General features: G+C 34.0%; 3 long non-coding RNA genes and 1 other non-coding gene across 9 annotated transcripts; 1 reads left to right on the top strand and 3 right to left on the bottom strand.

The window, feature by feature from the left end:
- Window positions 1-26,371: 26,371 nt before the first annotated feature.
- Window positions 26,372-64,274, bottom strand: LOC144304658 (uncharacterized). Of its 2 annotated transcripts, XR_013371585.1 has the most exons (5): window positions 63,942-64,274; window positions 52,165-52,286; window positions 42,983-43,162; window positions 29,209-29,440; window positions 26,372-28,449 (listed from the first exon to the last, which is right to left on the bottom strand). It is a non-coding gene; the product is annotated as an uncharacterized LOC144304658 (long non-coding RNA). The 2 variants fall into 2 exon arrangements; XR_013371584.1 differs by lacking the exon at window positions 52,165-52,286.
- On the top strand, window positions 64,080-67,027 carry LOC144304657 (uncharacterized). Of its 3 annotated transcripts, none has more exons than XR_013371582.1 (4): window positions 64,080-64,290; window positions 64,395-64,470; window positions 66,040-66,240; window positions 66,350-67,027. It is a non-coding gene; the product is annotated as an uncharacterized LOC144304657 (long non-coding RNA). The 3 variants fall into 3 exon arrangements; XR_013371581.1 differs by having other exon boundaries at window positions 64,080-64,275; XR_013371583.1 differs by having other exon boundaries at window positions 64,080-64,275; window positions 66,089-66,240.
- Window positions 67,028-74,206: 7,179 nt separating this feature from the next.
- On the bottom strand, window positions 74,207-107,500 carry LOC144304698 (uncharacterized). 3 transcript variants are annotated; one of them, XR_013371633.1, is made up of 3 exons: window positions 107,403-107,500; window positions 99,904-100,191; window positions 74,207-74,278 (listed from the first exon to the last, which is right to left on the bottom strand). It is a non-coding gene; the product is annotated as an uncharacterized LOC144304698 (long non-coding RNA). The 3 variants fall into 3 exon arrangements; XR_013371631.1 differs by lacking the exon at window positions 74,207-74,278 and adding an exon at window positions 85,997-86,143; XR_013371632.1 differs by lacking the exon at window positions 74,207-74,278 and adding an exon at window positions 97,559-97,895.
- LOC144305008 (U6 spliceosomal RNA) lies at window positions 75,727-75,833 on the bottom strand. The gene has a single exon (XR_013372040.1). It is a non-coding gene; the product is annotated as a U6 spliceosomal RNA (small nuclear RNA).
- Window positions 107,501-144,179: the final 36,679 nt, after the last annotated feature.

Genomic DNA, 144,179 nt, shown 5'->3' on the forward strand with positions numbered 1-144,179 from the left:
TTGCAAAGGCCAGGGATGCAGTATTTGTTCATTGACGCTCACAACTTCTCGAGGGAGTAAGTTCCAAGAGACAATGGAGCAGATCGCCTGGGTTCAAAACATATTGCTCTTTGCCTCCGTGATGGAAGCAGCCCTTGCACTTTCTGATGGGTTCAGTCACTAACAGACATGATAGGCTCCTAACTCTGGGAAACGAACAAGGGGTAGTGGAAGGGGAGGTGGGTGGGGGTGATGGGGTGATGGGGTGACTGGGTGACGGGCACTGCAGGGGGCACCGAATGGGATGAGCACTGGGTGTTATATGTTGGCAAATCGAACTCCAATAAAAAAATAAATAAATAAAATAAAATAAAATAAAGTAAAATAAAAAATAAAATAAAATAAATAAAATAAAATAAAATAAAATAAAATAAAATAAATAATAAAATAAAATAAAAAATAAAATAAAATAAAATAAAATAAAATAATAAAATAAAATAAAATAAAATAAAATAAAATAAAATAAAATTTATTCCTGTAAAACTTAAAAAAAATTACTAGTAACCAAGATAGTGATGATGATTATTTTTTTAATCTTTTGGTCGTCCCCACATATAAGGAGCCCAAGGTGCCCCAGCAACACACATAGGCTGTAGGTCCCTATGCTTCTTACTGTGTCTGCTGGAAGGTGTGCTGTGCCTTTGATGACTGTGGCCTCTGATGCTATGGAACACAGAGATATAGTGATGGGAAAGCGCACATCCCCCAAGAAGGTCACTGGAAGTGATGGGAAGTCGAATGAAGATGCATGGGGATGTAGTTCCTTATAAAAATCTCTGATTCAAGATACATACTTTATATACAGTAGATAGAGGCTTATCTGTGCTGTCTTTTTAAAGTATCTCCAAGCTGGGGCTCCAGCTACGCCTTCAGCAGACGGTAAGATTTTTCTTTCTGGCTAGCAGCTCCTTGTCAGTGAAATGTGTGACACCATCAGTGGACCTAAAACTCATGAGCGCACTTTTGTATTTCTTCTCCTTTAAAAGGGATCCCATGATCTCACATAATGTTATGTTGGATCCTGTGACATTTTATAAGCCATGTGGTGAGGACGCTGATGCTTCCTTACAGACAGGAAAAGAAAACCCATATGCCTGTAATACATGCCTATTCCTTATAAAAGCATATTTCTAGCTCTTTCATATAGACAGGATCTCTTGTAGTAAGACTAAAACATCTGGAATGGTGGTTGTGACTCATATTAGTAGCTGAGTTTTCTCAATGTAACCTTCTCAGCACCTCCCAGATTAAGAGATGAGAACTTCTGCTTTTTTTTTTTTTTTTTTTTTTTTCCCCTTCCCGGGACACCACCCTGGCTTTCATACTTAATTTTCAATGGCTTGTTAATGTTTCTCCACTTCTCCTTTTCTTTTATTAGAGCTTCTATTGACCTTAGCAATACCCACTCCATTTCATTGTGCTTGAAGTTACTATTTTCTCCTATTTCTCAAATGCCTGCTACACTATACCACCTAAACCTAACCTTCAGACTGAGATGTCTGGTAGATTTGCAAGTGGATGAGTTAGAAACCTGTTTTTATGACTCTGAAATTCTGGGGGAGAGGTCAGCATAGGGACAACTTGGTGATGTGGATGAAAATAAGACTTTTTTTCCTGGCCAAGGAAGTTTACCGTCTCTTTCTGAGTCTGCTTTATTTTCTCATACTCAAGGTTAAAGTTGAAATTCAATACACAACCTTGCAATAGCAATTGCCAGATACATGCTAGGTTAAGAATTAGAAGGAAAATGTAAGAATGTGTGAATAAAGGATGTGAAAACATATTAATATTCAAGGAGCTAAAAAGAGAAGAAGGATTTATATTGATATTTAAAGAAGTATATGATGAGCTACTCGGACACTAAAAAACACCCTCTTAATTAATTTTTATTGGCGTAGACAGTTACAGCTCCAGTAAAAATTCATATAATTGAGAATTAAGCTCAGAATCAAAATTCGAGAGTATGACATTAGGCAGGTCATGTTGACACAAAATAGCATTTAATAGAACCATGTAGATTTGAAAGATAGAATATTCAGAGCATTTTATGTGGGAATGACATGGCCAAATAAATGCCTATCAAAATAATAATATAGCCACTAAGTGGTGGAATATCTGATGAGAAAATCTAGAATAATTTATTTCGTGACTGGAGAAAAAGTAGATGGGACAGTTCAAGCATGTCTATAAAATATTGATTTTACCTGAATTTTGCATAATATTATAAAAGCTTTTATACCCCCAAAAATGAAGAACAAGTACTTCAGGCTTTAAATTTATGGCCAAGTTACTTGAATATTCAATTTCTTTCAGAGGAGGGAAAGGAAATATTTTCAGAACAGGCAGTTTCGCAGGAGAGGAAATAACTTTCTCTCTACCTTTCTATGTTCTTGCCTGAAACCCACTTGTAATAAAAGACAGATTAACAGGAGAAAAACAATAGTCTAATAACATGTGTCCCTCTGTAGATGCCTTTCTTGGGTATCTTCCTGGAAGATCCCTGGGAAAAATAAGAAACTCCTCAAAATGGCCCAAACCACCATCTTAAACACCACTTCTAGATTAAAGATGAAAGAAAATGTTGAGAGTGGGAGAGCCAATTATGGGAGATTATCAGGCAAAGAAAAGGAAACGAAGGTATGGTTGTGCGGATTGAAGTCCATGCTTTCTCCGTTGATAAATTTCTAGACATTTAGCTTCTTCATCTTCCTGGTTCAAAGATGGAGACCCTGATGAATAGACCATTCCATTATGAATGTAGTTTTCTCTAACAGAAGGATAACTTCTACTGGTCTTTAGTTTTTTTTTTTTTTTTTTTTTTTTTTTTTTTTTTTTTTTTTTTTTTTTCTGTGTCGGCAGTTTTAAAAAAATAACCAGCTAAAGATGATCTTAAGGACAAACAGGCATATTTTCGGGTGGCAAATTCTGCTCCCTTTCAAGTTCTTAGGTAATTATAGTACCTCTGAAGAAGAAAGAAGTGAGCTCCTTTTAGAGTTTCCCAGTGGAAATTCTTGTTAAACCCGAATGCCTTCTGAGATTGTTATAAAATATTCTTGCCTGCTCAAAGGACCACCACAGGTGACAGGGCATAGTCAAACCTACCCAGGTTTGGAAATGAGCACAGCTAGAAGTGTGGTTTAAATGATGCTATGTTTCCTGAGACGCAAAGTCATAAATAGTTCTGAATTTTAAAAAGTTTTGAGGTTAGATATTGAACTCTGTTCTAGTTTCAGGTACTTAAAATATGTGACACTCATAAATGTGCAGTTGACTCTTAAACACCATGTGTTTGAACTGTGTAAGTCCATTTATACATTTTTTTTTACTGATTAGTGCTGTAAATGTATTTTCCTTATGATTTTCTTAATATTATTTCCCTTTTTCCTAGCTTACTTTAAGAATACAGCATAAAATACATTTAACATTAAAATATGTGTTAATCAACACTTTATATTATCAGTAAGGCTTCCTGTCAACACTGGACGATTCATATTTAAGTTTTGAGAAAGCCAAAAGCTCTATGTGGATTTTCGACTGTGTGACAGGTTGGTGCCCCTAACCTCCATGTTGTTCAAGGTTCATCCGTATATCAATATATTTTATTTATGCATTTCTCACTGTATGCTCTCACACTCAATTTGATAAGCCTATGATTAATTTATATAAGTAGATGTGGAATTCACAGTTCCTAGCAATGACATTTTCTGCAAAGTTTTTTATTTTTTCTGATTTATTACCCTGAAATGTTAACAGCAATGAGGCACTCTCCCATGTTCTTTGGTACACATCGGAATGCTGGATTTTAGAACAAAAGTCTGGATGAGAACAGAGAAATCTTATTTAGCCTCTTACCAGCTGCATGCTTTTAGGGAAGACAATTAAATATCCTGGCTTCTTGTTTTGTTGTTTACTGATGTAAATTGAAGAAACTGATCAAAGTCCTAACATAGCTTTTTCCAAATCTTCTATACTATGATAGGATCCTTAGATGATTAGTTTTTCTAAAAATAGCACTCACATGATATTTTTATGCTATAGAGTAAGTCATCCTGTGTTTGACTCATTAGTGACTTTTATATGAAATATGTTTGGCATTTGTACTTATTTATGTAGGAGAACAACCATGAAAATTAAAAATTAACTCAGAAAGTAGCTACGGGTTTCTCGTGTATGAGAAAGAAAATAGATAAGATGAGTTGGTCTATGGTGCATAGCAATTGGTAAAATTGGTGCTGATTTTGATGTTTATTGGGGAGAAATTTCGATTAGATTTCATTTAGTGTGGAAAATTGGACCCTGCTACAAACTCTATAGTATTCCATGCTCCAGACAGGCTTACAGACCTCTCCATCTGTCAAATATCATGCTCTTTGGTTTGGAACATATTCCTTGGTTTTGAGCATTATGTTTGAACAGATGGAGTGGCCTGTTTGTAGATAAAATTAACAATGCATTTCTGTATATATTAGTTCGTTCTAGTTTTCATAATTTTCTCCCTGTGGTATTTAAAACCCAAATTACGTGTGTTGTCTAAAAGAGAGAGGAAGAGAGTATGAAAATGCTGAGCTTGAGCAACCCAAAATAACCCTGTTGCAATCATGGCCAACATTAAAGGTTTTGAAAAATTACGTGACACATGGAGGGTGTCTTTCGAATACTTTAAAAAAATATTGAACAAGAAAAATTGATTGTGTTCTAAATCTCTAAAACTGGGTAAGTTAGAACTATATTACACAATCAATACAATTTGATGCTTTCTCTTAAAATGCTACTTTCAAGTATCATAAATTATCACAAATATAAGAATAGAGAGAAAACAAGGATTTTAGTAATCAATAGAAATAGATTACATTTAGATCTCTCAAAAATGAAAATCATTTTCTTCCATGACAAATGTATGAATAGCTAAAGGCATAACTATCTGTTGTCTAATTCTAATTGTCTTCATATTTTCTTTTCAGTTTGTAAAACATGTATGTATAAATATATTGAGAGATATGAATATATTTCAATAAAATTCCAAATGTTTAGCTATTTTGGTTTTTATTTTTTTTAAGATTTTATTTATTTATTCATGAGAGACACACAGAGAGAGGCAGGGACACAGGCAGAGGGAGAAGCAGGCTCCATGCAGGGATCCCGACGTGGGACTCGATCCCAGGACCCTGGAGTCACATCCTGAGCTGAAGGCAGACATTCAACCACTGAGCCACCCAGGCACCCCTAGTATTGTTTTTTAAATGACAATATTATATATGTGCACATTTTATAGATAATAAAATAACAAAAAATAGTTACGATTCCATATTTTGTTTGTGATTTCTTCTTTTAACATTTTGAGAAATTCTGTTCCATAAGATGACATAAATATTTAGTATAATTTTTCCCACTAGCTTTACATTTGCAGAGTAAATATTGCATCATGACTGTTCTATCTCACATTTACTTAATTTGTTTCCAGATCATTTTTACACTTATATTGTTAGATTCCCATCATCTCACCTACATGATTTCATTGTTTTTGGATTTGATTTATGTATGTAAAACATTTACAAAAAATTGTTGATCTTATCACACAAATGAGACTTCCAATCCAGAAATAAGACATATTTTCCACTTATTTAATGTATTTTTATTGGACACCCAAGTGACTTAGTGGTTGGGCTTCTGCCTTCAACTCAGGGTGTGATCCTGGGGTCCTGGGATCGAGTCCCACATCAGGTCCCAGCAGGGGAAGCACTATGTCTCCCTCTACCTATGTCTCTGCCTCTTTCTCTGTGTTTCTCATGAATATATAAATAAAATCTTTAAAAAAATATATCTTTGTTAAGTTCAAAGAGTAACTTTGAACTTTTTTATATTTTTTCTTTTTTATATCTCTTTTGAGGTAGATTTTTAAAGGACTAAGTTCATAGGAGAACTATTGCTTGTAAATACATATTTTTAATTGATTAATTTATTTTCTTTAAAAAATTACTTCTATTAGTTTCTAGATGTTTTCCTGGCAATTTCCAAATAATCTTACATGAATAAATAATGATAATTTTATTGCTATTTTTTCCTCTCAGTTGCTAAAATTTTTCCTTTTTTTAAAAAAGATTGAATAGCCACTGCGATAATAAACTTTGTTTTTTCATTTTTGTCTTACTGGGAATGTCTCTAGTATGAGATATATGCTAATGATTTATATACTTCTAACTATATCAAAATCATCATCCTATAATTCTGGTGCAGCAGAAAGTAACTAAACTGTTCATAAATATCCACATTCTTGTTGCTTTGGTGAACTGCTAGACGACACTGCCCAGGCCCCTTGCATTAGATGGGGTTGTGTAACTACCTGTCACATAAGCACAGTTCTGTATATGGCCTGGAGCTTAGGTGATTATAACCAGATGTGTATTTAAACATTTTCTCCTCCCTTCCCTGAATGTCGCTTGAATGTAGAAAATCCAGTTGAGGACTGGAGAGAACCTACTGAAAAGAAGATTGATTCCTCCAAGCTTTGTGGAGAGAGTTCTTACTTGGTCCTACTGCACCCCTAACCCCAACTCCATTGAACATTTTGAAGAAGAAATAATCCTTTTTGTCTTAAGCAACTGATATTTGAGGATTATTTGTTAAAATAGACTTTATACTCTGAATAAATACATGTAAGTTTCTGTAAAAAAAATAATGAATAATTGATGTGGAATGTTTTTGGAGTCAATTTTTCAGGTTGTATTGTATTTTTTTGTATTCTTTAAACTACGGTTGTGATAGAGTCATATTAACAAGTTTTCTATCATTGAACAGCATTTCACACTAGAATATGTCTGTTTATTCACAGTGGCTTATTTTTATTTCAGTAAAGTCCATATGTTAATATTTTTAAAAATATTTATATATATTCAAAATTATGATGGATTTTTTTATTTTTTATAAATGTTTATTAAATTTATAAAATATTAATAAATAAATTATATGGCCTGATTTAAAGCTAGAAATCAGCTACCAAGGATAATTATTTATACATTTATTTGATTCCTTCCATCATCAGGTTATATAATTATAGACAAACTTTTATTTAAACATTTCTATTTCTATTTGAAGTATGATAGCCTTTAGAAAAAATACAAAGCATAAATATCTGGGTTACAAACATTTATTTGTTACTTAGATCTGGAGTAAACAAGATTGTTAACTTTAATACATTAATGGGCACACCATTCAATTAGTACTTAATAAACAAAATACAAAATTAGTACACATAACAACTTTCCACATACACAATGATATCTAGTACTGCTATACCCAAGCCTGTTATAGTGACAACAAATGCCTCAGTGATATATTCAGAATCTGTCCAGTGTTTTAAAAAATATTTGAATATCTAGCATGAAGCAAATTAGTTATCTAAGAATTATACAAGTATATTTTTGGTTTGTAGCTCTTAAAAAGCTGTAGTTTAGATTTAATATATCAGTATAATCATATAAGTGGCATGGACATCTCATTAGATTAAAAGTTAACATCACATAGTAGTATCTTCCTAATTATGTAATAACAATATCATCTGCTGACTTATAATAGAATCTTTAAATAGATCTATTAATGACTTGTTCAATTAGCGTATAGCAATTTACAAAGATTGTCCTTATGAAGAAAATGTTAATTTCTAAAATGTCAATTCTCATTATCTCTAGTGAAAATCAGCTATCATTAAATTTTTTAAATAATCAACATTTTAATATATTTCTGCCAAATAACATTTTGTAAAATACATATTATGATAGTTTAGATTTATGTCAGCTTACCACTTCTCTTTATGGTTTTCATATTTCAAAATACTACTTAGCTAGTTGATTCCTTGCTCACTGGAACAATAAAACAACCTGATTTAAACAAAGCTGTTTTCTTAGTTTTTTGAATGACAGGCTTTACAGATTAGATATGAGTTTGTTATTGTGGTAGAACCTGAATATTGGTCAGTCAGTCTATTCGGAGACCTCTAGACACATTGACAAATACTGTAAAGAAACAACTGCATCCATTTTTTTAAACTTGCTATCAAAAAAAATTTCAGTGCAAAACCAAAAGCAAATTTAAACTGTTTGCCAAGTGTCCATCATTTCTGCTTTTGACACTTCTCTCTGCTCTAAGATGCCTAACGTGAGCAGCCAACCCATGAATCATCTTGAGAGAAAAGTCAGACAAACCAATCATCTTAGTATAAAATCCATTCATCAGTGATTTCCTATAACAATGGTTTCCCCTGATCTAATTCATTTTGTGAAGTATTTCAGTGCTGTAAAACCCAAAAGAGGTCAAGCTTCCATTTTTTTGTTTTGGTTTGGTTTTTGGTTTTCTTATCTTTTCTTTTTTTTTTTTTTTTTCGATTAAAAATTTTTCAGGTGATATAATTGAACATGGAAGCAGTGGGGCAAGCAGAAATTGTCTTGTCTACTTTTCCATAGTGGTTACTTCAAAGAGCTAGTCTGGGTATCTTGTAAAGCAAATTTGGCTTTGATAGTATTGAATTTTAGTTCAGCTCAAAAGCATTTTATAATCACAAACGTGGTTGTGTTTGGCTCTCTTTCAATCTCTCTCTCATCTTCTATCTATGCATTCATATATGTAATGTGTAATGTGTGTATAATTAATGATTTGTGGCTCGTGGAGTCAAATCCAGCTCAACTTCTTACCAGATACATAACCTTGGCTAAACTATGTAAGTTTTCTAATGCCTCAATTTCCCACTTTGAAAAACAAAGATAATAATAGCAATTGGAAATTTTCTGAGACTTTAATACATTTAAATCACTTAGAATAATTTCCATCATTTATTGAGTATTCAATAAATATCGGCATAAACATTTTAAATGGCAGATTCTATTGGATGAACTATAAGGAAAGGAGCTAAAATAAAAGATAAAAAGGCTTTTAGAATAAGTAGAATAAATAAAATAAGACTAAGAGTAGACACAGAGATAAGGTAGTGTCTGTGATTTTCTGCATTGTTTGCTGTCACTTAAAATGCCTCTAAAGATATATTCAGCCTTTTATTTTTTATTTACTTTACTTCTTAAATTTCATCCATAGACAAATGGATAAAGATGTGGTATGTATACACAACGGCATATTACCATAAAAAGATGAAATCTTGTCATCTGCAGCAGCACAGATGGATCTAGAGGATATATTAGGTGGAATAAGTCAGAGAAAGACATATACCATATTTTTTCATTTATATGTGAAATTTAAGAAACAAAACAAGGGGATAAAAAGAGACAAGTAAAAAACAGACTCTTAAATATAAAGACTCAATTGGTGGTTGCCCGAGAGGAGTCGGGAGGGAGGATGCGTGAAATAGGTGAAGGGGTTTAGTGCGTTGAGCACTGAGTAACGTATACAAGTTGAGTCACTGCCTTGTACACTTAAAACTAATATCACATGGTATGTTCAGATCTTTTTAAAAAATGGGATTACCATAAGAATAGGAAAATAGATTTTTTTCTTTCTTTCTTTCTTATTTTTTTTTAAGAAAAATACATTTAAATAACAAAATAGATGGCCCATAAGAGACCACATGTATTCAGTCACTTGATTTATCACAAAATCCCACTTTGGTACTGTGTGAAAAAGAATTTCTTTTCCAAAAAAAATGTGTTGTAATGATTGACTATGCTTTTTTTTTTTTTTTTTGAAAAAAGTGTAAGTATTCCCCTTTAATTTACTCTTTATCTGAAAATTTATTCCAAATAAGTCATGCATCTAAATATGAATACAAAACCATATAGTGCCTGGAATCCAGGCGAGGCAAATGCCCTCATCTTAATAGACAAAGGTTTTTTACATAGGACGCAAAAACCACACACACACACACACACACACACACACACACAAAACTGAATTTAACTGAGATTAACAACTTCCATTTGTTCAAATATGTCAAGAAGAGAGGTAAGGATGCCAGGTACAATCAGAAGAAAATATCTCCTACACATAATCCAACAAAGGATCTCTTATAATAAATATTTTTAAAAGATTTATTTATTTGAGGTAGAGGGAGTGTGAGCAGGAGCAGGGGCAGGAGCAGAGGGAGAGGGAGAGACCCTCCTGCAGACCCGCAGCTGAGCTTGCAGCCCCAAGGGAGGTTCCATCCTAGGACCCCGAGATCATGACCTGAGCTGAAATAAAAAATTTGATGCTTAACCTACTGAGCCACCCTGGGGCCCCTCTTTGATGACTTTTGTGTTGACCTGAGAATTGTTCCTATGCTCTGTTCGTAGTTCAGTGGACAAATGGTGAGAAAAAACATTTCTCTCATTTTATTATATCATCTTTTTCTCTTCTAGAATGTAGAGCCATCATGAAAGAATCACCAATTTAAGCTGTCATTTACCAGCATTCCTAAATTGAATAACATATAATTAATATTCTTATGTAGCGTTAATATCTAGTCTACAGATGGGAACATTTGATTGCCTGTCACTAAAGACATTGAGTTGCTTTCTATGAGTTATTACTGCTAATATTCAAGTTTACTTTCTTTATATGTAAGATGTTTCAATGGAGAGGAAGTTAGTTTTTCCTGAAGCTATCTGCTGCAAAAAAAAAAGTGTTTTTTTTTTTTTTTGTATAATGATACTTCATTTTCTACTAGTTTCCTTGAAAACTTTAAATAAGTTTACTAATTTTATCTGAGTGATGATTAAAGATTCTCTAATTTTATGTGAGAAGAATTACAAAATGTTGCAATTTGAATATAAGAGCAGTTTAGGTTTTTTTTTTCTCCCCCCCTCAACTTTATTGAGAAATATAATTGTATGAATTCAAAGTCTATAATGTGATGAGTCAATATATATATACATTGTGAAATTATTATCAAGATCAAGATAATTAAAACATCGTTCACGTCACACAATTAACTCTTTATGTATTTTTGTGTGTGTGGTGAGAACCTTTAGGATTTACTCTCAGCAACTTTCAAGTACATGATTCCATGTTATTAGCTCTATTCATCATGCTGTACACGAGATCTGTGGGATTTATTCATCTTATAAGTGAAAGCGTGGACTCTTCGACCTACATCTCTATTCCGTCCTCCCCACCTGCCCTTGGCAGCCACCATTGATTCTTTGATAGGCACTGGCACATATACCACAATCTTGTGGGTTTTTATCTTTTATAGTTCTCTTGTTTCTGTCTTTTCCTTCTGGGTGTGTTACTTGGTGAATTGCTGATTTTTATAGGGGCATGCTTGGATTCTTTTCTCTTTCACACTTGTGTGTGTATCGTAGGTTTTTACTTTGTGATTATCATGAAGTTTTCACAATATTCCTTCTATTTGTAAATCTATTTTAAGTTAACAACAACTGAAAAAGCAATTTAACTGTCACATATTTTACTCCATTCTTTTCATGAGGTTTATTTTAAATACTTGAACTCCTATTTGTAAATAGGTATGCATGTTGATGATGGCTCAGGGATCCTTATTTCAGGTTTTAATGTTAACTCTATTTAATGATGAGAAGTATAGATGAATATGTTTGGTAACAGTCATGGTTTTATGTATTCCCCTAAAGGAAGCAGGGTCATATGCTCTTAAAACTTATTTTTGGGGACCCCTGGGTGGCTCAGTGGTTGACCGTCTGTCTTCAGCTAAGGTCGTGACCCCGGGATCCCCGGATCAAGTCCTGCGTCGGGCTCCCTGCATGGAGCCTGCTTCTCCCTCTGCCTGTGTCTCTGCCTCTCTCTGTGTGTCTCTCATGAATAAATAAATAAAATCTTTTTTCAAAAAAATAAAACAAACTTAGCTTTAAACTAAGATTAACAAGATGTGAACAAAGGCTCTGCCATTTGCTTTGGTGTGTGGATCCTGAAAAAAAATCACTTAATTCCCCTCTGGGTCAGTTTCCTCGCATATAACAAGATGCAATACCCCAAACCCAGGATTGTTGAGATGTTAAATGAGTTAAGAAAACTGTTATGGGTTATCAATACACAACATGTTAACAGACTTTCAAAAATAAAGACAAATGTAAGTTATATATGTGCCTGGCACGGATCGAGGGGTTAAATGTCAGCTATTATCATGATTATTACTTCTAAAAATACAGATTTTTTAAGTGTCCTATTGCAGGGACCATTTCGTGGTCTTCCCACCCTGATTCTCTTCATTGAATGTTTATTCCTCCTTCAAGGCCTAGTTCAAATACTCTGGCTAACCTCAGGCTGAATTAATTACCTTTTTTTTTGTTTTGTATCTCTTATCAACTTGTATGTTTCTAATTTACTGTATTGTAAATATTTATGTATGTTTTCTCCTCCAGAAATTATACCTTGAGGACTATGCTGCACTCAGAGCTCTTAGCTCAGCATTTTGAGCTTAGAAGAATCTGTGATAAATGTTTCTAAAGTCTGCTTGAGATTTTTTTTTTTTCATTTCAGTGATTATAGTTGTGGTTTACCAAACTCTAAACCCCAACCTAAGCCTGTGCGTGTGTGTGTGTGTGTGTGTGTGTGTCTTCCTGTTTCTTCCACCCTCCAGGCACCATCATTTGCTTGTTAATCTCTAGATCACTTGAAAGAGACAGATGGCTATTTTATTGGAAAAAGGAAAATAAAAAATAAAAGTCTAACCTGGGGTAAGGAACCCATTTGTGCATAAATGTGGTGCTTATGGGGCAAGCTGACTACTGTAAATATTCCATATAGATCTGCTGTTTCATACAGTGACAGCCGTGCCCCAACCCTCAGGTTGCATGCCTTATTAAGAGGTTTGGGAAATTCAGTCTTTGGACCATTTTCTTATTTACCCCATGAAGGACCCTGATCGAATCCCGTTAGCACTGGGCACACAGTCAGAGAACCAGTGTTCAAGCCCTGGCTGTTTCGTGGACCACACGGCTTCGTGAAAAGCCACATGGAAGTGGCTTTCTGTGTACACAGGGTAACGTCAGTGCTGTCAAGCACGAGGATGAACAGAAACTTAGTCCATGGACTTGGGAGGGCCTCAGGGGGGCAGAGGCTGAAACAAGGGAAAGTAGAACGTGGCATCAGAAGCTCTTTTCAACTAGAAAGTTCTATTTGTGTTTATTTGTATATTTATGCACATTCTTAGAAATCCAGAATGATAAGAAAGGGTTGCAATGAGGAGACATTTAAATGCTTTCTCTCAAGGTTTCTAGCCGCTAGAATATATCCAAGCTTTCTGATGATATTTTTGTTCTGTACCTTATAGATGGATGTTGGAGAAACGCTGTAAGGAAACATTGGGTTGTTTATTTATCCTACACCACACAACTGCAGGAAGGCATTTTAAAATCAAGTTGTCTAGATACATAGTTCAAGGCAAATTCTCTTTTATTTGTTATTTTTGAGCACTCTGTGTGCATAAATTGATTATAGCAATGGCTATGGGGCAATTATAATTATTTTCAGTGAACAGAGAGCTGACAATTCATATTTTCAACAAGTTGTGTTTTCTATCCTTACGTTTTACATAATGTATCTATTCTACACAATTAATATATAAACAGAAATGGCAAAGTGAAAGTGTGGTGTTTTCTATTACGTCCTTTGAAAATTGCACGCCTCAGTATAGGAGATACAATTTTTCACGTTTAGATTTTGTGTGCTTTTCTTCATTTGACTTAATCCTTTGCTTTAAAAACACAAACTTCCTATCACTGCTACTGCACATTCAAAACATAATGGCATTTGACAGTAAATACGTAGCCTCATCAAATCACTTATCTCCCCATGCTTCTGCAGTAATAGTGAGGGAATCTGAATAAATCACATCTCAAAGGGTACAGCTGCTCTCAAACAGCATAACTAATGAATTGCCTTGACTGGAAGAGAGCAAGTAATGTCTTGCATTCATAATCTAAGACAGCTGACGGCCCAGTGCTTGATCTGAATCAGTCACCATAACTAATTACAACTTGAAAAATTATAGCCATTTTCTATGCTAATAATTAGTAAACATCTAGTAGCAATTCTTAGAAAATATATTGCCATAGTGTTTACAGAGTGGTTGAAATAATACAATTTGTACTGAAATAGAGACCCGTGTTTTTGTTTTATTTTTACCTTTCTCTTTTCTTTACCAAAATTACAGTGGTCTGGTTATTATTTTAAAGCATAATTGGTAATATGAGTCATTAACATTATCATTAACTAATGATAGTAATACTGTAATAAACACTAGAAATATTCTAAGAAATAGATTTCAGGTGCATTCATCATACACAAAAAATGGGACCTCAGTAGATATGTTAATTAGCTTGACTGTAATCGTCACTTCGCTATACGTATATCAAATTATCATTTTGTACATCTCCTATACACACTTAATTTTAAAATATATAAATAAAAAGAACACAATGATATAATGATATAGAGATATTAAAAGTTACAATAAAGAAAAGGTAACTAGCCGTGATGAGCTCTTATTTCAGTTGTGTGGTTGTTTATATTTATACAAATTGCATGATATTTTGGTGTATTCACAATACAATTGTGTAGAATTTGTGGTTAATATCTATTAAAATAAATTCCTGTTTGACACATTTGAGAACCGTTTCAAAACGAGAAACAGACTTAACAACTTGGTATTTACTTAGTTCATCTGACTGATATTTAAATTTTCTAACTATACGATTTATTCTATAGCTAGATTACTAAGTTCACAAGCAATGCTTCTATCTGTAGAATATAGTCAAAGAGAAAATAACATCCCTCTATAATCACATGAATCAAATTGAAAGTACATTGAATTTCTAAAAAAAGGAGATAAGGAAGGAGAGACATTATTTAACCTTCATATTAATAAAAAATGTGAAATAAAATGACAATTAGGTGAGCTGCAACAAAATTTATCCTCTTTTTAGTGCTGGCAAAATTATAAGTTGCTGATAGATACTACAGTTTCCCTTTCTTGTCCTTATTAATAGATATTTCATGGGGAATACATACTTAAATTTTATAATTAAAGTATGCATGTATAATGTAATGACTCAATATGCTTGTATACAGCCCAACTTAAAAATATGGGAGGCCAGATATCAGCTTACCTCATTTCAAATGCAAAATATAAGCTGCATCACCATTCTACGTTATGAATCAATTATATAACAGACATTTCTGGAATTACAAAATCAGCCTTGTTTTATCTTACATAGTTGGAAATTTCCAAAAGATGTGAATATCATGTTGCCAATGCTTTACAATTGTTTTTAATGTATTTTGATAAAAATGCTAAAACTTTTATCATTGAATCTAACATTTTTTTTATTAGTTGAAGCCCTCATGCTTTTTAACTCTGAGTATTCCATTTGAGAGGCTAACATTTTCTGCTATGTATAAATTACAAAGAAAGGTAACATTCCATTTTGGTGTATGATATGTACACATGTAAGAAAACCTTATTTATTTCATTTCCAGAATTTAGGTCATCACTTTTTCCTAAGAACACCTCTGATTTCCCTTATTGAGATTTTCCTGCTAATACAGTATTTATTTTTCAGACACATGAAATTGATTTCTTTGCAGAAGATAATATATGTAGACAATTTACATGATCATAGATACCATTTTCACCTCTCATGTTAAAAAAACATGCATTTTGTATTCAATATACCTGAAGGTGCCACAATAAATATTTTCAAATGATGCCCAATTTTAAGCAGTAAGATAGAATGATTATAGTAAGAAGAATCCCTCTTCCACATGCAAATTAATCCAAATATATTGAACTAATAAGTATGCAGTCTTTAAATTTAAAAGCCATAGTTGAGAAGAATTAATGGACAAACAAATAAAATCCACAACACAGAGATTGGGTTCAAGTTGGAGAAGAGCAAAATGGATGCTGACTGTAAGATCTCAAGGAGTCAGGATAGAAGCTTTAGAAATTGGTGCAGATATCAAAGCTCGTAGATCAACAAAGGCTGGCTATCAATCAAGATAGGTGTCAAAAACATAAAGGTAAAAAAAGCTTTAGTTGATAAATAATTTAAGTTACATATAAAATTGTAAGCATTGAAAATAATATAGAAATATATATAGCTATTTCTTGGGTCTAGGAAAGTTCTAATGTGTTGGTAATTGAGTTGTTATATTTAAAAATACTGAAGAAGAAGAAAATAGGACTAAATATTTGCCATTAGCATTTATTCATGTATTTGAGTTTAGTATGTTTTTCTGTACTTTTCTCTATTTTTTTTTACTTTTTTTTTACTTTTCTCCATTTTAAAATAAAATCTGAAGGGAACCTAGTAGCTCAGTTGGTTAAGCATCAACTCTTGATTTTTGGCTCAGGTCATGTCAGGGCAGTGAGATTGGGGCCCCCATGGGGTAATGGCAGTCTGCTCAAGATTCTTTCCCTCTCCCTCTGAATATCCCCACCATGCTCTCTTTCTCTCTCTCTCTAAAAATAAATAAATATCTTTAAAAAATAAAATAAAGTTGGGAAGCCTGGGTGGCTCAGTGGTTGATGCATCTGCCTTTGGCTCAGGTCATGTCCTGCATCGGGCTCCCCACAGGGACCCTGCTTCTCCCTCTGCCTGTGTCTCTGGTTCTCTCCCTGTCTCTCATGAATAAATAAAGAAATAAAATCTTTTTAAAAAATAAAGTCTCCACTGCTTCAACAAAGTTAAAATCCGGGATCCCTGGGTGGCGCAGCGGTTTAGCGCCTGCCTTTAGCCCAGGGCGCGATCCTGGAGACCCGGGATCGAATCCCACATCAGGCTCCTGGTGCATGGGGCCTGCTTCTCCCTCTGCCTGTGTCTCTGCCTCTCTGTCTCTCTCTCTCTGTGTGTGACTATCATAAATAAATTAAAAAAAAAATTAAAAAAAAAAAACAAAGTTAAAATCCATATGTTATGCACCCTTCCTTTTTCTTTCATCAAAAGTTTCTCCCCATAATCAACATGTTCCTCAGCTCTTGATGCATTGTGATTGTTCAGTGAACTTTTCTTAAATCAATAAATATATATTAAATGAGTGCTCAGAGTGATCTGATGCCATAGAGACAAAGTACTAAGGGCCAAAATAATTACTTGCATTTCTTATGGGGAGGCATACTTAGGAAATTCGTAAAGTGATACAGGAATGGGCATAGAAAGTAGCTCTTTCATAAACTAAAAACCGCCTACTTAATTTACATTGCAGGGGTTAGAGGGAGAGATCATAGCTTCTGAATCTTGGAAAGTAATAGGGCAAAGCCACACCTCTGGCAGTGGAAAGGAAGCTGACAGTAGCTACAGAAGCAAGAAAAGTATAAAGGGTAGTGATATTCAGGACCAGTCATTTCACTCATTGCCGCCTTGAAAAACTAACTTTGACTTCCTAAGAATTGAGCTACCACTTAATTTTGAATGTTAACCAGCCCTTGTTCTTGATGCTGAACACTTTTACATAGTGTATCAAACATACTCAAGAGTCGAGAAAACGAGACGATGCAACCATACAATGGCATCTATTCAAGACTTCTGTAAATACTTGATATGGATTAAATTATTAATCATTCCCACAAACCTGCAAGTAGATACTATCATTATCCTAATTTGAAAGATAAACTGAGACACAGGATATTTTTATAGGAAATTTGCTCAAGTTTGGGCAACTATTGAGCTACCTATGAAATTTGAACTCATCCACTTAGGGTTTAGAATCCACACAATTAACCACCTGATGCCTTTCTGTCAAATGGAAGGAACACGAGCATTATGACTATTAGTTTTACTAATAATGATTGTTTTTTTCCTAATATGACACCAATTTTTTTTTTAATTCCAGTATAGTTCACATACAGTGTTACATTAGTTTGAGGTTACAATATAATGGTTCAAAATTCCATACATCACCCAGTTCTCATCAGGACAAGTGCACTCCTTCATCCGCATCACATATTTCATCCATTCCCCCCAACCAACCCGCGCCCCAGTAACCATATGCGTTCCATATGATTAAGAGTCTGAGACACACCTGAGTATCTCAGTAGGTTATGTGCCTGCCTTTGGCTCAGGTCCTGGGATTGATCCCCAGGTCAGGCTCCCTACTCAGCAGGGAGTCTGCTTTTCCCTAACCCTCTACCCCTCCCCCTCCCCCTGCTCTCTTTTTCTCTCTCTCTCAAATAAATAAATAAGTAAATAAGTAAATAAATAAATAAATAAATAAATAAATAAATAAGTATTTTTAGGAGTCTGTTCCTTGGCTTTTCTATAGTTTTTTCCCTTTGCTCCTTTAATTTTGTTTCTTAAATTCCATATATGAGTGAAATCCTTTGGTATTTGTCTTTCTCTGACTTATTTCACTTAATATACTCTCTAGCTCTATTGATATTGTTACAAATAGCAAGATTTCATCTTTTATGGCTGCATAATATTCCTCTGAGTGTGTGTGTGTGTGCGTGTGTGTGTGTGACATCTTTTGTAGACACTTGAGCTATTGTAAATAATACTGCTTTAAACATATGAGTGTATGTAGCCCTTTATTAGTATTTTTGCGTTTTGGGATAAATTCCCAGTATTGTGATTTTAGAGTTATAGTGTAGTTCTATTTTTAACTTTTTGAGGAAATTCCATACTGTTTTTCCAGAATGGCTGCATAAGTTTCCAGTGTGTATCCCTACCAACAATACAAGAGGGTTCCTTTTTCTCCATATCCTCACCAATACTTATTTCTTATGTTTTTGATTTTAGCCATTCTGACAGGTTTGAGGTGATATTTCATTGTGTTTTTGATTCACATTTCCCTGATGGTGAATGATGCTGAGCATCGTTTCTTGTGTCTGTTGGCCATCTGGATGTCTTCTTTGAAGAAATGTCTGTTAATTTTTCCTGCCCATATTTTAATTGGATTATTTGTTTTTTGGATGTTCAGTTTTATAAGTTCTTTAGATATTTTGGATACTAACTTTTTATCAGAGATATCATTTGTGATTATGTTCTCCCACTCAGTAAGTTGCCTTTTAGTTTTGGTCATTGTTTCCTTTGTTGTGAAGAAGTTTTTTATTTTGATGTAGTCCCAATAGTTTATGTTTGCTTTTGTTTCAATTGCCTAGAAAGAAGTTGCTACAGCTGATGTCAAAGAGATTACTGTCTGTTCTCCTCTAGGATTTGTTTCATGTCTCATATTTAGGTCTTTAATTCATTTTGAGTTTATTTTTGTGTATGGTGTAGTCAGTTTCTTTTCTTTCTTTCTTTTTTTTTTTTTTTCATTTGCTTCCATTTTTCCCAACATCATTTGTTGAAGAGACTATCTTTTTCCCTTTGGATATTCTTTCCTGCTTTGTCAAAGATTAATTGATCATAATAGTTGGGTTCCTTTCTGCCTTTACTATTCTGTTCCATTGATTTCTGTGTCTGTTTTTGTGCCAGTACTATGCTTTTTTGATCACTATAGCTTTGTAATATAACTTGAAGTCTGGAATTGTGGTGCCTTCAGGTTTATGTTTCTTTTTCAAAATTGCTTTGGCTATTAGGGATCTTTTGTGGTTCTGTATAAATCCTAGGATTGTTAGTTCTGGTTCTTTGAAATGTGCTATTGATATTTAGATAAGGATCGCATTAAATGTGTAGATTGCTATGGGTAGTATGGGCATTTTAACAATATTTGTTCTTTCAATCCATGAATATGGCATGTCTTTCCATTTCTTTTTGTTCTCTTCAATTTCTTTTATCAGTGTTTTAGTTTTCAGAGTGCAGGTCTTTCACTTCTTTGGTTAGGTTCGTTCCTAGGTATCTTATTATTTTTGGTGTAATTGTAAATGGTATTATTTTCTTAATTTCTCTTTCTGCTGCTTCATAATTAGTGTATAGAAATGCAATGAATTTCTCTACATTGATTTTGTATCCTGTAACCTTACTGACTCTTTTATCAGTTCTAGTAGTGTTTTGGTGGGGTATTTAGTTGTCTATATATATTACCATATCATTTGCAAATAGGGAAAGTTTACTTTTCTTACCAATTTCTTTTATTTCTTTCAGGGTCTGATTGCTGTGGCTAGGACTTCCAGTATTATGTTGAATAAAAGGGGTGAAAGTGGACATCCTTATCTTGTACCTGACTTTAGCAGGAAAGTGCTTAGTTTTTATTCATTGAGTATGATGTTCACTGTGGGCTTTTGATATATGGCCTTTATTATGTTGAGATATGTTCCCTCTAAACCTACTTTCTTGAGGGCTTCTATCATGAATGGATGATGTACTTTGTCAAATGCTTTTCCTGCATCTGTTGAAATGACCATATGGTTTTTTATCCTTTCTCTTACTGTTGTGATGTATCACATGATTTGATTTGTGAATATTGAGCCACCTTTGTATACCCAGCATAAATCCCACTTGATCATGGTGAATTATTTTCTTACATGTGTTGCTGGATTCTGTTTGCTAATATTTTGTTGAGGATTTTTGCACCTATGTTCATCAAAGATATTGGCCTGCAGTTCTCTTTTTTTGTGGTACCTTCATCCGGTTTTGGTATCAAGGTAATGCTGGCCTCATAGAATGAATTTGGAAGTTTTTCTTCCTCTTCTATTTTTTGGAATAGTTTGAGAAGAATAGGTGTTAACTCTTCTTTAAATGTTTGATAGAATTTGCCTGTGAAGCCATCTGGTCCTGGATTTTGTTCATTGAGAGTTTTTTGATTACTGACTCATCTCCTTGTCTGTAATCAATATATTCAAATTTTCTATCTCTGTTGGCTGCTGGAAATAATTATTAAACATTTAATTAAATTTATTTCCCATCACCTCATTGATACTAAATTCCTTTATATCTCCATGTTAAATTATGATATTTAAATAATGATATTGTAATATCATATGATATTTTAATAATAATTTAAATTATTAACTTAATTAAGTATGATAATTATAAATAAATGAGTATCGTAGTATAAAATAAAATTCTCCTGGGATTGTTTATGTATAATCAAGAACAATTGAAATTTTCCAACCTATTTGAAACACTGATGATTTATTTTAAGTATGGAAACATACTAAGTAAAATAAAAAATAAATAATCTTAATTTATTACATATTTTTATATGGTATCACATTTAATCTAATAAGAGCTTTAAGTAATTTGCCATCTCTCAATTATACTTCTGAAAAGGTCAATATGATACTTGCTACATTAATAAATTACATGAATTTCAATAAAAAACAATCTAGCAGTAGATTATGGTTAATTTGTCGACTTTTTCAAAATGAAATATAAATTGATTAAAAGTTTTCAAGATCAATAAAGTGTAATCCACAGAAGATATAAAATCCCTGTATAAAACACATTTTTCTAAGACAGAATATGTGAAATAAGCAAATGTGGGTAGCTGAAATATTTCCTTATTCATTATAATTATTAAAGCATATTATGTATTTTCTGATAAATGGAGACTTGCAGTCTATTGTACACAATACCCACTAAGGACAATATATTGGGAATTGGGTTGAAAAGTTGTATATGTAATATGAGTGGAAAGTGGGTAACCCCTCAATCTAATGTAATTATTGATATAGGTTATCGAGCAATTTTTATGGTCTTTTTATCACTTTAAAAACTTTTCTTTTTAAGGTGATCTCCAATTAGATATAATTATATTAGGAAATAGAACTCTCACAACATAAACACTTCATTTTAGCTTAAAGATGTAGATAACTAAAAAGAACATTGCTCTCACTCTCACAACCAGAAAAAAGTTGGGCAAACACATTTAATAACATTTCTTGACCCAACCAGTGACCTGATATCATAAATCCAACATCTAATTCAAAATCAGGAGAGAGATGGCTTCTTGCAAGTAGAAACACTTCCCAAACATGTGCTTACCTGAAATAGATGTCACTTATGTCATATTAATCAGTAGAAAGAACTAGTCATTTTTACCAAATTCCCAAAGGTCAGATATAAGCCAGGGTGACAGTATGAATATTGCTGGAAGCCACAGACAGAGGATGGGGAATTTGCAACATCTCTCAGGCTTTTCCCATAGATATTTTACTAACCATTCAGTCTCAGGAAGAATCAAGGGAAAGCTTCCATCATGAGGATGACTGCATGAGGGGAGCAACAACCACTGCAAAACTAACTAGACCCATCTCACCTCTCCTCGCTAATGAGTTTGTTTGTTTGTTTGTTTGTTTATTTATTTGGAAAAGAGAGAGCACGCACATGCCTGTGCTTGTGCATGGGTGAGTGGGGGGAGAAGGGCAGAGAGACTCCTCAAGCAGACTTCCAGATGAACTCAAGCTCCACATGGGGCTCAATCCCAGGATCCTGAGCTGAAATCAAGATTAGATGCTTAATCCACTGAGCCATCCAGGTCCTCTATAAATACAATTAACCTACAGAGGAAAAGGCAACAATCTTTATGGATTTATGACAAACAGAAAAACAGTATAGCTGAGAGAGGAGAACAGGTAAATAAAATAAACAAACAAAACATACAAACATAACACACACAACAAAATAAAAACCTCTGCTTTTGGATCAAGAATAGTAACATATGATAGGCCCAATATTGCCTCCAGATGAGGGGAGGAAATTTTTATGAGCCGTACCAGTGATACTTGGTTTTAGATTGCCTAATTAGAATTGGAGTTCTCACTAGAGACCACTCTGCTCACCCCTTACCCCACCCTCCTTGCACATACACCATTTCTCAAAAGAGCACTGAGTAAAAGTAACAGTGCAATACAACTGGCAGAGCTGCAAGAGACAAGTTCTCCCTGGGGACAAAATTCAAGGGAATATCTAAAGTCAAGAGTGAAAATAACTAAACAAATGATATAGCAGAAATTTCAAATAGCCCATACTCTAATCACAAGAATCCCTTAGGAATTTGAATCTTTTGGAACATTGAGAATAACAATTATAATAAAACGATCATACCACGTCAAATTCCTGACTAGGTGAATATAAAATCTCACACAAAAGATTAATAGAAGGAAAGATGTGCTCATTTTCTTTTTCTTTTTTTTTTTAAGGTTTTATTTGTTTATTCATGAGAATAAACACAGAGAGAGGCCAAGAGAGAGGCAGAGACACAGGTAGAGAGAGGAGAAGCAGGCTCCATGCAAAGAGCCCACTGGGGGACTCTATCCTAAGACTCTGGGATCATGTCCTGGGCTGAAGGGAGACGCTCAACCACTGAGCCACCCAGGTGTCCCAAGGTGTGCTCATTTAGAAGCTTAAACTTATTCATCGGTACATCATCTATCTTTTACACCATTTCTGGTTTGAATAAAAAATGTATGAGGTACATGAGAAGGTAAGAATAAATATTTCTGAAGACAAAATAATCACCATGGCCAGAAACAGATTTGACAGAGCTATTGAAACAATCAGACTTTTAAAGGAATTTTAGATAAGTATTACAAATTAAAGGCTCTAATGCAAAAGTTAGACAACCAAACAAATATTCAGCAGTGAGATATAAATGACAAGGAATAAGAAAACAGAATGCGAAAAATCAAAGCACAATGATGGAAATGAAGAATCCTTCAACAGACCCATTAATAGACTTGAAAGAGTTGAGGAAAATGAATCAAAAAATGTGAAGGTAGGTTTATGGACATAGTCCAAACTGAAATGAAAAAAAAGAAAGAAAGAAAGAAAGAAAGAAAGAAAGAAAGAAAGAAAGAAAGAAAGATAAATGGGATAAATGATGATGAAATCATCACGGTGCTTAATTTCTTCAAAAGATAATTGAATGATTAAAACAAAACAAGAATAATTATTGTGTCTTTACAGTGAATGTATAGGTAAAATATATGCCAAGGTATAGGAGGAAGGAATTGAAAATTATGGTTATAAGGTCTTCATACTATATGTGAAGTGGTATAATATTCTTTGAAGGGAAACTCAGATTATTTAAGCTTATATATAATAAAACTAGAGAAACTTCGAAATTTTTTAAAAGATATGAATAACTGTGGAGATAAAACCGAACAACCAAACATACTCTTAAATCCAAGGAAGGTAGAAAAAAGGATAAAAGAAGGAAAGAGCAAATGAAACACATTGAAAATCAGAATGACATATTTTAATCCAAACATATCAGCAATCACGTTAAAAAAAAGCTCTGAATCAGTTAAAATATAAGGATTGTCAGATTTAGGACTTAGATTGTGTAGATATGTAAATGAGACCTAGCTGTATCCCATCAATAAGATAAAAGATATTCTTTGGGGTGGTCTTCAGTGAATTCTTATGTCGAATTTCCTGTGTATTTCCATAGTAACACTGTGCTTCGCTTTTTGTAATATTCAGCATGTTGCAAATTACATAGAGACTCTGTTCCATTCTATATCAGAAATAATGTTTTCTTCTTTCCTAAAATAAACCCACTGCCTATCATAGAGATAAACAAGTGTCCTATTAAAAGCTCTTAGTAACTTTATACAAATCATAGTTTTACAGAAAATTCATAAAAACAATAATATAAGGAATATTTTCTAAGAGTCCTCAGAAAAAAAAAAAGAAGAAGAAGAAAGATACTAAAGGTGCATTTAACTCTTGATTGAATTCTTTTCCAAAAATAATTATTTAAAAGTAGCATAAGATGAACTATAATTTTTCATTAACGGACAAATACATGAAAAGGAAAATTATCACTATATAGAAAGTCAGAGAAAATATAATAACATTTCAGTTTTACATGAGAAAGATAATACTGGCATATCTGGAAGTTAATGTGGAGAATGCACACAATGACATTCAAAATTGTGTTCAGAATGCTGCATAATATTTGTGGAAGCAAATATGATTTCAAATAATAAGTAGAAAGAATATGTGAATGGATTTTCAGTTACTTTGGTTGATGAACTCTAAATTACATATAAAAATGGAATCAGATCAAGAACAATTACTCAAGAACTGATTTGATATTTGGCAGATACAAAGTTTATGTAATAGAACTTCATTATCCCCTCAAAATAAGCTTATTATTCTGATCTATATTTTTGTTTTATGTATTTAATTTTTAAATCATTGGCTCAGTATCATAACCCTGAAATATTTTAAATTATTAAATCTTTGTTTAATATGAATTAATATAAATTTAGCTGTTTTATATGGCATGAGGTTTAATTTTAAACACCATGGTTTTACTTTGAAGGCTTTATTATTAAAGACAATTCACTAAAATAAAATAAAATAAAATAAAATAAAATAAAATAAAAAATAAAGACAATTTACATACCATACAGCATTCAAATGAAATCACATAATGTCCCAAAATCATTAACAAAAAAATATAAATGACATAGGATAATGGGCTAACATAATTTAAAAGCACACTAATGAAGGCAAAATATAATTACCCCCCAAACAACCTGTAAAGTAAAGGTAAACATATCAAAGAGAAAAACTGTTGATGCTGTGAAGAACAAAGAGTGAACCTATGCACACATTTTCTCTGCAAATAGAAAACATGTATATACATTTTATCTGTAAACACATTTTTTCAGATAAGTACATTGGTTTCTGCACAAGAAAAATATCTGTAGTGACAACAGCATTCATATATAATGTGCAAATTGCATTAAAAAAAACTACCAAAACTCCAAAGCAAAAATACAATTCCATGTGTGACATATAGGACAAAAATCTAATCACAATAATTATGTGCCGTATCCGAGATTTATTTCATTACATGTTTAGCTATAGCAGATTTAATGGTTATGTTTTACTGGAACATGAAAGCAGAACAATTTATTCTTCTTTCTTAGGTCTACTTTGAATGGATATCCAGTCATGTATAATAAAAAGTATATAGATTAATATTTACATGTATCAAAAATATGCATCGTTTCATTTCAGAGCAATGTGCGATCTTTAAAGTGCCAGTGTTTATCCCATTATATTAATGTTCAAGCCAGGGAATGCCTCCAAATTATGCACATACCATCATCCCATTTTCTTAATCAACATTGATTGCAAAATTCTTGCTAATTGACTCAATTGTGTTATGCCTGTCTTGACTCATCCAAATCAAATAGGGTTCATTAAAATTCAAGTTTCCTGTAATAACATCAGATTATACATTAATATGATCCATTTGTTTAGAGACAAAATGGATTGAATTGCAATATTTTTTACATGCACATAAACAAATTTGGTCAATGGGTATAGACTTTTTTAGTGTAGAATAAGAGATATTAGAAATGACATTTTTATTTTATCCAGAGTTCTTGTTATTCTTAGAATAATGTCAAAAGGGAAAATACATGTGATCAACAAAGAGGAGTTGAAATTACACATTCAATTATTTTAGTAGTTAAAAGGAAAAGTCTTTTTTTATCAAAAAATGTAATTGATTTTTATTTTGATTGATTTAATGTGATTGATTTTTATTTTGAAATGACTCAGCAAATGGTTGATTAAAAAGCTAATGTATTTTTGATAACTAAAATGGAAGATAAGGCAACTTGAAAAGTCAATAATCACCCACATCCTCAATATGCTTTTAGAAAGGTTTTGTTTTGGGGCCTAGGGTGGCTCAGTGGGTTAGCATCTGCCCTTGGTTCAGGTCATGATCTGAGTTGGGTTCCCTGCTCTGTGGAGAGTCTGCTTCTCCCTCTGCGCTTACTCCCCCATTCATGCTCTTTCTCTCTCTCAAATAAATAGGATCTTAAAAAATAAAATAAAAAAGGTTTTGTTTTGGTTCATTGTTGAAATTATGATGCAGCAAAATGGACTTCTTTTGTTGTCAAATGTTATGAATTTTAACACATGATTTCATGCAGTCAGGAACATAATACTGATAGAGAAAATTTGGTGACCTCAAAAACCTCCCTGAGGCTCTCTCTTTATGGTTACACTACCCTCTGACTTCTGGAAACCACTAATCTGTTATTCTGACTACAGTTTTTTGTTTTGTTTTGTTTTTGTCTTTGTTTTCCAGAATGCCATTGATACATATAGTATGTAAACTCCTGAAAATGGTTTATTTCACTCATCAGAGTACCTCGGAGATGCACCCACATCATGGCACCTATCCTATATCAACCTGCATCCAAATTGTTGCATGTACCGATGACTGGTATTCTAGTATACGGTCGTTCCCTGATTTATTTGTCTATTTACCTACTAAAGATTTTTTCCCTTTACTTTTCTTCCAGGGATGGCAAATACATTCATAACTTCGTACAGTTTGTTTAGAATCAGTACATTATCACTTCAACTGGAATATAGGAACCTGTCACCATACAGTTCCATTTACGGTCCTCCTTTGGCTGCCGTAGTCCATTTTGGCTCTAAATATATTGAAACTCCCATGAGGCTCTGTTGTATTTGTTTTTGACTTTACACAAATGTTAAAAACTTGAGAGAAGTAGTATCTGTTATATTTATTGTATATTTACAGTTTATATTCTACTTTATTCCATATATTTACAGTTTATATTCTACTTTATTCCTGACTTTCCAAGATTCCTTCCAGTATCATTTTTCTACTGCCTGAAGAATTTCTTTTAACAATCATTTCAGAGCATTTTGCAGGCTATTTTTAGCTTTCCGTTATCTGAAAATATCTTTATTCCACCATTACCCTGAAGAATATTTTTACTCAATATAGAATTCTGGCTTGACAAGTCTTTTCTTTCCCAATTTAAGAAAATGCGGTGCCCCTTCCTCTGGCCACCATGCTTTGCGTTGAGAAATCTGTAGTCATTCAAAGTATTGTTCCCTTGCAGTTAATGAGCCATTTTTCTCTGGCTGCTTTTTGTATTTTTATTTCCTTTTAGTTCTCAGCAATGTTGATTATGCTATATCTGAACATACATTCCTTTGTGTTTATTCTGTTTGGGATTCATTCAGCTTCATGAATCCGTATGAATACTTTTATCAAGCGTAAGATTCTCAATCCATTACTTCTTCAAATATATTTTTAGCTTCATGTCCTTTATTATTTTCTTATGGAACTCCAAAGTTTTGACCTTTTGTTGTTGTCCCATAGGACCCTGAAGCTCTAGTCATTATTTTCTTTCATTCCCACCCCCCCCTTTGTCTCCCAGATGTTCAAAAGGAATAAATGCCATTGATCTATCTTGAAGTTCACCAACTTTTCTCATCTCCAATCTGGTACTGAATTTGTTCAGTGAGTTTTTCAGTTCCAGAGTTACTATTTGTTTCTTCTTTATATCATATAGATTCTCTGTACTTGACATTTTAACACTTGTTTCAAAAGTGTTTGACCACAATTTTTATTGCTGCTTCTTCCAACATCTCTCGGTCATCTTTTGCTTTTTTTTTTTTCCAAGCTAGATGAAATAAACATCATGGTTGGTTGTACCCTGGGTAATTCTGGATTGATTGTAAGGAATTTTGATTTCTGAGGAATTTTTGGAGTAATTTTGAGTAAATTTGGACAATCTTGGAGATTTTGAATGTGATGTCTGAGGGTCTTGTTTAAATTCTATGAAAAAAAATAAAAAAAAAATAAAAAAATAAAATAAATTCTATGAGAAATGCCAAAAGTTATGTTTTAAGTATGAAACCCACCAGATTCTGTTCCAAGCTGCAAGGATTAGCCTGCATTCTCTGCACTGGGCTCCCAACACCTGTCCGGTTTTCAAATCTTTGGAGGTGCTATCCAGTTCTGGGCCATGGATGCCCCACAGGGTTTGGCAAAGGACTTGGGCAGAGGTCTGTTCTTTCCATTCTTAAAGCCTTTTACATGCTAATTAGGATTAGATGCTTCCCTGTGGAAGCCACAGGTGGTAAGTAAGACCCTACTTTATGGGGTTGATTGTCCAGCCTTTCTCTCTAAAATCTCCCCAGCATTCATCTCTTTTTCCTTTGTGTCCCTTGTCCCCACTGCCTTGTAAAAGACAGAAAGCAACTACTTTTGCTATTGAACCATCCAGGACCAAGAGGTGGTAGGATACAGAAACAGAGACAGTAGACAGTTGGGCTTCAACCCCACCCTGTGAATCTGTAGCTCCCAAGGGAGGAGAGAGAGGAGGGAGGGGGGCAGTCTCATGGCCTAGACTCAGGCTCCTGCAGGCCACCAGCATTGCACCTGCTGCCACCACCACCCCCCTGCCTCTCCAGGGCTACCTACCATCTGTAGTGTGTGCGAGAGAGAGAGAAAAGAGGGAAAAAAGTGTTATTTCCTCTCTGTGAACTTTATAATTCACTTTTTACTTCTCAGGCTAGAACTGAACAGCTTTACCTGAACTGCTTTGTTTGTCGTTGTTGCTGGTTCTGCCTTACTGTGCCCGGTCTGGGTTCCCAGCCGAGTTCAGCTCAGGCCAGGAGGCGCCGAGGGACACAAAGATGGCCAACTGGCCCCCAGTCTGCAAGCACCTGGATTAACGGTGCTGTAGTTCAATCTGCCTGTTGCTGTCCACATTTCGGAGTTCTCAAACAGCTGGGCCGAGCATTGTCAAGGTTACCGTCGTGTTCTGTGGGAGATAAAGGAGTGTGCTTAGTTCATCTTACCCCAAACTGGAAATTCCTCAGTTATATATATATTTTTTCATATATTGTTTTTCAAATAACAAATGTATCATTTTTTATAGCTGGAAACATGGGCACAAAAAGCCTTAGTTTTTAAAGACCAGCTAAATCTGTATACTGTAATGTAATGCTGGAGGCTCTGATACATGTGCAACTGGTAAGTGTTTTAGGTAATGTTATAGGATTTTGTTTTTTTACATTAAATCTTGGCAGAAAATGCAGCATTGATTTTCTCCGTATGTTAATACTATCTATATTGAAACATTTGTATTGTATTTTCACTGACACATGTGGAATATAAATAGATAGTAAGACACACTTTTATTCCAGCCTTAAAGATAAAGATTTTAAAGGTTTATACATATAGAAAATAGCTTACATAAGCCACAGCTTTCTCTAAACAACACATACCTTAAAGAAAGAACTATATACATTTATGTAAATAATACTTTGTTATACCTCCAGGCCATGTTAATTTGCCTAATACCAGGTCGGGTTAATAGCAATTAATGCCTCCTATCCCTTTTTCAAGATATTAACTTATAATTTTACCATAACAAAACACGTAATTCCATATTAGCTTGAAATATTGAAACTGAACTAAAAGTATGACTTCAAAGTGTCACGATTGAAACCAAATCTTATCTGCGGTAGTGACAAAGCATTTAAATCTAGTGTCTGTGTGTGCTACGTATGAGCCAAAGTACTCTATCTTGATATATATGTACTTCATCAGATGATGGTTTGCTGTTTGATATCATCAAATATTCAGTGATAAAACATGTTTGTTCTTCTATGAGTATCATGTATAATATTTTTGCAGGTAGTGCAATTGTCAGTTCTTTTAGAGATTCTAAATATTCATAAACACCATTATGCAAGAATATAAAAACCCTAAGGTAAAAGAAAAATAGAAGTATTTTAGGATGACAATGAGGATCACATCTTTTATATTTTCAGGCTGTACATAATCATTTTTAAAATCATTATGAGAAGGTTTCAAGTCTATAAATGATCTTGTACTTAACTGGTGCTATTTTTTTTAGCTAAGAAAAGACTGTTTGTAGCCTAGGAACTAAAGGAGCTTTCATAACTGATACTGAGCCTGTGCGGCTTTATCATTTTTGGCAAGGATTGGTGTTTCATCATTTAGACACATCAGGTACTTACATTGCCACTATCACATAATTTAAATTGGCATTGCTTAGAATGATGAAAAAAAGACAAAGTACCAATCAGAAACTGAATTTTAGTAGCGGAAACAATTCATCCATGTATTATTGGATTAATGGAAGCTGAGACAACAATTTAGGAATGTTATGTTCATCTTTTTCTTTCTTGGTTGACTAATGTTGACAATTGAATGTTTAGGTCTTTCATATCCACAGAATGTTCCCTGTGGTCTTTTCTCAAATATTCTAGTTGACTGCGTTTTTTAAATTCTGTGGATATAAAATTATTTCAAAACTAAATATTGAATTTGGATACATATTTTTCCTTGTGCAAATACAGCGCATGAGTATATTCTTGATTTTTTAATGAGAAAATGTGATATTTTGTATTTTACTGTGTTTTATGATCTTAGTATCCAGAAACATTCCTCTATAGTCAGATCAAATGTGGATGTATCAAGCAAGTCTGTTTTCTGTAATTACACAGCTCGGGATTAGAAGTTGTAGTTTTTTTGTTTGTTTAAAGATTTTATTTTTATTTATTAATGAGAGACACACAGAGAAAGAGATAGAGGCAGAGACACAGGCAGAGGGAGAAGCAGGCTCCATGCAGGGAGCCCGAGTGGAACTTGATCCCAGGTCTCCAGGATCAGGCCCTGGGCTGAAGGCGGCACTAAACTGCTGAGCCACCCGGGCTGCCCTAGAAGTTGTAGTTTTTAAAGCTCACTTATGTCACCCTACTTTAGAAAATTGTTCTCAAGGATGGACTTCCTTTTAAGGCCCTGCTTCATCAGTCAGTGGCTCATTTTTTTTTTCCTTAGTATCTTCCATAAATACATCCCTTTTAAACACACACACACACTACACATACACATACACATACATACACATTTTTGTTGCATTACTCTCTATATATAGGTAAATATTATTGAATGATATAAATGAAAAACAAGAATACTGACCTGCTGCCTCCCACCAGTCCTAACCTTCAATCCTATAGTCCCAACAGCAGGCAAACACATGTTTTCTGCAATTAGGTCTCCTACCAGTTTTAGTATACTTCACAATATTTTCTCAATTTTAGATATTACCTATTCATTTCCTTTTGTGACAAATAGGATTGAATATCTTTACACCATCGCTGTACTCCTTAGTTTTGGGGAGAAGAAACCCACTCCCTCTTCTTGGAGAGGAGGATACAAAACACAGCTGCACTTCTTCCTTGATGAATAATTCCAGAATATAGAATCTACTTTCCCCTGAGCCTTATGTTTTCAAAGATGAACAGCTGTGTTGAAGTTTCTTGTTATTGGATTAATTTATTCCGACTAAATCCTGGAGGTGGTACCTGGACCTATAACAATTGTTACTTGAAACTACTCTATTCTTAGTCTCAGCCTCAGTTTGAGTCTCAATTACCAAGCCAAGGACCAGAAGTTAAAGTCTATCACAATATCTTTATCAATAGCTTTACCACAAATTTCCAATTAATAATTATATCGTTTTGACTTTGAATTTATTAGTCAATGTCATGCCAAACATTGTCCAATGGTAAAAATTCCATATTGCTATTATTTACCATCCCCCCTTTTTTTCTTTTTTAAAATTTCACCTTGTTGTTTCTAAGAACACTTAGCATGAGGTCTACCCTCTTAAAAGATTTTTAAGTGTACAATACAGTATTATCTATCAGTACAGTGTTGTACACAGATTTCTATTAAATTTTCTTACTTGCATGTGTTGTTAACCACATAGCTTTATCTTTTTTTCAAAACCCCTTTCCTGCTTTATAACTGCTTTTCTTTGAAAACATTTTTGTTCCTCCAAGTCTAGTAGCTTTTTGAGGATGTTTAGGATGGCTCCAGAATTTCCTGGTTTCTGTTCTCTTCTTCTGCACTTTGGTTGTTGTTATTGGTGATGGTGCTCATGGGGATGTTGATGTTCTTGATGCAAGAGTACCTTTTGTATGGGCTTCCCAAAGAAAACATGGGAAACATAATTTCCGTTGCCTTTTTGTCTGGAAGTGTTTTTATTCTGTTATCAAAAATAATGGATAATCCAGTTGAGTACTGAATTCTGGAATAATTCTGGACTAATGTGTTCTCAGAAATTTAAAAAGAACATTGTCTTCTAGCATTCATAATTGATTTTGAAATATCTGTTGCTACTCTGATTCTTATTCGTCTTATATGAGAGCATGCCACCCAATACCCACACACAGAATATCGTTGGACTTTTCTATTTTTGACTTGAAATTCCAGGTTGTGTCATCTTGGTGAGAGATTTTGTCCAGTCACAATGCTGAGATCTTAGTGGGCTTCTTTAAATTTTAATATCTTTCAGTTCTTCAAAGTTTCATTTTATTATTTCTTTAATATTTTCCTTTGTTTTCAGTTTCCTTATCTAATGTCTCCAGAAATGATTCTGTAATTTTCTTATACTTTGTCTAAAAATTACTTTTGTTGCCATGATTTCTACTGACCAAAACTAATGAGTGTTTCTTGAGGGTTTCCTATCTACTTTTTTAGAGCCTTTAAATTAATTCTTTAAAACACCCACTTCTTTTATTTCATGAATGCAATACAGTCTCTTACTACCCTAAGTATTTTGCTATTTTTTTTAATTTTGGAAATATGGGGTTTTCTTTTCTTTTTTTTAATTTCTTCATCTTTATTTTTAAAACTACTTGACTAGAGTATTACTGACATACAAAAGCTATCCATATTTGATTGGAGAAGTTTTCCTTTACTGTTTACAGTGTTTCTGGTTTTTTAAAAAATCTTCTTATCCCACTTTTTTCTTTGTTGATTTATTTATTGTTTTTATGTTTGTTTCTATGTGTTTTGGAGTTGAGGTTATAGTTAATGCTATATAAGCTAATATCTAATGATGATTTGAGTATAGTTTCATACTTAGTAGTGAGAAATAAGAACATGTATGAATCTGAAAATAAAACATGAATGGGTTCTATTTTTCCAGTAAAACCTCTCATCCACTTTGTTAACAAAAAGAGTCTAATTTTTTAAAGTAGTCATCTGAAAGAATATCTTTTGAATGTCTAAAAGGGCCTTGAGATATTGGCATTTGAAGAGCTCTCCTCAAATGGATAAATCTCCATCTAACCACAAAACCACATGTTCTTCCATATAAGCCCTATCCATGGTTTCAGAGCCTCTTATTAGTAAAATAATAGCAACATTCTTGGATATATCTCAAGTGTCATGGGAGTACAGGAAATAGCTGACATTTTAGCTTATTAAAACTGGGATTACTTAAGAAGGAAGAGATACTTGCTATGCCCATGAAGAATTAACATTTCAGAAACAGTTCACTGGGAAAATATTTTCAAAGTAGAATGTTGTATGTACAAGAGTAAAAAAGTTCAAGAAATATTTAGAGTACGTGGATTTTTTTTGTGTATAGATGTAATTTCATTGGGCAAATGCCTATGACTTGAATAGTTCAGTCTTATCCACATGTTTGTGTTTAACTGTATAAGAAATTCAAATTATTTTCCAAATGGTAGTATCATTTTACATTTCCATCAGCAGTGTCTGAGTGTTGTGGTTATTCCACACTGTGTCCAAAACTTAGCACTGTGGTTTTTTGTTTGTTTGTTTGTTTTTTGTTTTGTTTTGTTTTGTTTTGTTTTTTGCTAGTCAAGTAAGTGTGGAGAGATATTTCATGAGATATTAAGTTTTTTAATTTGTACTTTCTGATGCTTTATTATGTTGAGTATGTTTTTACTTAGTAATTGGTCATTCACTTATCTTCTTTTGTAAAATACCATTTCAAATATTTTGCCAAATTTGACTGAAATTTTTTCTTATTGTGAATGCTTAAGTTTACTCTACTTTTGACATACATACATATCAAAATGTTTATATATTAATATAACCAATATAACATAATATTTCCCTACAGTTTGAGATTTAATTTTAATTTTGCTAAATATGTTGTTCAATGAACAGGTGCATTTATTTTGATTGAGTTTAATTTATAACACATATTTCTCAATGTTTATGTCATGCCTATTCAAGATCTCAAAATGTTCTGCTATATTTGTCTTGTAAGTTTCATTCTAGAAATTTTATAGTTCTAATTTTTATGTCCCCAAAGTGCATGGGGCTAACACTGAATATAAAGAAGTAACCAATCAAGTTCTGGGTCAGGTCAGCAGTATGGTATGGAGACATGGGAGTGTTGTTGGGCTATAGAGTAAAGAAAACTTCTAAGTGGCATGAATACCTGGCTACTGAGCTTTAATGTATAGAATGGTTAAAAATTCTAAAAGATGGGTTATAAATGCTTGAAGAGTTCTTGAGAGAATAATTAGTTAGAACAGAAAGTCTTAAAAAAAGAACAGAAAGTCTTAATCTTCCTCAATATATTTGGAGCTAGTGGTGAAATAATTGTAAGGAACTTTTCTATACCCAGTTCTACCAAGGCTCCATCCAGCTCAACTATAATAAGACTAACTCAGTACTCCATTCAAGCATAGATGGAGTGATGAAAGGAGTGGCTATACATTCCTCTGGTAGCAGATATTACTATCTTTAGTCCTTTCTTTTCCCCACCCCCACACAATTGTAGAAATATAACTTCAAAAAATTAACAGGCATATGAAAAAGCAAAACAAATAAACAACAACAACAACAAAAAAAAAACATGTGACCCACAATCAAAAGAACATGCAGGTCAGTAGAAATAAATCTACAAAGGGATCAGCCTTTACAGAGGGTTTGGAAATAGCATATAAGTTCTTTAAAATAGCTTTGATAAGTGTTAGGAGTTCTAGAGGAAAATATGGACAAAATTTAAGAACATGAGGGAATCAGCAGTGAAATAAAAGCTTCAATTGTACTCAATTTAAATAAGAGAACTGAAAAAAATACAATAACCAAAATGAATTCACCTATGGGCTTAACCAAAACTTAAGCACAGCAAAAGAATAAAATAATGTATTTGAAGAGAGGTCAATATAAACAATCCAAGTCATAACACAAAGAGAAAAAAAATCTTAGAAAAATACTTATAGCTTGAGAAACAATGGCAACAATCCTAACATGGATATGAGTTTATTCTGAGAAGAAAAGGAGAGAAAGAATGAGAAAGAGAAAATATTTGAAAGGCACAGTCCCAGGTTTTTTTCAAAAGACATAAATCCAACGATGCAGAAAACTCACTAAGCTCAGAGAATGGGTAAATAAAAGAAAGAACCTCTTACACATAATATAGTCGAATTGCTGAAAAGGAAAATAAGTAGTAAATGCTGAAGCTGCCAGACAATAAAAGACACATTCCATAAAGGGGAAAACCCATCCAAAGGCCATGTAAACTTCAAATCATAGCTATTTTTATAAACTCATCAGAGAGTTTAGGACCCAATGTTATTTAAATATACTAATGAGAGGGAGGGAGGGAGATTGAAAAAGGTCTGGGAGGCAAAGTCTCTTCAAATACTGGGAGCAGGGGAATGCAGAGCTATAAAAGTCACTCTAAATTTCCACTTACTGAAGTTTGAGGCAGGAAATTTGATATCTCACCAACAAAATGCCTTAGTAGGCAAGAAAGCTAAGAGACAACCTTTCGAGACAATCTGGAAATTATTGAGCATATTACCACATAGAGAATTAAGATAAGAGTGAAAAATAAGAGAACTTCCCAAAGATTCAATCTGCCAAACAGATGAGCTATGATGGGGGAGGGGGGAGGGAAGCCTCTCTTACCCTTAGAACCCATGAAAAAATCCTGACTTTGCTCTAAAAAAGTTTACAGCCAGTGATAAACTGAATCAAAATAAAGTTGTAATGAAGACCTGACCCAGATGAACCAAAGATCAGGCTGACATGATTTCCACTCTAATGACCTAACAGCAAAAGGGACTTGTGTAGAAAAATAGCATTGCTTCATCTTTCATTGCTCTTCTGTACCTGGTGTGGATTTATAGATAAAGAGACATATAAAAAAGCAAGGAAACAAAAACTGTGGTCAAGAGATGCAAAATATTAATAGAAGAAGACTCTGAAGTGGTTAAGACTTATTGGACAATGATCTGAACATAACTGATAAAATGCCTAGGGCAAAAAGTAGACAACATGCTTTGGCAAGTGATATTTTAGTAGATATATGGAAACCATAGAAAAGGAAAAGTGGAAAGTCTAGAAATGAAAAACATAGTATCAGAAATAAATAATTTAATAAGTGAGATTAAGAGCAAGGGAAATCATCAGTGATAGTTTCATGACAATTGCCACATTTCAGCCTCCTTTCTTTAAAGTTTTACATGATATTTCAGGAGCACAGTGGAGTCTACTCAATCTTTATTTGATTTGAGTATTCTATAGAATTAAAAAAAAGTTATTTAAGCACATTTTGCAATTTTATGGATGATTGGCTTTTTGCAGATTGTAATAATATAAATAAATGAATCCATGTATGAGTAGAAGTGTAGAAGTGAAGGGGATTCAGGGCAGTTTCTGAATTCATCTTTATGCTTCTGAAAAAAAGAAAAATATCAAATTAATTTCAACTTTGAATGTTTTCATGAAATAGATTCCATGAAATGGCCTGGTTCATAAAGTAAAAGGAAATAACACACACACACACACACACATGTTTGAGAAACCCAGAAAAGCTATAAATTTGTGAAACATTTGACAAAGCAGTCTGTTGAGCCAAGGTGGCAAGTCAAAGTATGTGGAACAAACTGCAAGTGAAATGATGAGATAGAAAGGTGGAAGACTGAAGACTCTGGATCTCAACCTTTAAAACCATGTATGATCATTCTTAGCTAAGAAGGAATGAGCATTTATTACTTAAGTCCACATGATTAAGTAGAATTAAATCTACCTTTAACCGGTTATAATTTGGTTAATTGATTTTAACTAATTTCCCATTACTTATAATCAAACCATATAGACTCAGATAGTCACTCCTTTCAAAATTTCCTTTTTTTGTTTTCCTTGCCTCAAGAGATAGACCTAGAAAGAAATTTCTGCAGCCAGTGTCAAAGAGGTTTCTGCCTGGGTTCTCTAGGATTTTTATGATTTCAAGTCTCACTTTTAGGTCTTTAATCTATTTTGAATTTATATTTATGTTTGATGTAAGAAATTGGTCTAGTTTTATTCTCTTGCATGTTGCTATTCATCAAGATAAAAAGTTATTGCACAATGAAGGAAACAATCAACTAAACTACTAAAAGGCAACCTACTGAATGGGAAAAGATATTTGCAAATGACATATCTGATAAAATCAAAATCAATGAAGAACTTATGAAACTCAACACCCAAAAATGAATAATCTAATTTAAAAATGGGCAGAAGACATGAATAGACATTTTACCAAAGAAGACATACAAATGGCCAACAGACACATGAAAAGATGCTCAACATCACTGATCATCAGGCAAATACAAACCAAAACTCTAATGAGATAGCACCTCACACCTATCAGAATGGCTAAAATCAAAAACAGAGGAAACAACAAGTGTTGGTGAGGATGTAGAGAAAAAGGAACCCTCGAGTACTTTTGGTGGGAATGCAAACTGGTGCAGCCAGTGTGGAAAACAATATGGGGATTTCTCGAAAAGTTAAAAATAAAGCTATCCTGGAATCCAGCAATTGAACTACTAGGTATTTACTCAAAGAATACAAAAATACTAATTTAAAGGGATCCACACACATCGAAGTTTACAGCAGCATTATCTATAATAGCCAAATTATGGAAAGAACCCAAGTGCCCATCGACTGATAAATGGATAAAGAAAATATGATACACACACACACACACACACACAATGGAGTATTACTCAGCCATAAAAAGAAAATATAATCTTGCCATTTGCAATGACATGGATGGAGCTAGAGAGTATTACGCTAAGTGAGTTAAGTCAATCAGAGAAAAACAAATAGCATAAGATTTCACTCCTATGTAGAATTTAGGCAATAAAACAAATGAGCAAAGAGGGGAAAGAAAACCAACAGAGAGACAAAGCAAGAAATGATAGAAAACCAACTGATGGTAACTAGTGTCAAGGGAGTAGGGGATGGGTAAAATACAAGATGAAGATTAAAGGAGGGCACTTGTGATGAGCATCAGGTTATATGGAAGCATTAAATAAGTATATTGTACACCTGAAACTAACGTTATAGTGTATCAACTAACTGGTATTTTTTAAAAATTAAAAAGAAATAGATGATAGACAGAGAGATAGAGAGAAAAATAGATGGAATGGGGGAATCATAGCACCTGAGCTAGAGTGCTTTCAACAAAATGAGTAGATATTAGGTTGATACCTGATTGTATCTCGTGAGTCTTGCTTCTCCAGTATATCGGTTAGACTATGACAAAAAAATCATTTAACAATTGTACAAATAGAATTTCCTTTCAAATTATGGTGATGTATTATAGGCATGCTTTTTATATGTATTTCTTAAGTTTTTAGCCATTTGTTGTAGATAACTATTTTAGAAAATTTACATATTATGCTTTTTCTCCTATAATTTAGTTAGCTGCCAAATATTAATTTACAAATAATTAAATTAACTACCAAAGTGATAATACCCAGGTCTTACATAGCCTAGGGAAAGATTTCTGACTGTGCAATCCCTACAAAGAGCTGCATAAAATGCATTGTGCCAAATAACAGGGAGTAGTATGACACACTATATTTCCCCCTCTCTATAGTACAGTTAAAGCCTCTGAAGAGTCTACAGTAAAAAAAAAAAAAAAAAAAAAAAAAAATTAACACATTTAAACCCAATATTGCTCACACATATCTAATGAAACACTATTATTAAACTGCTCAAACAGTACAATGATCTTAGATTCAGATTAATAAGCAAACTTCATGAGACTTGATAGACTTTTCTCAACATTAAATTTACTTAGCCCCTCAAAGGGGTATATGGTAGGCATCAAAAAATGCATCACCAAAACCAAATATCCTTGAGTCCCTCCACACCTGGGCTGTGGTGATCCCAGAAGACCATGAGGACGAATTGAAGAGAATTTGGATGTGAACATACAACCTCCATTTAGGCAAGATGTCAGCTCTGTAGTCCCTTCAGATCAAGGATAGGTAAAGAGATTCCATTTCCCAAGTTGTATTGTATCATACCATTACCCGTTAATCAGGACTTAAGAAATAATTTCAACAAAACTGTTTGATCGCCTCAGCTTGGTATTTGTCTCTAATACCATACATGCCTAGAAATTCTGTATTGGTGTTTTGAGGATGATTTGATCAAGGTGTCCCTGAGACTGAACGAAATTCCATGCAATATTTTGTTAACTATTTTCTTCCACCAAGAAAACATTGTGATTTTTTAAGTATCCACAGGGCCCAATTTTGGAAATGTTTTCACTAGTAATTAAATTGAATTACTTAGTCTTTACATAAGTTAACTAAACTAAGATGTTATATTAGAATCTTTCTAAAAACTTACTTATGCTTGGATGGATACATATTGCATTGAAATTGTCTGTTATGATCTTGAGGATAGAATAATGGGATTTTTTTGGTCTTTTTGAGATCATATGGGCAACTCCTTATATACCACATGGGTCAAACAAAATTATGACACAAAAGTACAAGGTGCGTGTCCCCTAAAAATTAATGGATATTACTAATTTTTAAAAATGCACCAAACAAAAACTCCTTATTCTAGGCAATACATATGTATATGTGTGTTGGCATATATATGTACATGTTAATATATGTGAAAAATGTTTTAGCGACTGTGACAAAAAAAGGTAGATACGATCATATTCCTACTTCATGAGCTTATGCAACATAGGGAATGAAAAAAAATACTTGAAGAAAAAACACTAGATATTAAAATATGTAAGTAAAAGTCTGACTTCAGAGGAATGTCAAATCACTCAGAGTTGATTCATCAGGGCAAAGTTCATACAGCAAGTGACATTTAATTTGGCTTCTACCAGTGGGTGACTATATCAACAGAAATACGTCATCAGATTTTGAGAGAAAAATATCAAAAAATAAATAAACAGAAGTAGGAGTTTAAACAGTCATATCTATACTGTTTGGATAATAGAGTAGTGAAAAATTGAATCAGAGAGTTATGTTCTAAATTGTAGAACTTTGAGTAAAAATAAAATCTGTACATCTTTCAGCCACCAATGAGTAGCTATGGATAAAGAGAGTGATATTGCTAGAGAGTGATTAGGACCTTTTAAGACCCATCTCTGCACAAATGATAGAAACAAATATAGAGCCAAGTGCACATACTAATGAAAGCCCGCCCCCAAAAAAAGTGTGTATGAGGAGAAACTTTTCTAGAAAGTCTTCATGTTTAAGATGTGAAATAATGATTAAAAATATGTTGTTGTCTAATGTGGTACAAGCTTATTTAATTTTACCGATGTCAGACACAGTGTTCAGTTATTCATTATGCAGTAGAAAGTGTTTATGGCTCCTACACTGAGAAGGGAAAATACCTTATTAGATACGTAAACATTGAAGAAAGGTCTATACATTGTACTTCCATCTTCAGAATTTACTAAAAATGCTGGGCAAAGTATATTTATAAGTTCACCTTAAAAATGTCAAAGAGCTGACATCATAGTATAAAGCTGATGAAATTCTCTAAGGGAAAAAAAATGAACTCTGATTGCTACCTTGGGTACCAGGTGACTGAACCCACACATGTTCTGAGTGTTTGATGATCCAAATAAATTTGGTTTGGTCTTTGGTGGATTTATGCGGTGCTAAGAAAGAAATCAAGGGCCAACAGGGTCTGAATAAGCTGGGGAACTTAAGAGGAGATGCCCTTACATTCATCTGGGACACCAAAGTGCCACAGCCCTGGCATTATTGTAAAATAATATCTTCCAGGGGATTTTAAAGAAGATTGTCTTGATACTGAGTGGATCATAGGGGCAAAGAACAAGGATAAAGCATATTTGAGACTCAGATCATCTGGGGCTGTGAGAACCTAAAGCTATGAATTTAATGGTATATGGTACCATAGTAGTGCCCCAAGTAATGTTTAAGGCAAGAGGAAATATCCTCTAATAGGGAAATTGAAGAAAAAGAAAGGAAAGAAAGAAAGAAAGAAAGAAAGAAAGAAAGAAAGAAAGAAAGAAAGAAAGAAAGAAAGGAAGGAAGGAAGGAAGGAAGGAAGGAAGGAAGGAAGGAAGGAAGGAAAGAAAGAAAGAAAGAAAGAAAGAAAGAAAGAAAGAAAGAAAGAAAGAGAAAGAAAGAAAGAAAGAAAGAAAGAAAGAAAGAAAGAAAGAAAAAGAAAGAAAGGAAGAAAGAAGAAAGAAAGAAAGAAAGAAGAAAGAAAGAAAGAAAGAAAAGAAAAGGAAGAAAGGAAGAAAAGAAAGGAAGGAAAGAGGAAAGAGAGAGGGAGAAAGGAAGAAAAACAACTTTCATCCTAGGCCAAGATTTTCAACAATAATGAATGGTATGCAGATGATACACACCTTAGCAGACAAGGTGTAAATGATGTGTAAAAAACAAGGTGTAAAAAAAAAAAAAAAAAAAAAAAAAAATGTATATGTAGGAACAAACAGAATCAAAAGCTTACAATGAAAGAAATAATAAAATAAAAGCCTACAAAAATTCCAGATTTGAAGCTATAAGGCATATATCATAAAACAATTTAAATTATTAAAAAAAATAAAGATAAACTTTAAGATCTTTTCAAGCATCAGAAACAACGGAATGTAACAAAACACACTTGAAAAAAAAGCAGCGAATAAAATTCCTAAACCATAAATGATACGCCACAGGCACACCTCAGAGATACTACAGGTTCGGTGCCAGATGAAGTGAATATTATAGTACAGAGAGTCAAACCTATTATTTTGGTTTCCCAGTGCCTATATGATGGGGCCTATGGAGTGGGCTACAGCATCGTGTCTACAATGTATGTGGTTTAAAAATTCCTTATTGCTAAAAAATGTTAACCATCGTCTGAGCTTTCAGTGAGTCACCAACACTGAGCAAAGATCACCCAAACAAATGTAATATTAGGGCAGCCTGGGTGGCTCGGCGGTTTGGCGCCTGCCTTCAGCTCAGGTCGTGACCCCGGGGTCCCGGGATCGAGTCCCACATTGGGCTCCCCACAGGGAGCCTGTTTGTCCTCCTGCCTGTGTCCTGCCTCTCTCTCTGTCTCTCATGAATAAATAAATAAGATCTTTAAAATAAATAAATATGTATATGTTTTATAAAAAATGAATGGACTAATGAAGGAAATGTTTGAAATAATGTGAGAATTACCAAGATGTGACACAAGGACGTGAAGCGAGCAAATGCTGTTGGAAAAATGGTGCCAATAGACTTACTTTTCATGCAGGGCTGCCGCAGACCTTTAATTTCTAAAAACAGTATCTGTGAAGTGCAGTAAAGCGAAGGGCCACAGAGCGAAGTGCGTCTGTACTTGACAGCAGGAACTGAACTGGAGGTTTCAGCAGAGTATTCCTCAGCTGCGTCTTTCTGGTACCCCAGGCCTCCTTATTTGGTATCTACCATAAAATTAAATTGTTCCAGAATATGTATTAACCTTGATATATTTATTTATAGTTAGTGCTTGTGCTTGTAAACTGAAGAAATACATTTTATGTATGAAAAATAATTTGGCTGGTACTTTGAGGTTTAATATTTACCTGCTAGCGAGTGCATTTGATCATTTCAATGGGCCCAGGAGCTTTCTCATGCTCACATAATGAATAGTGAAAATATTTATTTCCCCCCTTCTCCTCCCCTGCGTTTTAAAAGTATTTCTTCTTCACCCATCAATGAAAATACTTATTCATTATTTTTTTATATACAATATTGGGTCATATGTTCACCAGCTTCAATATGACCATCTAGTCCAAGTCATAACTGAGTACTTGCTGACATTGAAGACAGCACCAATTAATGAGTCCACATGAAGTCGATGGATATGCCCGGTCTTCCTGAGTTTTGATGAGTTGCCTTAGGAATTATTCTTTCATGTCTGGGCACATCTACTGATTTAACAAAACCATTGATCTAGAGTTGTTTCACATTAAGCCCATGATCAGATAATTGGTCCGACCCAAGACTGTTTATAAAAAGCTCCCATGTATCTACCATGATGAGTCAAAGGAAGCCCCGACACACCTGTACAGTGGGAAGCAGCAGCTGCTTTGAAACTCAGTCTGCAGACTCTATAACAGTGTCTCAAAATCTTATATTAATACTTGAATTACCTACGGAAATCTTGTTGGGATCTTTTTAGGGGAGAACCGCAAAAGCACATTTTCCTAAGAAACTATAATCCATGTTTAAACAGTTTGAAAAAAAAAAACTACAAATGCATCTATATCTATGGCATTTATTTTTATATTTTTATTTGTTCATAAATGAAAAGATTGTCTCTCTCTTTTTTTTTTTCTTTTTTTTGAGAGAGGGAGAGAGAGAGAGTTGAGGGGTGTGGGAGGGACAGAGAGGATCTTAGAAGCAGGCTCCACACCAAGCGCGGAGCCCAACTCGGGACTCAATCTCCCAACCCTGAGATCACGACCTGAGCTGAAATCAAGGGTCAGATACTTACCTGACTGAGCCACCCAGGCTCACCCTCCTCCTTTTCATATCTGTAGTATTAGCTCTTTATGTCAATTCTAATTTCCTAGTTTGCCAATTACAGTTGTATGCAGAACATATTTAATGAAGTCTATACTAAAATGAACAGTTTAATTCATTGGTTCTATGTCATGTCCCTCCTTAAGCTTGAAATCCTTACCATTAAGCAGCATTCTTTTGTAATGGCTCTTTTTTTTCCCTCTAAAATTTCTTTCTAGTCCTAATCAAATTTCCAGTTTTTCCACTTTCAGTTTGTAAAATTTCTGCAAAATGAATTTTTTTTTACACAGCTTTTTATCTTTTCTTTTAGTTTTCCCTTTTCTTACTTTTTTACTTCTTTCCCCTTCACTTACAACTCAAGACATTCCTTTTTAATAGCTTTTCATTCATCAGTGGGTTCACTTCGCCACTTCTAATTATTCTATATAATACCTTAAACACTCTAGGGTAAAAATCATACATATAGATGAAGACTAAAATTATATGAAACAGATAAATTCTCTGGTCTTCTTCTAATGTATGATTGTGAGAAATATGCTGTTTTGTCATTTTTCTGATACTTGTTTAGATGACAACCTGTCTCTTTTACTCTAAGGTTAAATAAACCAAATAGAAATTTAAAAAAATTACTGTTACTCTTTGTTTTTTAGCATATTTTCAGTCCATTTTCTATTAATACAATTAACAAAGTACATAGAATTTGAAAATACTGCTTTTTAATATTGTTTTAAACCAGAAAAATGATAAAGTCCCCCACGTTTTGCTTTATATTTCTTACACCATTTCTGCTTTTCTTGTCATTTCCAGTGCTCATCTTTGAATGTACTGAAACCAGGCCCACTGCTGCTTCAAGAAAGACAGGGTTTCAACAGCCTGAAACTTACTGCTACTTTACACGATGTTCTGGCAAATTGCCTGTTCATTCTTATTTATAGATCTTAGAAAAATAACAACTGTGCCTTGAATTTGAGCATATCAAGTGCCAAACTCTTATGTTATCGTCTCAAAGTAGTTAAATTTATTAGATCTGCATAAATACTCTCTGAGGTCAATGTCACCAATTTTGACATAAATTCAAGATGTTTCATACATGGACATATTTTAAACTTAAACATCTTGTCTTATTAAAAGTATCATTTGGATAAATATAATATTTTAAATAAATTGACAAAACATTGTTTTTATCTCATTTAAATGTATAAATGTTAGAGAGTGATGCCAACACGGGGTACCTCAAATAAATTAAAATTGATGAGATTTTTCTTCAGGATACAAAGAAAATGGATATGGAAGATGAACTATGGATGTTACATATCTAAGTAACCAATCATATGATAGACTAGGATCTTCATTTTTGTTTATTATTATTATTTTTTATTTTTATGATAGTCACAGAGAGAGAGAGAGAGAGAGAGGGCAGAGACACAGGCAGAGGGAGAAGCAGGCTCCATGCCCTGGGAGCCCGACGTGGGATTCGATCCCGGGTCTCCAGGATCGCGCCCTGGGGCAAAGGCAGGCGCTAAACCGCTGCGCCACCCAGGGATCCCTTGTTTAGTTTTTTAACGATTTTATTTATATATTTGAGAGAGATCAAGATCAAGTTTTTTAACGATTTTATTTATATATTTGAGAGAGATCAAGTGAGGACATAGCAGAGAGAGAGAGAGAGAGGGAGAAGCAGACACCCCACTGGGCAGGGAGCCAAATGCAGGGCTCCATCCCAGGACCCAGAGTCACAGCTGAGCCAAAGGCAGACACTTAACCAACTGAGCAACTCAGGTGCTTCTTCATTTGTTTTTATTTACAAAAGGTAGAAAAGGGGTGATCCTAGGAAACAAATTCAAATACCAGGCACTCAAAGATGTTCCTTTTATTTTTGCCACAAGTACTCTCCAAATCATACTCAGTCCTACTGACATTGGGATGCTATCATAATTGTTAGACCAGCTTAATATCAATTTTATTTGTAAGTTCATCTCTTTCCAGTTTATTGTAAATATTGAAAATGACCAATTAAATCTGTTGTTTTTAAAATAAAATTCAACAGAACAAGAAAGTTTTAGGGAGGCCTGGGTGGCTCAGCGGTTGAGCATCTGCCTTCAGCTCAGGGCATGATCCTGGAGTCCCGGGATCGAGTCCCACGTCGGGCTCCCTGCATGGAGCCTGCTTCTCCCTCTGCCTGTGTCTCTGCCTCTCTCTCTCTCTCTATGTGTCTCTCATGAATAAATAAATAAAATCTTAAAAAAAAAGAATAAGAAAGTTTTAAAGTTCAATATCTTAATGAAATGAGGATCTAGAGTTTGGAATCAATGAATTATTCAAAGAGAGTTATATTTTACTTATTCACATATTACTTCTTCATCATATACTACATAACATAAAAGAGTGAAGGTAGAAAAAGAAAATTGTAAATTAACTTGTTGTGATGTGGAAAATTTAGGATATTGGAGACTTCGTTTTTAATGAAGGGATATGGAAAAAGAATGGTCTTCTCTAAAGAGTTAACTCTTCTAAAACTCCCACCTTTTCAAAGGCACTTTGACTCTGAACTTCATTTGCTACCTCTTGTAAATAAAGCTTATGAAAACATGATAAATGTAGGTTTTAAATGTCAATTCCTAAGGCCTAAAAAATTTAGTTCCATTCATCAGTATGTGATATGTAAATAACACACCATTATAAGAGTTAAAATGAGTATGGTTCCTGATGAGGGTTCAACATACAATTTTTCGACTTTATAGGGTGTAAAGGCAGTATGCATTCAGTAGAAACTGTACTTTGTGTTTTGAATTTTTCTTTTTCCAGGCCGCTGATTTGGTAGGCTACCCTCTAGTGATTTTGGGCAGCATTAGCTCAGGGATTCCTAGTTAGCCATATGGTCAACCTGTGTAAACAATACACTAACAACCATTTCGCTCCCCTACAACCAGTCTATTTTTCACTCTCAGTAGAGTATTCCATATATTATGTGATATTACTCAACATTTTAAAATAAAGTAGGCTTTCTGTTAGAAGATTTTGTCCAACTGTAGTCTCAGGTAAGTTTCTGAGTACTTTTAAGGTAGGTGATGTTTGGCAGGTGAGGTGTATTAAAAGTATTTTGAATTTAGGATATTTTCAACTCATAATGGATTTGTTGGAACACAATCCCATCATAAGTCAAGGCAATCTGTACTTTCAAAGGGAAATTTAATTCTTTTGAAATGGCACTTCTGAAATAGTAATGAAAGTGATAAAATATTATTTCTCTATTATTAAATATAATTACTTAGAATAAATTATAATTATATAAAAAGTAAACACTTTCAATGGATGCATGTTTTCTTGAGTACTATTTACTATATTCAAGTAATGGGGATAGTGTATACATGCCCAGAAGTGCCAGGTTACAAGGTGAGAATGGAAAAGATGGGATAAGACAGTTTCCAGGTCTGTCCTGTTCAAGAAAATTAGAATTTGCACATATTGTGCTGAAAAAAAAAACTCCACATTTCCATGGAATATAACTTTGACTTAGACGCATTAAAAGAATTTTAAAGAAGCATTTTAAGGTACATTTTCCTAGGTAAGAAGCCCTATAAGGTACATTAACATAAAGCATATTACTGTTTCTCAAGCAAAAAGAAAAAAAAATCTTATTTTTTTGGCCATGATGAAGAAATTTTATAGCATTTTCCTAGAGAAACTTGTACTATAAAATGAAAGGTCTTCCTGACAGACACAACCAATTAAAAAACACTTGTTGAACAAATAAATAAAAATTATGTGACATGATAGGGGTGCTGACTATGGCTATAATGGCAATCATAATATACAAATGCATCATATCAACAGATTGTATAACTTAAACTTGCACAATGTTATACGTCGAATATATTTCAATAAAAATAGAGCAAATAAAAAAGACTTTTTGAATAAATGAAATAAACGTCATCTTGTTTTACTTTGTCATTTTCTACCTAAGGAAACATTCACATGCACTGTTTCACAAAGAAGCCAAGGCTGGTCACTGGTGAAGCCTACTCCTAACTTGATCCCCTCACGTTCCTCTAATATTTTTGCTCAATATACTTGAAATAACCAATTTGTTAGCCTATCATTGTTTTTACTGGTCATTGTTCATCACACCTACAGTGCTCTTGGTAGTTAAGGACATTTTAATAACATTAAATGATAGAAATTTGTGTCCTCCATGGATGTTTGTGCTTGGGAAAAGTCTTATTTCTGGTGATCCAGCACTGTCCAAAGTGTGATCATCTTGTTTCATCAGCATTTATCAATTCCTTATTAGAATGGAGCTTAAAAGTAAAGAAAACCATGGTGTCTTAAGTGGAGATTTAAGTGCTGAAATACATCTTTTTTATTCCTTAAGAAAAATCTCACCATGATTTATTATTATTCAGAAGGATAGAGCATTCTAAAAATGGGTCACTCCATTGTCAGCATGTTCCAGATTAGCTGACAGTAGAGAAAAAAAGATAATTTGGAATTTAGCCATGTTCATTTTAACTAATGGGTCATATTTGAACAAGTTTTTTACATACAAAGAAAAATAATCTAATTCCCAAGTCAAGTCACTGTGCATTTTTACATCTTGTTTAGCTAATGAAATTATCTGACTCTGGAATATATCTTTCTGATTTTTACATCCAAATAATAGTATTAAATTTTTTTTGTCTGTGTCACAGCACACTGCCTAGACACTAACACTGAGAATAAGCAGGGAGGATGTTGAAAAAATTTAATGGCTTATATTTAATAACTAGAGACTGTATGGGGCATTCCCTTATTAAATATTTACCATCTGCTAGAAAACCAGATGGCCAAATTGTTCTTTGATAATATAGTTCACAATAATGTATTAGTCTTGCTTTGGTATAAACAAATTTTTTTAAAAGTAGAGAGAAAGAAAAAAACATTAAATAAACGATTTTTACATCAAGATCTTAACCATTGAATTTTAATCTTTTAAAAGCTAAATTTATTATGGTCTGTTACCAGTATTTATTTTCTTCAAAAAGCTACAGAATTTTCAATAGGAATAATTGAGATGAAATGCCAGTGGTTGCAACAGTTAGGTGCATTGGAATCATCTAAGGACTTTGCTAAATATTGAATACAGAAATGTTATATATTTGTCAAGAATATAGTAGACAAGGCAGCCCCGGTGGCACAGCAGTTTAGCACCACCTGGAGCCTGGGGTGTGATCCTGGGGACCCTGGATGGAGTCCCACGTCAGGCTCCTTGCATGGAGCCTGCTTCTCCCCCTGCCTGTGCTTCTGCGCAACCCCCCCACCGTTTCTATGAATAAATAAATCAAATCTTTAAAAGAACAGAATATAGTATACATGAGTCATAAGCTTTAAATAGATTACCATTCACTTTATCTTCCTAGAAAGAATTACTTTTTTTTTAAATTTTGGGTAATAAAATATATATTAATCAATATTATGTTTAACTAATTTTGAATTGTCTACTCAATGCTGAACTTTTGTGGGTTTATGTAAATCAAATGTAAATGCAATGAAATTTAGCCAGGTCATAGTAACAGTTGTAATTTGTCACTAGCGTGGATCAATATAAACCTAGAGGGATACAAAAAACATTTATTTACAGACATAAAATACTTTATCAGCATTGTACACCCCCAAAAATGAAAAATAAATGGTACATGAGAAATCATAATTAATTTACAGAGTCTTGGAAGAAATTTGTTACCTTATGAAATATTCCCTTTGTTATACTTCTATAGTCCTTACTCTGCTACTGGTAATTATATCATAGTGAAGTTGTATAAAGGAAATCTATAAAATTTGATGTAGTGCATAACTAATTCCACATATTTAGCATACAAGTACAAATAAAAACAAAGTAAAATTGGCCTCAAAAATATATTTAAAAATCATTAGGGCTATAGCTCTTTCAGTTTTATTCTGGTCATTTTTTTCTGTTTTGTGATTGCATTATTATGATACTAGTATTTTAACTATCTCTTGGTAAGATGTAAATACTGTGTTGTACAAAAAAACAAGACAGAACCAAAATAATAGTTGGAGTAATTTATATGTATCTTTTTCTAAGCCCATACAGAGGAGGAATAAGCTCCTTACCAGTGTGGCTTAAAGACAAATCTTCCCAAAATATTTTTTTTTTCCTACAGGACAAAATTTTGCCTGAAATTCCAAAGATTTATCTAAGTCACTTTAAGTTAGGATAAATATATGCCATTAATTTTGGACAGAATTTTATGAAACTAGCTATTTCTTGCTAAGATGTAGAAATAGAGCTACATAGTCTACTAATTTTATGAAAAGAACAAGGACTAACATGTCTGGAAGAGATGGAGGCTGTGATATTTGTGTTTGATATTATGGGTGCCCCATTAGATTTGTGGATTCCTTATGTTATGACTGAATATTTGTGTGTCCCCACAATTCATAGTTGAGGCCCTAATCCCCAGTGTGGCTATAATTGGAAATGAGGCCTCAAAAAATGTAATTAAGGTTAAAACAAGTCATAATGGTGATATCATCATCTTATAGGATTAGAGTACTTATTAAAAAAAAAAAATATATATATATATATATATATTCCAGAGAGGCCTGTGTCTGCAAGCATGTAAGGACCAGGTGGGCATCCACATGCCATGAAGAGAGTCCTCATCAAAAACTAAATCATGGGGCACAGGTTCGCCAAAAGATTGAGTCTTAATCTTACCACTGGAGAATGAGTCCCTCACCCCACACTTTACAACTACATAACTAAAGGCCTATTTACAATTCCTCTTATTCAGTACATTGTGTCTACTTTTCAGCAAGCATATGCCAGGGCAGATGAAAAAGCAAGAAACACAGTATAAAGAGACTAAAGTACCAAAACCAATGAAATTGAATATCATAGGGATGTTGGAATGATCAGACCAAGAATTAAAACAAAACAAAAAAAAACAATGAATAATATGTTAAGGGCTTTAATTGAAAAAAAGCATACAACATGCAAGCAGAGAGATAAAAATCCCAAGAAAAGACTTGAAAAATACTAGAGATCAAAAACACTGAAACATAATTGAAAAATGTCCTTGATGGATCATTAGTAAACTGAATGTGGCTGAGGAAGGAAACCCTGAATTGAGCATATAACAATAGAAACTTCCAAACCTGAACAGAAAAAAGAAAGAAAAAAAAAAAAAAGACTGAAAATACAGAATATTCAAGAACTATGAGACAACAACAAAAAGTGTCTGGTGTTAACTTTGAAGATTGTATAATGGCCTAATATAAATAAAAATATAAAATTAAAAAATAACTTTTTAAAAAGTGTGACATATATGTAGTGGGGATACTGAAAGGGGGAAAGAGAGAAAGGAACAGAAACAATATTTAAAACAGTAATGACATGGCGCATCCAGGTGGCTCAGTTGGTTAAGCATCTGCCTTTGGCTCAGGTCATGATCCTGGGGTCCTGGGATGGAGCCCCTTCTCTGGCCCCCTGCTCAGAAAGGAGTCTGCTTCTCCCTCTCCCTATGCTCCTCTCCTCACTTATGTTCTCTCTCTCTCACTCGCTCTCTCTGTACTCTCTCTCAAATAAATAAAATCTTAAAAAATAAATAAATAAAACAATGACAGGGAATTCCTCCAAATTAATGTCAGACACCAAACCTCAAATCCAAGAACGCTCAAAGAACACTAAGCTAGATAAATAAATGCACATGCACACACACACACAATTATACCTAGATATGTCATATTTGCACTTCATAAAATTAAAGACAAAGAAGAAAATCTTTAACATGGAAGAAAAACATCTACCACTGATGACCAAAGATAGGAATTATTTTTGACTTCTCTTTAGAAATCATGTAAGCAAGAGAATGAAATGAAGGTTTTAAAGAACCGAGAGAGGAAAAAAAATACTCACCACCTGAAATTCTGCATCTCTGTAGATTTACCCTTCATAAGTGAGGAAAAAATGAAGACTTTCTCAGAAAATAGAAATTGAAGGAATTTGATACCAGTAATTCTGCCTTTTGTAAGGAATCCCTAGAAAGAAGACAGATGCTATAGGTCAGAAAGTTGAATCTATGTAAAGAAAGGAAGAGTATCAGAAAAGGATTACGTGAGGGTGAAAGGAAAACTTACTTTTCTTTTTTTAGCTGATCTAACAGATAAATAATGTGTTTATGATATGATAATATCAATGTATTCAAATACGTATGTACACTTAGGTAAGTAAAATGAATGACAGCAATGATCTTGGTGACAGGAAGGAAGAATTAGGAGTATTTTGTCATTATAAGATCTTGCATCACCCATATAACTGTAGGTTATAAATGCTAAGGCAAACACTAAAAAGGTTTAATAAATAAATATGAGAGATATTCTAAAAAAGGAGACAAACTAGAATCATAAAATAGTCCATTAAGACAATAAAAAGTAGAAAAAGTATGGAAGAAAAATTGGAACAATGAACAAGGGCAACAAATAAAGAGTGGTTTTATGTATATATCTTCATTTAATACAGTAAAAAATGGAGATTTAGGTCCCGTTGGTGGCTCAATTGGTTAAGTCTTGGGCTCAGGTCATGACCCCAGCACCAAGGATGGAGGCCCTACAGGGAGCTTGCTTCTCTCTCTCTCTCGCTGCCCCTCCTCCTGCTCTCTCTCTCTCTTTCACTCACAATCTATCTCTGTCTCAAATAAATATATAAATAAAATCTTTTAAAAAAATAAAATTTGGGGGATTCCTGGGTGGCTCAGTGGCTTATCACCTGCCTTCGGCCCAGGGCATGATGCTGAAGTCCGGGGATTGAGTCCCACGTCAGACTCCCTACATGGAGCCTGCTTCTCCCTCTGCCTGTGTCTCTGTCTTTCTCTCTCTCTGTGTCTATCATGAATAAATAAATAAATAAAATCATTAAAAAAATTAAAATTTATGTGTACATTTTATTCATAGAGTAAGTCACTCTCAGACACTGTATTTTGTTAAAATCCATATTAGGCAGTTAGGAAGAGAGGGAGTTTTTACCTTTTATTTATCTCTATATTTTAAATTTTTATTTATTTATGTTATTATTTTAAGATTAAGATTGAGGAACAGGATGATAATATAGATAATGAAGGGCAGACCTAAGACTTCTAATTCTTTATCTGGATAAAAGGACAAAAGATAGATGTTAAATTTTATCGGAAATATTTTCAGATTTTGCATATTTTTTTAGCTATTTTTAAAACAGAATTTTCTATGATTTATAGCATTTTTATTAACCTAAAATAATTTTTAAAAATTGTTATATATATATCAATTGTTTTCTTCAACATATTACTACAAATCATTGAGAAATCTATGGTGAATTTATATGTACAAAACACATGGAATGTATTATTTTGCTAAATTTAAAAATGTCTAATGGCATCATTTTATTTATTAAATATCAATTAAACATATCAACAATAAAAATGACTGAAGGAAAAAAGTATGCCTATTTTGTCTGTTGGTTTTATTATTATTTTTTTTTATTTGGCAGTGAAAACCTAAGAGAAGAAAATCACACTATTACCTAATAAACAAAAATATTAAATATTTATTTAAATATTAAAAATATATAAATTTATCAGATTTATTATTTAAAGTAAATTTATAATTCAATAACTTATTAAATTATATTAAATGCATTATACTGAATATATTTTATAAGTATATAAATACCTTGAAATATATATATTATTTTAAATGTATGCATTTAAAATAATATAAATATATATATTCATTCTCCCTATCCCCAAACTTGTATTACATATGTTTTGAAAGTCTTGCCTGTCTCACTTTTCATGTTCTAAAATCATGTTTTTTTGTGATCTACTTTGTAGCTACTGTGAGTGATTTATTTTGAATACTGGCTTCATGGAAAAGTTCCATAAACTCTTTCTGACCTATTTTCTAAGGAAATCATATCTATATATAATTTAGAGCTGTAACATATATCTTACCTCAATGCTGAATGATATTCAATGACTTTCATTCAGAATTTTTAGACCCTGTGCATAATTTTTATACCAATATACATAAAATACATTCATATCAAGCAGTGTCTACTAGAAGATGCAGCTATGTGCATAAGTAACTGTATAGAAAGATGTAATCATTTTTCATTAAAAAAATAGTCAAAACAGTGAGTGGCTTGGCATCACAGAAGGAAAACAACTTTTAACTGAAAGTTTTGAAAATAGATTGCTGACTTTTGTGCCATTCTTACAACTTCAAGGATAAATATGATTGCAACGTTTTGGCTGATAGGTAAGAGAAATCCAGGTCATAGTAATAGTGACGATTGTTTAGTGTTCTCTTGAATGGACCAATGTTATAATATAAACAGGGTAAACATATTTATTTTATTACCAAATATTTAACTTACATATTCATGACTTTAATATGGATTGAATTTTAAAACTATATCAATATACCTTTGCAAATAAACATGATATTAATTAATACATAAACATGCAATATTACTAATTGTTTTTTTTTGAAGCTTAAAAAATGTGAGGAGGGTTCTATCTAATGATTTGAGAATGATTTTGGAAAAATAATAAAAATTAATACAGTAATTATTTAGGTAGGTATTGGAAAAGATAGCATATTGCAGGTTCCTACTGAAATGGGGTATAATGTAGAATGAGTAGGGAAAAGGAAGAATACTCTATTAAGGTAAAATTTAAGTATTTGGGGAAAATAGAAGATGGTTATACACTAGATAGCTATAACACCAACTGAAGTCACCAATGGATTCTTTTCATGTTTTTTTTTCTTTCCATAAAATTGAGAGTGGGAGAGAAATATACTCAGTTGTGCTTGTTTATTCAGCTTTATTTGGTAACAACTTGTATCATAAGGCCCATAATTTCTTATATGTGTGTGATTTTATTGTATTTTCTACCTTTATGAATACTTTTCCCCTAGTAAAAAATTAGACACTGGGTTAGCAAACTGTAGTAAACTTTTTTTTTTTTAATTAACAATTTTGAATGAGACATACAGTGGTTTAAAAAAATATTTCCCAGATTCATTTTCCTCATCTTCTACCTAAATGACAAATATTTCATATTCTGGTGTTAAACACAGAATAAACACTACTATAACTCCATAGCTACTTATATCCTCAAGAATAGGTCTATATAAGATGGCATGACAACAGTAAACCAACATCAAGCACTTCTAAATACTTAGGAGTGATCATGTGTTAAAAAATTAATGCAGAAAATGAAAGTAGATAAAAGTGTTTCCTGGATCATACTGCCTGGTTTCACATCCTAGTTTCACTTCTCATTACCTCTGTGCCCTTGGCAGGTTAATTAATATCTTCCTATCTCAGTTACTTTATATACATGTGAGAGCTCAGAAGATGAAATCACAGAATATATATAAAGAAAATTCTTAGAAAAGTTCTCTTAGAATGTCATAATTCATCAGTAAATGTAACCTAATGTATATGTATAATTAATAGTCTTTACTGTTCTTGTCATGGTAAAGTGTGAAAAAGGAAAAATGGGTAAAATCTGAATGTGTACTAGATGACATAAAATAAACTAGATGATGATGATAGTGTGATGATGATGATAAACAAAAAATACTTAATTTCTTATTCTATTTATCTATCATTTGTATTCTACTTTCTATGAAAGAAGATTGAGATTGGGGAAGATTAACCTCCTATGGGAGCAAGGTAGCAAAAGGAAATGTAGGTGAAATGGTAGCAGGATAAATGGAACTCCATTTTATCTTCTTTTCTAAGATTAATGGGATGGAAGAAATTTGAAGCATAGTAGAATATATTCCCCAAAAGTCTCATCTGCTTTACAGAAATTTCAATTTATAATATATGTGAAAATAACTAATATTTATTAAGAAAATTACTTATGAATCAACCCCAAACCTTCAAAAAACAAAAATTCTCACATATTCCCTGAAGGCAATTGTCCATAAATATACCTAAACCCTTTGTGGCAGAAAGCAAGTGGACAGATGTGAAATCAATCTAGTCAAGGCAAATAATGTAAAAATACTACTATATTATCTAATATTGTGCTAAGCATGAGGGAAAATAAAGATTGACCATATTTTAACTTAAAATAGTATTTAAAATTATATACTAGTATCATGTACTTTCATAATTCTCTCCATAAATATCTGTTCAATTATTGTCTTTCTTTTGATGAAATATAAGCTATACAAGGAAAAAGAATATCGATTTTTTTTTATTGAATTCCTGGTACATGATACAATTTATGTACACAGGGCACCTGGGTGGCTCAGTGGTTGAGCATCTGCCTCCAGCTCAGGGTGTGACCTGGAGTCCTGGATTGAGCCCCACAATGGGCTCCCTGCGGGGAGCCTGCTTCTCCCTCTGCCTCTGTGTCTGCCTCTCTCTCTGTGTCTCTCATGAATAAATAAAATAAAATCTTAAAAAAAACAATTTATGCACACAGTATATTCCAAAAAACATTTATTGTATGATTGAAATGTATATATTAATTAATGCATAAAATCCAAGATGTATTAAAGGCTGGAGAGAGAGTTAGCTATCACACTTTTAATAACTCAAAATTACAAATCCTTCTGCTTTACAGTCAAAAAGCCCAGGATCTAAAAAGATACTCATTTCACAGATTAAACGTATAGTTACAGCTATACTTACAACAGAAATTGGAAATGAGGAATTTCGCTTTAGTCTTGAGATATTTTAAAATTGTAATTCTCAAGGAAGTCTTTTATCTTAAAGTTATAAATGGTATTTCTCTCTTTGGGGCACAAAAAAATGTTATATATTGGAATTATCCAATTATCCTCATTATAAACAATTGAGAAGTTGACAAATTATGTAAAGCAATCATTTTTTTGAAGTTAGACAATTGGCAAAATAGAGCTGTGATCCCTGAAGAAAGATGTGCACATGAAGTAGGTTCCATATTCACGCACATGTTCTTTGTAAAGGCATTCTCCAAACTATAGCACAGAGTATTTGAACTCAAATATAAAGAAGTGGCCTTGATAGGTGGTGGGGAAGACATAACAGCCTAAAAGGAGTTTAACTCGTGAGGCAAGTCAACAGTGGGCAGGTTGCCAGGTAGAGAAGAAGCCAGAGAAATATGCAAGAAGTCAAGGAGAATCTTTGATCAAATACTAAACTGTGTATGTGCATGAGAGAATCTGCAGGGCCAGGCAGAAAAAATCTGTATGTAAACAAAGATTCTGCTGGTTTTATAAGACTGAGAGAATTTGGAGTTATAAATCACCAGAATAGAGCACTGTCATTGATACCATAGGACTTCTGCTGAGAGGCAGGCGGTGCCTTAAAAATAAAGAACATATTCTAAGGTAAAGGCTACTCTAGCCCCACAATAAGGAAGCCTAAAGGCAAGTAAGGAGTAGATCAATTGTGTGTCTCTCATAAATAAATAAATAAATAAATAAATAAATAAATAAATAAATAAATAAATAAATAAAATCTTTAAAAAAAATAACAAAATGAAAGTTTGAACAGTGGAAAGATCAAGATGTCATCGAGGGGTTTCTTTCGAGGGCTTTGAGGGAAAGACATGTTGCCTCTCTTTCTCCTTTTCATAGCATCAGCTATTCCTTGGCCTAAAGATGGAATTCTCACTGTGTCTTCATGTCTTCCCTCTGTACATGTCTGTCTAGGCCCAAATATCTTCTTTTAATATGGATCCCGGTCATATTGGATTAGGATCGCTCTCAATGACCTCATCTTAACTTAATCATTTGCAGTGACACTATTGTCAAATAAGGTCACATTCACAGGTCCTAGGGGTTAGGACTCCCACATCTTTCTTTGGGGGGGGGGGCAGACACCATTCACTCCATAACAGACAACTAAGGAAAGTAATCCTGAAGGACCAGAAGCAAACACGAAAGTTATGTGAATGCTACAGTTGTTTGAGCATACAGCTTTGACGTCATTTCTAGGAAAGTACAGGAGAGGGTAACTCTGATGGAGTCCAGCGAACTCCTGAGTTAAGCTGATGAAACAGAAGGACCAAGATGAGTAGATTCACAGGACGGAGTTTCAGAGTAGAGAGAAGAGCACCAGAGCAATTTGAAGGTTCTTGGAGTTTTCAGCTGAGTTCTTATAAGCACACATATGACCAGAAATTAATTGAAGCTGGAGAAAAAAGGCCCCACAGAAGAATTAGTTGTAATAGTACCAAATACTCACACAGGGCCAGAGATAGTTCCTGTCCCAACAAACCAGAGATATTCAGGATTCTTGGATCACTGAGTTGAGTATGGTAGCCAGAGGTTCTTACTGGAGGAGTGGGGAAGGATTGGCCTTAGACTTAGGCCGCACTAAGAGGAAAAGAAAGGAAAAAATACTACCCGATGTGATTAAACTATTTATAAGTAACAAGTTAACTGTGGACAAGAACAGAGATAAAGATATTTATAAGAATACAAAAATATCTGGGCCAAATGAGGTAAACCTCACAATGTCTGGCATCCAATAAAAAAAATTATCCAGCACACGAAGAAGCGGGAAAATGTGACTCATAATTAGGATAAATATCAATCAATCTTGAACCACCCCCCAAACTGACACAGATGTTAGAATTTACAGAGAAAACCATGAACGCAGTTATTATAACTCTATTCCATATGTTCAAAAAGTAAGTGGAAACATAGATGATATAGAAAAGATCTAAATCAAAGATTTAGGAAGGAAGATTGAACTGTAGGAGATGAAAAATTTACTTCATAGGATTAGTGGCAGATTTGTTATTGCAAAAGAAAGATTACTGAATTTGGAAACACGCCATAGAAACTGCCCAACATAAAAGAGAGAATAAAGAGTAAAAATGAAATAAACATGGTGTTAGTGAGATGAGTGACAATTTCAAACAGAACTTTTACAAATCAGTGAGAAAAAAAAAAAGACAACCCAACCCAACAGAAAAATAGGAAAACACTTTAGCAGGTGCTAGATAAAAGAAGATATTCAAATGTCATTAAGCATATGAATGATGTTTACCAAACATCAGGAAAATGCAGTTTAAAACCATAACGCAAAAGAAAGATGAGTGAGTTGGCAAGGATTTGAAGAACTCCCACTGTTGGGATATTGTTTAGGAATATTTAGGGCAGCCCGGGTGGCTCAGAGGTTTAGCGCCACCTTCAGCCAGGGCGTGATCCTGAAAACCCAGGATCGAGTCCCACGTCGGGCTCCCTGCATGGAGCCTCCTTCTCCCTCTGCCTGTGTCCCTGCCCCTCTCTGTGTCTCTCATGGATAAATAAATGAATTTTTTTTAAAAAAGGAACATTTAATAAAGCTGAACATATGCACACCTTATAACCCAGCATTACTAATGTGAGGAGGACACGCAACAGAAAAAAAACACATGCACTCATCTACACACAAACTTCCCAAAGATATGTGCAAGGATGTTCATAGGTACATTATTCTGAATTGCCCCCAATTTAAAACTAGATAAATGTCTTTCAACATTAGAATGGATTATGTGTCATATACTCACACGGTGTAATATGATAGAAGGGATAATAAGTGAACTACTACTACTTACAACACTGTCAATACAATTCACATAATAGACACAAAGTGTTCGTACTATATGATTCAATTTATATCAAGTTTATTAAAAACATGGCTTATGGGAGCATCTGGATGGCTCAGGTGGTTAAGGGTCAGACTCTTAATTTCAACTCAGGACATGACCTTAAGGTGGTGAGATTGAGCCCTGGGGCTCAATGCATAGAGCTCTATGGGCTCTATAGGCTCTATGGGCTCTATGCATGGAGCCTGCTTAAGATTCTCTCTCTCTCCCTCTCCCTCTGCCCCTCTGCATGCACTTTCTTTCAAAAGAAAACACACACACACACACACACACATACACATACACACACCTATGGTTTATGATGTTAGAAGTGAATCCAGCTGACACATTTTTTTCCCTTTTACTTTGAGGAAGGTTCAACTCAGTCAGTTCCCGAGATGGGAACATGGCCCCTCCTAAGTCAGTCAGTTGCTCTTGCTTTCTAGCTTTGACCAGAAATGGGCACGTGATCCTATTTGGGCCAATAAGCCTGAACCTCAGATACCTACTGGAACCTTTAGAAAGAGGGAGTAGCTCTTAGAAACCACTAAGTAGCATCATCTGAGAAAGAAGGTGAAATAGGGTAAAGCAGACGTGAGAGATGCAGGAAGATCAAGAGTTAATGTTTTTAATAGAGTCTTTGAATCCAGCTGTGCATAAAAGCTTGATCAACTCAGATTTCTTGGCTGTTGAGTTAATTTGTTTTCTTTAAAAAAATACAAATAAAAATAGATGCACCCATCAACATCAAGAGGGATTTTAACATTTTAATAATATACAGTAATTGATAGAATAAAAACTAAGAACATAAAAATCGGATCAAACTTGTTGCTTTAGACTTTAGTAATCAACAAGCAAAAGAAAGGGAACTAGACTCCCTTATAGAAACATAACAAAATTAATTTCATGTAAATTAAATACCTAACTTTCACATTTTAAAAGTAAAATACTTAAATATGTAATATGGGACAATATCTTCATGAGCTAGAGATAGAAAAACATATCTTAAGAAACAAACTGATCACAAAAGGAAAGATTTATAAATTTTAATTCAATAAAATTAAGAAGTTATATTAAAAAAATCTGTGTAAGGTTTGAAAAGTCAAATCACAGATGGGAAGGAGTTATTGACAATAAGTATAAACTCTATATGACTGAAAATGGATTGCTATATGTATATATTAACATTTTTAAACAAATACGAAAAAAGGCAAAAAAAAAAAAAAAGAACACAGGAAGATGAACTGAGAAATACAAAGTTAATGGGGCATGAGCAGACGTGGAACCTGAAAACTCGCATGAGCTTAGAGGATACCACCGTGTGGCAACTGAAGTTATGGAACCATAGAAACCAAGAGTGAAATAATCAGCACCTATAAGAAATGAGAAGAAATAGAAGAGGAGAGAATAAATTACCTGCTTGGAAGATCAAAAGAGAAGGACACCGGTAGAGCAAATAAATCATGGACACAAGGGATGGAAAACTAACACTTAGATCTGTGGCCTCATTCTGCCAAAACCTCTAAAATGCTTTATGCTCAGGTCACCTCTTCTGTTCTTGACGCTCTGAGGTCCATCGACCTTTCCCGGCTTCTTGTACCTTGGTGGGTTTTTTTGTTTTGTTTTTGTTTTGTTTTGTTTTGTCTTTGTTTTTGTTTTTAATATACATTGCTTTTCCTGTGTTAATGTTCATTAAGTCCAGCAGTGCTGGGGGCTTATGGTAAAACCACCGAGAATCGTGTTTGTGACATTTCTACCCAAACCCTGACCTCAACTGTGAAGCCAAAGGTGTAAATGTAAATATGTACATTGTAAATATGTAAATATGTGTGGATGTGCACGCGTGTATGTATGCGCATGCAGGCACCCTCGTACATACACACGTGCATCCATAAAACCCACTTTAATCTGAAATGTGCATATTAAGTACCTTCCCCTACTATTTGGCCTTGTTGCCAAATCAATTAAAAGATACCTGCAATGTGATATACGCCGATGATGGTACCTACCCATATCTGGACTTTTTTTTTTTTGAAAATTTTTTAATAAATTTATTTTTTATGCACCGTAATGCAAAGGGTAGTTCATTTTACACTATTCATCAAAGAGCTGTTGTCTAGAATGTAAGCCCTGACCCCCCTCTTCCTTCAACGAAAAATCTACCTGCGCCAAGTCTCGCATTAAGAATATGAATTATGTGACAGCAGCTGTAGTTATGTTCAAGAAGATGCTTATTCGGGCAAGCGCTTTACATCAACCTGGATCTGGCTGACATAAGAGTAGGCATATTTATATTATCTTTGCTGAATACTGATAATGTAATATTTATAGTGTGAGAGGCAAGGCTTTATTCTGGCGCACGTTACATTTATTAATTACATTTGCATGCATGCAAGGGTGGAAAGATTGATGAACATGGTGGGTCCCTGTCTGAACACACTGCTCCACATACTTGTCTTATTGCTTTATACAGTAAAGACTCATCTGCATTTACTAACGTCCTAAATCCTATCCAAGGCGTCTTGAATTATTGAAGAAAAAACCCTCATCTTCACCCTGTTTATAATAAATTCTTCCCAGATTTAACCTTTATAATACTAATACAAGGTGTATGTATTTTCTCTATTCTTTTGGGGTTTTTTAGGATTTATTTATTTATTTGGGAGAGAGAGAGAGCGAGCACAAGTGGGAAGGGCAGAGGGAGAGAGAAAGGGAATCTCAAGCAGACTCCATGCTGAGATGGAGCCCAACTCAGGGCTGGACCTCAAGACCCTAAGATCATGACCGAGCCCAAACCAAGAGTCCAGTGCTTAGTTGACTGTTCCACCCAGGTGCCCCTCTCTATTTTTACCACTATTTTTACCTTTTTTTGGGGTGACTTTACCATTTTACCATTTTTTTCTTTCCTTTCCTTTTTATTCTAGTTTTTATTTAAATTCCAAATAATGAACATACAGTGTAACACTAGTTCCAGGTGTACAATACAGTGACGCAACACTTCCATACAGTGCCCAGTGCTCATCACAAGGGCCCTCCTTAATCCCCATTACCTGTTTCATCACCTCACACACCTCCCCTCTGGTAACCATCCATTTGTTCTCTACATTTGAGTCTGATTCTTGGTTTGCCTCTCTCTCTCTCTTTTCCCCTTGCTCGTTTTGCTTTGCTTCTTAAATTCCATGTGGGAGTGAGATCACATGATATTAAACCAAAAAACTGAGGAGTAGAAGAGCCGCTACTTTAAATTAGGCTTTAAGAAAATATGTTCTCCAGGCTCTACTTGTTCAGTGTGTGGACTTACTCAAAGAACTCTTGGATGTTTTGAGATTCTCATTTTGTAAAGGGGGTTCTGAAGAGTGTATGGCCCTTTTCAAATCATCACTTCAATAACATATTCTCATTTACAGGCTGCGTGTGTGATCCATGGTGAGGTGCATGAACCCTGCGATGCATACAAAAGACATTTGTGGTTCAGCATTTCTAGAGCTGTAGTTCACAGTGGTTAGTTCTCGGGGTATTTGTTTCTAGGTAAAATCAAAAACTGTGGTCAAAGGTTATGAGGAATGCTGAGATATAAATAAAATTAAACATGAAAAAGGACACATTTCCTTCTTGGATTTTTTTTTGTCATGATATATCATAAATCATATTTTTTCCATAGGAAAAAATAACAGGTTTTTTTTTTGCCTTTATATTCTCAAGTACATTTTACCCTATTATGTAATTTTGACACAAAATGCAATAGGTATAAACAGGCTGTGAATCAAAATGGATCGTGATCTTTGGTAAACATACATTTCAATTTGTAGATGTGCTTGCTGCTGTTGCTGCTGCTGCTGCTGCTGCCGCCGCCAATGGTATCTATCCATTTCCGGACCTTTAAATGATGCACCATAATGCAAAGGGTAGTTCATTTTTTTCTATTCATCCAAAGCTGTTGTCTAGAATGTGAGCCCTGACCACCCCCCCGCCACTCTTTCTTCAACGAAAAATCTACCTGCACCAAGTCCTGCATTAAGAATACGAATTATAGACACGGTCTACAATGAGAATTTCCCTAACTTTCTATTCTCACCTGGTTTTAAATAGATCGTTTCGACTGTACTTCTCCACGTCTTTTAACATTCAGTAACGATAAAGCAAACTGAGGACCACACTTAGGTGAAGCAGCAGAATCAGAAGGTGAAGTGGTTGCCTAGCAACATCACCTGTGAGTAATTAAGCATCTCTCGAGAATTGCTGAAGTTGGCTTTAAATTCTTGGCCTTGTTACAAATAGCTACTTAGGCTAGTTGGACCCTGCCTAACGGTTGCGTTGCACATTATAATGCCCAACATGGGCCGGAAAGTAAGAAGGCGTTATCACCAACATGTGTTTTTCAACAAGGCTCGCAGTCACCTGTGGCACAGGCAGGTTAACTGCAGGTGACTGTGACCGTCACAGATGGAAACTGAGCATCCCCTCCACGTCATCCACAGTACAGCACTGTTTTCTGATTCACAGCCCCTCTTGTCTTATTCTGCCTTAGGTCACCGCTAAAAATATGTGGACGTATCCAGTTCAGGGGCTCTGACACCAAGGCAAGGCATTTACACGCGAATGAGGTATGTTGGAACACCTGAAGAATATTGGAAGCTAAATCAGTTTTCATCCAAATCTGAAGACTTACAAATCACTTCAAGCCTTTGATATGGAAGACCAACACATCTTAGGACCCTTGAATCTACATGGTCTTGGGTAACTTCTTCAGAACACCCCCAAAAAGAATACTTTTATTAAAGGGCATCTGCTGAAACACATAATGAGAACAAAGGCTTTAGAATGCTCTCGATTTTAATCAAGATACCCAAAATATCTTTACAAAATTATATATGACTTGTGAGACTTCATACGTGTTAAAACACTCAGGACTGTGATATTTAAATGAGGTCAATGTAAAAAGTGATAATAATAACAAACTATGGTTCATTTATAATGTCAGTGACTTTAGAGTTAATAATGACAGAAAGGTTAAAGTGATCCAACAGCTTAATGAAGTAAAAAGCAAGAAAAGATAAGGTAATGGTTGAGCTGCAAATCTAATAAAAGTAGCCTGTAAGGTAGGAGGTTTAAATGTCTTTATTTTTTAATAGAAAAAAAGATACCGTAGCATCAATGATAAGGACGTATCAAGCTACAAGGAACAACTGCTCCATTATTAGCATTTTAGAAAAGATAAACAAAATGCTTTAAAAAGAAACTTCCAATTTTAATGTTTGAAACTACACTCGTTTATAAAGAGAAGCATAGAGATCTCCTAAAGGGAAAAAGACGGATAGGTTGGAGTGTATATTTTAGAAAGACGCAATAGGATGGATGTCAGGATCCTGCAGCTCTCGGTAAGCTTTGGCACCAAGGGAGCCGAAACAGTTCCGAAAGCAATGAAATACATCATTTTTAGAAGCCTGTCCTTAGGTTGGCAGTGTCAGCGATAGGTGTGTACCTGTGGCCATCAACATAGCTTGATGATAACTTGATTATTTACAGGAGATTCTGGGTGGTTTGGTGACACGCATCTTTTGGCAGATCCAGAGAACTCACACATTTTAAATTTTGAACACAGTTAAGAAGCCAGTGCCTCAACATAGAATCAAGCGCCGACAATATTGTGAGATACTATTTTGGATATGGATGCTCAATTTTCTACTAATTTTGGCATAAATACAGCCCCATGCATTTCCTTGAAAAGGAAAGAATTTAGGTTTTAGAGGATAACAGAAAAAGGAGAGAAAAGATACAGGATTCAGAGTTCTTGGTTTCAATCTATACCTAACCCTTTTTAATTTCATGATTTGGGGGTCATTTTCAAGAGGTTAATCTGAATTTTACAATCTTACAGATGCCGCCAAAACATATAATTCATAGAATTGTGATCTGTATCTATATCCATCTGGATATTAGACTGATGGTGTATTTCTTATTAGGTAGTCAGGAAATTAAGATTATTAGCAATGTGTTATTTAATGCTCCTTGAACACATCTTTATCGAGCATTTACTCAATGATGATTACCATGTTAGGTGCTGGGATAAAATGGGTAAGGAAAACAGATCCATCCTCGAGACGCATATATTTTAGTGTGGAGTTACTGGGCTGAACTAAGCATGGAGTCACCAGATTTTTTTTTTTAATCAGTGAAAGACTAAACTAATGTCAATGATTTATGAATTTTATTACCACGGAGGCTGGATGCTCGTCATTTGCAGCGCTTTCATATCCACCTGTCTATCTATATCCTGAGGGAAGAAATTGAGAGGTGGATTCAAGTGCAGTTATCAACTAGGAAGCGAATACAGCGTTTTTGGAGCTAAGTCATTTCATCAGCTGCACATTTCAGTAAGTGGCTGGGTTAACTGTGTCTTAAAGGTATAGGTCCATGCTCTAGCTTTTCATGCTACTTTCTATGTGTCTGGAATATGCTTGATTGTACTTCCTCCTGCGACAGACACTTGCAAGACCTGCCACACTCTGAGGAAGGTTCAGACAGCCTATCACTCTCTCCTAGCAACTCTAAGAGAGAATTTGTGGTTTCTGCAAGTCACAGCCTGTTCTACAGAGTTGGCCAATTTAATCGCAAACCTCTGGTTCCGGTTATGCATTTTGGACTGAGCTATGAATTCCATCAAAATCTATTAGAGGGCTACCCAGCCATTAATAAAGCAGCACTTCTTTCCTTTTTTTGTGTGTGTGTCCCCTATGTTTACACTGTATTTCTAAACTTCAGAAGTGAAGAGAGAAGAGCAGTAAGATATTAGTACCCAATCCACCCTCAAACCCAACTTTCATGATTGCAAATTATTTATGAGGGAACATGTTTCCTCTTTAGACTCAAGAAATTTTCACTAATACTATAATAAAAAAGGGAATAGAATAAAATCACTTCTATGCTTAAAAAAAGAAAATAAGTATGAAGTGTTTTCATCTTCAACAAATTAAGCCAGGGGTGCATTGCAATCATCATCATCATCATCATCATCACCATCATCATCATCATCAACTTATCATGAAATAAATAACTGAGAAGTAATTCTAAGGGATAAGAAATGATTTTGAGAGAGTTTTCCTATGATAACAACATCAGAATACACATTAAATATTTCAAATTTTAATATACCATGTATGAGTTACAACAGAAAGAAAAAATTTAAACAAAAATATTTCAAATGTGTTTGTTTTAATAAAAATCTTTTTTTTAAGTATGTGTTTTATGACCTTCCATAAGTCTATTTGCCTAGGGTTGTTAATAGAACAACTTCAGTTTTAGGTGTTTTGGAGATTGTGTTTCTTTTTATAGTGGGTGGTAATTGGTTAGCAGTTACACATTTTTTTAAGATTTTTAAATTTATGTATTTTAGAGAAAGAGAGGAAGAAAGAGAGAGAGAGAGAGAGCACACTTGATGGGGGAGGGACAGAGGGGAAGAGGCAGAAGGGGAGGGAGAGGGATAAGCACACTCCACGTGGAGCCTGATACAGGGCTCTCTGGGGAGTTTATTGAGGGTTTTGACCCCAGGACCCTGAGATCATGACTTGAGCAGAAACCGAGTGGGTGCCTAACTGACTGAGCCACCCAGGTGCCCAATAGCTGCACCTGCTAACAGATTTTCCTATTGCTGGAAAACTCAGCAGTCCATATAGATGACTCTCACACATCTAAAAAGGTTTTTTTATATGTTTACATTTAAGGGGTAAATCTAAGGATTTTCTGTGTTCATTACCATAAATATTCTTCTTTCAAATGGAATAGCATGTGCATGTATTTTTATTCTGTTATGGAAATTTTCAAAACTACACCAAAGTAAAAAGAATGGCACAATGAATGCCCAGATACCTATTACCCAACCTCAAAATATCAGTATTTTTGTCAATTTTCTTTCATGTATCTTTTCCCTATATATTTGTTTTTGTGCTTGCCATTCACTGGAGTATTGCAAAGCAACACCCCAAAACAACCATTTGACCATAAATACTTCAGAATGCATCTCTAACACATAAAGCTTTATTTAAAATAAAATAATCAACATACCATCATCATACTTTACACCATTCATGAAATGTTTACATCTGTGCTAAAATTTGCCCAATGTCCCCCAAAGTTTTTCTTAAGGAGGATTTATTTAATTTGAATTCAAGTATTTTATTGTGTGATCCCACATGGGAACCACAGCACAGAGGACAACACTAGATTTTCAAGTACTAACTCCAATCTTTAAAAATTAATGAGACTCGCATCTCGCTTCTTGGGGAAGAAGTAAGATTATCTTCTTCTTATATCTTCTTCATTATCAGGTACAGCATCCCTGAGACTCTACTAGAGATTTGTTTAGGTATCGCTCCACATTTCACGCCCAAGTCTGCGATGACTTGACCTGCTTCCTGGCCTGTAGCTTCATCAAGAGTCCACACGGTTCTGATGGTTCCAAAACTGGGTTGTTCCAACTGCCACCATCTTCTCTACAAATCTAGAAGCCTCTCTAGAAGCCGAAGAGGCTCCAGCCTGTCAGGAGCTCCCTAAATGCATTGGTACAAAATGCAGAAAAGCAAAGGAGGAAATATCCAAAGGAACATTTTAAAATAAACTTGGAGGATATATGCTACCAGATATAAAGATGGACTGAAAGTGCTTTGCTATAAACCTGTGTAGATTCGTTCAAAGATAGACAAGGAAATCCATAAAACATAACGGAAATCTGGAAATAGTTCTACACATATAAGGTCACTTAATGTGCCAGAAAAATGACAGTGAAACATAATAGGGACAAAAGCTTTGGTCAAACTATTGGTTATCTACAACTGTCCCTAACCTTGTGGCATACACAAAATTAAGTAAAATAAATGAATGATGATGGTGAATTGAAAAGATAAAATAGTAAAGCTTTCAGGAGAAAAAAAAATAAGAATATGTCTCCATAACCTCAGGGTAGGAACATATTTTTTCTTTTTGCAAGCAAGGCACAAAACTCACAAACAAGAAAGGAAAAGATTGTTGAATTAAATTATACCAAGATTAGGAAATATTGCATACCATTTAGAGAGTGAAAAATAAAGTCATAAATTGGGGGAAGATATTTAACAAAGTACTGATAAAAAACTTACATCTAGAATTTATTAAGAACTTCTGAACATTAATAGTAAAAAATGCAGCATATGAAAGACAAATGTGTAAACCGATTTTAATAGGCACATCAAAAAAGAGTGTATCATAATGTCCAGAAATAAGGAAATATGTTCAAACACTATTCACCATAGAGTTGCAAATTAAAACCACAATATGATCCTTTTATTTCCACATAAATGGGTAAATGTTTTAAAATCAATAATACAAAGTGTTAGCAAAGATTCGAAGTAGCTCAAATTCTCAGCCACTGCAAGTGGAATATAAATTAGTATATCCATTTTGGAAAACATTTTGGTGGTATCTATTAAAAGGAAATATATATAACCTATGATCCAGAGATTTCAGTCTTAGGCATGTATCCAAAATATTCCTAAATCTCTACCTCTATCATCTATCTATCATCTATCTATCTATCTATCTATCTATCTATCTATCTACCTACCTATTACATACCTACCTAATAGCAAAAAAAAAAAAAAAATGAAACTTACAAGCAACCAAAATTTTCAAGAAAACTAGATCCACCAACAGTAGAATGATGTGGGTTATTTCTACAATGGAACTCTACAGTATAATTAAAAAAAAAAAAAAAAGGACTGCTACCTAGTGGATAAAAACTCAAAATGTTGATTGTGGAATGATAGGCACAAAATTATACGTAGTTCTTCAATCTATATATAGAAAGCTTTAAAGCAGGCAAAACTAAGCAATGATTTTATAAGTAGGAATATCAGTTGCCTTTGGGAAGGAAGGTTGGGATAGAGGAATAAAGTGGTTTTCTGATATTATTCTATTTATGAAGTCTATTAGTGATATACTGTTGTGTTTACTTTGTGGTCGTAAAGAAAATTTATGCTGAAACCGTTTCAACCGTTTTATGTTTATGTTATAAAGCAATTAAAAGTCTATAAAATATTTTAAATAAGTTACTGGTTAGATTGTTTTAAATCATGCTTACATAATAATCTTGGAGTTGAATTGGCAGTGCAGGAAAACGAGTGGTCTTTCTCCTTTGGCTTCACCGTCATCCCAAGTCATAGGCATGTATTCTTTGGGAAGTGAGAACTTCTGAAAATATTTTTAAATGACTGAAGAATTTTGAAAGATAGCCTTTAAAGAAAAGACTACAGATATTCCCAGAAGCATTCCTTTGAAATAAATGCAGGTGACTTGAAAACTCATAAATATGTTTTGTTTCTAGCCAGAGACTTAGTTTGGTCAGGTATAAACAGGCTTCTCGGCCTATGTCTGCCATTTTGGTCATCTCCTTCGATGCCGTCCCCACCTTGTCGTGCCCTCTATGGTTAGTACAGTAACACTATTCCTTTCCTCTGGACCCATAACTGCCTCATCCCGTGACAAACCTGTGAGTGACACTGGGAACTATCTTTTTCACAGAATTTGGCCTGATACATTTCCTTCCCCAGGACTTTTTTAAGACAAATCTACTTAGGAAAATTCTCTTTTGTTTCAACATGTGTCTATCAACTCAATTATTCCCACTCAGGTAAAGAAACCAATGACAGCTCCAGTTCCTCAAGTTAAGTGTCCACTCGGTAACTATTAGATGATAGAACTGAGTGGGGAAATTGATTGGTAATTCCGAACCAGATTGACATACTTAAAAGCAAAGTTTGCATAAAAATCTAATTTATAGTTGTCTAAGGAGGTTTAAGGCAAAAGATGCCTATGAAAACAGATGCATATTGTCAATTAAATAGGTAACTCAAGTGCTTATAGTGTCTTTACTAGGTTTTTGGAAAAGGATTCTTAAATGATTTCTCAAATTTATCTCTCCCATATTTTAAAACTTCAAATTTAGATTTAACGTGATAAATTCTATCCTCATTTGAAATATTATTCTTTAAATGTGAAAAACATGTAATAAATGTAAGATAGCAAACTCCTAAATCTATTACCCATTTCTCTAACATGAAAGGTACTGCTAAAAAAAACGACTTTGTGTTAAGTGTCAAATATGCTAGGCATGCTAACTGAAGCGTATAACATGTTTTAAATTACATTAAATATGCTACGTCCAAAAATATATATTCAAAGTATATAAAAATATATGAGCTCAAATAAATAGTAGTCACTGAAACCAGAACATTTTTGGTTGTGAATATAAAGACTGCGTATCTTTAAGATGCTAAATCTCCCCAAAGTACACTTTTTAGCAGGATTCCAATTAAAAGGCCTAATTCCAATTAAATGAGTGGCTTGGCCCACATAGTTTGATTTACGATGACTCTGGAGATAAGTGATCCCTATTCTCTTGGGTTAGCTCTAGATTCTTTAGGATTCATTGGGGAGCTCCTTGGGAATTATTGATTGCAACATAAACCACCATCATAGGGTTATTTTTTATCATTTCTTTCTCTAACAATGTAGCATTTGCTCTATCAACCAAATTATAGATGAATGGCTTGTGAAGAGAAGTTAAAACCTGTAACAGAGACCCGTGGCATTACAATCATTAGTAGTTCAAGTCTCTGTCCTTAGTATTTTAGAATATTCTATTTAGTTTGGCCTTTTTAAACAAAATCAGTTTGGTTATATATAATTCATAGGCCACAACTCTCTGGCCTTTGTCTTATTTATGTTTTTTCTTTTTTCTTTCCCTTCCTCCAATATCATTCCTGAATTATATTTGATGACATTTCCTGATTCTTACTTATGGTATAAGGTCTTTATAGAATGCTTGGAAATGCACTCAACCAAATTCACACCCAAATTCCCCTTTATAGTAAAGCTCAGATTTGTGGAACTAATATAGTTTCAAGAAGAGTACAGAAGTTTCTAAAAGGTGCCTATTGATATCAATCTATATCATATCTATATCTATAAAATCAATGACAGCAATAACTGTCCTCACATTTAGGTAAACTTGACTTCATGGAAGTTACTGGGCGAGGCACTTAGAGCAGCAGAGTGGAGAAAAGACATGCATTTGCTTGTATTTATCTTAGAGTCTCACTGATGCCTTGAGAATGAAGCGAAGCAGTTTCTCTTAGTTGTGAGAGAAACTCATTTTACCCACCATATGTTTTTTTTTTTTAACATATATTTTGCGTAATTTTAACTTGAAATACATGAGAGAAGAATTTATAATTTGGAGCACTTTTTTTTTTCCCCAGAAACAACTTGGAAGGCTTTCAAGGTATCTTGTGAAAATCTTATATATACTTTCCATGTTGAAAATATGGCAATCTTTGCAAATGAGGCCTTCTGGGTCATATATATAAATATGGAAATGGAATAGTTCAAGAAACTATCGTGACCACAGTTTTATAGATGCACTTTGTCCATTGCACATTAGAAAAAATGCTATTTTGAGTCTCTGCTGACAGCTGCCTGTAGGCAAACTATTAGTGCGATCAGTTAAGCCGAAACAGTAATCGTGACTGCTTCTTAAGATAATCATTTTGGAGCTTTTACAAATAGATTATGGTGATCTACTATTTAGGGATTCTCTTACTTTATTGGGCCCCAATTCCATATTCAGTGATAGAAAACCAATGTTGTTCATCTTTAGGAACTAGATATGGTGAATGCTTCTCACAAACTTTATCTCCTATGCATACCCTGGGAATGAGGATTCCACTAACTTGAAGTTCTCTGTCTTTAGCCCAAACATGTATGTAAAATATACAGCCTCTACAACGTCCACCATCACCCATCACAGCCAAAAGAAAATCAAATCAAATCTAGGAATGCTCGGGTGAACTCAGGCTCCCATGTAAAAATGTATTTTCTATTGAGCATTTCTGCTGCTTCCCTCTAACTCCAATGCACTACTGAGGGCTTCTGCTCTTTCGTTGTGTCCCACCCAGCACGTGGCTCTCCCCATAGGTGCTGTTCCACAGGACAGGTGCAACAGCCCCTTTATAATAACACCACTAGTCTTTTTACTTATTAATTAATTAATTTTATTAAATTCAATTTGCCAACATATTATAAGACCCAGGGCTACTCTTTTCTAGAAGATTATGCTTGCCTTCCTCCTCTCTCTCTTCTTCCTCCCTTCCTCCACCCTCTTCCTCTTTTCCCTCTCTCTTGCCCTCCTGTTATTATATTCTTCCCTCAGGAATAGAAACTCCACTGCTATCTCTTGATAAATAATTAAGGCTCCCATTGGTCTGTCTCTATAGCGCTATCACTGCTCATTGATGACAGTAGCATCGTGGCATCCAGCTTGTGCGGCGTCAGGGAAATAAGAGAAGGCATCTTTCCTTTTCGTTCTTCATCTTTGGCAGTCCCAATATGATGTTCTTTGTGGCTAAGGGTTTATAATTTTGTGTTCTTTAAAAATATTTTTAAAAGATTTACATGCTCTTTCCACAACTGTATTGCTAAATGACTGATTTACTCATAGGACCTAAGTCCTTATTTTCTGGCATGAGTCCTCTCCTGGGAGATATCACATTTGCAGTCACATCAATTTTCTTGGACCAATAAATCAGTTTGGCAATCAAAACTGTACTGTTGGATATACTGACTCAACTTTTATTCTCTATCTACATATATATTTGAAGGGGAAAATATTAGAGTATGTCAACGTCAAATAGAGCCGAAGCATAGATAGATTTCTTTATCAATGAGTTGTAATGCACCAAACTGGTAATTATTGTTTCTGAATAGTTTTCAATGCTTGTGTTATTTACTGCAGCTTTTCTTGATAGCGTTATAAAACATCATCGGTTTTTTAATACAATTGGCATCAAATTTGTTTTAACAACCTCATTATCATCATGATATAATATTCTGCTCAAATTTGAATTATAACTAGTGAAAAGGGAGGTTAGTGATATTTACAAAAAAGGAGGTTTTGCTATTGTCTCAGTTATAAGAATTCTGGTAGAAATAGCATAGCATGTAATTCACCAGAAAATGATAAAGAAGATTCTGAAGGTAAAGAAAAAAACTTCAAATTCCTTAAACATAAATCATAAAAATTGCTGGCGATGGTGTATGTGAAATACATTAGTTTGAACAATGACATTTCAATATTTATTTTCCACACTTAACATTTGTTAGCCTGCTTACATCTCAGTACGGAAAGAACTCATTCTAAGCTGCTTATTTTTCTCCACGATGGGATACCATATTACAAAGTGCTTTATTTTTTTTTCAAAGTATTTCAGTTTTTTAATTGAACACCATACCACTGAGTTTTATAAAGCAATCCTTTTATTTGAAGTTTTCTTACTGGTGAATATTGTAGCTATCTCAAATGCTTTCTTCAGTCTCTCCTTGAATCTTTAACAGCAAAAGAAACCAAAAAAGGCAAATGCAACAACAAGGAAAAATTTCAGTTAGAACAGTGTAATTCTCACAAACTCGCAAGGAAAATAGTAATAAAAACTCTACACTATAAAAATCATTGGTTTTGTAAATGCTTATGGTACTTGTTACTGAAGAGTCTGTAAATAACAGCCATGGGCCTCAATATAAAAGAATATGGTTGTTTATGTTGATGTTTTTATCATTTCTCTCTTTTTAGTTGTTTTAAATTGATTGTCATATACAGAATGGCCCAGGGCAACAGCTAGAAACAAATGTAAATCAAAAGAAAAATATAAATGTAAAAAAACCTAGATATATAAGTGCAGGGATAAAGGGAACATTTATCGTCAGTAGAGAAGCCACAGCTTTGCACATTTATGCTTTGCTACACTGAATGGGAAGTTTTGTGTTGAAAAGGCTTTTGGAAAAAAAAAGTCTTACATCAACTTGGAATTAATATTTATATTCTTATTTTTCACAGGATACTTGGAAAATGAATTTTTCACTAGCATTAATCCAGACTGTTTAGAATAGTGGCTAACTTGACCGGTACTATATTTTGTCTTTTAAGAAGTCTTTTCTAGAACACTTATTTTGTTTAGTGCATTTACACTATCCTATTCTTTCTATTTGCCATTCACCGACCTGATTTAATAAACTTAGTTTGTCTTAATCCTAGTTGTGTTTGAATGTTTCAAGACTATGTAACTTTCCTTTAAAGTTTTTTTTTATTTATTTGACAGAGAGAGAGTGCAAGCAGGGGGAGCAGCAGAGGGAAAGGGAGAAGCCGACTCCCCACTGAGCAGGGACTCGACCCCAGGACCTTGGGACCATGACCTGGGCTGAAGGCAGACGCTTAACCCACTGAGCCACCCAGGCCTCCCTATCACTGTCCTTTAAAACAGCATACGCTTATACCAAGGAACTCTTGCCGTTTAGGTTCCAAAGACAAAAACCATTTACTGTACCAGACCTTGGTGTAAGAATGAATACTTGTCAAATTGTTTGGGTGTAAAACGTGAGTTTTTAAGATCTTTTTTTTAAAAATAATGAATATTAAATGTCTCAATTCCATAATAGGTAGGTGGTTGTTCTTGAGTTTTCTCTTTATAGTCGCTTAAAAGAGCAGTTGAGCAAAGATCTAGATACAATCAGTCTAAATGTGATTGCTTGAAATTATTTCATTCTTTCTTCACATCTCTGGTTACACAGATGAGGCTGATCCTGCTGTGTCATTGTGAAGATATGGCTGATACTTTAAGAAATACAATGTGGTAAAAATTTTTAAAAAGGAATCATTTAAATAATATGCTTCCATCAAGGCAAGCATGCTTTGTGTGTGTGTGCACATGCATATGAGTTTATAATGTATTAATAAATGATCATTTAAATTAATTTGTGCAAATAAATAAATAAATAAAAATAAAATAAATAATAAATTAATTTGTGCATGTCCTCCTTGCACAGGGGCCAGGCTAATCTCCTCTACACCGTTCCAATTCTAGTATATGTGTTGCCGAAGCTATTCAAATCAATTTTTAAATTATGAAGGATACTTAGATAAAAGTCGGAAAAATAAATGAATGTAAAATTCACTGAAAACATCATAGAAATAGAACAGAAACCTAAGACCTGAATTAACATCTATCTGTCAGTTATTTAAAGCTCAGTAACTTCACTGCAGAGCTTTCTTCTGAGTTCCAGCAATGTATCTCCCCTGCCACTGGATATACCATGTAAGGCTCAAAATAAATTTGTAAGAAGCTACCGTATGCAGTGACATCTTTCATATTTTATCACACTTAGCCCCTGCTTACTCTTCATAATAATCTTTAAGAACTTTAACTAGTTCTCGAGGGAACGTCTGTCTCATTATCTTGCACACCTCAAGTCATAGACCTAGTCAGTCATTGCTCAGACCGTGGTAATTAGTCCTGGAGACAGACACCTGGCCCAAAGAGACCCAATAACATCCTTTTCGATAGGCTTTTTTTTTTTTTTTTTTTTTTTAATTTGGCTTTTCTTCCTCTGTGATCACTGCCTCCAAATTATAGGCAGCCGTATTGTCACCCGTTATGGGAAGTGTTTGGGAATTAAGCTATGCAAATAAATCAGATCCAAGATATGTAGAAGGAGAAACAGCGACAGAGATACTGGTTCTGGCAGTGACTGTCATCTGATTAAGTCTTTGAAAATATCAGAGACACGGATCAATTGATTATGTTTATGGTGAGGTCTGCCTCTCACAACTGAGAAATTCCTATCTTCATCACTCATAGTGATCCACAAACTTCTTCCTCCTTCCCCATTAATAATGGAGCATGAGGTTACCATCCTGGTTTCCCTACTAACCTCTGATCTGATCTGGGACAGACTTTGAGGGTATAAGTTACTTTATCTGTCAAAGGGAAAACAAGGGTCACTTGCTAGCATTGGTTTTGAGGATAAAAGGAGCCCAATGCCTGCATTTTGATAGTGACCAGTTATCCACTCAGGAAAATCACCTTTGATTTTTCTTGGCCATTCCTTACTTTCATCATCCTGCTCATGAGTCTACCCTTTCTTCACTCTTACCTATTCGGTTCTAAGTATAACTTAGTATACTATGGACCTAACAAGAAACTCAAAATCCCCGTGGCCTTCAGCAGGAAACATTCCCTTTCCTCTCATGGTAGAGGACAGCCATTGCTGGTAGCCCGCCACAGGTCAGCGCATGCATGCTCACCATCTGCCCCCCGGGCTGAAGGAGCACCCCTTCTCTGGGACATGCTGTAATTACTGCAGAAGGAAATGAGTCAGTGAAATGAAGACATGACTGTGGACTCTTAGAGCATTTCCCTGGACCTGTCATTCTGGTTCTTCACTCACAGCTCTTGGGTGCGAATCACTTGGCCAGGCCAGCCAGCGGGCCAGGGAACTAGAGCTTACCTCCAGGGAGTCACTGAAAGTCACAGGAGGACTAGGGCTGGAGCACAGAATAAGATGACCTACCACGGTCGGGCTCCATTCAGGTCTCAGCGGGTTTATGGTACAAATGATGAGCTTTTTCAGGCCTTCATTCTATTCTGACAAAATATACTTATGTATATATAATGTCATAATATATATGTTATATATATACATTTATATTATATATAGATTTATATTATATATAACATATATATAATACATTACATTTATATATTATATATATAATGACGTTATATATATTTTGTTAAAATATATATCTATATATTATATGTATTATATATATTATATATATTATGACATTATATATATTTTTTTGTTAAAATATATATATCTATATACTTCTAAAGAACGTATCCTTTCATACTACTCCCTTACTCCCTTATTTAACATTTTTCGGCTGGTTTCCATCATCTTAAAAATAAGATTCAAACTTTCTGTGGACAATAAATCCCCAGCTTGTTTGCTTATTTTTACCTGTTGACACAGCCACATAGGTTAGATTCTATTTCCTAAATACTTTTCACTTATCTCCATATCTTTGCATGATTTTCCCCTTGCCTGAAATACTATCTTCTCATCTCAACTTCTGTTTTTTGTTTTGTTTTGTTTTGATTTTTTTTTTTTTTTTAAGAGATGTAGGAGTAGAAGACAGACCTCAAAACCAAAACAATTTCACTTCATGTAGGTTTGGTGATCACCCTCTCACCATCCAAGGCATTATCGTAATTAAATCTTTATCCCTTAGCAAACAAATCAATAATGTCTATCAATAATACTGTTGGATGAATGTTTACATTGGTGAATATTTAGCGCTAAACTTAAAAAAGTGACACAATAGAATCGAATTTGGATTCCAGCAGACAATCTTGTCGTTTTCATGGTATCAAGTTGTCAATTTGGATTGAACATCTACTTACAGTCCTTCCCCGTTTAACTTGTCACTTTCCCAGTAAATGGCTTGGGAAATGAAGTAGACAATAGCTTTTGATTTTCAACATACCATTTCAAGAATTTTCTCTCAGTTGACCTAAGAATCCCATATACTAATGGAGATTTTCTAAATATGTACTCTCTTCCTCTTTCTAAATATACTCCTTTCTTCTTTTTCCAATCATTTCCTGTGCTATTGTTTGTCTACCCTTGATCTTTGGTTTCACTCAGTTAACTACTATTATTGATATAGACATATTGAAACAAAGAGTTCACATTGTAAAGCATGACTAACCTGCAAGCATACTTTTAATCATTATCGTAAATGTTCAAAACTACCCCACGAGATCAGCTCTCTTATTATCCATATTTAATTGATGTGGAAATTGATTTAAAGATATATTAATTATGTGCCCAATTTTACACAACCAGTAATCTCTAGGAAGATAGCAGTAGTCTCTAATGAGACCAGTTAAATATCTCCTTTGTTCCTTGCTTTTGTTCTAGACCAAGTGACCAAAAGACAAGGGGGTCATAGATAGAAAATACATTATCATTTTTGTTAACGAAGAAGTCTAAATTGAAAGACATGGCTTATGTTTATAGGTAAGTAGATCTACTCATAATAAACTCCACTGTAGAGAAGCAATGGACCAGGTCAGATCTCAGCTTTGAAGATTTCACCCAAATACATTAATGTCATGGCAAGGAGGAGCAAAGGCATTTGTTCACCTCAAAGAGGTTACTGCCAGGAGGAAACTTCAATGAGACCACACTATACATTTTCAGTGTTATTATTTCAAGATCTATCAATAACATATGGTTTTCTACTTATTTGGGGCAGAATGAGTAAAGTACCAAGAAAGGCCAAGGTCACCTAATAAGATCCTTTATACATGGGGCGGGGGGATATTAGTAGCTAACACTCATACTTACTCGGGACCAGACACTATTCTACGAGCTTTAATATATTAAGTCTTTTAATGAAATGGAAGCCATCATGCAGACACTCCCTCTGTTACATCAGGCCAAATCAACAAAACTTCTTCCCTACTTACTAGTATAATCTTTCTCTGATGCCACCGTGGATGAACTTTTCTGCTTCTATAATGGGCCAAACATACAACTCCAAACCCACACTCATGCTTTGGCTCAAATCTGCCCTTACTTCCTCAAGAACTTCACTCTTGAAATTATTTTATTTTTATGACTGAATCTTTAATAATTTCCTTCTCCTGCAAGTACAACTATCACTTCTCCATTTATAAAAATAATTTTCCACACGTTACATGTTTTGAAGGGCTGATGAAACTCCTGTTGCCTATTCCTCAACTCTTCTTTGGTATTAATCTGGCCTCAATAGACTTCCCCATCAACCGCTTCAATGGCACTGACCTTATCAGATTCAACAGCTTCCATAATGTGAAATCCTGTATTTTTCTCTTGGCATAGTTCCTATTCTTAGCATCATTTTCCTTTTTTTTTTTTTTTTTTTAGAACTTTATCTTTCTAAAAATACATTTCTTTTTTGACATAATATGCTGACATGAGAGTATTTTTTTCTTTTTTAATTTTTTACTCACTTCATCCATCCTGTATTTTTCTCTTGGCATAGTTCTTATTCTTAGCATCATTTTCCTTTTTTTAGAACTTTATCTTTCTAAAAATACATTTCTTTTTTGACATAATATGCTGACATGAGAGTATTTTTTTCTTTTTTAATTTTTTACTCACTTCATCCTTTTTGCTGGACCCTCTATCTTCTAACTAAATCTAAATGTTGGGATTTCCCAAAACATATTTTGAGCCCTGCCTTCCCCTAAAGTTTTTAGATTCATCTAGATTCGTGTGTCCTCAAGATATGTACCTGCATATAGGCCTTTCACTATATGTCACAAAATAGCTTTTCTAACCACTTTCTTAAGATCTCCTATGGTATTTTTTTTTTATATTAACATGCATTGTATCTAAAACTTGATTGCCTTCCCTCAGACCTGCTTCTCCCAAATTCTTTTTATCTCAACAAATGACTCTACCATTGATACAGATGCTGAAGCAAAAACTTATGAGGTCTTGATTCCTCTCTTTCACTACACTGTCACATCCACTCCAAACACAAATCCTTTCAGTTCTATCGAAAAATAAAACCTATCTTTTTTTCCATTCCCACTGCCACTTTCTTGGTCCTTGTCACATGGATTACTGCAATAGCCACCTAACTGGATTCTCTGCTGTTCTTTTTTTTTTTTTTTTTTCTGCTGTTCTTTCTGTACTTCTGCAATTAGATCTTCACATGGTTTTAAGAATGACTATATAAAAATTTATTTTGTTACTTCTCTGGGGAAAAAAAAAGGTAGCAAGTAGAGAAAAATATGAACAACTTTTTATGAGCTGCACGATTTCAATTAGTTAGCCACTGAGTAAGTTTGAGCTTTCTTATGACCTTGTATTTTTGGGCTTACATATAATATATTTGGAGAGGCCTTCTCTGGCCACATTCCATAGAATTTCACCCACCAAGTCACTCTGTTACATTATTAAATTCCTTCATAGCACTTATTTACTCTGAAGTTAGTGTGTTGATGTATTTGATTTTATTTACATATTTTGTTGAATCCTTCTGCTAGAAGATAAGATCTAAAATGGCAAGGACATTATCTGCTTTCTACATTACCATATCTCCAGTGATAAAATAGAGCTTGGCATATGGTAGGCAATAAATAATATTTGATTAGGCAAATGGCTGAATATGCATGTATAGTAATTGGAAGAGCACATGCAGAAATTGCTTCACTTTTGCTAGCGTCATAGGAAAAGAATTATTCATCTTTTGGCAATGCCTTAATGTTATTAGAATGAAGATGTTACCATTGTAGTCATGTGCAGTCAGAAGACATATATGGGTTTGTAACATTAGTTTCAAAGAGTCTTTAACTAAGATGAGAGATTGTGTAAAAGAATATATTAAAAATAATTTAAAAATCCAAACAAGATCAATAAAGATTATTATGTGCTTGAAGGAAATACTTAAAACACTGAATCAGGGGCACCTGGGTGGTTCAATGGTTGAACATCTGCCTTCAGCTCAGGTCGTGATCCCAGGGTCCTGGCATCAAGTCCCTCATCTGGCTCCCTGTGAGGAGCCTGCTTCTCCCTCTGCCTGTGACTTTGCCTCTCTCTCTCTCTGTGTCTCATGAATAAATAAATAAAATCTTTAAAAAAACTCACTGAATCATAAACTATTAACCTATTGGATATATGTTTTGAGACTTCTGAGAAGATTTTATGAGTTATTCATTATAAATGTAACAATGGCAATAAGTAATGTGAGGATTACATCCACAAATTATTGGTGTTCTTAGTGCTGACGATTCTTAAAGACAATGTAAACAATAACTAATATATTTATATTCATAATATACAATCTGATTTCTAATTGAAATTACATATACAAGCCAATATGTGATTCTTTGAAACATATTTCAACAAAACTGAACATAACTAATATTTTAAGAATAAAAATTCAAATTTGAAATTTTTCCATTAATTCTCTCCACTTTGATTTCTTACACATATAAGGAAACAATGATTACATCATTAGATCTTATTTATACACATTTCTGTGGTACACCTCTAAGTGTCTATCAACTATTATCATCTATCTATCATCTATCTACCTATCATCTATCTATCTATCTATCTATCTATCTACCTATCTATTATCTATCTTATTTCTCATCCACATTCCTGTTTTTTTTTTATGAACTGTAATGTTATATTAACAAATAATATTGCCAAAGGGAAAAACTAGTGATTTATGATTGATAGTATTTCTCAATTTTTATTTATTCTCTTTCTTAAGAAACAAATTGGCAATTTCTCCTGGGGAACTACCTCCCCCATGCACACTCATGCCATGTACTTTTAAGTGGAGACAACTCTGAAATAGAATCAATTGGCTTATTTCATCAGTACTTCCTAACATCAAAGTAAAATGATTAGGGAAAAATTAAAATCTGATCAGAAGCAAATGGATCCTCTATTAAGAAAAAAAAGTCTTTCCTTGGAAAGGGGGCATAAAAATAGGAAATATATGAAAGTTTCAGTTCCTTTTTTTCCAGGACTTCAGGGGAAAAAAAAAAAAAAAGTCGAAGAGAGCAGAGCCTCCAAGGAGTCTGAAGATAAATCATCAAGGAGATAATGGATAGAAACTTGCTGTAAAAATAATTCTCACTGACAAACTGAAAAAAAAAAAAAAAGAAAGAAAGAAAACTTGAGGAAGTAACAGTAATACAAGCATATAGAAAATGAAATAAAATTCCCCTATAGAATCATCTTTAAGGTTCCATATTGTAATGAAGTGCAATACAGCATGTATCTATCTGCTGCATACTCTGTAACATTTTCACTAATATTTCCTCTACTCAATTAATAGTGCAAAAATAAGTGGGATTAGGCAAATCCAACCCACTGCTGTGTGATGTGAAGTTCCATCCCAATGACATTGGATCTATCCATGCCTGAGAGCAGATATAACATAGACCACCTCTGAAGAGATGTTTGAGGAGTCATTGTGTGTTTCCACCAGTTCTCTTACTATTTTTCATTTATTTATTTATTTATTTATTTATTTATTAAAATTAATTAATTAATTAATTAATTTTTTTTTTTTTACTATTTTTCTTCAGGACTAAAAATAAAACATGGAAATTAGGAGTTCCTAGATTTTAGATAAAAGACACAAGAAGACCCACAGTTGATCCATGGTAACCTTTAGTTGATATGTATCATTGGTCAGTCTATGTTGCTGGTATTTTAATGTTATGTGTTATGATAGTAGAGTTTACTAAGTCTAGACTATTTTTGAGAATTTGATATGTGTTTTTGGATTTTGCCATTGTTTTGCAGGATAGTAGCTGAGGTAGATGATGATGATAGATAGATAGATAGATAGATAGATAGATAGATAGATAGACAGGTAGATGGGCAGGGATAATAATGCTAAATATATTTGTGAGTGAAATGAATTTTAACACATGTCAATTTAAGTTTTTTTTTTTCATCAGAAATGCTTAATTTATTCTAGATGACCATCACCTATATTTTCATAAATACCCCAATGAGTTTCTTACATTTGTCTTCTTGAAAATTAAATTAAATGCAAGTTGTCTTCCTGCTCTTAGGGGGAAAGTTCTCAATTTTTCCCCATTGAGAAGGGTATTCAGTGTGGCCTCTTCATATATGGCTTTTAATGATATTAAGGTATGTTCCCTCTATCCCTACACTGAGGAAACTTTTAACCAAGAAAGTATGATGTGTTTTGTCAATCACTTTTTCTGCATCAGTTGAGAAGATCATGTGGTTCTTGTCCTTTCTTTTATTAATGTCGTTTATCACATTGATTGATTTGCATTGATTGATGTTGAACCAGCCTTGCAGCCCAAGAATAAGTTTTTCTTAGTAATGGAGAATAATCCTTTTAATGTACTGTTGGATCCTGTTGGCTAGTATGTTGGTGAGAATTTTGGCATCCATGTTCATCACGGATATTGGTCTCTAATTCTTCCTTTTGGTGTGGTCTTTGTTTGTTTTGGGGACAAAGGTATGCTGGCCTCATTGAATGAGTTTGGAAGTTTTCCTTCCATTTCTATTTTTTGAAAAACCTTCAGAGGAATTGGATATTAACTCTTTTACTGTTTTGTTAGAATTCCCCTGGGAAGCCATCTAGTCTTGGATTCTTGTTTGTTGGGAGATTTTTGATTACTACTTCAATTTCTTTTCTGGTTATGGGTCTGTTCAGGTTTTCTATTTCTTCCTATTTCAGTTTTGGTAGTTTACACGTGTCTAGGAATGCATCCATTTCTTCTAGATTGCCTAATTTGTTGGCATATAATTGCTTGTAATACAGTTTTAAAATCGTTTGTATTTCCTTGGTATTGGTTGTGATTTCTCCTCTTTTGTTCATGATTTTATTTATTTGGGTCCTTTCTCTTCCTTTTTGATAAATCTCACTCTTTGTAGATGACATGATACTCTACATGGAAAACACAAAGGACTCCACCCCAAATTGCTAGAACTCATAAAGGAATTTAGCAAAGTGGCAGAACATAAAATCAATGCACAGAAAACAGTTGCATTTCTATACATTGACAATGAGACAGAAGAAAGAGAAATATAGGAATCAATCTCATTTACAATTGCACCAAAAATTGTAAGAGGCCTAGGAATAAACCCAAGCAAAGAAATAAAGGATATGTGCCCTGAAAACTACAGAACACTTGTGAAAGCAATTATGACAGAGAAATGGAAAACGTCCCATGCTCATGGATTGGAAGAACACATGTTCACTGACAGATGAATGGATAAAGAAGTGTGGTAGATATATATAAAATGGAATATTACTCCACCATCAAAAAAAATGAAATTTTACCATTTGAAATGATGTGGATTGAACTGCAAGGTATTATGTTTAGAGAAATAAGTCAATTAGAGAAAGATCATTATCATATGATCTCATGCATATGTGGAATTTAAGAAACAAAACAGAGGGTCGTAGGGAAAGGGAAGGAAAAATAAAATAAGACCAAATCAGAGAGGGAGGCAAACCATAAGAGACTCGTAACTATAGGAAACAAACTGAGGGTTGCAAAGGGGAAGTGGATGAGGGTAAGGGGTAACTGGATGACGGTCATTAAGGAGGACACCAGATATAATAAGCAATGGGTGTTTATATGCAACTGATGAATCCCTGACCTCTACCTCTGAAACTAATAATATTATACTACATGTTAATTACTTGAGTTTAAATAAAATAAGATTTTTTAAAGGGAAAAAATTAAATGCAAGTCGTAATTTAGCTCTGTGGATGGATCCTATTTTGTACATACCTGTATTATAGTGAGCCAGTATATTTAAAGTAAGGAGACTTTAGATTAATACATTGGGCTTAAAACCTATCTCTGATTTTTTGCTTTACAATGTTATTAACCTGCTCTGGGGCAATCTTCTCATTTCAGAAATGAGAATAATGTTTGCACAGCATAGTCCTGTAACACTTCAAGGCTGTAGGGGGAACACTGCTCTAGAATTTAGGGATCTAGGAGTTCCTCCTGGATGAAGTGAGGATTAGATTAAGGGCAGAGAGTAAGTACAAGTTGGCCAAATGAATTTGGAGTAGGGAAAAGAGAGGCATATTTCAGGGAACAAGAAATAGATGGACGGATGCTTGGGATAAGTAAGAGTGATTAAAGTCCTGTCATGGACTATAGAATGAAGTTCAGAGGCAGTGGGAAGAAGTCAACAGAAGAGGCAGCAGGAGCAGAGACTTGTAAACTAAGTTCAAGAGTTTAGATACTAATCTAAGTAAATGTTACTAAAAGATTTTAAGCTTCTGATAAGGTCAAAATTTTGCAAAATGTTTTCTCTATTCACACACACACACACACACACACACACAAATTCCAGGGAAGAAAGACTAGAGGCTGTTAAGCTAATTAGAAGCTGCTGCAATGTAAAATTTCCCCCAGTGGCTTCACTGTAGCACCAATGTCAGTGTAGGAGAGAGGTAGGTGAATTTGAAAAAGATTTAAAAGGTAAACACTGTGGGGCTTGACGATGGATTAGATTTGTGGGACCACCCATGAAGGAGAAGAGGACTGTGTGCACAGCACCCTGGTTTCTGGCTGGTGCAGTGGATTATCTCATTGATACTATACACTAGGAGAATGATCAAGATTGGAAGGGAAGTTAAAAATCAATCGTTTTCCATTTAAATATGAGGTTCCAAAAAATAAAATAAAATAAATTTGAGGTTCCTGTGAAACACGCTGGTGGAATTGACTGTGTAGAGAGTCAGGACGGAAGTTCAGAAGAGAAACCTGGTGAGGACATCATTGAAGCCAACGGAATGGATGGTATCATCTCTGAAAAGCAGGAAAGCTAGAGCAGAAGGAAAAAACAGTTTATAATAAAATGGCTAAGAACAATTCTATAATCACTAAAAAGAGGAAAATAATACTGCAAAGATTGTGGAAAAAATTCAAGAGAATTTAGAAGAAAAATCACTCCTCTTTGGTTGGAAACTTCAGCATGACTTGTAATCATTGAAGTACTTATGATTTTATTTAATATCTACCTACCTATCTACTTACCAGTCGTCTATCATCTCTAATGTAATTATATATATAAAATTCAAGGTACTAAATTGTTTTTAAAAGTCAACATGAAAAATCCCCTAAGTCCATTTGGTCACAAATAAATAAGAAGTGTTTTGATAGCTTTGGCCTAATATTTTCATTATGTTTTTGAGTATCCTGTGATTTATTGCTATCACTGTGTTTTACTGCAATTTTCAAATGACACCAAGAGTTCAAAGCTCGACCAGTACAAATAAAATGTTAACAGATAATGTGGATTTAAGCAATATGTACAATACGTGAACACATATAAATAGTTTTAAGCCAGTCACTATATTGGTTAATATGAAATAAAAATGTGTAAGGGTCATCTCAGCTCAGGTGCCGTGCCCAATAATGAAAGGAAAATCAGCCCCATCATTTAAATTGACCTATTCTTTAAAATCCTCTTAATGTTGTAGCAGAGGCAAAGCTCTACCTCTGCCCTCTTAGGGTCCGTGACTGGGCCTGGGACAAAAGAGCCATTAAATGAACAAAAGATCCATTAAAAGGGGAAAAAAAAGCATACAGATTTTTACATGTATATGGACACCCCCCAACCCCCCCACCCTCCCGTTAAAACACAATGACCCGTAGAAGTGGCTTTGCCTAACCTTTCCACTTGGTTGAACAAAGACTGGCAACTGTTAAAGTTACTAACATGTGTGGAGAGAATAAAGGAAAATAAGAGCAATTTTAACAAGACCTGTTAGTATGGCTCTCTTGGTCTCTACTCCCCCTCTCTGGTGGTAAGAACAACTCTTCCCTCCTGAAATAGGGAGTTTTATCTCCTGCTTTCCAGAAGAAAAGGGGCGGTCAGCATGCCATTCTTGTACCTGCTGTTCTTCAAATGCCTTTAGCTCAAAATAATCCTTATACCAAAGTGCCCTAGATTGGAGGCCCATCCTTTAATATTTTAGGCATTAATTTCAGAGAAGAAATAGTTTGTAAGTTAAATGTTGCTGTTTATTTTTTTATTTTCCACCTTGGAGGGAATAATATTTCCCCCAGGATTTTTTTTTTTCCCTTAATGTAACCATGTTAAGTCTCCTACCCTGTCTCTCATTCAGTCCAACTCTCTTAGGAGGAATCTCATTAAGAAAATGAAATTGCCCCTAATTCTATCACTATAGATAGCTCTGGATGACATAAAATTAATGCCGTCCCAGTACACTTCTGAAACGCAAACCAATCAAGATCTTATGCTGGTGAGGCACATTTAATTGATAACATTCAGCTAAAGATAGAATGAATGGTCTTTGACAATTCTAATGTGGTAGCTGACATCTTTACAGCAAAAGAAGTAATTCTGATGGTTTCTTTTCAGTGTGAACCATATTTCAGTTATCAACATATGAAACTATGATAGTGACCTCTACATTCTTCATAAGTGTGTTTTACAGATTGTTATTTCATGATTCTTTTTGCTACATGCCCACAGATTTAACTGCTAATAAGGATTCTCTTTCTGTTTCAGAAAAATTCTAAAATGTTATGCTTTGCTAATTACACAGGATATGGCAGTGGGAAGGTGTCTTGGATTACCCATTTTTTCAATTCTCCAAAGATTTAGAGAAGAAGTGAAAAGTTTTGCCAAGATTCACAGGTTATATTTGGAAAATATAGATTTGAAAAAACATATATGATATATATGTACATACAATATCTGAATATATGTGGGGGTGTGAAATATGTAGTTTTAGTTTAGATAATTATACAAAAAATTCACATGAACGTTTTTCTGAATCATTCATATGAGCAATTTATTTTTTTCTTTTTATTTTTTCATATGAACAATTTAAATCAAGTGCTACAAAGCAATGTGTGTCGGTGTGTTCTTTTTTATTTAGAGTCAAAAAGAAGACATGCTTTCCTAAACCAACATTTTGATTCTGAAATGCTTTGAGTAAAGAAAAGTAGTGGAAAACTGAAATCATCATTCAGTAGCAAGTAGTATACATAGAGAAAATTCAAAAGAATTTGGACTGTAGGCCTCAGTGCCTTATATACTGTACAAAGAAATGTAATTATAGCTGCAAAACATCCTCAGTCATATTTGTATTAATCTGATTTTTTGGTTTATTATTTCATGTGTTAATACTAAGTAGAGTCATCATAGTTATAGATTTCTACATAATTAAGAAATATTAGAATGAAAATAATTTAAAGCAATCCTTGATAAGTAATAAAATACTTCTCTCCCTTTAAAGTCTGTTGTGCACATTCTTCAGAGAAGGGAGCTTACCTAAATGTCAGCACGGAACGGTTTAGTGAGCGACCTATAAACTTGATTTTTTTCCATTGAGCATTTTACAGGAAAAATAAAATAAAATAGACTAACAAATGCCAGAACAGAGGATGTTTTTTGACCTGATTCTCCCCCTTGATATTACAAATATGCATATTTGTTGAAATCATCATGAGTGGGCATTCCTACCTCATTTTTACCCAAAAGTTTTCAGCTTTGTGAAAAGTTTCTCTGCATATTCAAACTTTGCTAGATCACAAGTAACTGGAGAAAGGTAGCCCAACTGTCTCAAGAAATAAAACAGCACCATGGCCTTCATATTTGCATTACATTGAGATACATTTACTGATGGCATTATTCTTCTAGTCACATAATTTCAAGTTGTAATGCTGAGGTCAAGATAAAAATATTTGCTTTTCTTTTGTTTTGTTTTGTTGCAAGCTCTACCAATCTGTTCTAGAAACAGATTCCATTTCTCAGGACATCAGATTGCCAGAACTCATTCTAAATCAAAGTTACTGAAACTTTGTATAGAGATTACATCATGATAGACAAAAGGAAATGGTCTTTCAAGCCGTTTCACAAGTGACTCTCATGGAGATTTCTTATTTGAAACTTGCCCAGAACTATCATGTATACCTGACTTCCCTCTAAGAATTCTATTTGAATGGAGACAGAAAATTAAAAAAAATAATAATAATACGACAGTACCAAAAAATAAAATAAGAAAATATGCCACTGATAGAAGAAAACATCTAAGGAAACTCTGGAAAACAGCAAACAGATAACACATGATTGGAAAAAAAAAAAAAAGGATCAAAAAAAAAAGAAAAAAAAGCTGTACACAAAATCAGCCAGGACTTAAGGAGGAATGCTTCTTGCCAGGACAGCCCCAAAGAAACTCATTGTCAAGAATCTCATAAACAGCCAGCTTTAAGATTTTCATTAAAAGATAATAAAGAGCCTGCTTGCCTATGCCCACCCTTTAAACCCACATCTCCAACTACAGCAACCAAAGTACAGGAAAAAAAGAAAAAAAAAGTAGGTGTTGGTGGTGAGAAGTAGAATTTATAAGGCTGTGAAAAAGAACTATAACCAAACCTGAGGTAAATTCTGATTTTCAAAATTGGTATGGGATCAAAAAAAAAAAAAAAAGCACTCTGTCCATAAATAAAATAATAAAGTTTATCTCTTTATGAAATTAAAGTTTTTTGGATCACTCATTTCCCTGCTATCTGCCCTTGCTTTCTAAAGAAAAGTGTGCTCATTAGAATACTCTGCTCACTCCTCTGCAGAGCCTACATCTGATTTTCCATTTTGGAGGGATCGGGGTCGTGGAATGAGACTTGTACAGTTGCTAAGAAACTCTTTCCGCCGTCCCCATGTTGTGGCACCTTATGTGATGTACACAACGGAGCATACCAGCAGCAAGAGCCAGAATTTTGAGACAAATAAGAATAGTACAAACTGATTACAGAATAATAACAGAACCACCAGCCACACGATAGTGTTTGGAAAGCAGTTATAATATGGAAACTTAAACGTTTTAAACTTTAGGATCATTCTGGATGTGTAGAATAAAGATTTTCCGTACGGTCCAGACTCAGTTTCCCGATTATCAATAACTTACATAAATAAGGTACATTTTCCACAATTAATGAGTCATTATTATTAACAACAGCTCATACTTTATTGTAATTTCCTCAGTTCTTTCTTCGAATTTATTTTTTTTCTGTTCTCAGATTCCATTTAAAGCACCACAGTACGTTCAGCAGTCTTGCCTTCTCACTCTTTTATATTGTGAGAGTTTTTCAGACTTTCCTTGCTTTTGATGACCTTGACAGTTTTGAGCTTTCCTAGTCAGATGTTTTATGGAACGTCTCTCAATTGGGATTTCTATGATGTTTTTCTCATGATTAGACCCGGGTATTTGGGGAGAAAGACTATAGTTGTACAGCACATTTTATCACATCCTATTTAGGTCTATATTCTATCGATCTGACTTATCACTGTGATGTTAACTTAAATCACCTGGTTTAAGACAGTCTTTGTCAGGTTTCTTTACTATGAAGTTACTCTTCTTATTTCTCCTTCCCATCCTGTACTTTGGGGAAGAAAGCCCCTATCTGCAGCCCCACACTTAAAAAGCAGGGAGTTATGATTTAACTTCTCCAAGTGCAGAGTATCAAAAAAATATTTGGGATTCTTCTGCACAGGAGACTCATTTTCCTCCCTCATTTGTTTATTATGCTATCGTTGATTTATATCAGTACAGAGTCATGGACATTTATCTTGTGCATTGAGATATAACCCGATCCTACAGAAGTGTTGTGGTTCAAATTGTTCCCCCTATTTGGTCATTGGGGAGATTTTCAGGGTTCCTATATCACTTTGATATGATCTTTCTTTCTCCCTTTCTTTCCTTATTTACTGACTTATTTTTGTGAACACCGTCTTATTTTCTGGCATTTCAAGTTTTCCAGGCTCATCTTGTGTGTTTCCTGTTCTAGTCCCAGGCGTAGCCATTTTTTTTCCCAAAGAGAGTATGATTGTAAACTTACTCTAATCTGAAAATGTCTATAAATATCTCTATTTGTAACCACCTGTATCTATATTAAATTACACACGAGTGCATACTGATGACTCCAGCTCTGATCCATTTTCACATGAATTGTTGTAGGTTCTCCTTGCTTATTCATAAGCTCCCTGTTCCAGCAGTGACAGACTTGTCTGCTAACACTTGCTCCCGTTTAGTTAATAGTTTAATTCCATTGTACAGACACAGTGATTTCAGAATTTTAGCCTCTACTCTTCTGGGAAGATGGGTTAAGGGGACACATTGTCAGTTAGGGTGCAGGGTTTATGTTCAGTTGCTTTTGCCTTTATTGCCACTTATCTCCAAAGTTTCTCAGGCTAATACTTTACACCCTCACTATCTTCGGTAAAGTTGCTTCATATACTTGAAATATGTTTTAATTCTATTGCCACAACTTGCATTCCATCCTGAGATACTCTGACCTTCTGAGATATATATATAATTTTTTTTTTTTACACAGGTTAGGCTTTACAGTTTGCACTATGCATCCCACCGTGTGTTGATAAATGCAGTGTTATGTATCCATAATTTCAGTGTTGTACGGAGTAGTCTTACGCCCCCTCCAAAAAAATCTCTTTCTTCACCTCTTCTCTATCGCTGAGCACTTGGGAACCACTGATTTGGTTATTGTCTTTAAAGGGATGAGCACTGAATGTTATACTCTATGTTGGCAAATCGAACTTAAATAAAAACAAATGTAAAAGAAAAAAAAAGTGTTGCCTTTTCCAGAATGTCATATAATTGAAATCACAGGCTATGTAGCTTTTTCAGACTGGCTTCTTTCACCAACAATATGAATTTAAGGTTTGTCCATGTCTTTCCATGGCTTGAGACCTTGTTTCTTCTTAATCCTGAAGAATATTCCAATGTACAAATGTAACACGGTGCTTACCCATTGACCTATTAAAGGACATAGTGGATGCTTCCATTTTGGGGGGGGGGGCGGATTGTACATAAAGATTTCTCTGCAAATGTAAGTTTTGACCTGAGTTGAGTAAATACCAAGCATGTGTAACTGCTGGAGGATATGGTAAGAGTATGTTGGGTTTCAAACTATCTTCTGTGTTTAGAAGTCAAACTATCCTGTGTCATTTTTCAATCCCACCGGCGATCAATGAGAGTATCCTTGCTGGCAGCTGATATTATCGGTTTTTGTTTTTGTTTTGTTCGTTTTGCTTTAATTTGCATCCATTCTAATCGGTGTATAGTGGTATCTTGTTTTAATTTGTAATTCTTTAATGACACATGATGTTGAGCAAAATTTCATATGTTTTTTTACCATCTATGTAACCTCTTTGATGAAGGATCTTCTCACACCTTTGCCCATTTTTAATTGGATTTTGTGCTTTTTGTGAATTTTAAGTTTTCTTTGTATATTATGTACACACACACATATGATAAAGAAAACAGTTCAACTTCTAATCTTTTTTTTTAAACTTAAGAATTCACTAGATATTAATACATCTTAAAGAAGACAAATCTGAAATTTGCTTGTTCTTTGGGTTCACTTGTTTAAATTTCCTTTGGGTAAATTAAATTTAAAATTGCTTATTAAAAACAGATTGCTTATAGAAACCTGAGGAGCAAAACACACAAAATATTAACTTCTGTTATAAGATAAAAACTGAATAGTTTGTTCTTATTGGATAATGTAAGAAAAGCTCTTTGTCTTGAATTCACTAGTTATTTATTACCAAAGACCAATAACTTCACAAAATAAACAAAAGTTGCTTTCCAAACACTCAATTCAATCCACTTGAACATATAGACAAGACTGATATTTATGTTTTTCATTGGTTATTTGTTTAACATCTAAACAAGATCATTTGCTCTATAAACATTATCTTGGCATAGTTTGTTATGCCAACCATCATTATTTATTCAGAATAGAGAAAAAATGTGAAGATGTTTCAATTGTTTGATATATTTAACTATTGATGCTAAGCCTAGGCTTATGTTCAGAAAACAAAAAGTACTTCTTATGCTATCTGGATAATTTCTGCTTTACATTAAAAAAATGAAAATTCTAGATATAAACTAGGATTAAATTGATATTCAAACAAGTTATATCTACAAAGTTTATAAAACATTTCAGATTACATGTGGCTTTAATGATCAGCACTCATCACTTTTGGATAGTGAGGCATCCCTGACGTGATATAATAAAAATGGTTCATGATGTAGTTTCTTTCTGTTCGCCTTGCCAAAATTATCAGGAAATTGATGTATTTATAGGAAAAAAAGATATAAAATATATATTTAACTGATCTGTTCCCAATTCTAGTTATCTTTCACAGTCACCTTGAAGGAGACTTTGTCTACCATCTTGTGTATGATCATATAATAAGGGCCAGTTTAAAACAAAACTGTTATTACAAAAATAATAATTAAGAATCATAAGTCAATGATATTTTGATATATTTTGTATTATACTAGAAAATAAAATATTCTACATTTCATGCATTTCATTCTTTTTTACCGAAATGTCTCTAAATTAATAAATGTTGATATTCATTATGGAAGAAAATTTGTTTATTTAGATTTTAGCACACAGTGAACTTAATATAAATGGTATATTTAAATAGTGTACAGTTATTTGATGAATACTTTCAAATTAATTAAAAACAAAGATAAAAACAAAAGTAAAAATGAAAAACATCATTAAAAACTTGATTCAATAAACAGAAAAGAATTATACCTCAATTTAAATCAAATCTTGTTCAAGGCATAAAAATTTCAAATTTTGGTTTTTGGCTGAATTTCTTTTTTTGTATTTCAGTAGTACTCATAAATAACAATTATGTCGGAACACAGATGTTAAAAGCTATGACTCATACCTTTTATTAACTACTGAAAATGTTGATTTGTATGTAGAATAATGTCTAGATTGAATTCTGACATGCAAATAATTTTTGGTGCTGTAAAAGCACAGCTTTAGAAAAAAAAAAAAAAACTGAAGGGGTTTTAGAAACAGCAAAAACAAAGTCTTATCATGATTAGCATTTAACTTTAACTACAAGCTACATTTTCACTAACCATTGTCAAACCTTGTCCCTACCATCATTATTACTTTAAATCTGCATTGGAAATCGGTTGCTGACTAGTGTCTTGTTCTAATCCTTTTCTTTTTACCATAAAAATAGTTTTAAATCAATTCTTTACATTACTTAATCCTTCAGACTTAATTAAATTCTGAAGCACCATTATCTGACTTGTATTGTGTTATAACAGGGTGATCCCATGGGTTATGTTGCTGCTGGCTATTTTTCCAAAAGCTGTTTTTATGGATGCTTTGAGCTCACTTGCATTGTCAGAAATTGGTTATAACTTATTTTAACAAAAGTTTGACAAGTGTGATTTTTCTTCACCATTAATGCAACAAAGTGAAGAGCTGGAAATACCCTTCACAGCCACAGCAACATTGTCCAGGGTGTATATAACAGTGGAATTTCAAAGACACAGATATGCAAAGTGTGAATCGGGGATTGTTTCATCCTCAACTAAATAACTGGCATACAGAATTAAAATTTATTGTTCTAATTATATTGTTTACACTGGAGATTTTTCGTATTTTGCATGATCCATATTTAGTATCAAGGACACTTTATGCTCTTCTCTTTCTTCCAAAGCTGTTTTATTTCCAATTTACAAAGCTGTTATATATCTAATTTGGCAGGAGTAAACTGTCTAATTCTCTTCTATTCACAGCCATGGTGAAACAATTTAAATTTACATTTCTATGAAGTCTTGAAATTTTTTACTAAATATGCGTATAGTCTTTCATTTAAGTAGTCCTCCTATCTACTATTTACATTATATCCTCCTGAAGTTAGCTCTGGCTCTATTGAAGAGGTTTATAAATTTGTGTAATCCACATAAAAATATACTTAAATGTTCTTGAGTCATTTGCCATGGAAGAAAGCTGAAATGAAGAAATTGCACAAAAATCTAAATAAGAAATACAGTATACATGCATTAGAAAGAGACTATAACCTCTAAAATGATTAATATAGCACACAAACACGTTTAAAGTATAAATATTAGAATGCATTTACAAAATCTATGCATTGATACACATCTTCCAGCCTTGTCTTAAATTGGCCTGGTTACAAACATTTAGTTTCCTTTCTTAAGTGAATATGGTGAAGTACTATTTTTTATTTAATTTCAAAAGTAATCAGATTTCTTATTCAAATGTGCTCTGGGAGGTTTTTTAGATAACATCATTTTTTTTTTTTTTTTTGATGGATGTGTTTGGAGTTCAGTGCTATTGAACACAATACCAACAAAAATTCCAAATTGAAGATGTGGAAAATAAAAATTTAGTGCCAGAAGTAGGCTTAGTAATTATGTAGTTAATTCCCCTCGTTTTATAGCCTGATGGACTGCAGGAGAGCAAGAGCACTTGCTGTTGACGGACTCAGGAGAGTAAATGAATTGCAGAGCTAGGATTTGAACCCAGATCTCCCAGGGACCTAACTGCCAGAAAAAGTACTCCTTGTGCTACACTCGTCGACAACATTAGTATTTGTAGCTGTGTGCCATTAAACCAAGTCTACAGATTCTTCTCACTGTCTTGGAATTAAGTTTTTAATTAGATTCCTTATCCACATTATTCTGACTCAAATCTGTGGTCTAAGTTTAACTTGAAAAAAGCACAAAAGGTAGGTTGTGTGTCAAGGTAAAGACCTATGAATTTCCCAGAAATTCATAACAATTTTGCAAATATGATCTGGAGTTAGTCAAAGGTAAACAATGTCAGGTATATCACGTGCTAAAGTTGTAAAATTCCCCAGAAGATCTCCTGAGTTACTATCTGTGAAATGGAGAGTGGGAAATTTGGGGAACTGACCCAGTCATTCTATCTGTCATTCCCCACTGAGTTAATCAAAGATTCCCACAGACAAAATAATTTCTATTAATTATAAGTAAAATTGATGTTTTATGAATTGTATATAACATTTTTCATTGTGATACACTTAAGATAACATCATATTAAATTTATTGACATGATTTCCCTGTATTTACACTCCAAAGGATTCTAATCTAGCACCACAACTTTTTAAATAACTTTTCAATGTGTAAATTCTAATTGTCCTTTTTTCTTCTTTCAAAAAATAACAGCTTTATTAAATTTAATCTGCATGCTATACAATTTGTCCTATTAAAGTGTACATTAGTCACTTTAAGATATTCACATAGTTAAGGAACTCTTGCCACTATCTAATTTTAGAATATTTTATTCATTCCCTAAAGAAACCCCTTAGGCCCTTTCCCTCAGTTCCTGTCAACCATTAATCCACTTTCTGTCTCTAAAGATTTTCCTATTCTGGAAATTTCATATAATGAAATCATATAATATGTGCTAAATTGGGACTCACTTATTTTACTTAGCATAATATTTTGAAGGTTCACTCATGGTGTAGCCACGTATGAACCCTCCATTCCTTTTTATTACCAAATACTGTTCCATTGTCTGACCCTATCATAGTTTGTTGATCTACTCATCTGTTTCTTAGATGCCTTTCATCAGGTCGAAAAGTTACCTCCTATTTCTAGTATTTGAGTATTTTTATCCTGATTGGGTATCACTTTTTCTGCCTCTATTAAAAAGATTTTATTCTTGGGCACCTGAGTGGCTGAGATAGTTAAGCATCTGTCTTCAGCTCAGGTCATGATCTCTGGGTCCTGGGATGGGGCCCTGTGTCTGGCTTCCTGTTCAGTGGGGAATCTGCTTCTTCCTCTGCCTCTGCCTCTACCCCACGCATCCTCATTCATGTTTGTACTCCTCTCTAAGAGAATACATGAAATCTTTAAAAAAATGATTATGTTTTCCTTAATCTATTAATATCTTGCATCAAAATGAATTATTTTTAGCTATTGAACAAACCTTCTAGACCTGGGGTAAAGGCCACTCAATCAGGGTGCATAGTGCTTTTTACATTCAATTTGTTATTATTTTTTAAAGGATTTTATTTATTTAGAGAGAGAGAGTAGGGGGAGGTGCAGAGGAAGAGACTCTCAAGCAGGGCTCTGTCCCACGACCTCAATATCATGAACTGAACCAAAACTGAGAGTCAGACACTTCAGCACTTAACTGACTGAGCCACCAAGGAGCCCCTTCTATTATTTTGATAAAGATTTTTATGTCTATTTATAAGGGATATTAGCCTATGATATTATCTGATTGAGATGACCTCGATTTTGGCATCGGGATAATACTGGCTGCATGGAATGAGTTAGGAGGTATTCTCTGCTTTTTGGAAGATTTTCTAAGGAATTAGATTAATTTTTCTTTACATGTTTGGTATAATTTACAGTGTAGTTACCTGGGCTTGGGCTTTTCCTTATGAGAAGATTTAAATGTACTGAGGCCATTCCCGTAGAGGTCTATACATAGATTGTTTCTTCTTCAGTCATTTTCAGTAGTTTATGTCTTTCTAAGAATGTGTCCTTTTCATCTGAGTTGTCTGATTGGTTGGCCTATGGTTGTTCATAATAGTCAACTTTTAATTCTCTTGGGGCAGGGCTGGTGTGGAACCCCAAACTCACCCTGTCTCCTCCAGGTTCCGTGTGGCCACAGGTTTCCACAGCCACCAAAGTTGTGAAGCTCCTCGTTGAAGGCTTACAGGGAGCCAGGAAGGAGCTGGCAATAAGTCAAGTTAAAACTTCCTGAAATTGAAAAGTTTCCCTTGGTGTAGTTTTCATTAAAATTTCCTCTTGGTATTCCATTAAGATAATAGAAAACTCTTCAAAAACGGTAGGTGTCAGTAAACTTAATATACAAGTGTGAAACACACCATATTAAACATCAGGGGTGGCTTTGTAGAATCTGCCTTTATGGATCACCTGATATAATTACCTTTTAAATCTGTTGATTTCCTTTTTTTGATATTTAAGTGATGAAAATTACCTTGCTGGCTGACATTACTTTATTCTTACACTTATGGCCGCAATGAAATAAGACTTCAGTTTAAAAGAGAAGAAAAATACTTTGAAGATCTCACATTTAAAATTATTCTACTTTAAAATTTTTCCCCTGATGTGCTCAGCCTTGTGTGTCAATGAGTTTGCAGTCAGAAGAGGCTGATTTGCTGTTGAATTTCTGATGCTAAACTTGTAGTTAATCTCCTCAGGAGTATTGTTAAAATCCTGTAACCTGCACTGGAGCCAGTTGGCTTTGGAAAAAGTACTGTTTTGGTTTTTTAGGTTGTGTGTGGTTTTTTTTTCTGTGTTTCAAGTTTTTATTTAAATTCTAATTAGCATATAGCATCATATTAGTTTCAGGAGTAGAATTTAGTGATTCATCACTTACCCTCAACACCCAGTGCTCACCACAAGTGCCCTCCTTAATCCTCACCACCATTTAACCCATTCCCTTCTCACCTCCCTCCACCAACCCTCAGTTTGTTCTCTATAGTTAAGAGTCTCTTTCATGGTTTGCCTCTCTTTTTTTTCTTTCCCCTGTGTTCATCTGTTTTGTTTCTTATATTTCACATATTAGTGAAGTCATATGGCATTTATCTTTCTCTGACTGGCTTATTTCTCTTAGCATAACACTTAGCATAATACTCTAGCTCCCTCTTATTTTTAAGAAGATCCAGATTGCTGGAAATTTTTATGTTGCCTTAATTCTCCTTTTTGCATAATAATTTTATAGTCATTGACGCTGCACTGGATTGGATAATGGCTGTGGAGCAAAATCCACTGGTTTTAAGTACTATGCACTGTGCATTTCAGGTGACTGGCTGACTGCAGTCATTTCTTCCACTGACCAGTGAAATTTCATACTATGTGCAAACGACTGATTCTTCCATAACAGCTGGCTTCTCTGAACATTCATGATCACCCACAGCCTTAGCACCCAGAGTTCTTTATGTTCAATCTACTAAAAATCTATGACCCAAAGCAACCTTGCTACTTTGAAGTATTTCGGGACAAGAGCAGATACAACTATGCATGTGCTCCTCTCTACATGTTTTTGAAAGTTTTGTGTACAACAAAATACTTTATTTTAAATTAAAGCTTCAGAAGATAAATGAAATCTATGGTGTGTGATATTTAGCAAACTCAAAGTGAAAGGAGTCTGTTTAAAATGATATCACCTAACCAAGTCTATATACCTAGATTTGCTACATATGATCATTAATCTTATATATTGATTGCTGATTTAAACAAAAAAGACAAATGTACCAATTAGAAAAAAATGCAGAGAAGAAAACATAAAATTACAACCACTTATAATCTTACCACACGGAGACTGGTAGTATGTATGTTTTAATGTTTTCCTTTATGGCAGTTAATGGATGAAATCCAACACACAAATTAATAGATGAGCACGGAAATGGAAATCTATATGCTTCTACACATAAGGCGACACTGTATAATTTACACCTTGCTTTATTTTCTCCATATATAAGGATCTTTCTGCCATTAGATTTTCAATATTCACAATGGCTGCATGTTGTTCCATTATATGCACCTGTTGGTTCACAATCTCTCTGGGAACTTCCCAGGTATTATTGAAACTGGCCCTCACACACATGGAGGGAAGATGGGTGGTGGCAGGTTTGATATGCAAGGGAACTGCCTTGAGAAGCTTGTCTTGGGCAGCAGGAAAATGAGTAGATTTCTGTACCCACCTCCTAGAATCTTAGAAGTTTCTATCTAGAGGCCTTACCTGGCTTTTGTCATATACCCGGTCCAGATAGCTTCCACACCATATCTGTGTCTCAAGGCTGTGTCCTTGGAGCAGCTTCTGTTGAAACCAACATTCCGAGAACTGGCAAGGGGGGTAGGGATTATCCAATTCTAGCTTGCAGATCAGAGGGTGGTCACGTCTTCTTTACCACCTCCAGTATTTCACCAGTTATGGGCTCTACAATCACGTATGCCCCTCTTCCTTAATGCGCACTCAGCAGACAGCAAGGTGCTTCATTAGCATGGAGGTAGCTCGTTTGGCAGCAATCTGGTAGCGTTGGAGGCAGAACCCACAGTAACAACATGGGCACATGCAAAAGAAAACACAGGTTAGATGACAATTCCCAGGGTCAGTGACAACTCTTTCCACCAACAGCCCCATGAACCCAATTATTGATTTATTAAATTCCTCTAGGCTTGGGGTCAGATCACTCAGGACATCCACTTGTGCCCTCGTGTAATTTACTACAGATGATGCATCACCAGACTCATCAGGTATGAACACACAACATTCCGTTTGGATACTAGCACAAGTGCATCGTTGTAAGGCAGTAATAATAGTTTGGACTCAGGGAAGAAAAAAAGGATTATTATTTATTAGTCCTTGCCAATCACAGCATCTGATGTACTGGCTATGAATACTTTAAAAATAGTGAATGGAATTACAGAAATAAAACGTGGAGGATGGATTGCGACTCAGGCTTAGGAAGCTTATGCTGCATGGAATTGTGACATTGCTCAGGTCACTGTAAATTACAGAAGTTTTATGCAAAATCAAGTGACTGTTTTGGTACAAGAATATCAGCTTTGTGGGTTGTTAGTATGTTGGATGCTGCAGTTGATACTAAATTTGATAAGCACATTTCTTCCCTAAGCACACATGGATATGGAAAAAAAAAATGAAGCTCTCAGCAAAAATTAGTTTTCAATTTTTAGTGCAGGTATACAATAGATAAAATTCAATAGCAAAGATTTTCTGTTGACTGTATTTTCACATTCAAGTATGCAAAATAAAGTTTGTGAATTAAGTATTTTTAAAATTTTAATTTTAATTTTAAAAATATACTATGTTCTCAGCCACTATTTTATTAATCTAACTTATATAACCCCTTTAGCCCCATCATACATGAGAGACTACCTTAAGTTTTTAGGTTCTGAAGTAATCACAACCAAAGAAATGATGCCAGGATCCTCTTTTAGGGCCCTCACCTACGTCAGTCATCAGCCTGACTTCTCTCTGGCTGTGGCTAAGCAGAATAAAAAACTGGGGAGAAAGAATTTGAACTGGTTATGCCATGGGTGATTAACACATAAGATAATTACTTTTGACAAGAATCCCCTAGGTCTTTATTTTGGAATTTAACTTTCAAAGGAATTATTTCATCTTTATTATTTCCTTAGGAGCTTCCTAATGGGAGACAGCGCTTTTAAAACTTGGTGTATTCTAATGCCCTTCAATCTCATCCCAACCCTTATGATGAATTTTATTCTACTTATATGCTTGAACCAAACTTGGGACAAGAAATGAAACAGACTTCAGTATAAAATAACTTTGGAGTTAATTTATGTCTTCACTGATTGGTGGTGATATCATTTGAATGCAAAATTCATATTGCCAAATAGCAGTTCCAGAAGTAGCCACGGAAGAGAAGAGGAGAGCTTTTATTTTATTTTTCCCACAAATGGAGATCAAGTTTATTTTAATTCAGGTGGAAATACTGTTAAACAATGCATTCACTTGATTAGGATTTTCCCTAAAAGTAATTTTTCATAAATAATAAAATTGATATCTTGTTTCTGTCAATTAGGTTTCCTTTCTCTTTCTCAGAAATTAGATTAGGAAAATGGAAGCCATGTAATTTTTTGTCTCTGTCTGAGGCATGAACATTTGCCTCTTCCTAACTTTAAGGAGTCATTGAATCACAAATTACACATTTCAACATAGGCTAAAAATTCCCAGACAAAATGTAGTTAATGAGGAGATCATGAAAAAGACTTAGAATGGCACTCACGTTTTTGATGTCTGGAACTTGGAAATAGTGGGCTTTTCTAACCCAGCATATCTCCAAAGTACTGGGCCCCTAGTCAACTATTTTTTAAAGATTTTATTTATTTATTCATGAGAGAGAGAGAGAGAGAGAGAGAGGTAGAGACACAGGCAGAGGGAGAAGCAGGCTCCATGCAGGGAGCCCGATGCGGGACTTGATCCCAGGTCCCCAGGATCATGCCCTGGACCCAACGCAGGTGCTAAACCACTGAGCCACCCAGGCTGCCCACCCCCTCCAACCACCCCAGTCAATTTTGATTGCAGGCCATACCCAGAGAATGCCCCTGTTAGCACCGCCGCATTCCACCTCTCTAATCTCAAATTGATTAATTCCTTCCTAAGATTCTTCTTTGTTCTCTGTCTCCTTTGTGATAAACAAACATGTGCTCTGACTTGTCCTAGTCTCTTTTGTTAGATGTCCAGGTTCTTGTAAGCATATGATCTGCCTTCCAATCTATTGAAGATAAGAAATTTATCACGTTTGCCGTCGCATAACAGGTGTCATCAGATTTCCAACTTCGATATTTACATCACAGTGTAAGAAGTCTGATTTATAAGATGCAGATTTTACCTCCAATGTCAGTACCTCCAATACTAGATTTAGTGTTACATGAAGGCAACACAATTGTAACAAAGAGATCTTAAATGTGACTTAAATAAAGATTTTTTGCTTGCATAAAATCCAGAGGAGAGAAATTCAGACATGTCCCTACCGCCTTTAGCATGTAGTGCTCCTCACTGTGTTTTAAGCAGTTCTAGGACACCTCACAATATGTAGGAAATGAGGGGAAAAAAAAAGTATGTAATAGCTTTCTTCCAGAGATTGTAAAGAAATGTGGGGTCATTTCCTGTCATAGGCCTTGGCCAGAACTCGGTCACATGGGCAAAGCTTGCCATGAGCAAGGCTTAGGCATGCTATTGATAGGTAAACTGCCATCTTCCCAGAAAAAAACCTGGGAAAAGACAGGCAACAGATGTCCATTGGGCAATTGGCTGTTCTCTTCACATGCTGAAATAATTTATTTTGAGTCTTCCTTTACAGTTCCTTCCTTACAAAGCTGATTTTATGGCATCTTAAAATCATAAAGGAGGGTATAAATATGAATTCGAACTATCATTATAAACAGCAATTCAGAGAAAACCACTTAAAGTTGATGATTTTTAAGTATGTTTTAGAGCTCGGTGATAATGTTAGCCTTTCCATAACTAACACAAGTTCATATTACACATTCTAATGTTTAAAAAATCTCAGCTAACAAAGTTATTTAAAATCTTTCCCCTAGGTCAAGATTCTGGTCTCTTCATAGAACTTAAGTATTTTGTTTCCCTGGACAAACAGCCTCACGTTTTTTTTTTTATTCTTCTCAATATCTTAGTTGACAAATATTTTGACCACTTTTATCATTAGGATCCCTTTCCAACAGACTTTTTTGAAGTGAGCTGGCTCTCGGCTAGAAGGTATACCTTCTACTCTAACAATTTTCAGTGTGATACTGCTTATCTGGGTCTTCTTCAAGGGTCTCTCAGAAGCTGTAATCAAGATGTCAGCCAAAGTGTCAGTCATCTCAAGGTCTTTACAAAGAAGGATTCACTTCCCAGCTAACTCACATGGTTGTCGGTAGAATTCAATGCCTTGTGAGTTATTAACTAAAGTTCTCAGCTCCCTTCTGATTGATGGCTACAGACTTCCTTGTTTTGTTTTGTTTTTTTTGCCATAATAGCTTCTCCAATATGGCAGTCTGCTTCATCAAAGCATTCAAGTCCACAAGGTAGTGAAAACAGTCTCCAAACATAATGGAAACCAATGGCTTCTGTGACCTAATCACAGGAGTGACATCCTACCACTTTTGCTGTTTTCTATTTAAAAGGGAGTTGCTTGGGACACTTTGGTGGCTTAGACGGTTAAGCTCAGATCTTGATCTCAGGGTCTTGAGTTCAAGTTCTGCATTGGGCTCCTAGCTGGGTATGGAACCTACTTAAAAATAAAATAAAAAATAGAAGTGCAACTTTAATAGGTGCAACTCACACTCAAGCAGAAGGAATTACACAGGGTGTGAATATTACTGTGGCCCACCTTAAAAGTCTGTCTACCATACAAACCATGCTTAAATTATGTGGACTGAAGAAATGTGGCCCAGGACATCAAGCCATTTGCTACTGTAAAATATTTAAAATGCCTTAATATAGTAGATTCATAGGAAGTTATATCATTCCACATGAACATGTAAGTGAAAAATATGAGCATAATGCATGTTAAAGTAGCCCTTATATACATTCATACTTTCCTCAAAAATAAAATAGGATAAAGGAAGTAATTATTAATCTATATATTTACAGTAAGAGAAACTGAACATCCAAGGATTGCTATGGTTTTAAAGTTGAATGGTTAACACAACAACATAGACAAGCTCATTCAAATCGCCAAACTTAAAAAATAATAAACCAATTTTTCAATATCATTACATGATTATAACCAAATTAATCATGACTAGCAAAAACACTAATCAAGCCATGTAAAACAAATTATATGCTTGAAAGATTTACAAATGAGTCAAGCTTAACCTAGCTTTTCTGAATTGAAATCCTCATTAAAAGATCTTTATCCCACTGGATTTAAGTAAAAACCAAGCAGGACAATAAGTGCCTCCTTTCTCTTAGAGAGAGTAGAGGGCTAATGGAGGTTGGGAGCTATAATTTATTCATTTTAACAATGTAGGCAAAATAAAGTGACTCTTCCCTTTTGGTAGTAGACTGGTTTTTTAATGATAATTATAAATTATTTTAACAAGTGATATATTATTTTTTAAACTTTTCTAAAAATTTGAACTTTTAAAGAGAAAAAGTAGGAAGAACTTACCCAAATATATTTAGGTTACTGTTTAAGAGATTATAAATCATGGTAAGAACACAGTGTCTATTTATTTACGTGACTAAGTGTGCAATATTGATATATATATATATAAATCTATATGTCTACACATACACACTCCACATTTACAGGGACAGATATGTATTTTATAGGACAGATATGTGAAAAAGTTATAACTCGATTATGACAATAAATATATTTGAATTCCATATCTTTGCATTTTTCAAGTATAGATTTTCATGCTTAGGTAAATCAAAAGTAATTTTGTAAACAATGATATAAAAACAAATTCATGGATTTGTTATGTGCTTTTTTATTCATAAACAATAGTGAAACACAAAAACGCCCACACTCTTGCCCCCAAACTGAAAATTTACTACAAACATAACAGTGGTTAACCATTTGATGATTTCTAACAAATTTTAAGAAAAGTATGAAGTCAGGGATTTCAAGTCGATATTAAATAAAATTTTATGTGAACTTTATGCACTTCTTTCAATTTGGGGTGAACTAAAGCTAAAACTTTATTTGTGTGTGTATATGTGTGTATTTCTTTTTTGTCATGATTGTAACTTTGACTCAATTCAGAATCCTAGTCAATATTTAATTTTGATAGTATTAAACTTAGGAAAAATATTAAGAAACACAAAGAGTGCAAAAAATATTCTATTACACTTAACTGAGTATTAAAAAAGCCTAACTTATTATTACCACATAACTGAAGCTATTTTTTAATGCTATTCTTACTTTATGAAGAGATTTTGTTTTATGAACTTAAATTAATTAAATGAAATGACTTTTGATATTTATTTAAATAATCACATTTTATCTTTCATTTATTGTAATACATTAAATTACATTAACAGAGTTCATTTTATGGCACCAAAAAAATAACACCTACACGATTTCAGGGTATAACTAAAATAAAATATTTCTAGATTTGGTACTCTTAAATTTTATTAAATAATATGAAAAGCTATTATAAGACTAATCTTCAATGTCTTCCTACCACCTCATGCTCTATACTCCCTGCTGTACTCCAGGTTCTTTTTTATTTTATTAATTTTTAAGATCTTATTTTTGAGTAATCTCTGCATTGAGATGGGGCTCAAACTCACAACCCTGGGATCCAGTCAGGTGCTCCACTGAATGAGCCAACCAGGCGCCCCCAGGGTCTTTATCATAGTTTGCTTTCAGTACTTTGATCTGTCATTGTCTCTATAGGAAACAGATGGCACTCTCAAACTAGAATAATTCAAGGAAACTTTAAAAAAGAAGCTATTTCGAAAATGGTGGAGAGGGTCTATGAGAACCACAAGTTAACATTTGAAAACTGAGGATATTAGAGGGAAAGGGGTTACCAGAAACCAAAGAGGATCACCCATTTATAAATTACATGGCCAGTCATTAACAGCCAGGAAGAAATTCATGGGATTAGGTATCCTGATTTTATTCTGATCTCTCCTTTCAATCTCATTCTGGGGCTACTATGTATTGAAGAAATCAACCACAAATGGCGCCCGGGTGGCCCAGTCAGTTAAACAACTCCCTTCAGTTCAGGTCATGATCCCAGGGTCCTGGGATGGAGCCCCACCGTGGGCTCCCTGCTAGCAAGGAGTCTACTTCTCTCTCAGACTCCCCCCACCACCATTTCCTCTGAATCTCTGCCATAAATAAATAAATAAATAAATAAATAAATAAATAAATAAATAAATAATTCTTTTTAAAAAAGAAATCAACCATAAGCCAAAGGAGGAGGAGCCAGATGATGCAGTCCCTATAGAGCAGTAGCTAAGGAGAGAGGAGGAGTAAATAGGAGATAGCTGGCCGACCAGCAGATAAGATTTACAGAAATTATTGGAAGATTTACCACCTGTGAGCTCAAGATATTTAAGGCTTGAGTGGGTGGGATCACAGGCTGTGTTCATTGATTGGCCTGATCCAGAAGAGGAGTAAGCTTTCTCCAATCTTCAGGACTGGCTGAGAGAGAGGTGGGGGGCCAGTGGGAGGAGAGACCCTGTCTAGTGTTCAGTCATGCTGAGGGAAATTTAGGGCCTTTTAGTTAACGGTCTCTATTTCTCCAATGGTTACTTTTATTTAAGTTTAAGGAATTTGCCATTCGGCCCTGTTTTTTACTTTCTGTGTTCAACCAGGTATGAATAATTCACCGGGGGTGTTTCTGATGTTTCCGGAGCAAGCTTAGCCTTATGCCTGTGCATAGTCTTCCACACCACCAGAGATAAGTAGGGTTTCAGCAAGGCCTCTGGCGGTCTCTGCCCTGCCGCTGGATCTGTTAATTCCTGGTTGGTCTGCCTTTGTGATGCTTGCCCCAACTGGTACCATGACCTCAAGCTAGCCCATATTAGCCTTCTCTAATTATTTGCCACTGAGATCTCTATTGTTTTTGACAGTGCCCTGGGCATATATTTTTCCCCACTCCACTCCAAGTAAAATTTGCCCATCTGGCAGTGCAGCAAGACCTCTGCTGTTTAAGGCTTGCCCTATACATTGGGGGAATGGAATACAGTCCCTAGCTGAAATGCTACAGACTCCTAATTCTCACCAAGATTTAGTGGGTTTTCTTGAATAAATAGTGCTTCCCCACTTGTTAAATCTTCAAGTGGTTGTTCTGACAACTTTATTCAGTCCCATCACTGCTTTGGGGAAATAGGATTATGATTAAACAAACTCCTCATTCTACCATTCTGGAAGCCTTACCCCCCTCCACATTCTATACTTTTTTTATCCAGAATTTTCTTGTCTCTAGATTATATAGGATATTCCCTATCTGTGAGGTTAGAAAGGTCATTCCCGGAAGTGCTTAAATAGAAGATATATTTTTCCCTTTTTCACACCATTTATTGACATTATTGACATGATTTATGACAATCAAAAATTGTCAGTAGCCTGATTGCTGAACATCCCTTAATTAGGATTATATTATTGTGGTTTATAATAAACATGTATTTGGTTTTCATCCACGTTTCTAGCACAAACCTACAAAAATCTTTGGAATTTCCTAAGTGATGAGAGCTATAAATGTATTTTTTGTTATGTTAAAGTGGTGACTTTTGTGTTAATGAGCCCCCTAAGGTTGGGGGGCTACCACCCTCTGACCCCAGGATAGGGAGGGGACACAGGGGCTGCAGATTGAATCAATCATCAATGATCAATGACTTAATTGGCCCATGTAATAAAGCCATCATAAAATCCCAAAAGGTGGGATTCAGAGAGATATTTTCTCTCTTCATCCGGCCATTGATTTGTATCCTTTACTATCCTTTGTAATAAATTGGTAACCTAGTGAGTTCTGTGAGCCATTCTAGAAAATTAATCCAATCCAGGTAAGGAGGTTGGTCATTGGGAACCTCTGATTTATAGCTAGTTAGTCAGAAGCACAGGTCACAACCTGGCTTGAGGTTGGCATCTGAAGTGGAAATCTGTCTTGTGGTTGAGCCCTCAGTCTGTGGAATATGTGCTATCTCCTGGTAAATAGTGTCAGAATTGAATTATAGGATACCTAGCTGACATCCAGGGCATTGCTTGCTTGGTGGTACAGAAGAAACTCCCCTCCACACTTCAGAACAGGGTGCAGAATCCAAAACGAGGGCTTTCCATTCATGCCATGCTATGCCATTCCATTCCACTCTATACTTCAGAAAAAAATAATAACCTCTCCTAACTGGTCTCCCTCCTTGACCACCTTAAAACCAATGCTCCACTATACTACCATCAAAGGATCTAACTATAATTCTGACCATGGCACACAGGTAATTGCTTAAATATTTGGTAGGGATACTAACGCTTCTCCAAAATTATAATTTTCTGCCTTAGCTAAACCATTCCTACCTCTGTGCGTCATCTTTATTTACCCTGTAGTTGTGCTTTATCTTTTAGCAAATGCATATGACTATAGTTCCTTAGTACATGCCATATTCGTATGGCATTTCATATCTCAGCAACTTAGAATGTGTAAATTACCATGTATGGATTATCTTTCCCTAATATTTGATTACCATTTATCTATCCTTCAAGAATAAACAAGTACACATGATCAGAACCCTCACCCTTGAGGCAGTTGGTTAGCTCTTTAGCCTCTTTCACAGCTCTTTGTACATACCTGTAATATTTTGCCAGTCTTGGAGCTATCATCTGTTTCTGAGACTTCCTCAACCACTTAGATGTTTGCTACTCAGAGATACATAATCTTTCTTATTTGCAGTATTTAGCATAGTGCCTGGCAAAGGGAATGGGTTTTATAAATATTTGTGAACAAAATCCAACTGATTCTGGCTGACAAAAAATGCAAATTATAGCTTGTTTTTCTCTATATAAATTTGCATATATTCTTTTACATCAATCCAATATTTTCACATCAAATTCTATGAACATAAGCCCAAGGACCATGAACTTCATTTGTAAAATGGCAAGGATGGACAGATGTACAACTCCATGAGCCCAATTATCTTTTGCCTTTGAGGGGAAAGCAAGCTGTCAAAAAAGGGGCATTGGATGCACCACTGTTGTTTACAATGGGTTAGAGAAAATTACTAATTTCTTCATATGCAAAATCAAAACTGCACTATGTCACTGTGTCACCATGTCACTGTACTCATGTGCTTCTCTTGGCTTTCATCATTTCCCCCAAAACTCATTGCCTGGAGGCACTAAGACAATGCACAGATGGTGCCTACTATACACACTGCAGCCTGACCTATGTTCCTTTTGAGGCTTATTGCTATGGTCATTTTGAAGAGAATTGATGACATTTTTATGAAGAGAGAGCCGTTATTTTTAAGAGATATTTAGAATATAGAAAATAGCACTTTATTTTATTATATTACTATATTTTATTATATTAGCAAATTAAAACTAAAAAGTTTCAGGAAATAAAGGTCAACTTCATTAGTGACATCATAGTGATACCAACTTTTCAGTTTATGGATCACTTTGCATTAAATGATAAAAGAAGAAAAGAGTACCATGCAAGATATACTTTAAGTCAACCCTGTATCACTTAGATTTGGTATCCATGTTTCTGACTTCTTAAAGATCAAGTACCTGGATGAATCATAACGGAGTGGATAAAATTATCAATCAATAAAAATCTTTAAGATCAGAAAACTAGATAAACTAATTCCACACGGAGAACTTCACAGACAACATTCCTCTTAAATAAATTCGTCATTAAGAATATTTAGTTCGCACTTCCCTTGATTTATTTAATCATCAATACACATACATTTGAGTACTTAAATATGGAACTATTTTTCAAAATAAAAAACTTCATAGATTTGTATTCTAAGTGAAAGAAAAAGAAATCTGAATTAACAGTGAAAGCATACCATTAAACTTAAAGTTAAGGGTATACACTAATTGTAAAGATTTTATTAGATATTCTAGATAATGTGATAAGATAAGAAAAGAAATAAAGCATTAATCAAGTAAAAATAAGGGTGAAAGCTCATTATTTGTAAATAGTATGTTTGTTTACATAGAAAGCCAATAGAATTAATCCTCAATCAAAAAACACTTCTAATAAAAGAGTTTAACAAATTTGACCGAATACAAGCTCCACATACTCAAAGCAATAGTTTTAGCTTTCCATTCACCAGAAAAATATATTTTTGTTTGTGAAATATTCCAGATAATTTTACAACAAGAAAGGTAAAGGATAATATGTGTGTGGAGTATGTGTGTGTGTGTGTGTGTGTGTGTGTGTGTATTAATGGCTACACTATCTATGCTAATTTTAAAGCAAAATGTGTGCACATGTAAAAGATGACATATTCTGAGCAGGACAAAGCAATTCTTTCATTATGCAGTAGGAGAATAAATAATCACTCGTGTGTTTGGTCACCTACTCTGAAAATCAGTCAGGGGGTCTATCAAAAACAAGCATACTTGTAAAATGGCTATCAACATTTTCTTATTCTTAATGTGTTTCAAAGTACATTTGAAAGATGGTAATCTGTTATAAATAGCTTTTCAATTTGTAGCATGACAACTTACACTGTTTTTACATTATGATAATTTTTTTTTTTTTACCGGCAAGTCTCATTTGTTACACCAATCCATTTAACTTTTAAATAACAATATTTTTTTTACAATCTCATAAATGTGTACATTCCTAAGAATAGTCCTGGCACTTTTCACTGGTTCTTTGGATTTCAATCTCTTGATGTTCTTTCCTTTGATGTCCATCTGTTAGTGCAGAGTTCAGGTTTACTGCTACACTACCCACATACTGAGACAACACAATACTTGAACAGTTTTCTCATATTGTTGATTATCTGTGTTTTATTACACTCCAAGGAATATGGATGGGAATGAAAATCTAAAAGTTTGTATGACATAAGATATTAATAAAAAGAAGTCTTGTTGGACATATTTCTTATATGATTCCTTTTTCCTTTTTCTCTCTTAGATGTTCATGAAATTGTCCATTTAAAGGAGTTGTGATTTCAGAAGTTGAACTGTCATTGGAAAAAATGTTCCTATCTAGGAAAGAGTATAGGAGCTTGACATATTCATTTATTTCAAACTTGAAAACTATTTGTACTTGCACAAGACTAAAAAAGATAAAAATTATTTTGAATAAGGCTTTCATGTTTTAGAACGATCCACACATACTAACAATGAAGAGCAAAAACAAATAGAGTCTGATCTATGACATTATGTCCAATAACTTATCAATATATTCATATTTAAGAAGCAAAATACATTCTTTCTTCAATGCACTAAATTTTAGTTGTTGTTAATACATGCCTGTCATTTTGTTAAGATCTATGGGAACATGAAAGTCTCTGCCCATAGGGTATATGTTTCTAGTTTTTTTGAGGGAACAAGGGAGGGTAAAGAAGTAAAACAAAATGTGCTATTTAAAAAATTATTATAGTAGTGCAAGACAGGAAAGTATAACAGAGTTTAAGAGATGCCTCTTAGATCATAGAGGGGTCTGAGAAGTATGCTATGAGAGGAGGAGCCTATTTTATGAAAGGAGAACTCACATGAAAAGGCAGTGCCACAATATTAATAAAAAAAGAACTCTTAGGAGAGTTTTTGATATTCCTAAGTATCACAAATTTTATGATTACATGCTTTTCAGATGAGTGTGAAATTTGCTATTACTCCCTGATCATATTATGCCCACTTTATTCCAGGGTACATGATAATACAATTAATTGATTTTTGAATAATAGTTTATTATGAGAATCACTAGGTTCTTTTTTCTCTTGTTATTGAAAATAAATCTTAAATATAGGAAAGCCAAATGTCTTTCCGAACCATGGAACATCTCCAGTCTGCTATTATAGTTGTTTTGTTTTTGTTTTTTGCACAATGTATTATATATGCTTTCATAGTTTAAACAAACACGTAGCCTATGGAGGATATGCTTTGTGGGGATATGGTACTGACACAATAGATTAAACTGAAACATTAAAGAAAAAAGATTTTCTCATATGTTGATATTGGATTGAGAAGGTGAAAAAGCAAGATGAAGAATTAAGAAATATTCCACATATAAGTGAAATCATAAGGTATTTATTTGTCTCTATCTGATTATTTTACTTAGCATAAAACAGTAACAAAACAAGAGAAAAAGAGACTCCTCTAAGTATAGGGAGTATAGGTATAAAAGTATACCCTAAGTATAGGGTATAAACTAGTAGTTACAAGGAGAGGGGGATGGGAAATAGGCAAAATAGATGAAGAGGATTAATAAGCACAAACCTCCATTTATAAAATAAATAAGTCATGACAATGAAACATACAGCATAGGTAATATAGTCAACAACATTGTAATCACTTTTATGGTGACAGATGGCAACTACATTTCCCATGGTGAGCATTTGGTAATGTAAACAATTGTTGAATCTGAATCATTAAGCTGTATACCTGAAACTAACAGAATATTGTCTAATGTTAATATTATATCAAATATACCTGAATTAAAAATACAAATACAAAAAAATACAAAACGGGTAGGGTAGGCAACATAAAAAAAAAATACAAATAATACAAATACAAAAAATACAAATACAAAAAAAATACAAAACGGGTAGGGTAGGCAACATAAAAAAAAATGATGTTTCTGATTGAATGAATATAAGACAATTTTTTATTTTATTTAATAACTAGAGCACTGTCCTGGTCAAGTACAGATCTGAGAAAGTGAACAAGAAAAGCACGCCAAACAGAACACATTACATTTATATGTTTCAGAGACAACCAGCTTACCCAGTGGAAAGCTAAGGCATCTGAGACAATAAAGTGAAAATCTGAAACAGAATTGTCAGTAAATAGGAGTAAAAAAAAAAAAAAAAAAAGGAAGAATGGGAAAATTAGAGATATATTACGTGTTTCAGTTTTCAGTTGCAATTGATACATTTTCAATGATTTTAGAGTATGTGTATTCAATTAAATATATTTATAGTATTTTATATTAGCATGCAAGAAATGGTGTGGATATTTTCCCAGTACAAGAACTCTAGCTGACACCAGAGTTAGAAGGAACCAGTGTAAGAGAAAAAGGTTTATCAGAATCCTCTTACTTATCTAGCCCATATTTCTTAATCAGCTGATTAATTCTAAACACTAGATTCTAGACACTTATTTTTTTTTAAAGACCTACTACATTGTTGCATGCAGTAGGAAAAGGTCTAAGTAATAATAAAATAATAAAAAATTGCCATTTTCCCTAAACTATCACATTTTGTCTCAGGGCAGGTGATTTTCTTGGTTTAGGTGTTCAACCTAATGATGGAGATGCCTCTGATGGCTGGTAATATGGGAGTCCTCTTAGTTCATAAAGTAATCATTACTTGAGAATTCTCTTCATTTGCTTTTTCAAGGGAGGAAAAAACAGTGTTGAGTCTGAATAGGACATGTCATTTTAACAAGCAAGATGTTCAGACTGATAGACGTTGTGAACGATGAAGAAAATCAGCTAAAACACTAATGGAATTAATGTGGGAGCCCAGCAAGACAGCATGCTATACAATCAATATGCAAAATCAATAGTTCTCCATTTATCAGAAATAATGGGAAAACATGTCTCATGGGTAAACACTTTGTTCATAGACAGCAAAAAACAATGCCAGTCCTAGGAAAAAGGTTACCAAGATATGTGTGAAATCTGTATGAAGGAAGTGGTGACAGTTTATTTAAGAAAAAAAGTAAGCTCTAAAAATATGCACAGAAATGCCATGCTAATGAATTAAAGACTCAATATTTTAAAGATTTCAGTTCTCTAAATCTGATAATAGAAGTGTAAGTAACCAGAACAATATTATTGGTAGAGTACAGAAAATAACAATATAGTTATCATAAAAAAGATTCATATATATGGTATCTTACTTAATATGTAATGAAGTTATTTTAAATTAGTGGATATAAGGTACATTTTAATGATGTTATGAAGAGTAAATATCCAGAAAAGCATATATGTTTATCCATATCTATCTATCCATATACTTAAGGAAGAAATAAGAGAGGAAACTATCAAAACATTTTGCCTTAGACTTTTAAATTTTCATACATAAGATTACAATGAAGGGTGCCTGCCTGGCTCATTCTGTAGGACACACAACTCTTGATTTCAGGTCTGGGAATTCAAGCTCCACACTGGGTGCAGAGATTACTTAAAAATAAAATATTAAAAAAAAAGATTAAAGCAAGAAAAGGAAAGGAGCATGCTGGGAAACAATTGCCATAGGTTTACTTATATATGTCTTTAAATATGCTACATATATGTATATTCATATATACATACATATATGTGTGTGTGTATATATGTGTGTGTGTGATGTGTATGTGTGTGTATATATGTATAAAACTCCATGAGCTAAATACCAATATGAAAATTTAAGAAAAGAAGGGCCATCATATAAGGTTGCTTAGGTTGTACTTTGTACAAGGGTGCTTATTGAATGGGAAAGAAGACTGAATTCCAGTCTGCACTGTGCTCACCAAACAGCCTGGGGTATCTGCTTGGAGGAAGACTAGCTCCTGTCTTCAGCAAAAGTGCCCAGTGGCTTATGGTGGCCCTTTTGAAGGCAAAGAGTATAAACAGGCAATTCACACACAATAAATACAAAAGAATAGAATAATTTAAGGTTTAAAATATCATGTTGGTATGGGTAAAAAGAAATGAGTACCCTCCTTATAATGTTAAAGTATGAATAAATATGGGATTTTTGGAAGATAACTATCAAAATACTATATATATATATTTATACATATTTAATATAAATATAAATATTTATACTTAATATGATATGTAAATATAAATATTATAAATATTTATACTTGATATAAATATATATAATAAATATATAGAGACATCTATCTATCTGTATTAAGAGATTCCACTTCTAAATATTTATCAAACTGATGCAGATATACACAAAGATTCATGAACAAAGATTATAGTTGCAATCTGGTTTCTAAAATTAAAATAGTAATACAGCCAAGTTTCCATCAATGTAATATGGGATAATCAATTATTTTAGGTACATTTCATACAGTAGTATGCACATAAAATCATAACAAAGTAAATATATTATGTATAGAAATGTCCATAAGTCTTTGTTTATGGATATTAAAAAATCCCCATGCATTTTGGTATGTAAAAACAAAAACAGGTTTCACCTAGGAATGAAATTGCTGAATTACCAAAATAAATAAAACCTGTGAAGCAGGGACGCCTGGGAGGCTCAGTGGTGGAGCGCCTGCCAGGTAGTGATCCCGGGATCCTGGGATCAAGTCCTGCATTGGGCTTTCTGCATGGAGCCTGCTTCTCCCTCTGCCTGTGTCTCTGCCTCTTTCTGTGTTTCTCAGAAATAAATAAAATCTTAAAAAAAAAAAAAAAAAAAAAAAAAACTGTGAAGTGTAAAGAGGTGAGAGGTGAGGGTACTGGTGCATTTGGTTGCAATTTAAATAGGGAGCCCAAGGTAGACATCATTGAGAAGTTGGCATTTGAACAAATACTTGAAGAACAATGGAATTGGCCATACAGATAATCTGGTAAAAGATTTAACTGCTGCTGGAAAGATGAAGCACATAAACAATGAAAGCATGCATATGCCTGGCTGCACAGAGGATGGAAGAGGATGTAGCTAGAGAAGAGTGAGTAAAAGAAAGAGGTTTAGTAAGAGATAAGATCAGAATGGAAACAGAAATAAGAATGTCTACAGCCTTACCAGAGTAGGGTGACAACATAATTTATTGTCCAAAACTAGGCATTTGTGAAATGAAAGGTGACCGCAAAAAATGAAAATGAAATATTTATATATTGATAAATTGGTCAGATGATTATAGAATGGTTTATTAAAAAAATGAAAAGGATGCATTACTATCTTTAAATAACATACATTTTTAAATTATAGGTATTTTACATTAAAATGAAAATATACATTAAATGGGCAGCAGTAATTGGAGGGTTTTGGTAAGAGGAATGTCATGATCTAATTAACTTTGACACACTCGATGGCTGGTGTATTGACAATAGACACTAGAATCAAGAGCAGGAAGTAGGACGTCACATAGAAGGCCATGGCAGTTTTCCAGGAGAGAGAAGATGGGGGACTGTACCAAGATTTAAAATGATTTTACTTGGTAAATTTTTTTACAAATGAAAATAAATTAAGATAAATCAAATGTAAGTGGTGATAATATACAGAGGTAGGGCTGAAAATTCTTAAAGGTCCAAACGTAGACATGCCAAACTATTAACAGACTTTGCCTCCTGAGGAAAGAATAGCATCAACTCAATACTTAGAATTCAAAAGTTTATTTGGATTTTATATTGAGGTTATTTTTAAAGATTTTATTTTTTTTTTTTAGAGTGGTTTTAGGTTCATGGTAAGATGGAGAGGAAGGTAAAAAGATTGCTTCTATGCCCTCGGTGCTCATACAAGCATGGTCTACCCCATTATCAATGTCTCTCACTAAAATGGTAGATTTGTTACAATTCTTGAACCTGAGTGGACACATCGTAATTCCCCCAAAATCCATGGTTTAACCTCGGGGTTCACTGTTGATATTGCGCTTTGTTTGAGATAAATGTATGATGACATGTATCCATCATTATAATACCATCCAGAGTATTTTCACTTCCTTAAAAATCCTCTGTGCTCCAACTATTCATGCCTTACCCCCAACTTCTGACAACCACTGATCTTTTTAGTCTCCATAGTTTGCCTTTTCCAGAATACTATATCGTTAAAATCATACAGTGTGTAGCCTTTTCAGACGGCTTCTTTGACTTAGTAATATGCATTTAAGTTTCCTTTATGTCTTTTCATGGCTCGACGGCTCATTCCTTTTCAGTGCAGAGTAATATTTCATTGTCTGGGTGTACCACAGTGTATCCAGACCCCTACCAAAGGACACCGTGATTGTGTCCAAGTTCTAGCGATTATAAATGAACATACCTATGAAGAGTCCTCTGTGGATGCAAGTTTTCAACCCCTTTGGTTAAATTCCAAAGAAGTATGATAGCAGGATAGTATGAATATTTAATTTCTTAAGAAACTCCCAAATTACTTCCAAAGTGGCTGTACTATTTTGCATTCCCACCAGCAACGCATGAGAGTTCCTGTTGCCCCGCATCCTTTTCAGCATTTGGTGTTAGTGTTCTGGATTTTGTCCATTCTAATAAGTGCAAAGTGGCACCTCGTTGTTGTTTTGATCTGCCCTACACTGAAAACGTATGATATGGAGGATCATTTAATATACTTATTTGTCCTCTGTATATCTTCTTTGGTGAGGTGTCTCTTAAGGTCTTTGGACCATTTTTAAATTGAATTGTTTTCCGAAATTGTTGAGTTTTAAAAGTTCTTTGTCTATTTTGCATAATAGTCTTTTATCAGATGTGTCTTTCACAAATATTTTCTCCCAGTCTGTGGCTTGTCTTGTTATCCTCTTGATATTATCTTTTGTAGAGCAGAAGTTTTTAATTTTAATGAAGTTCAGATTATCAATTATTTTTACATGGATCATGTCTTTATATTAGATCTAAAAAGTCATCTCCATACTGAAGGTCATCTAGGTTTTTTCCTGTAATCTTCTAGAAGTTTTATGCTTCTTTGTTTCACACCGAGTTCCACAATCGATTTTGGGTAAATTTTTGTGAAGAGTGTAAGTTCTGTTGCTAGAATCTTTTTTTTTTTTTTTTTGGCATGTGGATGCTCTGTTCTTCTAGCACTAGTTGTTGAGGAAGTTTTCTTTGTGTTGCATTATATTGCCTTTGCTCCTCTGTCAAAGATCAACCGATTTTATTTATGAGAGTCTGTCTGTGGACTCTACATTCTGTTCCATTAATCAATATATTTATTCTGTCTCCAACACTATGCTGCCTTGCTTACTATAACATTATAGTGAGTCTTGAACAGGGTAGTGTCGGTCCTCCAACTTTTTTCTTCTCCAACATTGTGTTGGTCATTCTAGGCTTTTTGCCTCTACATATAAATTTTATAATCAGTTTGTCATTATCCACAAAATAAAATACTAGGTACGATTTTGGAATGCATGGATTAGATTTTGGCTGAGATTGCACTGAATCTATAGATCAAGATGGGAGGAACTGACATTTGACAGTATTGAGTCTTCCTTTTCATGAACAACGTATCTATCCATTTATTCAGTTTTCCTTTGGCTTTGTTTATCTGAGTTTTGTAGTTTACTTCATATAGATCTTGTACAGACTTTATTAGATTTCTAGCTATGTATTTCCTTTTATTGAATGCTAATGAAAATGATATTATATTTTTATTTTTAAATTCCATTCATTCATTGTTGGTATATAGGAAAGTAATCAACTTTGTATATTACCCTTTTTATTTTATAATATTGCTGTGGTTGCTTATTAGTTCCAGGAGATTTTTTTTTTGTTAATTCTTTTGAATTTTCCATGTAGATAATGATGTTATCTATGAACAAAGACAGTTTTCTTTATTTCTTTCCAATTTTGTATACTTATTACTTCCTTTTCTTGCCTTATTACATTATAAGGAATTCCAATCAAGTGTTGAAAACGGATATCCTTGCCTTGTATTCGATCTCAGGGTAAAAGCTTCAAGTTTCTCTATTAAGTATGATGTCAGCTTTGTAGGTGGTCTTTATCAAGTTGAGAAAGTTCTCTTTTATTCACAGTTTACTGAGAGTTTTTACCATGAATGGATATTACAGTGAGTTTTATGAAGGAGAAACCAATATATGTGACGAAGATAGAAATCTGTGGTGATTTTGATCCCACTGTTTGCTCCTCCACCCTTTGCTATGTCTTTTATAGGATGAATGTACTGTCCCATCCTATTTTGGACTGGACCAATTGTCTAATGGAATGTGAGTGGGCATTATATATGCCATAAGCAAGCACAGGTTTTAAAAGTGAATGATTTGGCTCCTCCTCTTGTTCCTTACATTCCTATCATGTCCTAGAAATGGAAGCCACTCCTCTACCCTCAGTTGTGGTTAAGAACTTTATTTGGTGAAAGCACCACCTAAAACCTGAATCAAAGTCTTATCCTAGAGGAGAATCTGCTGAGTTTATTGCTATTGTTCCTGAACCTCTTGACAAAGAGCTGAGAGCATATCCAAGACTTCTTGAATTGAGAAAAGAAAAATGAGTTTAGGCAAGCAGGGATTACTGATGATTCTGATGACCTGTCTATATCAGGGGGTATTAGAATCATCTCCCTTCTTATGGTGATAATCTGACATATAAAATTTATCCTGGTTGCATCTGTAGAAAATCCAGGAACATGGAAACATTCCTTTCAATTTTATAAAAAATAAAAATAGTTTTTACAGGAACATGAAAAGACAATTAGCTTTGTTATGCCTTAGGACATTTCATAGATCTATTTCTCAAATATGGAAGATTAAAAAGCAAATAAAGGATATGAAAATGTTAGCTTTTAGATTACTTTCAAAATGTACATATTTTGCTAAAATCATTTCATTTTTAAAAGGTCATCTATCCCAGTTCTTAAATAAATTGACTTTCTTTCTTTGCTTTTGTCTATTTTATATAATAAAAATACCTAGCTATTAATTAGGGTATGTCAGCTACTATTAAGGGAGAAAGACATAGATTAATTTCCTTTACCTTAGAAAGCAAATAGAAGACAGTATTTCTCTTATGAAAACTGCATAAATATATAAATTATTTTATTGATTTATTGATTTCCTTTAGTTATTATTTTCAGAGAATATTATTAAATGAATCTGCTTTTGGAAACAAAAGAGGGATTTTTTCAGAACTTAAATTTCAGAAAAGCAAAAATCAATAGGAGAAATAAATTCAATTTAAAAATCAGACATGAATGTGAGATATAAGCTCTAAAGCAAATTAAATTCCCTAGAGCTTCCCATCAGCCAGCCACGACAGGTTTGAAGGTCATTGTTGCCTGCTATTTGGCCAAATTTCAACTCAATTTGGGCTCTGATCAGTGATTCAAAACTGACCCACACAGATGGGCAACCATGTGGTGCCCTAGTGCATATTAATCAGAAGATTCCCCTACTCCAAAAAGGAAGAGATCAGATGTTTAAAAATAAACTGTGTGAGGACAAAATGTAGAAGGCTTGAATGATGTGCCAAACAATTCTCAGACACTTTGCATATTGACTCCTCACTCTGTGGTGCCTTTTTGCCCATAGGGAATCTAGATCCTAGGAAGCAAACAAGGAATAAACATTTAGATCAAATGATTTACGGACATTTAGCTTTATAGGATACAAGACATCCTAAATTTCTATTTTATTGGTTCCCTATAGTAAAATATAGTTAGTTTTTAGTTACCCATTTATTTAATGCCAGATCTTGGTTCTTGATGCCTTGGGGTATGATGAACTGGAAGTGCAAAGTATTCAAAGTAAGAATGTACATGGCTTTGAAAATTCTATTTCATTTGGAATTCTAATGTAAATAATGTCTGCATTGGTTTAAAGAACTAATGCCTTTTCTATTATCTAATTGCAGATATGTGAAAATGGTTTCTATTTTCTTCATATGCGTTAGTAAAAATATCTATATGTAGGTCAAAGAAATGATAGAGATGACAAAATATACAATACAGTAAATGTTATTTGAATATTTTCTATTCTAATACATTATTTCCTTAATAGATGCATTTTTTAAAAAAGATATAACTGGAATAATTTTATGACAAGCCGAAATTACCCAATGAAACAAAAATATGATTGTCATGCTTTCATAGTAAGAATAGCAAATATAAAATAATAAATATTGAATTATTGATGTGAACTTAACAATGATTACCTGATCCTTAGATTTTGACAATGCTTTGTATTTAAACAAAACTTCCTAGAAGTGTTTTATTTTGATAATTTAATTAAACTCTACAGAACTTCACTCTGCATTATGTAACCAAACGAATCTTATCAATTATTTGCCTCCTTTGTAACCATTGCTTTGCAACAACAAAAAAGCGATAATAGCATTCTTTCATGGCTATTTTTAATTTTTCTACTATTGATACATAATAGACTGTGGTTTATATCTCTGTTAAAATCATAATTTTCTATCTCTCTAGTTTTGTGATACTCATTTTGTAAAGTGAGGTTTAAAAAATTATATTCTCAAATTCAATATGGTAAACGGATCTTGTTTTATCCTTAGAGAACTTTCCCCCCGTGGATCATTTGAATTGATATCCTGTGGTTTCAACCAAGTAGGAATTGTTCAAACATTTTCAGACACAATCCTGCCATATTTATCTCCAAAACACAAACAATAACAGTAACCACTGACAGTTCTGAATGGGCCTGGAATTGTACTGCAGACTTTACTTACGTTGCCTTTTATGGTAATACTCCCAAGGATACCGTTGTAAGCTATGAGGGCATTCTCTGTTTCCCTTTTCTTATCTTCATTATCCTTGAAAGTATTATCTTCGGGTTTCTTTCCACTTACTTTGTAAACTCCATGTTAAAACCCACTTTACACGTATCTGCCTTTTTTTAATGGGAAAATCCGTAATAATATGCCTGTCATATACCATAAGGTCAGTAAGAGTTTGTCAGACAAAAAAATTAATGGTTGGGAGAGGAAGACATTGTTATTGTTAAAAATGCAGAATCTGAGGCTAAGTTTAGTAACTTGCCTGCTGTCACATAGCTAGCAAGAAGCAGGGCTGGGAATCTATTAAATTCCATGTATATCTCTAGTCTACTTGAATCTCAATAAAAAGCCCTCAGTCTTACCATCGTAGTAGCACATGCAGATACAGACCTTCTTTTTTTTTTTTTAATTTTTATTTATTTATGATAGTCACAGAGAGAGAGAGAGAGAGAGAGGCAGAGACACAGGCAGAGGGAGAAGCAGGCTCCATGCACCGGGAGCCCGACGTGGGATTCGATCCAGGGTCTCCAGGATCGCGCCCTAGGCCAAAGGCAGGCGCCAAACCGTTGCGCCACCCAGGGATCCCCAGACCTTCTTTTTTAATTAACAATTTGTCTTTGTCATAACTATCTACTCAATTATCAAGCTTCTTTCTTTTTTTGTTTTTGCAATTATTTTTCATTTAATTTCTCCTTTTTTATGTCCATTTATCCAATAGTTACTTCATTTCAAAAGCCAGGTAACTGTTTTTGCATTATATTTCTCTCTGGCAATAGAGCCAAACACAAGCACTGGGTTTAATTTCCTAAAATATTTAATTTTCTTTTATAAAACAATCCTGGCATATAGTATCATCATATAGAAGTTCCAAGTTGAACTCCATCTATGCCTAATAGGTTTTTTTTGGGTTTGGTGAGGAGTAAGGCCTGGGGAGGCACAGTTACGGCACCTGCACCCTCCAATTTGAACAGAATAGATCTGCTTTTGTCAGTTTTATATATTGATTTTTCCTCCATATGTTAATTTGAAGAAAGGATTCTGTTATTGTCAGTAGCACCAATAGTAGTAGTCATAGTAAAAATATTTTATCTTACCCCAATACTTAATAATTCAAACTTTGAACCAAATACTACAAATTAACATCCTTAATTTCAATTATACTCCTATTTCAAAATAACTTAATTTTTGTCCTAAGTGCCTGTCGTCTAGCCTGTTGTATTAACCATATTATTATTGAGTTCCAATACATTAAAAAATGAATAGCTATTTCAGGAATATTCAGGAGCTTGAAATGTCAGAGAAGGTCAGCATTTAAATCATATACATATTTGGGATTTTAGGGTCACTAAATCCGAGCAGACATCATAAAAAACTATCACTTAGCATAGGAAAGGATCCCAGGCTATTCAATCTCTCTCTATTCATCAAACTTGTGTTCTTCCTGAACTGAGAGTTTGGATTGTGTTATTTTGGTGGTAGATGATATTAAAATGGATTCTCCAAGGTTTCAGTGCTCTTTCATGCTCATTTGTAAAACTTTAATAAAGTTGAAGCATTATTTTGATTATCCCCATTTTTGATTAGCCACTTCTTCCTTCTTTGCCCTTTGAAAAGCAATATATGGAGAGGGTAATATTTAGATTTTCTATAGGTGATGATCGTTGTTTATGTTGTTTGTTAATTAAAAAGTCTTAAGAGACTAAGGTTTGCATTTATTTCTTTTAATGGACATTAATTGTTTAGGTTGTCTGCCATTAAAGTGTGATTTTTTTTTTCCAATTTAATAGTCAATATCTAATTTAAGTGAAGAAAGTAATTGCCAGAACATATCTTTTTTCATATAAGATAAGCCGGTCTGGTCTTATGTTTCCATTTTGTTATCAAATCATTTTATAATATCAAGGTAGAACAGATTATTTTTTTAAAAAGATTTTATTTATTCACAAGAGATACAGAGAGAGAGGCAGAGACACAGGCAGAGGGAGAAGTGGACCCCGGGGTCATGACCTGAGCCGAAGGCAGATGCTCAACCACTGAGCCACCCAGGAGCCCAGAACAGAAGACTATTACCTGAAGTGTTAGTCAATTAAACTAATACTGGGAGAATTATACCACCCTGAGTTTCCCACCATTTTGGAATGAAATGCTCAAAATTACAAGCTTTCCACTTGTGACCAGATCAAGGTGCATAAAATCATTGTTCTTAAGTTCATTTACCAACCTCAAGACCTTTCCACAAATACACATTAGAAACTTCCAAGAAAAATGTTTTATTTTACCTTTCCTCACTTCTTTAGGAATCTTCTCAAAGATAAAGTGGTTGAGAATCCATTATGACAGGAGTAAGCACACAGATTATTTTTGTTAATAAATTAATTTGTGGGGATCCCTGGGTGGCTTAGTGGCTTCAGCCCAGAGCGTGATACTGGGGTCCAGGGATTGAGTCCCACATTGGGCTCCCTGCAGGGAGTCTGCTTCTCCCTCTGCCTGTGTCTTGGCTTCTCTCTCTGTGTCTCCCATGAATAAATTAAAAAAAAAATTTAAAAAAATTAATTAATTTGTCTCCATTTTCTTTGTTATTGTGAAAATAATGTGAATCCTTGTCAGTCTTCTAACAAATAATATGAAGAAAACAAAAAAATTGATCTTGGAATTCTGTGACCATCTCAGTGAATCTCTGGAAAATTCCCATTACATTGAACACCTTTCCCTGGTTTTTGAGTAGAATTTAAATAGTGCATCAATTTAAGTCTATGTCAGAGCCACATAGGTGTAGTACAAATCAAGCCCCTTGGATTTAGTGATTCTATAGATTATAATGTATATAATATATCGATTTAAGGCTAATTTGTTATCTTTTTGTTATTTCACAAGTGTTAGATAGATGAAATCATACAATACATAACTTTCCCAGATTGCTTTTAGCATAATTTCTTAAGATTCACTGAGGTTTTGTGTGTATATATAGTTCATTTCTTTTAATAGCTGAGTGATATTTTATGTTATGGATGCACCATGGTTTATTTAAGCAGACCATTGAAGAATATTTGGGATATTTATAGTTTGAGGTTGTTAGTTACAAATAAAGGGATTATAAATATTATTATACAATTTTTTTGTGAGAAGTAGATCTTTATTTCTTTGACATACATGCCCAAGAATGTAATTCTTGGCTGAGTCATTTGGTAAATCTGTTTTTAGTTTTAGTCCATTTCCTAGAAATCTGCACTTATATGAAAGTTCTAGAAATATAGAAAATTTTAGGAATCTACAGCTATATGAAGACTCAATACCAAAAGAAAGATCAAATCAAAAGTATATATACAAATTATACTTCATCACAATTAAAAATCTGAGAGAAGATGTTTGCTAATAAAATGTCTAATAAATAAATTATACATAAAATATGTAAAAATATTAAAACTCAGCAATAAAAATATTTTAACTCATTGAACTACACAGAAACTTTACTTTTAGAAGGAATGAGAGAAGCCTAGAGGTCCCCCAGAAAGTACAAAATATGAAGAGCACATGATACCATAATACCATAGCACTGACTACTCTCTATTGAGTTTATCAGTGAACTTATCCATTTCCTTTTCTTTTAAGATTTTATTTATTTATTCATGAGAGACACAGAGAGAGACAAGAGACAGAGGCAGAGGGAGAAGCAGGTCTCTGCAGGGAGCCCGATGTGGAACTTGATCCCAGGACTCCAGGATCATGCTATGAGATGAAGGTTCAACCACTGAGCCACCCAGGTGTCCCTATCCATTTCCTTTTTAAGCTGTCATCTAATCAAAGGCAAAAAATAGAAAATAAAACAAAACACAGTGAAAACAGAATAGATGCAGAACTCCTTATTTTGTGCAAGTCACTTCAAGAAATTTAGAGAAATTTTCATAAAAATCAAGAGGAAGAAAAGTTAGTCATCAAGACTAAAAAGAATAACATGGAAAGGTGCAAACCATTGTGTATATGGACAACTAAATAATATTCTTCCATATAAGGCCAGAATCACAAAGAAATAAGTGATTTTTAAGCCATTATGTCAAATTATCTTACTAAAAGAAAATTACTAACACAAATCACTAACAGAAAATGGAACAGCATGAACTAGTCTCTTTATAAAACTTACAAATGGTATGTTTTATTCATCTATGTATATACTCCCACAAATTGATCTTTCCAAAGTAACTTTCTGCTTTCAATATTTTATTATCCAGGTATGCTTACTGTGTAAGGAAGTTTTCTACCTCCCTTTGACTAATTCCTTGGATTCTAAAAAAAAAAAAAAAAAAAAGCCACAAGAACTATATGATTTTTCACCATATTAAAATAATCCTAAGCAAATATTCCAATCATATTTTCACTCTTAGCTTTTTATGTGAATTTGTAGGAGACTAAAAAAAATATCACACAGTGATACAGATATCAGTTTTCTCCCACTCAATGACTTTTTGTGTATTCATCTATAATTTATTTAAAGAATTTCATTCTGGCATAAAAATGACTCATCTGTTCTCTTCTTAGCAGTGGTTAAAGATACTCAATAAAAGTAACAAATTGAGATTATTTCCCAAATAATGAATTTAAAATGCTGTAAAGAAATCTATAACACAGATAATACTATTCATATGGTGGTAATTCATCCAATTCTTCATAAATGTGCGTATACTTCACAATTATTTCACATTTGATATTGACTTACTCAAATAACCAAATGATTAAATCCTTCCAAAATATTACTGAGGACATTGAAAAGGATACATCAATGTATAGGTTTAGTAGGTGTGAAATAAACAAAACCCTTATGGTTAATAAAATACTTTTTAATATTCAGAAAATAATAGATTACTTTCGAATGTGTATTGAAAGAAAACATCACAGTTGCCCCTGAAAGAAGGGTTGAATCTGTATCCACAATTGCTACATATATAAAATGTTCAGTTCTGATCAAAAAACTTCTGAGATATGAAAAGAAATAATGTGAAGCACATTCAGGAAAAAAAGCATTCAACAGAACCACAGATGTTGGACTTTGTAAACAAAGACTCTAAAATAGCTATTATAACAATGGTCAAAGAACAAAAGAACATCAGGCTTAAAGAACTCAAGGAAAATATGCTGGCACTGACTCATCAAATATAGAATATCAATACAGAGACGGAAATCATAAAAAGGACAAAACTGAAGTGTACATAAACCAAGATGGAAATTTATGATAGAGGCTTAATAGTAGATTTGAGATAGTAGAAGAAAGAATCGATGACAGTCAATAGTGATCATTCAGCCTGAAAAGCAGAGGGGAAATAAATGAAAAAAAGAGCACAGCTTCTGAGAAATGTGTGACACAATGAAGCAAAGTGACCTGTGAAATCAACCTTCACATATAAAATGAACTAAACATATTCCCAGATCAACAAAAATCTCAGAATTCATGATGAGCAGACCCAACTTACTTTGTAGGCAGCTTGTCTGTTGGCTGGTGCCTGGGTGACTTAACGTGTACGTTTGGTGTTTGGCTGGATGACCATTTGATGGAGGATCGCAGTTCTCTTCTGGCATTTTTTTAGCCATCAGACTAGGTCTGAGTGTTTTACCTGGTGATTTCTGGTTTCTGAGAGCAGCAAAAAAAACACCAAAGTTTCATGGACAAGCATTTGTCAAGCTTCTCCTGGCATCACATTTGGTAATGTCTCATTAATCACACTGCTTTGGAAATTGGAGTTTGCTCACCATTTGTCTTGATGTTGTTTTGCCGCTCAAACCATGGCTTGTAGACAATAGCAAAGACACTGCCTCTGTGTGTGTCGGAATTGCACTATCTCAGATTCCACATAGTTATAATGTCAGAATCTGCATTTTAATAAGATTCTGTACATTAGAGTTTGAGAGGAACTATTTAAACTTATTTGACAGAAAAGTGCTTTTCTACTTAAAACTCGTTGATTTGCGGTTAATATAAGGATTGACTGTTACGGCCTTTATTTTATAAGGAGAGATATAAATGTGTTAAGACACACGTGGGAAAAACTTAGTAGCATAAAATTTTATTAAAACTTAAATCATTAAAAATTAAAAATTGTAATATATAATATGTTTATTTTTAAAAGTATAGTTAACATTTAATATATATTGATATTAATTAACTTCGTATTCAAAATATATTATCAGAAAAACACTCTGGAAAGCTATTTCATTATATTATAAACTTTAGAAGTGTTAATTGATTTATCAATTAAGCACATTTAATTACTAACATATTATTTTCTTAATTCCATAGCTGTCTTCCCAGAGCAATTTTTTGTTACTGCTCACATAAGCCAATTTGATTATGCCAGTCAGTTTTTCCCTATCTGGACTCAACTTCAAGATCCTAATTCCAGTGCCCTTCTCAATCTCCTTTATGAATGATGGCATGTTTGGTTTTTGTTTTTTTGGTTTTTTTTTTCATTCCTGTAAATGTCTACTCCTATTCAGACTACTTCCTTGAGCATCAACATCTCATCCCATTCCATTTTGCACATTTTTATTCAAAGCCAAATAATTCATTACCAAATCTATTTCCCCCCACTGATATGCAATACATTTTCTCAGTTTTCATTTGGTTAACAGTCTTTTCTTCTTTCATTTTTCCAAGGTATTTTTGTACAGTGTAGAATTCCAGATTGATAATTATTTTTTCTCAGTATTTTTGAAGATGTCTCATCCATGGTGACTCTGAACCTGAATTTTGATGTCTTTTTTATTATTTTTGGAAAATTTTCAATCATTATCTCTTTAAGTATTTCTTCCCTATTTCCTCTGTCTTTTCTTCTGACATTTCAATCATGTATATTTTTTGAATGTTCACTACTATTTTTTCATTTTAATTATTCTTCTCTATGTAGTGTGGTTAATATCTTTTTTAAAAAATGATTTTATGGGACACCTGGGTGGTTCAGTGGCTGAGCATCTGCCTTGGCTCAGGTCATGATCCCGGGGTCTTGGGATCAAGTCCTACTTTGGGCTCCCTGCAGAGAGCCTGCTTCTCTCTCTGCTTATACCTCTGCCTCTCTCTGTGTGTCTCTTATGAATAAATAAATTTTTAAAAAATGATTTTTTTTTTTATTTGACAGAGAGAGAGGGAGAGAGAGAACATGAAAGGGGAGTGGCTAAGGGAGAAAGAGAAGCAGGCTCATTGCTGAGTAGGGAGCTCCATGTCCATCCCAGGACACTGGGATCATGACCTGAGCCAAAGGCAGATGCTTAACTGAGCCACACAGGCACCCTGTATGGTTAATTAATGACCTATTTTCAAATTTCTTTATTCTTTACTCAACTATGATGAATCCAACTTATGTGCCTTTCAAAAAATTCATCCTTGTTACCATAGCTTTAATTTCTAGCATTTTTATTTGACTTTTACTATTTCCATTACCTTTTAAAATTCTCCACCTTTATGCATATTTTCTATCTTTCCCACTAAAATCTTAAATGTCTATGTCACAAATTATATGTTATACAATGTAATAGTTATTTAAAATTTTCTGTATTATAGTTCCAACATATGGGTTCATCTCTGTGTCTCGTTTTACTGGTTACTTTGTCTCTTGAAAGTGGGTTGACATTATTTTATTTTATTTTATTTTATTTTATTTTATTTTGTCTGTTTCTTATCTTATTTGAATGTTGGTCACTGAATTCTGGACAAAGAAAAGCAGAGACTGAGGATAATAGCATTCATTCCTAGAAAAGCGCATACATTCTTTCTGCTTGATGGATTTTGTGGGGATTTAGTCAATCTACTCCAGGGTTGACATTTTGACTGTTTTGTTTTACTTTTTTGCTATGTTTACTTTCAATGCATCACTGGCATAAAATTCCTCCAGAGTGATCTTGTGCAATTAGGATTATAAAAGAATTTTTTTAACTTAATATTCCTTTTTCACCCTCAATCCTTAGTATACCGTTTACACCTTTACCCCAGAGTGGGTCTCTTTATGTTCATGATCCTCTCTCTGTGTGAGAGTGCTATTGCTTGTGATTTTTCTTGATAACTTATTGATGAGATATAACTAGATTTTCTGTTGTTCATTTTTATCCTCCATTTTAGGCAGACTTTGTTTCCTTGTCCAAATGATTATATCCAAGGTCAAATTTAAGTACAAAATATCCCCAGAAGATTTTATTTTTCTGTCTTCAGTGGAGTATCTGTTTTCCCTTTTCTGAATCCCATAGAACATGACTTACTCCTTTTGTTTGATTTCCACATCTTATTTTGTGATACATAAATTGTATCTATGAGGTGTTGAGACTTTAAGTTTTTACAATGTTCTTTAAAAAGTTTTAAATTCCTAAAGTGGGTAGAACAGAGTTTGTAATAATTACTCAAAGAATAAAACCACTTTTTAATATAACACAATGTGTAACGAATATTTGGAGGTTAGGCATGTCGAGCTTAGTATCAATAGTTAGAGCTTAAAATAATCATTCAAAAATGAACATTTTCATGTATAACAATAAGTGCTAGATGGAAGAGGTTTGAAGATTGAATCATGGACTCACTTCCCTCCTAAGTTATTGGCTTTAATGTTGTAGGCCAATGATTTCATTAAATTAAAACTTCTGGGTCAATCAAGGTAGGAAAAGGATCTAATTTTTTAAAAGGTATAGCCTCACAAAGTTTTGCTGATTCTGCAAAGCTAACATATTTTATTTCTTTACAACATCCTATTCAGTGGGAAAGAAAGATGATATAGTGGGCTATTGGATTGATATTGAAGGAGCACTGGAACTCCATAACAGTACAAGTTGAGCACTTTCATTATGGCCTAATGCCAGGATTCCACATAATATATTAGAAATTGTGTCTACTCTCTCAGCTCCTTCCCATTAGCATTCATATGCTATTCCATTATTCATCTTATAAAAAAAAAACTTCATTTTTAATTGACAGTGAAGGAATCTTTGGAAAATGCAAAAACTGCTTAGACTTCTTTCACAATTGACTTTACCAGTCTACATTATTACACTAGGTATCTTCCCTAAGCTTTAAGATACTATGATGGTTTGAAAAATGCTAAATATACTTTCTGTGTGTGGAAATTGATAGAGAAGTTACTAAGCTTAGAATATTTTCACAATAAAAACATAGATGGTTATAAAATAATACAAGAACCAAAATATTTAAAGTAGTCAATTTATAAAACAGTTTCCACGTATTTTTTTGTGAAAGTAAGTGTATTCCTGGGACAGAAGATAAATAACTCTAAAAGAAGCTTGGTATATGTACTATTTGTAATAAAAGATGAACTAATTCCTGTTTCCTATGAAGACAAGTGAGAGACCAACAATCTTTTGAGTGAATTCATTAAAAAGATCATTAGAAGAATTACAAAATAAATAGTAAATTATACATAAATTAGATTAATTTATATAACTTCGTATCTAACTGAAAACAAATATAGTGATTTATTTCCAGTAAGTTATGGGTATGAAAGCCCAAGCACTCTTATTTTCCTGAAGAAATGCACATATACTTGCACACATTTTCTTTTCCTTTTCTCATTATTAAAATATTTATTATGATTATTATAGTTGTCTCATGTGGAAAGTATCACCGTAGTATAACAATGACAATCATCACTTTAATCTTATTACATATATATAAACTTACTTTTAATGTCTCCTAGACTTGTTCATCTGGATGTATCCTTCACAAATTATTTTTGCTTGTTCCTTTCAGTTGAAGATTGATATGTAAATTATATTAACAATTTAGATAACCTAAAATGTCTACATCATGCCTCTTTCTGGGGCCCCACTTCAGTAAGATTAGATGGCAGCAGTACTGGTGACAATAACACAGTAGTGAATGTGAGTTTTCTATAGATGCAGCAGCAGGTGGTGAAATATATAATCTGCTCTTTTGTAGTTATTATTCTTTGGCATTTTTGCCCTGATGAAATGGTCCAACTAATTTATGAATAGGCAGTTTGCCACTCAGACAGATGGCCCTGACTGCAGCCCAGAGACCATGTATAGTCCAAAAATACCGATGTTGACAGGATTTTCAGACATAAAAAATCAAATGTCTGTCAGTCTCTTCTAAAGATGTGTCATCACTAATCCACTATTTATTGGATTATGTTCTAATACAAAATGTTTTCATTTCCATAAGGAGTGATTATAAAAAGAAGTATTTTGGTGGGAAGTTCAGAGTTGGGTTTCCCATTCCAAACAAAAAGGTGACTTTTACCTCCAAAGGATAATAAACTCAAACATAAAGTATAATTCCATTCCATGACTTATACACCACTGGGTCAAATCTGACTATGCCAACCAAATGAATAGACTTACTGCTTTAAAGATAAAAATTATGGGATGCCTGGGTGGCTCAGTGGTAAGTGTCTGCCTTTGGCTCAGGTCCTGATCACAGGGTTGTGGGATCGAGTCCCTCATTGGGCTCCCTTCAGGGAGCCTGCTTCTCCCTCTGCTTGTGTCTTTCATGAATAAATAAATAAAATCTTTAAAAATAAATAGAAACATAAAATAAAGATAAAAATTTTGTTATAACCTCAACAGTCATTTGTTCTGTTTTTATCTATATTTTATAAATATAAAATTTGGTTAACTAAATTTGTTTGCTATATAGTAATATTACTTTTGATATGTAATAAATCCTAAATGTAAAATACTTAAAAATGAGTATTTTTTCTTAGTTATTTGCAACATATATTATAGTAACCAGGAAAAGTTGACATCAACAGAACTACTAATTTTATTTTCTGATAGATCTTTAGTCAAAACTAAAGCATACATATCACACATTGATACTATTGTTAAATAGTCTTTGTAGTAAGTCACACTGATTTAAATGTATAACTATTTTACTGTTGCATGTTGACACTGACCTTATCGACTATGTTGTCTTGATATGAGAGGGGACGGTTTTGCTAAAAAAAATATCTGTTTGGAATATGTGACATGGGTAATAGCAGTGGACAAAAAACTATTTTGTCAAAAGGTTTAAATTTTTTTTTCATGTGATATTCTACTGAATTTAGGGAAAATAGCTGTTTTATGGTACAGAGAATAAGTTACTCCATCTAAATACTATCCCATTTAAATCCCAAACTTGCCTGCAAAGTCATTTGGGCTGTTTTAAGCAGTCGCTTCTTCTTGGGCTAGAAAAGACACTCTTTTAAAACCTTTTTGGAAAACTAAGAAGGGTTAAGTGAAAAAAGATAACATTTATTTAATGTATATGCATTCATGTGGTTATTCACAATTTTACTATTAGGTAATCAAAATAATGAGAATCGAATCCTAGCAAATTTTGAAATCACATGGTAGTGTTATCAATATTTAAAGACTTGCATCTTTAGAACAATCACACCAACAGGCAGCAGTTATAAATCAAAACTCTATTTAAGTAATCACAATTTTCAGTCTTCTCTAGGAAGCCAAATTGCCAATATGGGCAAGAGTAGGGCTTTAGCCAGAGCTGCTAACCTAAAGATAGATGGCTAGCTGGTTAATGGTCTACAGATACTTTTACATCATCTCTGTGTGCAGAACCATGTGTGAGCAGAAAATGATAAAAGTGATCTTATTCTTTAGAAGTTCAATATATGATCTGTGAGGCAGAACACATATCCAAATAAAGATATACCTGAAATCAAACAAGTAAAGTAGATATAATATGAAGAGTTTTATTAGTATGGTATCAAAATAATAGATTGATTAGTAGTAGGTATAAAAGAGGAAATTCAAATATCCGACCAAAATAAAAGGGCGTTAAAAGATAATTTTTTTTTAGACTTGGCAATTTCCAGTCAGTTATTTAATGTAGGATTGATAAAATTCTTAGTTACATAAACAAAATTTCTGAAAATGTCCTTGACACTTCCTTTTCATTCCTCAAGATATCATGATACCATTACTTTTTATTATAAAATGTTTCAATCATACAGCAGAATATGGTTATGTAACTTAGATCTACAGATTAACTAAGATTGCAAAAAGCTTACAAATCCCACCAAAAATGCAAGATTACGAAGAAACTATGCAATAGTAGGTGAAGAAAGAGTAGCCTTAGGGAGCAATTTTCTGAATGAAAATGCCATGAAGCAGTGGATCTCAGAAAACTACCAGCCATCAGGAAATACACTTACTAAAGAAAATGTGCATTATTTAAAGTAGAAAGATACATACCTTATTTGCATCAGTTGATTTTGGAAGTAGGATGATTAAGGCTGTGCCACTACTATACAGACTTGATAGGTCTCAAATTAGTACAGAAAACAAGACTATGTGAGAATGTAGAAACCCATATTTGCAGAAAGTAATAAAAATTGCAGCTTCAGATAATTGATGCTTTGCTTTGTAAAGCCAATCATAATGTTGTATGATGCTTTTTTCCCAAACTGGGATAATTTGGTAAATAACTGATTCAGAAAAATGGAAGGGATTCAGTAAAAGGTAATGATAAAATGAACTCACATAGCATAATGACAAGATTCAATTTTAAAAAGTGAGCTAAACACAGCAAAGGATACAGTCAACAAAACTAAAAGACAACCTACAGAATGGGAGAAGATATTTGCAAATGATAAATGATATTTATCAGATAAAGGGCTAATTTCCAAGATCTATAAAGAACTTATTAAACTCAACACCAAAGAAACAAACAATCCAATCATGAAATGGGCAAAAGACATGAACAGAAATCTCACAGAGGAAGACATAGACATGGCCAACATGCACATGAGAAAATGCTCTGCATCACTTGCCATCAGGGAAATACAAATCAAAACCACAATGAGATCCCACCTCACACCAGTGAGAATGGGGAAAATTAACAAGGCAGGAAACAACAAATGTTGGAGAGGATGCGGAGAAAAGGGAACCCTCTTACACTGTTGGTGGGAATGTGAACTGGTGCAGCCACTCTGGAAAACTGTGTGGAAGTTCCTCAAACAGTTAAAAATAGACCTGCCCTACGACCCAGCAATTGCACTGCTGGGGATTTACCCCAAAGATGCAGATGCAGTGAAACGCTGGGACACCTGCACCCCGATGTTTCTAGCAGCAATGTCCACAATAGCCACACTGTGGAAGGAGCCTCGGTGTCCATCGAAAGATGATGGATAAGGAAGCTGTGGTCTATGGATACAGTGGGATGTTCCTCAGCCATTAGAAACGACAAATACCCACCATTTGCTTCAATGTGGATGGAACTGGAGGGTATTATGCTGAGTGAAATAAGTCAATCGGAGAAGGACAAACATTATATGGTCTCATTCATTTGGGGAATACAAAAAAATAGTGAAAGGAAATAGAAGGGAAGGGAGAAGAAATGGGTAGGAAATATCAGAAAGGGAGACAGAACATGAGAGACTCCTAACTCTGGGAAACGAACTAGTGGTGGTGGAAGGGGAGGAGGGCGGGGGGTGGGGGTGACTGGGTGACAGGCACTGAGGGGGGCACTTGACGAGATGAGCACTGGGTGTTATTCTGTATGTTGGCAAATTGAACACCAATAAAAAATAAATTTATTATTTAAAAAAAGTGAACTAAAAAGTATCAAAGACTATTAATAGATAAAGAACATTTACCAAAGGAAATATGTTTATCTAACAGATGATATATTATGATCAAAGGTTTCTTTTAAATTCAAAATAATCAGTGGGGGCACACAGGTGACTTAGTCGATTAAGTGTCCAACTCTTGATTTTGGCTGAGGTCATGACCTCAAGGTCTTGAGATTGAACCATGCATTGGGCTCTGCACTGGGCATGGAGCCTGTTTAATTCTCTCCCTCACTCTCCTTCTGCCCCTTCCCTCCAAAAGTGCTTTCTCTCTCTCTTTCTCTCTGTCTCTCTGTCTCTGTAAAAAAAAAAAAATCATTATTATCATCATCAATGGAATCATATACTTCCAAATGTGGTGGTGGATACTAGATACACCATATTGCATAACTAACTTTTTTCTGTTAATCTTTATGCCTCATAAAGGGGAAAGGAGAGGAAGGCTGTGAAAAGATCCAGGATATTTCAATGTGACTCTCTTTTGTTAATTAATTTGACTTCTCAACTCTTGACTTTCTTGGTTGTTCCCTAATGCCTTCAAATAGGTGGGGTGTTTGTTTCAAATCGTGCTTGCTTTTGGACTGGAAAGTAATGATGTACACCTTGTTACCATCTCTACTCTCCCCTCCCTATGGTGAGTTCTGTAGTTCTGTGATTCCTTTTGCCATTTCAGGCTAAGACTTTTGTTTGCTTGTTTGTCTTTCTTTCTTTTTCTTTCTTTCTTTCTTTCTTTCTTTCTTTCTTTCTTTCTTTCTTTCTTTCTTTCTTCTTTCTTTCTTTCTTTCTTTCTTTCTTTCTTCTTTCTTTCTTTCTTTCTTTCTTCTTTCTTTCTTTCTTTCTTTCTTTCTTTCTTTCTTTCTTTCTTTCTTTCTTTCTTTCTTTCTTTCTTTCTTTTTTCAATCTCCCATTGATCAAAACCATCAATTCCTGTCTCCTTTTCTTAGGTTTTTGTCCTATTTTCCTTTTAAACTTACTTTATAATAATTTTCTCATGATTCACTTTCCAATTTGCATATTAGAATGGCATTTGATGCTTTAACCCTGAAGACTAAAAAAGCAATGAAATGGGTCAGAAAACCAAGATTGGGACATGTGCCTAGGATGATTTATCTTCAGGAATCCTCAATTTATATCACTTCAGTCACTTGGGACTGGTACTGTGGTCTCCACTGAAATTTATCTTTATTCTCAAAAGAATGTCCCAGAAGGAGTGAGGGGAAAAGTAAGACTTTTTATGTCCAAGTAGATTAAAAGAGTAGGAAGAGGAATCCCAGGAGGCCTTAACAACTTTCCTATGGCAAAGGCTGCTATATTTTCCCAAATCTACACTGTCATTAAGGCCTTCTCCAGCCTCAGACCGTCTCTAATACCTCATGTGAGAGCCTAGTACATCTGGTGAAATAACTGCAAGAGGATGATATTGCCCCAGAATATATAAGTGCATTCTTCAAGTCAACTTAAATAACACAGTAGCAAAATCAGCAAATAGATGAAAAAATATACCCCAAAAAATAGATATCTAAATATATATCTGAGCAGGTGTTCAATATCATTAGTCAGAGTGAAAATACAAGTTTGAGGTAGCACTACATTTATCTGAATGAGAAGATAAGTGCATTCAACAAAAGGCACGTACATAATACTCATAGCAGTCATTGGAAATCAAGTGACTTTCACAATAGAATGCCTAAATAAGATGTAGTATAATCATATAATTCATTATTAAATAGAAATTACATAATACTTGGTAAAATTAATAGTGGTTACTTTTGGTTTCAGAGGGAATGAAGGTATAAAGCAGACTTCTTTGGTGCTAGTAATATGTGTGTAAATCAAGAGTGTTCTTCTATACAACTTATAAACAGTCCTCAAGCTATAAGCTTCAGTTTAGTTCACTTTACAGAATGTATGTTATACTTCAGTAAAACTTTGTAGAAAATGTTTAATAAATTGCCCTCTTACATATAAAAAGATCACAAACACAAGTATAAAAACTCAGAGACTAATTGGTAAAGAAATAGGCAAAGATAATAGAAACTTCAGAAATAAGCTTACACATATGCAGTTAATTGCTCTTTGACAAGGGCACCAAGAAAACCCATCGAGAAAGGATAGTCTCTTCAACAAATGATGTTGGAAAAACTGGATATTCACATGCAAAGCAATGAAATTAGACTCCTACTTTGTACTATACATAAAACTAATTCAAAGTAGATTAAGTGTATGACTTGAAACTATAACATTCCTCAAACAAAACATAGGAGACCATCTGTTGACATTGGTCTTGACAATGATTTCTCGACTATGACACCAAGAGCACAAGAAACAAAAGCAAACATAAACAAGTGGAAATACACCAAACTAAAAAGCTTACACACAGCAAAGGAAACAATCAATAGAATGAAGAGGTAGCCTATGGAATGGGAGAAAATATTTGTAAACCATGTATCTAATGGGGGGGGGGGTTAATTTCCAAACTATATAGGGAAATCTTAAAATTCAGTAGCCAAAAAACCCAAATAACCCAACTAAAAGATAACCAAAGGACCTGTCTCCAAAGAAGACATACAAATGGCCAACAGGTAGATGAAAAGATACTCAATATCACTATTCTTCAGGAAAATACAAACCCAAACTACAATAAGATATCACTTCCTAACTATTAGACTATGGAAACCACCTAAGTGTTCACCGAAGTTGGCACATGATGAAGATGTGGTGTATGTACATGTACATACAGAATGAAGGAAATCTTGCCATTTGCAATATGGCCAGCCATGAGAAAAACAATGTTATATGATACCAATTATAGGTAGAGCCTGAAAAAGTCAAACATAAAAACAAAAAAATAGAACTGTAGGGCTCGGGGGTGAAAAAATTGAGGAGATTTTGTTTAAGAGTACAGACTAGTAACTGGTAGATAAGTAAGTCCTGTATACCTAAAGCATCTCATCCAGAGTATATTCAACGATACTGTATTAAAAACTTCAAAATGACTAAGAGACTAGATCTTAACTGCTCTCCAGTACAAAAAGAAGTGATGAGAACGTGACATGGAAGAGGTGTTAGCTAACACTACATTGCTAACTATATTGAAATATATAAATATATCAACACCTTGAATTTACACGTTACATGGCAATTACATCTCAATAAAACAAAAGGATGACTATTACAAAAACAATACAAAAACCAAAACATAACAAATATTGGCAAGGATGCAGAGAAAAGGAAACCTTTGTACATTGAGGTGGGAGTGTCAGATGGTGCAGCAGCAATTTAAAAAGTATGGAGATTCCTGGGGGCACCTGGGTGGCTCAGTTGGTTAAGTGTCCGCCTTGGACTCAGGTCATGATCCTGGGGCCCTGGGATGGAGCCTTGAATCGAGGTCCTCACTCAGCAGGAAGTCGGCTTCCTTCCCTCTCCCTCTTCCTCTACCCTGGCTTGTGAGTGTTCTCTCTTTTGCTCACTCGCTCACTCACTCTCTCTGATAAATAAATAAAATCTTTAAAAAATGGTATGGAAATTTCTCATAAAGTTAAAAATAGAACCACCATATGATCCAGCAACCCTACTCCTATCTGCACTCCTATGTTCCTTATAGTAGTATTCATTATAACCAAGATATGGAAGCAACATAAATGTCTATCAATGGGTGAATAAAGAAAATATAGTATTTACATATAATAGAATAACATTCAGCCTTTAAAAGAGGGAAATCCTGCCTTTTGTGATAACATGAATAAGCCTGAGAAATCAATTGTATTTCGGTGTTTTTTATTAAGAAAAAAATGCGTGCTGTTATAAAAAAAAATTATCTTTAACCTACATTTTAATTAATAAAAATGAAGTAAAGAGCAGTGTGTATATCATACCACTATTTATATATCAAATCATGAGAAATTGGGATCCCTGGGTGGCGCAGCGGTTTGGCGCCTGCCTTTGGCCCAGGGCGTGATCCCGGAGATCTGGGATCGAATCCCACATCGGGTTCCCGGTGCATGGAGCCTGCTTCTCCCTCTGCCTGTGTCTCTTCCTCTCTCTCTCTCTCTCTCTCTGTGTGACTATCATAAATAAATAAAAATTAAAAAAAATAAAAACAAATCATGAGAAATTACATGGATAGTTAAATCCTTTGACAAAAAGACAAAAGAAAGTTAATGGGTGTTATGGACACTGACAGAGTAAGAGTATTTTTTTTATGGCAAACTAGTTTCATAATAATCTTAAACCATGAAAATATATTACTGCCAAGAACCAAATAAATATTTAAAAAATAAAATTAGTTCAAATGTTAAGATTAATCATCTCTTGATGATGGGGCTTTGAAATTTTAGCTTTGAGATTTTTCTTGCGGTCCTGTTTTCACAAGTCCTTCAGTATACTCCACTTAAAAGAAAGAAAATCAGTATTTGGTAGGGCTGAACTCCTAAAGGACTCTCAAATTTGAAATCCCAAACTTATTAGACCAGGACTTTTTATTTATTATATAGTATGCATGCTCAGGTTGCATAATCCTAAACTGGCAACTGTATGCAATATCTTTCTATGTATGAATTCTTACCCTCTTCACTCCCTTGGTGACCATATGATAAGTCCTCCATCCTTTTTTGCATTATTTCAAGCCAGAGACATTTTTAAAAAAAAATTCTCACTTTAATTCAAACCATCAACTCCTTTGTCTATCTCCCAGGTTCCACCGCCCTGCCTTCATCCCCGGTCTAATCTTTGAAACATGGTTTTTAAGAGTTCTTTCATAATTCTAAAATAGTAGGAATCAAGAAACTCAGAAAATCAAGGTTGGGACATGTTTCTGAGTCCATGTATCACTTAATTTAAATTACCCTATTTAGCTGGTAATGCTACCTGCATTACAGTTATATTAATTCCCAGAAGAACGCTCAAATAGTTGTGAGGAAGAAATAGGCAAGTAGCTTGTAGCTGTTTTTCTCTTTGTTTAAAATCTTTTTAAAAATCCTACCTAATCAGGGAAAGCCAACTTTCTCAATGTGAGGTCCAGTTTTGCATTAAGGAATTTAGGCAATTCAATCAATGGTTTAATTCAAACTGTGACATAAAAATGTTGAAGGACAACCAAGCACATAATAGTACATTAACTTAGATGTGTTGATAGACAGCAGAAGATATTTTTATACTTTAGCACTAATTTTACTGTAATTAATGATGACTTCTTTTGTGTTGCTTTTAAATGTTTCAATTTCTTCAATTATGCCACTCAAATTCTTGTATTCAGAACTGTGTCAAAAACACAAAAAGATTGATTACCACCAGTGGATAATCAGTGTCTTCCTGTTTCTATGTGAATTTTGAGAACATGATTTGGAATGTGTTTGAAACCTCCGCCAACAAAGTGCCCCCATCATAAAAAGTAATAAAAAGTAAATCTGTCTGCTTGCATCATTGTTTTAATGACTTTGAAAACAAAAATGTCATTGGATGGTAAAGAAGTTAATTGACCGAAGTTCATGTAGTTCTGAATACGGTTAGATACATTCCACGACTCCAATAGCAAAACATATCCCTGGGTTATTTACATATACTCTTAGATATTCATCAATTTGTTTATTATACCCCCTTATGCCTTGGTTGAAATTTATATAAATCTCTGGTGCTTTGGTGGACGTGACCTCACTCACATTTTCAGCAGTGCAGAAAGGATACCCACTGAGGTTTCTCTACCCTGAGACATCCTTAGCAAAAGTCACACACACCTCAGACACGTCTCTTGGTCCTGTTGCATTCTGCGTGTGGTGCCCATATCCTGCTGTAGTGCAGTCGTGGTGTGATTCTATTGCCTTTGTCCTTGATCTTTTATTTGGGCCATTCCCATAATCGATATTCTCTTCCTCTTTTTCATTCTCACAAAGATAAAGATGGTGAGAAAAATCGTTTCATATCTGAGCTATTAACGCCACAGTCATCTAAAAAGAGAGGGCTTTTGATTTTGAGACTAAAATGGTCATACCTTTTTTTTTTTTTGAGTTTTTGTTTAAACTCCACTGAGTTAACATACAGTGTAATTCTTGTTTCAGGTGCACAATACGGTGATTTGGCAGTTCCGTACAAAATCTGCTCCTCATCACAAGTGCCTCCTTTATCCCCGTCACCTGCTTATCCCATCCCTCCACACACCTCCCCTCTAGTAATCATCAGTTTTAAAACTGTCTTATCTTAACTTTCAATAAACCCTTTGTAGATTTTAAAGTAAACTCTACTTAAATTGGTTTTTTGAATATGGTTTCATATTTTCTCTGAAAAATGAAAATAAAAATAATGCATTTCAAGTATTTAGCAAAGGCAGGCATTTTATCATGATTCTTTGATATGGTCAATAGTACTATGTTTGACCTAATGTAACATCATGTTAAAACTAACACTAAATGTGAGAATATATTCAGATTAACTGTCTGTTTACATCGATTATGTTTTCAGGATTCTGAAAAGGTTACATAATATTTTAGGTACTGAACTATTACTCAGATTTAAACAATAAATCTACAACATATATGATAATATCCCAATACATTAGGTGAAAGCAAAACCCTTCAAACTTATCTAGAGAAGTTACGGAAGTTTTAGAATATATGGAAACACCAATTTATTACATTTCAGTAGTCAAGGATTTCACTGTAACATATTTACCAATATTATGAGGACTAGTGTTATTTTACTATTATCCTTAAGCATATGCCATTGTGTTATTTTAAAATACAGCTAAGTGTATGCAAACAGATACATATATGCATAGCTCATTAAATTCATACATATAACCCCAAAGTATCATTAGTTTTGTTGAACAGAAAGCTCATTCATTTATTTTCATGTGTTAATACAACTTTGTTTAAGAATACTTTCACCATAACATATCATAGTCCAAAAATACATTTTAGGAAGTCTAAGAACAACCTGAGATATGAGATATTATGTTGGAAAATAAAAAGTTATTAAGCCTAGCTAATTGGTTAGAATTATTTAAAAAGAAATAATTTGGAAATAAAATTCTAGATGACCTCAAAACGAAAATGAATAGAGCAAAGGGAGAAATAAATATATTTCTAAAAAGGTTGGTTAGCATTGCACACAAACATATACATACTATTAAAAACCCACTAGAAACATGAAAAATAACTTAGTCAAAAAAAATAACTTAGTCAACATAAACAATTAGTTAATAGAAAGCCTACAATTTCAATTGTAAAATATAGCCGTTGATACCCGCTGATTGCAAAATAATCATGATGAGTTAACAGGTTAAGCCCTAGAATGTTCCACTATGTGGTATACTTATCAGTAGTCAGTAGATTTTAATTCTTTTTTTTTTTTTTAAGATTTCTTTATTTATTAGAGAAAAAGCGTGAGCTGGAGGGGCAAAGGGAGAGGGAGAGAGAATCTCAAGCAGACTCTGCTGAGCAGTGCTGCCAGGTGGCTCAGTCCCACGACCCTGAGATCATGACCTAAGCTGAAACCATGAGTCCACACTTAACTAACAGAGCCACCCAGGCGCCTCTTATTTCAAATATACATGCAAATTACATACATTGATTAACTGTTATGTCAACCATGGTCTATGGCTGATGCAGACAGCTTTGTTTCTATAGAAACCACACTGAATGTTTGGAAAGACTCGATTTCTCATTCATTTTTTTTTTATAAGATGTTGAATAATGTTTGGTCAAAAGTATTACAGAAATTTTACAGTAAAACTGTAAATATTCAATTTATTCTAAAACCAGGATCGCTTCTAATACATATTCAAGTTTTAACTGAACTGGGAAAGAATATAACTAAAACTTGTAGATAATATATTTATGAAATTTCTGTGGAAGGTAAAAGAAGCAAGTTATGATTAAGCTCAGGTAAGTGTCTGGACCAAAATTAAAATATTGGTGAATAATAATACATGGTTACCCAATTTCTGTAAAAATAGATACTGTAAGTTATGTATATATTGTATTTCTATGATTCTCTATTTTAAGTTACTTTTAAATTAACAAACCATATCATGTATAATAAGGGTGTTCTTGTTGTAATAATAGTCATTGCAGAAGATGATGTAAATGGTTCCTGAATATTTGTATGATTGCTGATGGGAAACACACAGGTGGAATATATATGGAAATCAATTTACTAATATATACTCAGGAGGCTTATGTGGTTGTGCCCTTTGTTTTAATGTCTATCCTTCTCAGAATATATTCCTAGGAGAATATTATTGAGACTAAATCTCATGAGTAAAGAGGTAGATAGAATATTAAAATTAAAAACAACTTCCATAACTGGGGAAATAACAAAATAAATTATATTTGGTAAACTATGATGCAGCTAAATTAAATATATTTATTCATATACATGTAAAGTATTCCATTTAATTTAAAGAAAAAACAAGAAGGAATGGAATGTATAGCAGGATTTGGCAAAGTTTTTCTGTAAAGGGTGAGAAAGTAAATGTTTTATACTTTGCAGGTCATAAAGTGTCTTATTTTATAGTGACTCAACTCTGTTGCTCTGTGGCAAAAGTAGCCAAAAACAATACACAAACAAATGGTATGGCTCTGTTCCAATAAAACTTATATTAACAGAAAAAAAAATCAGTGACTGGATTTGCCTCCAGTCCATAGTTAAGCTAGCCTCTGTTAAGATGACTATTTAGATCATAAAATATTCATTAAAAATACCAAATATGAATTATGGTATATGTGACTGCTCTGAGCTGGGAAGTTAGCATTGAATATTTAAAAATTCTATTAACATGTAATACACATTTTAAAATGTGCACTTAGATAAGCACACAGCTTAGTAAATTCACAAACTGATTACATCCATAAAACTATCACTCAAATTAAAAAAAACAGGATGAATTGGTATTTTC

This window comes from Canis aureus, chromosome 34 (genome assembly GCF_053574225.1).
Source record: "Canis aureus isolate CA01 chromosome 34, VMU_Caureus_v.1.0, whole genome shotgun sequence".
Taxonomy (NCBI): Eukaryota; Metazoa; Chordata; class Mammalia; order Carnivora; family Canidae; genus Canis; species Canis aureus.